A 144,179-nucleotide genomic window follows, 5' to 3' on the forward strand; every position below is an offset into this window, starting at 1 on the left:
CATTTTCAAAAAAACCAAAGAGAACTTGATTTTGCTTTTTTAAGTGAGTTTTTCATCATATCACAACAGCATTAATATAGAACCCTAGAAGTATAAGTTCAAAGAGTAAAAGTCAGACTAGCTTACGCAACAAATGTAATTACATCTTTCATCCTTATATTTCCACATCTGTAAAATGGGAAAGGATCAGTGGGAGCAGAATAACATAGGATCTCCCTCCCAGGGTAATAAATTAGGATTCCAATGAGAGAGAGGTGCTATTATTATATTGTTATTATTCTCCCAACTTTCTTGGTGGGGAGGTAGTTTATTTAGTTCTGTGCAGGAAGAACCTCACGGCACAGTAGAAAAAAACTGAGCCAGCAAAACTGGTTTTTCTGACTTCAGTATGTTCCTTAAAACTAACACATTTCTTAGGATTCCATGACTCGGCTCTACATCATCCTAATCCATCAGGGAAGTTAGAACATTAGTAGTATTTCCATTTTGGAATGTCATGCAGCAAGCATGATGCTATGTTACAGAGGAGCACAAATAAAGCTTTGTCAGGAAGGACATTTTTTTCTCATCAAATCTTCCTCCTGTGACACCCCTAACACATTCTATTGCTCTTGTTGGGAGGGGGAGTCAAACTTAATATTTTTCCATTCCATTGAAAGAAAGTCAATTGCATCACTTTCTCCAGATGTAGCTATACATTATAGGTGGGGAAACTGAAGTCCAGAAAATAAGTGATTTCCCCCAAATTAATCCAGGTGTCAGAGCCAAGACATGGACACTGCTTCTCTGATCTCATTCCTAGCTTCAAAAAGTGTTTCCATTGCTTGTTTATATAAGACTTTCTACCAGCTCTGCATAAACTAGCTCATCTTTAAATGTTACAGGTGTCAAGCAAAATTCTAATGAAGAGCTGGACCAATTTTCTAGATTACCTGTGTCTACCAACATGAATGCTTAACTGGGAAGCCTGTGCTATGAGAGAACTCAGCACTGTTCCACTAACCTATTCCACTGATCCACCACTCTGTTTCTTAGCTAGTACCAAATGGTTTTGATGACTGTGGCTTTATAATAAAGTTTTAGATCTGGTACTGGTAGGCTACCTTCCTTTGTGTTTTTTTTTTTAAATTGGTATGGCACTGAAGAAGTAGAGAAATTTAGGTAGAATTATCATATTTATTACATTGGTTTGGCCTATATATGAGCAATCAATATTTTATTCAGTTGTTTAGATCTGACTTTATTTGTGTGAAAAGTGTTTTGTAATTGTATTCAATTACAATTCCTGGATTTGTCTTGGCAGGTAGACTCCCCAAATTGTATATTGTCTATAGTTATTTTAAATGGCATTTCTCTTTCTATCTCTTGATACTGCTGGGTATTGTTTGTAAGATAAAAATGCTGATGATTTATGTGGGTTTATTTTATATCCTGCAACTTTGCTAAAGTTCTTAATTATTTCAGGTAATTTTTATTTGATTCTCTAATCCATCATATCATCTGCAAAGAGCGATAGTTTTATTACCTTGTTCCCTACTCTAATTCCTTCAATTTCTTTTTCTTATTGCTGAAGCTAATGTTTGTAGTAAAATATTGAATATTAGTAGTGAGAATGGACATTCTTGTTTCCCTGAGGTAATTGGGAATGCTTTTAGCTTCTCCCCATTACATATAATGATTGCTGATAGTTTTAGGTAGATGCTACTTATCATTTTAATGAAAACTCCATTTATTTCTATGTTCTCTAGTGTTTTTAATAGGAATGTGGTGCTGTATTTTGTCAAAAAAAGTTTTGCATCTCTTGAGATAATCATATTTGTTTTGTTGTTGATATGGTTAATTTTGCCAATAATTTTCTTTATATTGAACCAGCTCTGTATTCCTGGTATAAATCTTACTTGGTCATGGTACATTATTCTGGTAATAAGTCATTGTAACCTTTTTGCTAATATTGTATTTAAAATTTTTGCATCAGTATTAATTAGGGATATTGGTATATAATTTTCTTTCTTTATTTTGGCTTTTCTTGGCTTAAGTATCAGCACCATATTTGTGTCATAAAAGGAATTTGGCAAGACTCCTTCTTGCCTATTTTGAAAAATAGTTTATATAGTATTGGAATTAATTGTTTTTTTTTATTTGTTTGGTAGAATTCACTTGTAAATTCATCTTTTTTTTCCTTAGGTAGTTCATTGATGGCTTGTTCAATTTATTTTTCTCAGATGGGTTTATTGAAATATTCTATTTCTTCTCTTAATCTGGGCAATGTATATTTTTGTAAATATTCTTCTATTTCACTTGAATTGTCAGATTTGTTGGCATACATTTGGGCAAAATAGATCCTAATTATTGCTTTAATTTCTTCTTCATTGGTGATAAGTTCACCCTTTTTTAGTAATTTGGTTTTCTTCTTTTCTTTTTCTAATCAAATTAACCAAAGGTTTATCTATTTTGGTTTTTTCCTCCCACAAAACTGGTTTTCTCTAGGGGTCTATTAAATCTAAGTTCTAAGGTTCTACTAACCTCCTTAGCTTCTCTCTGGTTCATTTTGTGGTTAATAAGATAATAATAATAATAATTAGTTGAGATCCTTCACTAATATGGTTTTGCTGTCCATGTCTTCCTGTAACTTAGTTCTATTTAGTTCAATAGTTTTCTTACTTTCAGTTTGATTAATCTCTCCTTTGATTTTGAGATGATCTAATTAGGTATTTAATTGGGAGTTTTAAATTTTTTTTGTTTTTTTCTAGCTGCATGCACAATTCTTCAATCTCTTTCTCTGTTATGTTCATGTAAACATTGAGAAAGAAAATTTCCCCTAAGAGCTGCCTTGACTGCATCCCATAAGATTTAGTATGTAGTTTCATTATTGTCATTCTCTTGGATGAATTATTGCTTGACTCACTCATTCTTTAGGATGAGATTGTTTAATTTCCAATTGGTTTTTAGTCTATCTTTCTCTGGCCCTTTATTGAATGTAATTTTATTGTGCATCATGATCATGCATTTACTATTTCTGCCTTTCTCCATTTGAATGTGAAGTTTTTATGACCTAATACAGGGTCAGTTTTTGTGTAGAGGGCATGTACCACTAAGAAGGTATATTCCTTTCTATTCCCATTCAGTTTTCTCCAGAGGTCTGCTATATCTAGGTTTTCTAAGATTATATCCAACTCCTTAAGTTCTCTCGTTAATTTTGGGGTTGGATTTATTTAATTATGATAAAAGGAGGTTGATGGCTCCCACCAGTGTAGTTTTCTGTGCATATCTTCCTGTAACTGACCTTCTTTTATAAGAAATTGGATACTGTACCACTTGGTGCATATATGTTTACTATTGATATTACTTTATTGTCTATGGTGCCTTTTGACAAACTGTAACTTCTTTCCTTATCTCTTTTAGATCTATTTTTGCTTTTGCTTTATCTGACTGAGATCAGAATTACTACCCCTGCTTTTTTGTGCATCAGCTGAAGCATGTTATTATATTCCACTGCAGCTTTTTTCTTTACTCTGTGTGTATCTCTGTTTCAAATGTGTTTCTTGTAAAATATGTATTTTGGAATTCTTATTTTTAATCCAATCTGCTATCCACTTCCATTTTATAGGAAAGTTTATCCTATTTACAGTTATAATTACCAGCTGTGTATTTCCCGCCATCCTATTTTCTCTGCTGTTTTATGTCTTTAAAAATATCATTCCACTCTCTATGTATACTCTTTCTAACTGCCCTAATAAGATACAGTTCTTGAGAGTTACAAGTATCATCTTCCCAGGTAGGGATGTAAACAGTTTAAACTTTAAAGGATATTTTTTCTTTCCTGTTTACCTTTTTGTTTCTCTTGAATCTTGTATTTGAAGATCATATTTTCTATTCAGCTCTGGACTTTTCATCAGAAATGACTGAAAGTCCCTTACTTCATTGAAGGCCCATCTTGTCCCTGGAAGATTATGCTCAGTCTCGCTGCTTAGTTGATTTTTGGTTGTCATCTAAGGTCCTTTGCAAAAGCCCTCCAGAATATGGTGTTGCATAGATATTTAATTGTAGAAGTTGCCAAATCCTGGATCATCCTGATGTTGGCTCCTTGATATTTGAATTGTTTCTGGCAGCTTTTAGTATTTTTTCCTTGACCTTATAGTTCTGGAGTTTTGCAACAATATTTCTTGGACTTTTCCTTGTGAAATCTCTTAATTGATTAATGTTTTTTTTCCCAATGACTGTTTTGTTCTCTAGTTCTAATATGTCAGGGAAGTTTTCTTTGATTTCCTGAAGAATGATGTCCAGGTTCTATTTTTTTGGATGTGGCTTTCAGGTAGTTCAGTAATTTTTAAACTCTCTCTCCTGGATATATTTTCCAGGTAGGTTGTTTTTACAATGAAATATTTTGCATTTTTCTCTATTTTTTCGTTCTTTATAGTTTGACTGGTTCTTTATGTCTCAGAGTCATTAACTTCCATTTGCCTAATTTTAGTTTTTAATGTATGATTTTCTTCAATTAGCTTTTGTATTTCCTTTTCCATTTGATTAATTCTATTTTTAAAGATATTGTTTTCTCCAGTGGATATTTTTTCTTGCATTTGGCCAATTGTATTTTCTAAGGAATTGTTTCTTCAATCAGTTTTTGTCCTTCCTTTTCCAAACTGTTAACTCTCTCTTGTATGCCTCTCATTTTGTTTCCCAGTTTTTCTTCTACCTCTCTTATTTGACTCTTAAGGCCTTTAAGAGCTCTTCCAAGGTTTTTCAGGCTTGAGGCTAATTCATATCCCCCTTTGAAATTTTGCATGTAGGCATTTTGTTCTCTTCTGAGTCTTCCATGTCACCATGGTAGCTGTGAAAAAAGTTTTTTTATTTCTTGATTATTTTCTTGCCCCCTCCTCCATTTCATGACTTTTAAAGTTGAACTCTGTTCCTGGAGCCCTGTCTCAAGCTTCTTATGCAGCTTGGAGCTTTAAAGGCTTTGAGCACAGGGGCCATTTGTGCTTGGTTTTCACTTACAGAGCTGAGGGTAGCCCATCTTATTCCCACTTGTTGTTTCTTGGTTTCCCAGACTGTCATTTGCCTTCTATCTTGACTGGAGCCTATTCCACTGATCTGCTCTGTTTCTGTTCCATTGAGTCAGGACTGAAGGTCTCAGTTGCTGATTTGTGCTGTGATTAAGATCCTCCCACTGGCTTTCCTGGTGACTCTCGGAACTGAACTGTGTACCTCTTTTACCTCAGTGAGATTAACCTTTCTTGAAGTACTTCCAATATGTCTTGAGTTGGAAACTTTTTTTCATTCTGTCTCTTCATAGACTCTATCATTGTAGACCTCTGGCAGGAGATTGGCTTCATGTTGGTTTTGAGGGAAACTGGGAAAACTCGAGCAGCTTCTTGGTTTCACTCCACTATCTTGACTACACCCCATCCTTTTTTTCTACTTTTGGTTTTGACCCCAAGGGTAGGTAATTTAGGGTAAAAACCTTGTAATCACCCAGGAAGTTGGTAATCTTGCCATGTCTTTATTTTACTGTGCATTCTTCTGACAAAATAGTATCTAGGAAGGCCTAGCATAGGTTGTGTCATCTTCCAATGGATGGACTTGAATAGGAATAGAATGAGTCTGAAGTGCCACCAGAGAATGACTAAAGGCTAGGATTGATCCTTCCACTCCAGTGTTTAGTCCAGGATTTGAGCCCTTGTAGAAACCTACCCAGGACCCTAGATTCTTCACTTCGTGTCCATGGAGACTGCACCATGGAGAAGATTAAAAATTACATCTTTTTTTTCACTAATTTTTGGAACTTTGGCCATTTCCTGTATTTTACTTTATGCATTTAAAATGTGGTTCTAAGACTCTTATAGGTGCATAGGTTTTAGCAGACTGGCTGTCCAAAGAATTTAGGACACACCAAAAAGGAAGAGCCCCTGTTCTAGGAGGTAGGGGATTCAGAAGCTGAAGTCAGAAGACCCGAGTTGGAATTCTAGCTCTGTCCCTTGCTGCCTGTGTGACCTTTGACTTAACCACTTTAATTTTCTTCTCTATAAAATAAGACAGGAGTGTTGATTAAGCTAAATCTGTGATCTAAATGTGGCAGTATCAGTCTGAAGAGAGAAAACTTCATTTGAAAGGAGGTCCATAAGGCAAGCTGACCATACCAATGCTGTATCTTCATTTTCCTCTGTGGTACAGCATTCAACTCTGAATATCCATCCATTTCCTTAGGCTAACTCTCCCAGCCCAATGAGACCTGGCTTCAGCTTAGTGAGAATGCAAAGAAGGGCTCAGAATTACCAGTGACTATGATGCATTGAGAAAAAGTCAGCACAAATAGGATGACATTTATGCATGGTAGTAGAAAGGAGGCTCCTGAGACACAATGAGAAGGAAGGCCTCTATAGCCTGGTGAAAAGCTGTCTGTGTAGAATATGTTTTTCAAAGATTCTATCACTTACCTACTTTGTCTTCACTTTCAAGTGTGCCCACACCATATTACAATCTGTGCTTTAAACTCTAATGGCAAGATGAACCCAGGTTTTTCTGAAAGCATACTGGTCATCATTTCTTATGGTACGATATCATTCTATTACATTCATATATTACAACTTGTTTGTATGGTCCTCAATGGATGGCCATCCCTTTAATTTCCAATTCTTTGCCACCACAAAAAAAAGCTGGATGTTTTTGTGCATAGAGGTCCTTATTTATTTATTTATTTTTTTTTTTGGATGTATTGCATTCACAGAGAGGTATATGATATTGTAAGCCTGGAAAAGTAGAGGAACTAACCCATGAACACTGGGCAGAGGACTTAGAATGTTACAAGGTTACGTGGAATTTGAGAGTTGGAAGAGACCTCAGTAGCCATCTAACACATATTCATGGACAAGTCTCCACTGTTATATCATCACCAAGTGGTCATCCCACTTCTGCTAAAAGACCCCCAAGGAAGGCAAGCCCACCACCTCTTGCCAGTAACTCCTTCAACTTTGGGAAAATTCAGTGTGGGGAAGTTTTTCCTGACATTGTTCCTAATCTTGCCCCTCTATTTTCCTAATGTGTCTTCTGAAGCTGTATAGAAGGGAGTCCTTCAAAAGACAACTTTCCTGTTTCTCTGCCTACTTCGCCCTCACCCCACCAGCCTTTTCTTCTCTAGGGGAAGTGACATTCCTAACTCTATCGTCCAGTTCTCTTGTCGTGGACTTCAGGTTCTTTTTCATCCTGGTTGCCCACACCAGCACACACCAGCACAAAGCATACCCTGGTCTGGATGTTTTTCAGCTTCTCAATGTCCTTCTTAAATTGTGGTACCCAAGACTAAGTATGGTACGCGGTACTACTCCCAGTGAGGCCTCACAAGGCTAGAGTAGAGCGAGTCTGTTGCCTCTGTCTTTGTTAAAGCTATGCCCCTCCTATTGCAGCCCAAGATGGCATTCATTTTTGAGTTTACAGTTGATGAAAACCCCAGGTCCTGTTTAGAGTAATTATCCCCCAACCATAAATTCATGAAATTTATTTTTTGTACCCAAGTGTAAGACTTTACATTTACCTCTTTGGAATATCATCATCTTAAATTCAGCCCCATGCCTATCACTTTTTTTTTTTGGATCCTGACTTTGTCATTCACTGTGTTGGTTTTCCCTCCCACTTTGTTGGCATACTGCCTATACTTTTATCTATGTCGTAGATTAGGATAAGTATCGTACCTCTGATTTCTCTGGTTTAAAGAATCCTAGGGAAGGAAATTCCCTCTGCCTGTGCAGGTCAGCTTTGGTGAAAATCATTGAGATAAATGTTAAAATAGTATAGTATAGATTCCTAGGGTCCTCCCTTGGAAGCCTTCTGCCAAGTTGACAACTACTCTCTGAGTCTGGTCACCTGCCCATCTGATCGGCTAACCCTCCTATCTTTGAGCCTAACAGATTGTATTATCATTTAATCCACAGGAATGATATGATCCAATACCATTTTATTCCTAATGTCCATCGTTCAGTATATGTTCTGTAGGCAATGCTGGCTGCTCCAAGATATTTTTTTTAGCAGAAAAGTGATACCATCAGATCTGTACCTTAAAATAAAAGTTATTTTGGTCATGGTGTGAAGGTCAGATTGCAAGAAGGAGAGAATGAAGGCAGTTCCCAAAATCTGGGAGAGGAACAGGGAGTTGGACATAGTGATTTGGAATTTAACCCTAAAAAAGAGTTAATTATGAACCCTAGGAGCAAATGAGAGTGTGGAGAGAGAAGGGGATTAAGTTTCCCTCTGTAAGGCCTGCGGCCCCAGGAGAGAACACCAAGAATTCTGTTCTGCAAGTACAAATGGTTGAGGAGGAGGCTGAGAATGGTCCTGGCTGAAGGCGTTAATTTCTGATTGTTAATTTAGTGGTTTGTAATAGGAGATCTTGGGGAAGTTAAGTGGTGCTGAAGGGCAAAAGCGCCTGGCCTGGAGCCAAGAGAGCCTGAGTTCAAGTGTGATCTCAGATATTCCCTAGCTGTGTGACTCATCCTAGGCAAGTCCCTTTACCCTGATCGCCTCCAATTCCTTTATCTGCGAAAAGAACCAGAGAAAGAAATGACAGACCACTCCAGTACCTCGGCCAAGAAAACCCGAAATGAGAGAATTTGACACAATTGAAAAACGACAAATTTAGAATGTAGCATTGTGAGTGTAGAGTTGGAAGAGGCCTTACAGGTCATGGAGTGCATGCCCTTTGTCTTAGAGAAAAGGAAAGACAGGGCGCATCATCGGACAGGAAATGGCAGAGCTAGGCCCACTGTTTGCTGTATTCCTTCTGCTGGTAAAATGGAGTTGACCAAGTTGAGGAGGAGCAGCTCCCCCCAACCATCAGCGTTGGCCCCTGGCCTGCCCAGTCACTGTGAGTGAGCTGAGGACAGACAGCACAGTTTCGTCCCAGATGAACAGCACAAAGCATGTCCTTGTTTTGAGCAGGACTTCACTCCCTTATGGGGGCTAGGTTTGGGGGCTTTTACTCCCTTGGCCCAACCTTGCTTATTATGGGAAGGCCAAAACAAGGGGATGGGCGGGAGGGCTGTTTTGGATTTTAAGGAGTTTTGCTAGCTAGATGTCGTTTCTGGCCTGCTGTGAGTAACACTGTCCAGATTAAGCACCCTGGGGTGAGATTACAGCTGCCCTGCCCCACTTGGTTGCTTAGGTGTTTCATGGAGATGGCAGGACTGTCTTAATTGCTTTTGCTCCATCCTTTGTGCACTGCCCCTCTCCTCCCTTTTATTTCCACAAAAATCCAAGGCCAGAAGGCCCCTACTCTAAAAAATTGAATTGAGGGGGAAGAGAACAGGGAGGGGGAAGAGAAGAAAGGAGAGGAGAAAAGGGTAGAAAAGGCTGAGCCAATAGGGGATTGCTGGATTAATCCGGGATCTAGTGTTCTTCTTGAATTACTCAGTCTTTTCTGCATCATAAATCTGGAGGTGCTCTCTCTTCCTCTTGGTTTTAAAAAATACAGGCTGTAGTTTTCTCATTAAATGATGGCTGATGAGATGGGAGCATATAGTGACCTTCTTTTAAATCTAAAATCTGGTTTATGAGGGAAACGACAACAATGCTGAGCTGAGAAATCCTGTGGCCTAGACCTGTGGTTTTCCTGGGAATGGGGAATTGACAGTTATAAAAGCCTATATCCATCCAGCCTGTCTTCTACACTGACCTCTGCATTAGAGTATAAGCATCAGTCTGTTGAAAAGCAGTGATTTACTTACCATATGCTGACCGCATGGACAGGCTCACCTTTTCAAGACTTGTTTCCATGGCATTGCTGAGTATTTAGAATGGAGTTTGCCACCCTGAGAAACTTTGTGGGAGGGACTTTGCCCTCCCCTGCCCCATCCCACCAATAGTCCTCAGATGGAATGTTCTAGGGACCTTAGTGATCATCACAAGGTGTTTCCAGATCTCAAGAGGAACTTGTAAACTCAGCAGGAAGAGGCCACGAGGATCTCTACCCCATTGCTAGGTATCCACCAGATGTTGAACCCTGACTCTTGGTTAGCTGCTGCCCCCTTCCACCATGCTTCCTTCCCCAGCCCTTTGGAACTCACCCTAAGGTCTGTTTCACTTGGATCATCAGGTCTACCACCCCTTTCTCAACAGCTGTTTGTGGAAGACATGGTTTTTGGCATTTCTTGTATGAATAAGTGGGCATTGACTACAATAATCCTTCCAATAAAATGGTAAAATCCATGTTCCTTCTGCTCTGCCCTCCGGACCTTCTGGGATTACCATTTTAGCTGCTCTTGCAGTCTAAGGATTCCTGGGCTTTGTCATTCTTTATGCCACTAGGCCCTAAGAACCACTGAGCCTTTGTCCCTGTCAGCTGATTTCTCTGTTACAATACAGTGCAAACTTTTGGGAGGAGGTTTTGTGTTGCTTTTCTATTTGGATCAAGCAGTGCTTAGCATACATAAGTGCTCAGTAAATTAGGCAGCTAGATGGCACAGTGGATGAAGGGTTGGGCTTGGAGTAAGGAAGACCAGAGTTCAAATTGTGCCTCAGCTATTAACTGTGTGACTCTGCCTGCTTGTTTTTTTTTTTTCTTTCTGTAAAATGGGGATTAAAAACGGCATCTGCTATGAAGATCAACTGAAGTAATGTTGGTAAAGTGCTTAGCACGGTGCCTAGCACAAAGGCTTATTCCCTTTCCCCTAAATGGGGTTCCATTCTATTCACAGTTGTTGTCATTTGGGTCCCAGGTTACTCTTGTCTACTAAGAAAACATTTATCTCCCAGAAAAGGCAGCTAGATGCTATTTTCTTTCTTTTCAAGACCATTTCACCTCAAATTGGAAGGTGGAAGAAATTCTTGTTAAAATTAAAACTTCCTTTGTTGCCAGACAGCCCATGATACGGTAATTTTTGAACTGATGGAACAATTTCCATTTTTTCCCCCAAGCCCATTGCTGCACTCAGCCCCATAGCCCTATGCCAGGAGTCCTCGAATATGCCTTTACCTGCTCTGTATTTAAGTTTACTCATTGTGTGATGGGGAAGACATTGGCTAGTCTGTAAGGCCCAGACTGATAGCAGAGTTCTCACCATTTATAGCCTTCTAGCTTTTAGTCACTTCTAAAATGAGGCTTCTGCTGTCATTAACTATTGGAAGGAGTCTGGATGCTTGGTTTTTGAAATTTTGCCTGTGCTCTAAATCCCTCCCAGCTCCATTTTGTTTCTTTTTGACTGTTTTCTGCATTAGAGTCGATATAATTGGCTCTCTACTGCCACCCTTTGGTTTTCTGTAACATTGCTGCCTTCCACACAAGTTACATAATGGAACCTTGCTAATTATCTTCTTGCTTTATTATCGCACATTTTTCTCAAGCTGAGTGTCTCTCTGCGAGTTCTTGGCTATGTGGCTAACCTCTTTAAGCTCCTTTTGTATTCATTTTGAGTTAAGTGAGAGAGTAGATTTGGTTGAGCTGCTGATTCTTTCCACTCTGAGGATCTATATGGGACATAGCTAATTAACATTGGAGTACTTGGAAGGATGCAGAATTACAATACAAAATACTGTGGGTATCACATTCATTATCTCATTGTCAACAACCTGCCTCCACCCCAAAGGCAAGGAAACTAGAAAGAAAAGGGAATTTTTAGGAGGGTGGTGTGTGTGTATGTACCTGCGCATGTGCGTGTGTGTGGGTGCATGTGTATTTGTGTATATCAAGCCATCTATCCTCTATCCATCCAGCGTGTGACTTAGTGGAAAACTAGTAAAGATGACAGGCTGTCTTAGAAGTGAATAGGAAGAGGAATGTCACTGCTAATCTGTGGATACTATTATCTCCCAGGAAATCTGAGCCTCAGTACTTAGGCCAAATATAATGAGCTTTCTGTAGTCGGCAGGGGTAGTGTAGGTGATTCATTAATCATGCAATTCCACAAAGTCAGGGTCAGAAAGGAACTGTGAGATCATCTAGCCCCAAAGTCTTATTCAAAGTCTTATTGTTTTAGAACAAATGCTGAGACCCAGAGACAGAAAGTAACTTGCATAAAGTAATACAAGCTACTTCATAGCAAGAGTCAGTACTAGATCCCAGGTCTTTAGCTGTTACTGCTGGAAAATGAGTACTAAAGTAATCATTCTTCCGTACTCTGCCCTGCTCAGAGACTTAGGTGTTCATTTTGGGCGCTGTCATTCAGGAAGGATATTGATGAGCTAGAGAAGGACCATCAGTCTGTTGAAGGGCCTTGAGTCCAACTTGGATGGGGATCCGTGGAAGGACCTGGGAATGGTCAGTTTGGAAGAGAAAACTGAAGGATATGATGGCTGTCTTTAAGCCTTTGAAGGACCATCATGCAGAAAGGGGTAAGATTTGCCTTGTTTGGCTTCAGGGGGTAGAATCAAGAGAGATGGACTCGATGCAAAGAGCAAACAGGCCTAATGTTCCAGGAAACTTCCTAACCGTTTGAGTTGTTCCAAAATGGAAGGGGCTGCCTCAAAAGGGAAAAGGGGGTGCCTTGATAGATAGATGTTTTTAGTTTAAGGACTGGATGACCACTCACTTTATAGAGGATTCTTCTTCAGATATCATGGAGGGATCATTGAAGTCCCATTCAAATGAGTCAGATTCTACAACTCAGGCTACTGATCTTTTCAGCATACCTCTCTGTGTCCTCTTTCTTTCCTTTAAAGCACCTGTTTTCCAGAATGAAAGCCTTTCCTGGCTGTCAGTTTGGAGGTCTTCAAAATGCTATCTTGCCCCCATTTAGGCACAAAATTCCGCAGGGTCGATTTCCTTTTTGTAGCAGACATGAAAATAAGCATGTCTTCACATACTCAGGGCTGAAAAAAATAACAGTCATAAAAAGAATGAAAACAACTTCCTGAAGCATATGCCTGCATGTATGTGCATATGCATGTGTGGCTAGGTATAGACACACATGTGTATATCCATCAGTGTGCACATGTATGTATATGTGCATGTATGTACACATAACCTTGACTGACCTCCACAAAAATAAATCCCTGTAGATATATGCCCACTAATACAAATCCATAAGATACATAGTTCTGTATTATGTGTGCATGGGTATTACGTATATGCAGACCCAAGACAGAGATGCATTTAGTTTGTTTAACTCTGTCGCCTCCTCCTGTCACGGAGATGATGACCCTGGCTTCTTGAAGGCTCTGTCAGCGGAGCCCAAGCTCTGATAGCATCTCCTAAGATAGCAGGCTGAGGAATGGAGAGAGTGCCTTTTATCTAAGGATCAGCTTCAGAGGGGCTCGTTACCAGAAGGTTGGCCACCAGGCGACGCTTTTTGTTGTTTTCCTGGGGGCAGAGCAAATCACAAAACTGTCAGCTAAGCCATGGAGGGAGTGGTGATTGGCTTCCAGGGAGGGGGTGCCCACATCAGGGAAGTATAGCAGATCATCCGAAGGATCGAAGGGTGTTTGTCTCTGCTGCTCCTTCCTGTTTCCATGGGAATCTGGAGGGGGAGGGCGGTTCTCTGCTTACGGCATTTGCAGGCAGAGTCTTGTGTCTTCATGGAGGAAGTAGAAGGAAGGAAGGAAGTGGGAAGAAAGGAATTGCTAGGAGGGGAAGGCATGGTGTTGGCACGTGACCATCCAAAGCAAGCTCATTCAGCAGGAATCGTCCCACTTTGGGGCTCTGCCTAGTAGAAGCCTTGCAGGTGAAATGACTTTTTTTCTTTAAACTGATTGGTAAAAAAGGTTCCCTTGAGTCCCAAACAAAAGAGCCCTTAAAACTGGGAAAGGAATAGGTCGTTAGGCGATGCTCCTGCCTCCATGCAGCTTTAGCCTGTTCAATAATGCAGATCCTAGTCATCCAGATACCCTGCTAATTTGTTCACCTTTGAATCTCTTGGGAAGGAGGAGCGGGGCCTTTGGCTAGAATTCCCAGACCAGTTTCTTGGCTGCCTTGCTGTAACTTTAGAAGCAGCAGGCATGGCTGGGGGCATGTGTCCATGCCATACCTAACAATTCCATAGGTGATCTAAAGCTGAATCCATGTCATTTCCACACGAGTGTGTTCCTCTTCTTAGACCTCGAAAAAAAATTATGTTCTCTTTTATTTGGGACTAATGCATTGTGTCTGGTCAGTACTGAAATTGACTAAATGTTGTAAGGTGTTGTTTGTTCACCTATTTATCTTGTTTGTAAATGGCAATGAACTGGCTTATTTCTATTGCATCAAAAGCAGCGTGGTGGCTTGTGTGAGCACATTAATTATTTAGCCTTTATCTAAAGGGGGGGGGGGCGCAGCTTGTTCCCTAAAGGTGCAGGAGCTGCGACAAAGGAATCTATTTCCAACTAAATGAATGTTATCTGTGTTTCCTAGAGGCCAGAGCTGTCGCTCTTGCTTTTCTGCTTGATTTGCTTTGAGCTCTGCTGAAGCAGCTCTCTTTATGTGTGCTTTTGACTAGCATGTGTAGTCCTCTGCCTATGCATACTGCGTGGCAAAATGGTCTCTTGTTTCGGGGAGTCAAGGTTCCGAATTTACATACCGGCTACAGAGATGCAACCAGTATTGGTCACCCGGGGCTTAGCTCTGGGGTGCCAACATCTAAGAAGCGTGTGCTCTTTCTGGGGAGGGAGGTATCTGCAGTTTCTTGTCTGTGCTGAGCTGCCCTCCCTTGCTTTGCCTCCCAGGTCAGGGACCACTTTGAGGTGTGACTGCCCCCTTTACCCCGGGGCTCCTGTAGCTTCCGGGTCTTTCTTTCCCCTGGCCCTCCAGGGGAAAGTGGCATAGGAAGGCCCACCCTCATGTGACTGCCTCTACAGACAGATTATCCTGTGTGCTATGACTTAACGTACTTCTCCCTCCTGCTCCTCACCACGCACACATAGGACTGTTTGTCCCTGTTGAAAATATTCCTACTTATGGCTCTGCCCAATCATGCTGCTTAATAATATATTGTGTGATGTTGAGCCTGTCACCCTCTCAGGGCCTCTTTTTCCTCATGGATGAAATAAGAGGAGTTGACAAGATAATATCTACTTTCCCCTTCATCTCTAAATCTCTAATCCTATGATTTCCCTGCGAAAAGGTCTCTGTGTTCATTTCCTTCAGATGATGTTACAAAGATGCTATTGGTCTGTTACTTTCAGGAGCCGCCACGGGTAAAATCTAGGCATTGATTAAGGTTCCAGTTGTATTGTCTGGAAAGTGGTTCTGGGTCCATCCGTTGCCCTTGTCAGAATAAAATTGCGTTCCTGACAGGGGCTACCCTCCGACACTATTTTGAGGGTCAAAGATATAGATCTGGGCAATCTTCGTGCGGTAGGGTGTCACATGAGGAATCAGAACACCTGACAAACACGTTCCTTGCTCTCACTGAAAGCCAGTCACTTATTCTTCTCTGGATCTCATAAATTTGAGAACTTGGAGATTGTCCAATGTAATTTCCTTGTTTTAATTTTATGTTTAAATTTAATTAATTTAATTTCATTTAAAATTAATTTTAATTGTGTGGCAATCGGGGTTAAGCGACTTGCCCAGAGTCTCGCAGCTAGTAAGTGTCAAGTCTCCGAGGTGGGATTTGAACTCATGTCCTCTTGCCTCCGGGGTAGGTGCTGCCCCAACCCTTTTATTTTATAAATAAGGAAACTCTAGCCCAGTGAAGTCAAGTCGCACTTGGTTTGTAGTTTCATCCTCCCTAAAGGAGAGTTGAATAAGATAAGATCCTTTTGGAGCTGATTTCCAGTCATTTAGTTGAAAAACTTTATAGGATCATAAGATTGTAGATTTAGAGCTGAAGGAAATTTAGCAGCCAACCACTCTCACTCCCTGTTTATTTCAAATGAGGAAAATGAGAGCTGGAGACATTAAATAATTTGCCAAAGGTCACAGAGTTCATAAACGGTAGCGATGGGACCCGAAGCTGTGCCCTCTGTGATCAAATCCAATGTTCATTCCACCGTGTGAGTGCATCAAAGATCCAACTAAAGTTGAACCTTTGTGCCACTGCTCTGGCTCAATAAGGCCACACATATTGAATCTCAGAGCCCCATGTCACCCAGAACCTAGATTGGGAGGCTCACAGATGGAAGGCCTATTCAGTAGGCAGAGTGCTGCCTGAAGTACAAGGGGAGTTTCAAACTTCAGATGAAACGTGGCCCCTGCCTTATTGGAGCTCAATCTAGTTAGGGAGTCAGAGGGACCTAGATGAGAGCTAAAACAGACCGGAGAGGTCATTTAGTTCGCCCACTTAATTTCACAGATGAGAAAACTGAAGCCTAGGAAGCTGGGGTTTGCCCACGCTCACAGTACTAGTAAGAGGCAGAGGTAGGATTTGAACCTAGATTCCGTGATTCCAAGTTTGACTTCATTCCAAAGCCACATACTGTCTTGAGTAGATAAGACCTGCTCTTACACTAAGGACTTAAAAAAGTCCAAAGCAGAATTTTCTTTGGGACCCAACTGGGAAGGCCAGTCTTCTCTTGGGGGGCGGTGGAGGGAGCAGGAAAGAAGTGACATTTCTGTTGGTGTTGGAAGGATGGAGAAGAACTCAAGGATTGAAGGGGGGAGGAAGCAAAGGTATTTGAAGCAAAAACAACCACATGAGCAAAAACCTGGACAGAGGAGAATACAGAGCTTTTGCAGAGAGGGAAAAGAGAGAAGCTAGAGTAGTTTTTATGAAATCATAGAATACATGGAAGGGGATGCTTTGAAATAAGATTCTAGAATTTTAATGAGTGGAAATTAGTTGAGGAATTGTTTAAAGTTCTGAAGTCACAGAATGGTTGCTAATGTGTACTGGTAGAGGGAATATCCTCCCTGGGAATTCTTTATTCCCGTGAAATTCCAGGGCCAAGAAAAAAAAAAGGCAATTTCACTTCTTCCCACACCCTACCCTTCTCCCTCCAATCTTTCTTTGGCATATCTGTTTGATTTCCTGTTTTCCACTTTGCCTTGTGAATGCTAACATAGGCTGTGTCCAATCAGTAGTAAGATTATCCAGACTGAAAAGTTATAACCTTTGTCACAGAATCATAGACTTGAAAGAGACCTTGGAGATCATTTCATCTAGCCCCCTCATTTAATTTTTTAAATAATAGTGTTTTTTTAACTTTCAAAATAGATGCAGTTTTTTCAACATTCACCCTTGCAAAACTTTGTTTTCCAGATTTTTCTCCCTTCCTTCCTCCACCCCCTCCTCTAGACAGCAAGTAATCCAATATATGTTAAACATGTGCAATTCTCCTACACATATTTTCACAATTATCAAGCTGTACAAGAAAAATCAGATCAAAAGAGGAAAAAAATGAGAGAAAAAACAAAGCAGGCAAAGTACAACAAAGGTGAAAATCCTGTGCTTTGATCTACATTAAGTCCCTATAATCCTCTCTCTGTATGCAGATGGCTCCCTTCATCACAAGTCTGTTGGAGTTGAAAAGAGCCAAGTCCATCAGAGATGATCATTGTATAATCTTTTTGTTGCCATGTGCAATGTTCTCTTGATTCTGCTCACTTCACTCAGCATCAGTTCATGTAAGTCTGTCCAGGCCTTTCTGAAATCATCCCATGGATTGTTTCTTACAGATAATATTCCATCAAATTCATATACCATAACTTACTCAGCTGTTCTCCAACTCATGGGCATCCACTCGTTTCCTAGTTCCTTGCCACTAGGAAAGGTAGCCTCCTCATTTTAGAGATGATGATTTCACAAGCCAGATAAGTCCAAAATCACCCAGGTAGCAAGTATCGGAGTCAGAATTCAGAGACAGGTCATCCGATTTCCATTCCCAGCAGCCTTTCTTCTGTACCACATTGTGACCTGTTGTAATGGGCTGAGGCTTGAGTTGATGCACTGAGGTCCCAAGCACGTGAGGCTAAATAGTAATTGGACTATACTCTATTAAATATATATGCTTGGAGAAAGAATGGCCCCCGCCCACTCTCTGTGCAAGTCCTGATGTGTTGTCTAGGAAATGATGATTTTGGTGGGTGGAGGCACAGGGGCAGGAAGAGAGGCTGGGAGTGATTGCTGCCTGGGTTCTACTTTGGTGGTGCTGGTCTCACGGCTTCTGGTCTGGCTAGCTTCTTGACTCAGCTGCTGACATTGCTATTGCCGATTCTCTTCCACCTCCGATCTTTCTTCACTGAGAATAAAGATTGACGATTTTCCCCTAACATGAATTCCTGACTCTGGCTGATTTTAAAATACGAGGTCATCACAACCTGTGAATAAGTAAGGGGGTCCATTTGAGACAAATCACAAAATGATGAGTCAGGATAACTGAGCATTGTGGCCTGCCCAGCTCTGTCTTACTTAAATCCAATTTGTGTGCAAGTCAAGATGTCACCCTCATGAGGTCAGTGGTCCTCTTTGAGAAAGAAGGTTGAACAACAACTTCTCCATTTAAAAATAATTATCTATTTAGTTCCTATGCCATTGATTGATTCTTCAGACTTAATGTAAAAAAATTAACCTCAACCCCAGTAGTAAAAGGACAGTTAGGTGGCATAGGGAATAGAGTACTGAGCCTGCAGTCAGGAAGACACAAGTTTAAATCCAGCTTCAGATACTTATTAAGCTGGCTGACCTGGGTAAGTCATTCCATTCTGTTTTCCTCAGTGTCCTCACCTGTAAAATGAAATAAAGAAAAAAAATGGGAAACCACTCCATTATCTTTGCCAAGAACACTCCAAATGGAGTCACATAGTTGCACGTGATGGACACAACTTAACAACCAATAATAAAGTATAGCCCATTACTCCTAAGGAAAAAAAAATCCTTAACACTTCCTGGCTATGTGACCTTGGGCAAGTCACTTAACCCCAATTGCCTCAGCAAAAAAATAAAAATCCTCTGGAACCCTCTGTATTAAAGGATAAAAGTTTTATTTCAGGATTTAGAAAATAAAGAAAAATGCATATTAACAAAATGCCCTCCCTGTGATAAGGCAAATATATAATTTTTTTTTTTCTGGAGCTCTGAGTCTCTATGCCCAAAGACCAGATGGGTCAAGAGAGGTCTATAAAGCCAAGTGGTACATTTCATGTGATGTTATTCTTCAGTTTTTCTGCAATTGGCCATCTCAAACACCATGGGTCTGTCACATATTTCTGTACTAGATAATACAGGAGTCAAAAAAAAATACATGAACCATGTCCAAGAATTTAGTCTAATTGGGAAGATGACATATCCTTAAGGCATTTAAATCCAAGCTGAATGAAATGCCTACTATGTGCAAACCTCTATCCTTAGTACTTAGGATCAGAGCTACAGGGTCCTGAGGGTTCATGCGGAGAGTGGATAGCAAGGTCCAGGGCTCCTTTGAGTGCATTGGAAGGTCAGAGAGTAGCATCTGGGAATATATGGAGGCCCATGGAATCTTAGGAGGTAATGGTGGACCAGATGGTCATCTTCCATCTTACCTGGTTTATAACTGGTGATTCCCTAATCATTCAAATGGTATAAAGATATTTCTACTCAAAAGAGTGGATGTGGAAGCCTGGCTCACCACAATTAATAAATGGAAGAGGGTGAAGAGGTTTCATGGGATCTAAACTAGGCCTAGTACCTTAAAATGTAGAGTAAAAAGCATCTTTGAGGAATTGGGAGACTTACATTAATGTATGGATTTGTGGGGGGAAAGTGAAGGCTAACAGAGTCTTGTTGGGATGGAGCTCAAATTATAGAGCAAGAGATGATAGGGAATAAGAAGATGCCAATGATTTGGGAACATGTGCATTTTGGGATTTTGGATTTTTAAAATCATAATCATACCTTAGAGATGATCTGTTTGGCAGATGAAGCAGCTATGGTTCAGAGAGTTGAGTGGCTCAAGGTCACGGTTAGTGAGTGATCTTGACTTGGAATCCAGGTCTCCTTATTACTGGGATGGCACTGAAACAGGTCAGCTTTCTCATCTAAACAAAGAATATTTGAGGAACTTACAAGCCATTGTGGTCTTCCTTGTATCTCTTAGAGACCCATTAAGTGCTGATAGAAGCCCAAGAGGGCATCCCACCCACCTGCCTCATTTTATAGATGAGGAGAATAGACCCCAGACAAATGAAATGAAACATACAAGGTTATAAAGGAGGAAGTGACAAAGGCTAGTCTGAAACCCAAATTCCCTTTTGGTTACTATATTCTTGAGTCACATGTGGCCTCTCATAGTGTGTGGGTTGGTTTCTGTATATCTCACATACAGAATCTTTCACAAACTGATAAAACTCCAAATTTGAAACTAATTGCCATCTCAATATTTTTGGTCTTATTTTTTTTTTGGGGGGGGGGGTGACATAAATCATGTTTGAGATGTGAGCCCCCACCATGATTGGCCTAATTATGAGACTCCTCTGGAAGTCAAGCTTTTCTCAGTCTTTCCAAATTTGTCAGCAAAGTCCACGTCGTACACATATTCTCTAATAGGTTCATTTTATTGCTTACTTTTTCTCTCTCGTATTTTCTTGTACTTCCAATAGATCTGTGACCTCCATGATGTAGGCATTCCCTTCACTTATGCAGATAACATTCCACCCATGCCTGTGAGACTTTCATATCTTCCTTCCCATGAGGTTGTCATGAGATGCTCCTGATATTGGTTGCGATTTTTTCACTCTGTGGTATATACATGATTTTCTCATCATCTTTTCAGTCTCTATCATATTCTACATTTTATACTTGCAACATATGGCCCAAACTGACTGCTGAATTCATTGTCATGCTTTGAATTACAGCTTGTTCCCTGACACAGTAGTCCTAGCAAAAGAGCATGAGCATAGTGGAGGGGAGATGGCATGAGAATCTCCTCAGAAGCAATTGTAATTGGGCCGCATGGCACTCTACATGGATGCTGCCCTGGAAGGGTGACACTGTGACAAGGACTCCCAGGAACAACTGGGCAAGGCTAGCCGATTGTGTTGACCCTTCCTTGTCCAAGTATCCTAGCCCAAGGTGTTTGAGGAAAGAAGAGAAAATGTAAAACAGCCAGGTTATCTTAGACAAAGCCAACCACATTCCAGGCTGTTGAGTTGCAAGTGAGACCAGAGTTCAGGAACGGGTGGACAAGGTTTGTGGGTTAAGACAATTAGCACGGATGTAATGGTAAGGGCCCTTGGTCGTGTGTAAGGGGAGGTTGGGAAATAGATGGGTATATATACATATCTATCTATCTATAAATAGATAGATAGATATGTATATATCTTCCAGCGTCTGTGGCCCAAAAGCTGTGGATGTTTGGGTTTAATGAATATGTCATTCTCCTGCCCACAAGGCCTATTTGTACCTGGCCCATGGCGGTCTATCATAGGATCCTGATAGAGAAAGGCAGTAAGACTCGGAGAGACAAGATACATCACCGTGTATATAGAGGACATGATTCAGCTCACATTTGAAGGAAAACTGGCATAGTAATGTACTGTACAATGACCACATATGTTTTCATACTTGCGAAAAATACATAAGCTCATTTTATACCTTTCTGGTTCATATAGTTTTAGAAGTTAAGGAGATTTATTTCTCCATCAAATTAATTAAATCATGGGAAAATGATCAAAATCAGACTGTCACTTCAAGTGTTTCATATTAGCTAGCTGGTAATCTTAATATGCTAAATTGGGGACAATTATTTTGCTATCAGATGCTAGACCCCATTTGACATAAAGAAATGGCATTTTGTGCAAAAGAAAAAATGTGGGCTTGGTTAGCTGAACTAATGGAATAGATCAGGTCTTTTTCCTCTCCTCAGACTACTCTACAATTATTAGACAAATTGCTAGGAAATTCCATATCAGTGTGTGTTCCTTCCCTTTGTATTTCTTGTTGCCGGTCTTGAACCTCAGCTGATAGAATGAGGTCTCCGGGCAATATAGAAAAATCACTGTTGAAGTCTAGATCATATTCTATAGCATTAGTTTCTTTTCTCATTCTCAAGTAGCTTTTGTAATAGCTCAGAGATGAGTTGGACTTCTGTCTTTATTTAGCATAGTTTAATAATTGACTTTTCTTATTCAGACATTTTGGTTGGGGGGGGGGAATCGCTAATTGACCAGCATAAGAAAAGGTGTTTTTAAGGTACAGATGGTATTAGCGTGAATAAATACTTGTGAGTTTTCTGGTTTCACTTTAAATAAATTACATATGTGCTCTAATAAGAACGGTATCTTGATAGAAGTCCAAATGGAAGGCTTCCATGAAAAAAAATCCCACGTAACCTTGTGAGTAACAAGTCTGCCTCAGTTAGGAAGGGTCCAAGTCCTACCTTTGACACATCCTGGCTGTGTGGGCTTGACCCTAAATGTTGCCCAGAAGATACTAAGAGAGATTGTATCAGTAGCCATTGTGCCTTATTAGGGGGAGTTTTCTCCCTGGGAGCTCCAGAAAGCAATGAAAACACAGGCTTGGGTGAGGTGTAAAGAAGGAAGGAAGGAGAGGGAAAGAAAAGGGAGGGAGGGAGGAAAAGGAGGAGGAGAAAGTAAAGAGAGATAAAGAGAAGTAGGGAGCGAGAGAAGATAGAAGAAAAGAAGGAGGGAAAGAAAACTAAGCTAGAGCAGTTTTGATCTCTAATACACCTAAGTGCTAACTATCTTTGAATATCTGGATTTTTGATATATGTCATGGGTTAGGTGAGACATGTAAATAAATTAAACTATAAAATCATTAGAAAGAAAGAAGCTCCAAGTTATCATTCCTAGAAATAATCCAGTCAATTGAAATTGGATTTATTGCTTGCCAAAGTACTATCTGAAAGTATTCAAGGCTCTTATTATAGATTAATGACTTGTCATACAGGCAGGCAAGCCATCTAGGCGTTATCCTCAACTCCTTGTTCTCTCTCAGCCTTATATCTAATCATTTGCGGAGTCCTGTGGTTTTGGTCTTCGTGACATCTCTGCTTTCTTCTCCCTTCTCTCTCCTCTGCCACTGCTGGTACAGGCCCTTGTCACCTCACAACAGCAATGGCCGCTGATTGGTGCCCCAGCCTCAAATCTCTCTCTTCCTCTACTCCACCTTTCAGTCATGTGCCAAAGTGATTTTCCTCAAGAATAAATGAAATGGGGATAGAAGAAAGGATAAAATGTCAGTGCTCTGGTTTATTAATGAACAGTGACCTACCTAGAGTCACAGGGTAGTTGGGGGCAAAGATAATTGGAATCCAGATGCCTTCTCATTTCTTCTTCACTTTGGAAGATCTCTTAAAGCGACATTTCTTAATTCGTGGTCTATAGATAGATTTTAGTAGGGGGTCCATAAATTTGGGTGTGAAAAATTACATCTCTATTTTCAGTAAAATTTTCACTAAAATTGAGCATTTCCTTCAATTCTTTGAAAAGAAGCTTCTGAGAAGGGGTCTGAATGTTTTGCCAGACTGCCAAAGGGTGCGTGGAATTGCTTGTCTTTAGCGATTAGTGAAGCTTTCCTATATTGGTTAAAAACAAAGAAGGGGAGACATGATTCAAAGTTAATGTTCCCATTTCAGATTGCCATTCTCTTCACATTTGGACTTTGCACACTTTGTGTTTTGTTCCTGAAGGACCAGACAGCTTCATCAGTCCCAGCTCACTGCTTGCATCTCCTCTTTGCTTTGCAGACCTGTTGAAAGGGTTGAAGATAATAACTCTGTCCTTCCAGCCCAGTGGAGACAGGAATGGAGGGAGGAAAGAGGCATCTTGATGAGGGTACAGGAATAACTGTACTTTCTTTTATAATGATCCTCTCTGTCTGCCCTGAAAAGGACAGCACATGTTCATTTTAGAATATGTTGGCAGTAGATAAATCAGTGTAGGAAAATCTATGGCAGGGAAATACTTTTTTGATCTGAATATAGCTTATACTTTTCCTCCTGCAAACTTGTCTTATATGAAACCTGAAAGTGGCCTATGAATATATAAACCAATATGTATAATATATATGTGTAATATGTTTAAACCAATATGTTTATATTGGAAGATGACCCCTGAGAGTTCCTTGATTTTTTTTTTGTTTGACAAGGTAATAGAGGCCAATTGTTGCTTCAGTTCTTACCTAGCCTTAATCGCTGACTGGGCATTGCCTTATTCAAACTGGAACCTGGGAAAGGCCAAAAGTCTCCCATTGCACCCAGGGCCATCTTCAGTTGTCCTGATCTCTATCTGGCCACTGGATCTAGATGTCTCTGGTGGGAAAAATGAGACAGGTGACCTTGCACAGCCCCCCCTCACAAGTCCAATTCCCTTGTAAACCATGTTATCACATTCCTGATGCCATGGTCCTCTTAAGAGGGAAGGACAAATAACACTCACTCCCCATGTCTCCATTTCTGCGTGTCTCCTTGTCTCCATGTCTGTGTGTCTCCGTGTCTGTCTCCCTCTGTATTTCCGTGTCTGCCTCCCTCCGTGTCTCTGTGTCTGTCCCCTTCTGTGTCTCCATGTCTGTCTCCATGTCTGTGTGTCTGCATATCTGTGTGTCTGTCTCCCTCTTTGTTTCTGTGACTGTCTCCCTCCGTGTCTCCGTGTCTGTCTCTGTGTCTCTGTGTCTCCGTGTCTGTCTCCCTTCATGTTTCTGTATCTCTCTCCCTCTGTGTCTCCGTGTCTGTCTCCCTCCATGTCTCCATGTCTCTCTCCCTCCGCATCTCCATGTCTGTCTCCCTCTGTGTCTGTCTCCAAATCTATCTCCCAGTCTGTCCCCGTGTCTCCATGTCCCTGTGTCCCGGTGTCTCCGTGTCCATCCTTCTCTTTGTTCCTCTCACTATATATGTATATCATTTGTATGTTAATTTTCAGTGTTTAGCATAGTGCCTGGCACATAGAAGGCACTTAATGTTGATTGACTACAGAGGGATCCCATTTTGTGGGTGTAGCCTAGGTTGAATCAAATATTCCTTTAATATTCCTAATTCATGAATTAGGGTGGAAAATAAAAATATGAGAAAGGGAAATGTGCAAGTGTGGTATGGCAGATGGTAGAGGGAAAGAAGATTTGTTAGAAGTAGTTTGATATGGTGGCAAAGTTTACTGGATTGTGAGGTGGGGGACCGGGAGTGAAACCTTGATCACTGGAGACCCATTACTTATTTATCTGTGTGACCTTGAGTAAATCACTTGACTTCCTTGGACTCCCTCTCTTGTTATCTGTACATTGAGGAGGTTGAACACAGAATGGAAGGATCAAGGAGAGCATAATTGTGTCTGCATTTTGTTAGGCTTTAGGATTTTTTTCGGGGCATGACCTCTGTTTTCATTAGTTCAGAGAAGTCCTCACAAGGAAAGTCCCCCTGCCAAACCAAAATTGGCAGTTTGACCGGCAAGTTAACATCTTCCAGAGTTGTTTGGGGGCACCAATGGTCTGTTTTGCCCAAGGCCATAGGGCCTGTGGCCTGTGAGAGGCGGGACCAGAGTCCAGATTGGCCTGATTCCAAAACTAACTCACTCTCCATTCTACTGTGATGGATGATCAGATAGAAACAAGAATGATCTGTGTACTTTCTTTCTTGCTCCCCCCATGGTGTATTTCTAGAACTCCCCTACCTTCTGCAAAATGCAGTGAATGTTGGCAATTGGCGCTATTTCTAAAGTGCGGCGCTAGCATCAGGTACTTTTTCTAGGCAGTGGAGACACAAAGCAAAAGCAAACGTGTTTTCCTGCTCTCAGGTAGCATGCATTCTCACGAACGAGACTGCATATACATATGTTGATACATACCAATTTATCAAACCAAAGAAAATACAGAGTAGATAGAAGATAGGTTTAGCAGCTTCAAGAGTGAGAAAGGCTACCTGCAGGAGGTTGGACTTTGTGGTTTTGGTGGCGGTGGTCCTTCCTTCTCAGGGGGAGAGAACTTGATCTGAGTCTTAAGGGAATCGAGGGATTTTAAGATTCGGATGTTAGGAGGGAGAAGATTCTGGGCAATGGGGGACAACCAGTGCAAAAGCGGGAAATTTTGGAGGGGAGTAATATGGAAAGGCTGTAAACGAAGGAAGGGACCAATTAATCAAAAATTTAAATTTCACACTAACTGGTATAAGCAGTCATTAGAATTGATTGGGTTTGGGGGTGGGGAGTGATGGTCACATCAGACTCCTGCTTTAGGAAGGTCACTTTGTAAGCTGATTGGAAGATGGATTTGAGTGAGAAGAGACTTGGGACTGGGAACAGAAGTAGAAGACTTAAAAAAAAATAGCGCCGGTGTCATTTGATGAGGATTCAGACTATCACAATAGCTATGAAAATGGAGAAAAGAGAAAGGACAAAATTTGGAAACTGATGTATTTGGGGGGGGGCAAACAACAACAACCAAAAAAACTTGAGGTGGACACTGAGGCTGTGAACTTAGCTGATAGGAAGGATGGGGTTGCCCTTCATAGTCAAAGGTAATTTTTGAAGAGGGGTGGATTTGGGAGCAAAGATGATGAGTATGGTTTGGGACATCGTAAATTTGAGATTTCTACAGGACATCTGGTTGGAAATAGCCACTAAGGAATTGATCATTTGTAACTGGAGCTCTGGACAGTGTTTAGGGATGGATAAATAGATCAGAGAATCATCTGTGTAAAGATGATAATTGAAACCATGAGAGCTAATGAGCTGATAAGCAAGAGAGCAGAGAGAAAAAAGAGAGGAGAGTCCAGGCCAGAGTCTTAGGAGATCCGCAAATAGCTGATCAAGGAGTTGTTGGACATGTAGAAAATGCAAGGGAAAACAGTGTCCTCAAAACAGCGAGACTAGAGTCTCCAGCTAAAGGAGGCATTCTACACTGAGAAATGCTAGAAATAGCACAAGAAGCACGAGGACTGAGAAGAGATCACTAAGGTGGAGAAGTAAGAGTTCATTGGTAGAGAGCAGTTAGAATTGGAAGCTAGACTAGAGAGGATTTCAAAATGAGGAGAGGACCTGGAGGCACCAAATGGAGAAGGCTTCTTGTCTAGGAATTCAGCTGAGAAGGGAAGGAGAGATAGGAGTTCCCGGTGAGCTCCTTACCATCTGAAGAGGGCTGGTTTTTAAGGAAGGAGGAACTTGGACGGGTGTTACTTCCTTCCGACAGACCAGAGCATAGGAAGAAACGATTGGGGAGAATGGCAGGCGGAAGAAAAGCAAGAGGGAAGAAGGGGAAAGATCTTGGGAAAGAGCTTCAAATGTTGAGTGAAGCGTGAGGTGAATCGCTCAGCTGAGCTAGTGGGAGAAAGGGGCGACTTGGGAATCTTGAAGAGAGAAGAGTGGCCATGGTGAGTAGTGGGCTTGACTGTGGGTTCTGGAGAAGTACTATTCTTGTGTGCAGTTTGGATCTGGAGTAGTGGCCCCAGTCAGCACAGCTCGGGAATGTCCTCCCAAAGGCCTAATTCGGGGTTAAGGTTTGGCCGAATCCGCGCTGGGATGGGGTTGGGGGAGGGGGTCAGGGAGGGAATTCGAGAGGAGAGGCTAGGCTAGAGTTGCATGGGTTCGGCGTGCTTGGGGAGTGCAGCCAGAGCAGAGATGAGGGCCTGGGATGGTGCTGAGAGGCGGAAAAATTCAGGGGCAAAGATGAGGATGAGGTTTAGGAGAAGGTCAGGATGGGGAGAGAAGGAAAGATAACATTTTATGTTTTATGAAAGAATTTTGGAGTTCCTGAGTGTGGAAATGGAACACTTGTGGATTTTGTGTGTGTGTGTGTATGTTCCATCCCTTCAGCAGTCCCGTGAAGCCTGTGGATCTGTTTTCATCATAATGGTTTTAAATGCATAAGATAATAATATACACATGTTTATCTGTGTGTGTGATTATCAAAGGAAATCACTTGTATTGAAATAAGGTTAACAGAACCTATAAAAAAAACCAGGTTCAGAGGCTCCAGGTTAAGAACCCCTGGACAGGATGACGTCTAAGTAGTTCTCCAAGTTCTGACCCCCTTTCCCCAACCCCCCGGGACCCTTTGGATTTTTGTGTTTCGAAGGGGTAGGAAGGAGCCGTTTTCTCTTTGTTTGATCCCACAGAAGATGAGGACAAAAGATTGCCTAAGAGCTCCTTTTCTCATTCTCTGCTTGAGTCGGGAGGTCTGAAGGACCTTTTGTTTTGGCCCATCTTCCCCCAAGCTTCGCTTCTTCCTCTTTCTGGTGGTGGATTACCTTTCCCCCTTTGAGAGGCTGCGGACAGGATAGCCCAGGAAGCCCCTGGAGTTGCTGGAAACTGCCGGGCTTTGGCGTTCTAAGAACTTGCTAGCCCTTCTTTGTTCCCACCTGGGTGAATTCAGCCCATCAGTCAGTATTCACCAAAGGGCATCTCTCCTCCTCAGCCCTTAATAGCCAGCAAGCAAGGGTGTTGTTTATCTTCCAATCCTGACCTTGCAGCTGATGACCCAGCTGATTCTAGTCTCCTGAACACCGGGAAGGTTGGGCTATCCCAGAAGGCAATGAAACATTTGCACAGAATCCCCATTTGGGGGGTGGGAATTGAGAACAGTGTCCAGGTTGCCCTGGGAGACTCTTCCTATTTGGAATCTCTCCAGCTCACAAAAAGGGAGTTCTCTTGGCCTGCTATTCGACCAAAGCAGTACTAGGTGAGTAGAACGTGGGGGCGATTTGGATGGTGGGAGTCAGTCTTTAACTGAGGGTCTAAAAGAGCTAGGATGATTGTCATGGAAACCAGGGGAGCTCAACCTTCAAAGGCAGCAAATGCCAGGAGTATAGTGTCTGAGCTCTAAGAGTTGTGGCTGCAGCTCATTAATCTCTCTACCTGGGAATCTGGGAAGGAAAATGGCCCGAGGGGTCTTGGGGCGGAGCGCCTATGACCCTATCTGGGATACCGGGCCTGAAAACGTAGCAGCTTGGATCATTTACATTACCAAAGGCCTCAGGCACAAAAAGAGATTGTATAATAAAGGCACACCCCCAGAAAAAGGGAAAGGACTCTGAGAGTGAGCAGGTGAAATTGTGAGAAGAGGAAAGCTCTCTAAAACTCCGGAAATAGGGGGAGGAAGACAAAGCACAATCACTATGCTTTTTTTTTTTTTTTTCTTCTTCCGGAAGTGTGTCTGATATAGGTCTCTGACTTAAGGATCGGTGCTGAGGGAAACAGGCGACTCATTTGAAGTAATGGGCCAATTATGGGGGCCAGCTATTAAGACAAAGGAGAATAATTAGAGGCAGAGAAGGCAGTGGAAGATAATGAGAACAGACTGAGGGACACAGAAAGGGGTTGTATTGAAGCCACTGAGATGGGAAGCTGGTAAAGAATAGATGGGATCCCAGCACTCATGGTAAGAGAAATGAAAAGACAAACAGAATAGGAGTTTGGCGTGGACCCCTCATTTTGAGAGGGCAGAATGAGAAACTTGAAAAGCATTTGCCCATTTTGAAATGGTTAGAAATGATGGGGAAGGGTTTCAGATCCCAAGGGGCCAGAATTTGTGTGTGGTGAGTTAGCATCAGAGGCCCTGGGCTTGAATCTTGGCTCTGGCACTGAATGAATACTGTGTATTCTTCGATAAACCAGTGAACCTTTTTGGGCCTCGGTTTCCTCATCTATACATTGAAAGAGTTGGACTAGATGTTACAAAGTTGTTCCCTTCCAGTTCTAAGGCTGTTCAACAGAAACAACCGGTCCAGTGCATTAAGCAGGAAATATTCTAGCCTCTTCCTTCTTTCTTTTTCCTTTTTCAAATCAGGATTTTACCAGTCATCACCACAAAGAAACATTGCCATTTACAGAGAACAAAAAGGAGGAAGATTTTATTTGAGCCTATCCACTTAAATCGTGTATACTGAGGGTTTTTTTTTTTTTTTTTTTTTTTTTTTTTTTAGTATAAATTAAATTGAACAAAATTGTCCTCTTTGGGTCCCTTCCCTAATTACCTTGTATTTTTTTCTCCTGTTTTAAAATGTTTTTTGATGCTTCCCTTCTCCCTGCCATGGCTACTTTTTAACTCGCCCTTCCTTGCTTTCCCCAAAATAGAAACCCTTCCTTCTAACAAGTAGAATGGAGCAAATCACATCAGCACATTGGCTGTGTCTGAAAATGTATTTCTCATCTGAACCGCTGATGTATTACACCTCTGCCAGGAGACCGGAAGTCTGAGTCATCATCACTTATCTGAGCTGGAGAGAGATTAGTCACTGCTTTGATCAGAGTCCGGAAGGAAGTCTTTCAGAGTTGTTTTCTTTTCTGTTCCTGTGGTCTTTGTGTTCTGGTTCTACTCAATTCACTCTGCATCACTGCATGCAAGTTTTCCCAAGTTTCTCTGACTGTGTCATACTTGTCATTTCTTATGATGCAGTTTTATGCTATTACATTCATAAACCCAAGTTGAGCCATTCTCTAACCCAAGGACATTTCCAGTTTTCCCTACCCCAAAAAGTGCTACTATAAATATGATTGACTATATGAGTCCCCTTTTTCTTTAGCGAATCCCTAGCTGTGATACTGCTTGTTCAAAGGGTATGGACAGTTGAATCATTTTAGAGGCATTGTTCCACAATGGTCGGACCAATTTATTGCTTAACCAACATCTATGTCCGTGAATGTCCTTCACGGCCTCTCCCACAGTTGTCATGTTTCTCTTCACCAAGCTGATGAATGTGAAGTGGAACCTAATGCTTGTTTAATTTGCATTTCACTTAATTGAGTGATTTGAACAATTTCCCCCCAAGGGTACTGTCTTTACAATTGCAAAGTGATTCATTAGAATGGATAAATAGTAATGAGTCCAAGGGCAAGTCTTGTGCTTCTCTGGGCTTTTTGGCCTCTTGGGATTTCTATAAGGTAGGTGCTGTGAGGAAACTTGCTCCGGAGAAGGGAGGGTACCCACCTTTCGACAAATCCACAGCTGGGATATTTCGAACTCGAGTCTTCAGACCCTAGAACAGTACTTCATGTACCCTTCCTATGTAAAGTGAAGGACCTGGCCTGCATCATCTCTAATGTCTTAATCTTGTGATCTAAGTTAAATGACAGCAATGAATTGGAACAAGTTTATGAAATGAAAAAAAGAAAAAAAAAAGTCTGAAATGTACCTGCCTTTTCTTGCTCTTAAATGAATCTTGGCTGAGGCTACCATTCCCATCTGTTCCTAATACTTAGTGATACAACATATGAAAAAGTGAGGGTAATTACTTTTCAGTCTTGTTCTTTCCAACTTCCTTATAACCAGCCTGAAATAATGATTTATTACGTACGGAAATGACCTAGAATGACCCTGTCATCTAATCGATTTCCCACCCTACCCCATCCTCTGCCCAATTCTTTCCCTTCATTGGATAGAAGTCACTTATCTCATGGCAACCTCAGGGATTTTCTATGTAATCTGACATTTCTCACACAATATTGTGAAGCAATTTTACTTAGAAAAACTTGTAAATGGTTGATAAGCCAGTGGATGATGGAGTGCATTCCTTTTTGGAAGGCTTTTAATGGATAATTTGCTCCCCTACTGACGGAAGTTTTCAGGGCTGTGGCTAGTCAGTACTCCTCTCAAACCCTGGGATAAAGATAGGTGGACAGATGATAAAACCCATAGCTCAGCCAAGAGTATTAACTCAGATGCCCCTGTTGATCTCACAGGACACATCTCATGGAAATTGGCTGCTCTTTATTCGTTCGACATACATTTATAAGTAACTGGTACCTGGGTAATAACAAGGTTCCAGGCCCTACCAGTTGTTCTGAAAAAACAAAGGTTTGGGTCTCTGTTTGCGAAGCTTCCGGTCTAAGACAATATTTTTTGACAATTCTATTCAGCTCCGCAGAAATTTAGGAGGCTTTGGGGAAACATAGGAAAATAGCTCATACTCTTTAGGACTTTATTTTTTCCCCTGGGGAAGCTAACATAGTGAAAAGATCAGTAGATTTGATGTCAGAGGAAATGGGTTGAAATTCCAGCTCTGTGGTGTTGCCTTTATAATCATAGGCGGTAAGCTTTCTACTTCCCAGGCCTCAGTTTTCACCACCTGTAAAAGCAAGAGATTGGACTAGATAATCTCAAAGTTCTTAGTCCTATGACTCAATAACACTCACTTTGTATGTGAGTCGAACTTGCTATTTTGCCAAGAAGTTTATGTACGTGATCTCATTTGATATTCCGCTAAGCCAGTGTGGTGGGCAGTCCAGGAATTATTGATTATTGCCTTTCATTTGAGGGGTAGGAAAATAGTGGGAGAAGGGAAGCCCACAGGCAGTGGTAGCTGGGAGTTTAATTCATGAAGCCCCCCTGAACACCCATAGAGTTGGCATTGGAGTGGTATAGCAGAATAGCATCACTGCCTTCTCAAAGGGCACTAGGGGGTGTTGACTGGGGAGAGAGGCAGACGACACAAAGAAAACTAACATAGGTCTTGTGGCTTTTGTCATTCTGGCAGAAAGGCTGCCTTTAATACTCTCAAAGAGCATTCTTTATGGAAAACAGTCTTCATGGCTGTTGGCTGCCTATGTGCCTGAAATATATAAGGAAAAGAAAATGAAACTAACTAGAGAACCCAAAGATGGCCAATGCGATTGTTTCTTGGCATTTGTTTCATGTTTTTCACTTGTATGAAATAAATCCTCATGTGCTTTTGGAACTGAAAGAGACCTGCCCATTTTACAGAGAAGGAAATTAGGGATCAGAAAAAGAAAGATTTTCCAAAGATGACACGATCAGCTAATGAAAAGTCAGGACTGGAATGCTACCTTGAGTTGGATTTGGAGGCAAGGAATGTAGGTTCAAAGCTGGAATCTGCTACCCAGCGTCTGTGTTAATTGGGCAACTCTGTCAAGTTCTCTAGGCCTCAGTTACTCCTTTTATCAAATGAGGGTATTAGACTAGAAAGCCTCTAAGGTAATTTCCAGGTCACCACACTGTAAGCAGAATATATTAAAGAATTTTTTCAATTAATGAGCATTTGCTTTTCTTCTTGCCAATCTCTCCATGAGGGAAAAAAAAAGGAAAAAAAAAACTACCTTGGATAGAATACCAGTCCCTGAAGTCAGGAGGATCTGAGTTCAAATGTGCCCTCAGACACTTAACACTTCGTAGCTGTGTGACCCTGGGCAACTCAGGTAATCCCAATTGCCTCAGGGAAAAAAAACCCAAACCAAAAACCACCTTTATTATCAAATAGGCATAGTCAAATTGCTTGACTTCCAATATTGGCTGTGTTCAAAAAATATGTGTCATTCTGCATATTGGATCTATCCCCTTGTCAGGTAAATAACATCATTTATCACTAGTCCTAGAGACTCATGGTTCATTAGTGTTCTTAAGTTCAAAGTTCTAAAGTTATACAAAGGTGTTCCTATTTTTCTCCCAGGTCTAATCAACTTCACTCTATATCAGTTTATTCCAGTCTTCTTAGGTTTTTCTGGACTTGTATCTTTCCTGTTTTCATATGGCACAACAGTATTCTATTGCATTCATACCATAATATGATAGTATTTAATAGCATGATCACATAGTAATGTTATATTGCATTTATACCATATTTTTCAGGCATTCTGCAATTGATGATTTTCCCATAGTTTCCAGGCCTTTGTTTGCACAACAAGATCTGCTATAAGTACTCTTTTTTTTTTTTTTTTTTTTTTTTTTTTTTTTTTTTTTTTTTTTTTTTTTTTTTTTTTTTTTTTTTTTTTTTTTTTTTTTTTTTTTTTTTTTTTACATATGGGTTCTTCTCTACTTTTTTGATCTCTTTGGGATAGAAACCTCTAGTTTCCCAGTTTTGTCTGAACTGATTCACAGCGACAGTAGTATTGCATTTTTTTGGTTTGTTTTTTGTTTTTGTTTATTATTATAGCTTTTTATTTATAAAACATATGCATGGGTAATTTTTCAGTACTGACCCTTGCAAAACCTTCTGTTCCAAATTTTCCCCTCCTTCTCCCCACCTCCTCCCCAGTATAGTCCATTAATGTGCCTGTTTCCCCGAATTTCTTTTAGCAATCATCATTTCCCTGTTTTTGTCACCTGCCAGACTAATGCGATGTGGTAAAACTTTAAAGATGCTTTAATTTGAATCTTTATAATTTTTAGTTACTGGGAACATTTTTTTTTCACATGCTTGTTTATAGTATGGATTCCTTCCCTTGAAAACTACCTATTCATATAAGTAGACCATATCTCATCTAGGGAATGGCTCTTACTCTCATCCATTTGAATCGGCTCATTATGTGTTGGAAATGAGACCATTATCAGAGAAACTTGCTACAAGGTATTTTTCCACAGTTTATGCTTTCCTTTCTAATTTTAGCTGCACTGGTCTGGTTGTGCAAAATCTCTTATGTCATATATACTGTACAGTAATCAAAATTGGTTTAACTTTTATGATTCCCTTGATTGCTTGTTTGGTGAACAAAGTGTTTTGCAAACTGTTGTGCCTAATATTGCGTTAGCAGTTGAATGATTACTCTCTTAATTTCATACTAACAGAGGGTGGGGGAAAAAAGGAAAAATCATCTTTTTTTTTTTTTTTTTTTTTTTTAGAAAGCAGTTTTTCAGTCATTGTTGAAGTAGATAATGAATTTTCTCATTGTAAAGAAACTTTGAAAAACAAGGACACTGGAGTTGCCAGCTCTGAGATGCTGCAACAGGTGGCGTTTAGGGAAATAATTGCTCCCCGAGTTTAATATACTGTTTGCCATGTTCTGATATATTTTTGAGTGGTCGATTTTTTAAAAGTCAGATAAGCGCAGATAAGGAAGAGAGAGATAAGAAGAATGCCTGAATGGGTGACAAGTTCCATGGAAGGGATTTTTGCTTTTTAGTGTGTTTTTAACAGATGGGACAGACTTAGAAGTGTTTATATGCAATAAGGAAGGCTCCATACACTCCCATTTGTTTCTAACCTATCTGTTTTGCTTCTTTCCTGCCTTTTCAATTGGCCATAATGGAAAGTTAATTTTTAAAAATGTTAAATATTGAGTGTGTAAATTCTGTTCAGGGCCCTCTCCTGTTTGTCTCTAAACTAGCCTGACCTTATAAGATCCTAGGGGTTTTATTCTATTTCTCTTCAGATGACTCCCAAACCTAGAGAAGGATCGATGCTTTTTTCTTTAAAAAGCAGGCAGATGGGGGCAGCAGGATGGTGCAGAGGATAGAGCACTGGCCTTGGAGACAGAAACAGCCGAGTTCAAATGCAACCTCAAACACTTAGATTACTAGCTGTGTGCTCCAATTTGCATTGCCAAAAAAAAAAAAAAAAATCAGGCAGATCTTGTCTAATTTCTAGATTTGGTCTTAAAAACAGACAAACCAAACTCATCAATTTACCTTTTTTAGTGTATTTGTGTGGTTTGTTTTTGTGTATTGGTTTGTGTAGTTCGTTTGTTTTTGTGTATTTATTTCTTTATTGAATTTTTTTTCCTTATGAGTCAGTGCAGCTCAGGTGAAAAGAAAGTCCCCAAGTGAGATCCAAGGTTTCTTCTGGGGTCTGTCCACAAAGCTGTCTCCTTGTAGAAAAAGCAAGTCCAGGTCTTTGCCGCTTGTAATGCTTTCTATTTATCCAAGGAAGATAATAACCCCGGCTTTATCTGTGACTCCACATATACAATCAGTTACCAAATCTGGTCAAAACTGCCTCCCCAGAATTTCTTGGAGGCGTTTCCTTCTCTTAACTGACACTGGACCTTATCATCTCTCTCCTGAACTGTAATGGTAACCTTGGCTTGCCTCAAGTCTCTCCCCTTTCCAATCCGTCTTCCACACAACTTGAAAGTGATCTTCCCAAAGCACTAGTCTACCTGTGTCATTCTCCTACCCCATAAACTCCAGCAGCTCCCAAAGTCCAGGTCCACATATGTGAAATGTTTATATATTGGGAATGTATGATTAGAGAAGTTTGGTGTCTACTGCTTTAGACAGATAGAGCTTTCTCTATGTGGGGGAGGGTCCACAGATAAATTCAAAGCCTCAGAAATACCCTGTGACTGTGTTGGATGAAAATCTTTCCCGATTTTATCTGGCTTAAGATTTTGCAGTCCAGTCTCCCAGATGTGGTAGGAATAACCACGGTTCCCATGGTTATCTGTTGAGTGAACGTGAAAACTGTAGTCATGGCAGCGCTGATTAAAATCGAAATCTGATTTGAATGACATTTTCCTTCAGCTGCTTTGTTTTCCGAAACTGAAATAAACCCAGCACATTGCACGTAGCTGGGGGCTCTTTTTTTCTCCCTAGCTGGGGAGTTTTGGTGGAAAGATTTGGACTACACCCTTCTTATACAACTGACATTTTCTGAATTTCATTATGTTTTAAGGAAATGCAGCTAATTCTTTCAGGTATCTGAATGTGTCCTTTTATATTGCATAAATGGTTTATTTTGATTTCAAGGTCCTTCGCTTATAGTCAGATTGTGTTTCTTGCTACTTTTTCAGCAGACTGGACTTTTTGGAAGATAAAGGATGGCTTTGTAGATTTCCATGGAGTCTTTCTACAAAGTTCTCATTTAGGATAATCCCTCTTTCAGATTGCATGGAAAGGGATTTACTGTGCTTTGTTTGAAGGGAATAAATATAACAGTCCTGTCCTTTGCAAGTCAACTTAATCCAGATGAAGCTGACATTTTGGTACAAGTCATAAAATAAACCACTGACTGGTGTGTATCTCTCATTTTGGAGGTGAAGCTCTGGCCATATCTTGTCTTTTAGAATATCCTCAGTATCCTCAGGGGTTCAGACAAAACAGGTCATAAAGCTGTTTTCACATTTCCCATTAAAAATAGAACTGGAAGAGATCTTAAAGATTGTCTTAACCCCCCTCCCCTCCCCGTTTTGCAGAGGCCTTAGGGGCACAGAGAAGATGAGCAAATTAAGTACTTGAGGTCTTATATATAATTGAGGCCAGAGCTGGGATTAAAATTCAGTTGGCCTGCAACATGACTAATGTGGAAATATCTTTAACGTGATTGTACACAAATAACCTATATCAAATTGCTTATTGTCTTGGAGAGAGGGGAAAAATTTGGGAACTCAAAATCTTACAAAGGTGAATGCTGAAAACTGTTTTTACATGTAAGTGGAAAAAAGAAAATACCATTAAGTTAAAAAAAAAAAAAAAAACAATTCAGGTGTCCTGGATCCCAGCATATAGTGTTCCAACATTCTGCTGTGTCTCAATCTCTCCTTAATTTAGATTAGCAATATGTATTAGCAAAACATCTTAATTTGTATTTTTTGTCTTATTTCCCTCTAAATTTATTAGGATAATAACTTTTAAAAAGATAATGTTGTTGACTAAAAAGGAAAGACAGTTATTTCCTTGAATTTGGGGATCTTTCTAAGGATTTGCATTAAAATACTTTTTGCTTCTTTGATACATATTAATACATCTAAATGTAATAAAGAGTTCTGAGGTTCAAAATAACATTGGTTTTGTGGATTACACAGTGGCAAATGCTACTGGTAAAATGTTTCCCCTGCCCCCCACATGCATCAGAGTGACAGGTTGACACTCCTCTCTTCTCTTGAAGGCCAGGCTTTAGAAAATTCTCCCATCACAAACTATTATCTCTGAGCTCTTGTGACAAGTAGAGAATTCTCTATTGGAATACTAGTAAATCCAGGAGACAGCGTGACAAGTTGGAGTATAAAACGGGCATCCTGGAAATTGAAATGAATCCAATTTTAACTGCAGTCAGAAGTCCTGGGTTCAAAAGCTAGATGTATGACTTTGAGTAAGTCATGAGACCTCATTTTTCCTTATCTGAAAAAAATGAGAGGCTGGATCTAGATTGTCTCTGGCATTCTTTTCATCTAGTCTATGAACCTATGAAATTTTGTATATAAAAGAAAATGCTAGCACTTTATTGGGAATAATTTGGAAAATTTGTTGTGTTTGCCAATATACCGTGATTCTCCGAGCTTTGGGGCAATGCTTTGGTGTCTACCAGGGGGTGGAGGTGTGGGGGGGTGCAATCTGTCAACATGTTCCCTCAGCTCATTATTCCAGAGAGCTCATTAATTTTGTGGGAGTGAGACGCAACAAAACGAATCAAATTGGGCAATTACTCTGCCTTTTTTCAAACTACATCATGACCTAAGGAAAAGATCAAAAAGGTAGCTGAATTAGGCAATTTCCATTTATTTTACAGCAAGAAAAAAAAAAGGAAAAGGGAAAAAATGCATTTTATATTGATTTGCTTAAAAAGATACCTTTACCAGATCCAGGACCTCCCACTCAAATGAATATATTACATTTACCAACAAGCAGGAAATATCTCTTTTGTGGAGACATGGCTCAAATGTGCATGATTTACAGGATGAGTGGATTTTTTTTTGTTATTTCTAATTGTTTAGTAGTCGGTGTGGTATAACAGAAAGAACTCTGGATTGGGGTTTGAATGCCAACTCTGCTGCTTCTTGCTTCCATGAGTCTGGTAGGCCTTGATTCCCTCATGTACTAAAAGGAAGTGGACTAGCTGACCTTTAATGACAATTCACCTTCTGTGATTGTGTGATCATCTTGAGAAAAATTGGTGAGAGAAAAATATTTTTTCCTTTTTCTGTAAGTTTTGCTTTTGTTTTGTATATGATCATAGTTTCTCCTCAGAATACACCCCCCTACTGTCCCTAGAGTCATACCCTTTAAGCCCTAGAATTTTTTAAATACAAAAAAAGAAGAGAAAAACAGCAGAACTAAACCTTATATTGAAAAATTAAAAATTTATGCAATGTGTGACAACTGTGGACTTCATACCTCTGATGATGGGAGTGGGTTGGGAATGCCCGCATCCTTCTTTATTCAAGGCATGCTTAATTTAATGCTTACATTTTATAAAATTCACTTTTGATTTTTTTTTTTTTTTGGTGTGTCGTTTTTCTTTCCTTTTACATCGTGTTTATTGTTTACTTGGCTCTGCTTTCTGTCAGTTCATGTAAATCTTTTTATGCCTCTCTGTATTCATTTTTTATTGCACATTAATATTCTACATTTGTGTTATACAGTTTGTTTAGCTATTCTCCAATTGAAGGGCATCTGCTTTGTTTCCAGTTCTTAGCTGTCATAAAAATGCTGCTATGAATATTTTGTTGTATATGGATACTTGGTTCTTATCAATGGCCTTTTCATTATGAACCCAGAATAGTCCTTATGTCAGAGGGTATGGATGGAGATTATAGTCACTTTATTTGCATCATTTCAACTTGCTTTCCAAAATGATTGTATCATTTCATAGCTCAACCAGCAAGATAGTCGTGTGCCTGTCATCCCATGGACTCCTCAAATATTGACTATTGCCATTTTAGAGTCATTTTTGCCAATTTTCAGGGTGTGAGGTAAAACCTCAAAGATGGTTTGATTTGTATTTTCCTTATTATTGGTAATTGAGGGCATTCTTTCATGTTGTGAATACTTGGCAATTTTTCTTATAAGCACTCTTTCTTTTGACTAGTGAGCTTAACATTTCTCAATTCTCTAGCTGAACTTGAAGTATATAAACTTGAGGAGTTTCACTAACTTGGTTACTCTCCTCTTTATACTCAGTATTGTTCCTAAAATGTGACCCATAAAACTGAACACAGTATTCCATGTGTGATCTGACTTGGGCAGAGTATGACAAGATGGCAACTTTTTTTTAGTTCTGACCATTAGACAACCTAATATTGCAATAGCTTCCCTTACCATTTTACCATAATGTTGAGTCACAGTGAATTGAGAGGTTCCTAAAATCTCCAAATTCTGTTCAGACACATTGCTGTTTGGCCATACTTCCATTTTTGTGTGCATCTGAGATAGCTGTATTTTTAACTCAGAGATATGTACATCAGTCTATTAAATTTTATCTTAGTCGGCTCAACCCAGTGCTCTTTCACTTAACTGTAGTAAAGAGCCCAGGGTCAAACATAAATCTTTGGATTATTCCTCTGGAAACTTCCTTACAAGATGGCATACAATAATTTAGGCCTACCCATTCATTTCATTTTGAATCTGCTATTGAACTATCATCTTATCTACATCATTCCATGTTTTCCTTAAAAACAGAGAGATTTTTAAATTATTTGATAAAGTCTAATTAAGCTATAGCCAGACTATTACTCTGATCTACCACTTAGGTTGCTTCATCAAAAAAAAAAAAAAAAAAAAAAAAGGAAACAAGGTAATCATTGAATGATCTTTCCTTGATGAAGTTATGCAAATTCTTAGTGATGACTCCTTCCTTTTCTAGAAGTTCACTGTTATTTCAAATTTCTTATTTTATAGATGAAGAAACTGAGGCACAATGAGGGAAAGTGACTTGCCCAAATCCTATACAGGTAGTAAGTAGCAGAGATGAGATTTATACTTGGGACCTTAGATTCCAAGTCTTTCACCATCAGTCATCTCAAGTATCTCTCCCCTTCCTTTTCCTTCTGGAAAGCCATCTTATAGAATAAGTATTTTTTTTACAGGGGAAAAAATCAGTACAAGTGATTAAAATGTTAGAAAACATTTAAAAATGTGCAATGTGTGACACTTGTGAACCACCAATTTCCATAAAAGTAGTGGGTTGAGATATCTTCTCCTATTTTATAATTTCATTATATTTGCTTTTTATGTTGTGTAGGTTTTTTTTTTCACTTATGTTGTTGTACTTATTGTATATATTGTTTTCTTGGCTTATTTCTTTGCTTACTTCACTTTGCATCACTTCATATATATTTTTCCATAATTCTCTGTATTCATCCTATACATCACTTCTTACAGCATACTAATATTCCATTACATTCATGTACCACAGTTTCTTTAGCCATTTCCCAACTGACGGTCATGTTTGTTTGTTTTTATAATTCCTCGATATTACAAAAGTGCCATTATAAATATTCCGAAGTGTATGAGGATTTTCTGCTTATTGATGGCTTTCTTGGGGTAAAAGCCCATATAGAGTCTCTGATTCAAAGACTATGGACATTTTAGTCACTTTATCTGCTTAATTCAAAATAGGTTATACCATGTCACAGCTCCACCAACAACGTACTAGTGCGTCTGTTATCTTATAACTTTTAAAACACTGCTATTTTGGGGTCATTTTTGCCAATTTGCTGAGGAATATTGTGCAATGAAACCAAGTCATTGGTGTGCTTTGGGTTGGTTGACCCTCATATGTCTTATGCATTTTGTAGTTATTTGGAACAGGCTTTCAGTGGCTATTATCACTTCTTTTGTTTTGTTATTGTCATGTAGCATTTGTATATGACAGTATATACAAATTCTATTTATTTTTGTAGCCTGCAATGTTGATTAAGCTACTAATTGTCTCAATTAGTACCTCTGATTCCCTAGAATCATTCCCTAGATATATACTGTTTATATCATCAAGCAATTGGGATAATCTCTCTCTTCTTGACCTGCCTTTATACCTTTAATTTTGTTCTCTTGTCTTATTGGTATTACTAGCATTCCCCGAACTCTATTAGGTACCCAGCATCTTTGCCTTACTCTTGTATTTGTTAAATGTCTCAAATTATGTGTTTATAATCTTTAAAAAATGAGTTCTAAATTCTCTCCCTCCTTTTGCCTCCCACTATGAAGGCAAGCAATATATCAGTTATATGTGTGAAATCATGTAAACTATATTTCCATTTATGCTTTAAAAAATTGCACATGTTTATCCTATATTACATTGCTTGCTGTCTTGAAGAGAGGGGGGAGGTAAAGGAGGGACACTGGAAAATTGGAACACAAAATCTTACTAAAATGAATGTTGGAAACTGTATTTGGAAAAATAAAATACTATTGAGGGAAATACACATACATTTCCTTATTAGCCATATTGCAAAAAAGAAAAAGAAAGTGAGAAAACTATACTTCATTTTGTACTCAGAGTTGATCAGTTCTGTCACTTCTTTTTTGTGATCTCTTTGGAATCCAGACCAAGTAGTGATATTGCTGGATCAAAAAATATGCACAATTTGATTACCCTTTGGGGGTAGTTCCAGATAGGTCCCTACCCCAGTGTCACAGACTTCTCTTGCCAACCTCCTAAATTGTTTTAGGCTGGAAAAATGTCTCACCCTAATCTTTTGTTGGCTCTGCTGCTCCAACATTTGATTTGGCCTGTTATTTTAAAGTTGTTTGCAGAGGAGCGTTGGGAGAGTTTAGTTGTTTTGTTCCCTCTGATCTTCTATATTTATTAGAAAAGGTTTTAGTGTATTTATTCCCTTGTTTGTGATGATTGTTTTTGGTTTTAGATGATTTTTATGATACTGAAGAAGGCTCTTCTATGCTTGTAGATTATAGGGTTTTATAGCATAGATTGGTGCAATTTTTCTGCATCTATAGCTTTTGGATGTTTGGATTTTTAATTATTATGGTTGTTTTCCTAATGTTTAACTGTGCTTGGATCCTTGGTATAAATCCCATTTGATCATAACGAATGATTTTTTTGAATTAATCAATGTAGTCTGACAAGAAGATCTAATAATTGAAATTAAAATTTTTGAGTTAATGTTTATTAATGATATTAACCTGCAGTTTTTTCTATTTTTTTTTATCTTTCCCTTTTTTAGATATCAGGACTACATATATATAAAATAAAAAAGGAGTATAATGGGATGCTTTCTTTCTGAATTTCTGAGATTATTTTGTAATGTGGGTGCTAACTGTTCTTTCAGAGTTCCATCAGGACTATGAATGTTTTCTTGGGTAACTCCCATACAGTTGATATACTTCCCTTTGTGAGACTGGATTATCCATCATTTCTTTGTTCTCTTTTGTTTCCACTTTATTCCTTTCTTATGTTTAGTTTTTCCATTTTTGTGCTTGTTTTATATGTGTTTATTTGTTAGTTTTCTAATTTTTAAAATGCATATTTAGTTCATTAATCTTTTTTTCTATTTTGTTAATGTATGTTTGTGAGGATATAATTTATACTCTGAAGAGTGCTTTAGTTGCATCCCATTCTTCTAATAATGTTTCACAATTATGATTTTATTTTACATATTTATTGCTTTTATGATTTGTTCTTTAATGCATTTATTATTTAGGAATTCGTTATTCAGTCTCCATTTGGGTATTTAGCTTTTGCTTAAGATTCTAGAAATAATTATTATTTTTAGTGTGTTATGGCTTATAAAGGAAGTATTTAACTGTTTTGTCTTTTTACATTTGTTAGCAATATCTCTGTTAGGGTGTAATGCTGAGAAATATGTATTTTCTTTTGCTGTACCATTTAGAAGATGCCATAAACCTTTTAACTCAAATAGCTTTAGGAATTTTTAGTTTCATATTTTCTCTTTTGTTGACCTTTCTGCTAGACTTATTTAAAACCCGATAGAGGGATATTGAAGTCTCCCATCACTAATGTGCTATTGTCTTTATATTTTTCTAGGCCATCTAGTATTTCCTTTATGAATTTGGAGGCAGTTTGAAAATATAAATTTATTACTGATACTGTTTTGTTGCTTCTGATTCCTTTCAGCATAATATAGTTTCTTTGCTTATACTTTTGTAAAACTTTTTTGAGTGTTCATTTTTGTCAGTACAATTGAAACTCCTGCTTTCTTGAATTCACTTGACCGATTGTAAAAAAAAATCTATACCTTGATTTGTATTTTGTGTATGCCTTTGCTTTTTAAAGAATTATTTTATTATTTGATTTGTTTTTGTAGGGGGAGTGGAGGCAATTGGGATTAAGTGACTTGCCTTGGATCACCCAGTTAGTGGATCTAAACTTGGGTCCTCCTGACCCCAGGGCTGGTTGTTCTATCCACTGCACCATTTAGCTGCCCCTGTCTTTTAAATGTGTATTTTGTAAACCAAGGATTTTAGGGTTTTTTCTTATTCTATGTCACTCTTTTTTTTTTTTGTTTTGTTTTGTTGGATTTTTTAATTCATTCACATTTAGAATAATAGAATTGAGGTTTGTAGTTTCCTCCATTTGTCTCTCTTTCGGCTTTTAACCAAGATATGCTCCTCCCTCCCCCTCCCCCAACACAATACTGTGTTCCTTCAGGTACTTTACCTTCAGTGGCCTTTTTCCCACTGGCTCACTTCCCCTCACTCCTAATTCCCTCTTCTTCTTTGTTACTATTTTGTCTTTGAGGCTTTGTTTATTCCTTTTTTCTTCTCTGTCAAGTAGATTCGTTCTTTCTCTCTTCCCTTCAAAGAGAGGCCTGTTAATTAGTTGTTTTAATTTCATATTTTGGTGTTCATTTCGAAAAAAGATTTTTCACTTCATTGTCTACCCGATATTTTTTACTATTCTAAACCCTTATTCTCTGATTCATGACCTGTAGTACTTATATGGTCACTTTTCCCCCCTCTGTATTTTATATGTAATCAAAACTTCTAAGTTTCTCAGTCTAGGCTCTCCCTTTCAGGTGGTTTCTGCCACTTCCTTACAGAGCTTGTGCAGTGTATTTCTCTTTCTTTGTACCTCACCCCTAGAATAATGCCAATTATTACAGGTGTCAAAGAGGAAATTTTCATGATAGGGTCTCTCCATCATCACATCCTTAACTATGTAGCCTACCTCTTATCTATGCCTTCTTATTTCCCCTAGAATCTCCTTGATGAATCCATGTTCTTCTACTCCCCCAGATGGTGGGGGGGTAGGTCCCAGATACCTCCAGGAGTTTCAACTCTTCCCCTCCCACCCAGATAGGACAAGTAGACTTTTCAAGCACCAAGGTACACAGACCACCCCCAGTTGCAAGTCTCTATTCCTTCACAGGCCATCTTTCTTCACTCAAAGGAACATTGATCAGTGGGAGCTCCTTTTATCCTCCATTTTCCTCACCCACTTCCTTGTAGATTCTTCTCTTGCTGAGATCTAAGGGTTCCTTCATCTTATTTTTTTTTTAGCCCTTAATTTGACCTGGCACATTCCTCTCTATGCCTCTTCTCCCTTTTTTATGTATACTTTCTTGTTGTAATTTCCAGGGTTATTTCATAATGCCCTAGGCCTACCTCTTTACTCTTACCTCCGCAGAACTTCCATTTCACTCCCATCTCTTTGCTGAAATAAGTGTCTTATTGGTATTTCTGTTGTCACTCTGCTGCTGTTATTAATCCTGGCTGTTTCATTCACACATTCTTATTGTTTGAGGTGTTCATGAAGCAAATGATTACTTTATTAAAGGATTTCTTTCTAAAAATATTTCAAAAACGTATTTACTTTTGAATATTCATATTTTTTTATTTATGGTTAAACTCAGATTTGCAAGGTAGATGACCCTGAACTGCATCATAATGCTATTGCTCTTTGGAACACATTTTCTGATGGATAGAGAGAGACTACTCTTGTGCTATTCAAATTCCCTTTCCTTTCTCTTTGAAGGTCTTTCTTGTGATCACCAGAAGAAATTATTTTGAACTGAATTGAATTGTTCAATTTAAACAGTATGTATTTTGAAGTTTGTAGGTCTTGTTTTTTCCCCTCTGGAGGCGAGTTGTGAATTTTTCCTTTTTTTTTTTTTTTCCCTAGTTATACATGTATATTAGTTTTTTTTTCCAAATACACATTTCTTTATGAATCATGTTGGAAGAGAAAAATCAGAACAAAAGGGGAAAACCCCAAGAGGAAAAAAAAAAGTGAATGTAATGTGTTGATTTACATTCAGTTTCCATAGCTCTCTTTCTGGATGCATATGATGTTTTCTTTCCAACATTTACTGGGATTGCTTTGGATTTCACTGAACCCCACTGAGAAGAACCAAGTCTTTCATAGTTGATCATTGTACTTTTTTGCTGTTCTTGTGTACAATGTATTCCTGGTTCTACTTGTTTGCTCAGCATCAGTTCGTGTAAATATTTCCAGGCCTTTCTAAAACCAGCTTATTTATCATTTTTTATAGAACCATAATATTACATTACTTTCATATAACATAACTTATTTAGAAAATCCCCAATTGATGGACATCTACTCATTTTCTAAATCTTTGCCACTACAAAAAGAGCCACTATGTTTTTGTACATGTGGTGTCCAGTTTCTTCCTTTATGATGATATCATTATGTTTTCCTCTCATCTTCACCAATTTCATAGATGTGAGGTGATATCAGAGTTGTTTTAATTTGCATTTTTCTAATCAATAGTGATTTAGAGAATTTTTCATATGATTATGAATGGCTTTAATTTTATCATCTAAGAATTGTTCATATCCTTTGACTGATGGGAAATGACTTGTATTTGACACTTTTTAAAAATATATTTTAGAAATGAGGCCTTTATCAGAAATACTGGTTGTAAAAACTTTTCCCTGCTTTTCCCAACTTTGTACTTCCTTTTTAATCTTGTTTGTGTGGGTTTTGTTGGGTAAAATTTTTAAAAATTTATTGTCAAAATTGTTCACTTTGCATTTCATGATGTTCTCTAGTTCTTCTTTGGTCATACATTACTCTTCTCCAAAGATCTGATAGGTAAACGATCCCTTGCTCTCCTACTTTGCTTGTGGCGTCACACTTTATGTCCAAATCATGTAGCCATTTTGACTTTATTTTGGTATGGGGTATGAGATGTAGGTCTGTGCCAAGTTGGACATTATTTTTTAGTTTTCCCAGCAATTTTTGGGAAATAGTGGGTTTTTATCCCAAAAGTTAGAGTTTGGGGGTTTATGTAATACTAGATTATTATAGTCATTGATTATTGTGTTATGTGTTTCTAACCCATTTCACTGATCTACCACTCTATTTCTTAGCTAGTACCAAGTAGTTTTGATTACTGCTGCTTCATAATAAATAGAGTTTTAGGTCTGGCACTACTAGGCCATCATCCATTGAATTTTCTCTCATTAATTTCCTTGATAATTTTTGCTCTTTTGTTTCTCCAGCTGAGTTTTGTTATTAGTTTGTCTAGCTCTATAAAGTAATTTTTTTGGCAGTTTGATTGGTATGGCACTAAACAAGTAGACCAACTTAGATGGAATTATCATTTTTATTAAATTAGCTTAGCCTACCCTTGAGCAATTGATATTTTTTCAGTTGTTTAGATCTGACTTCATCTGTATGAGAAGTGTTTTGGAATTGTGTTCATATAGATAGTTCTTGGGTTTGTCTTAGCAGGTAGACATCCAAATATTTTATATTGTCTACAAGTATTTTTAATATAATTTCTCTTTCTATTTCTTGCTGCTGGGCTTTCCCCCATCATTTCCAGCCCTTGATTTTATCTAGGCACATCACACATTCCTCTTCCTGTCTCTTCCTTCTTTCTTTTTTTATGTAAACTTCCAAGTTGTAATAGTTCCCATACACAAATTCACCTGTAGGCAGGGTGTTTCCAGGTTCAATTCCTAATGCCCCAGGCCTATCTCTTTATTCTTACCTCCACTAGACTTGCACTTTCACCCCTATTTCTTTGTTGAAATAAGAGTCTTTTTGGTCTTCTGTTGTCACTCTGCTACTGTTATTGATCCTGACTGTTTCATTTACTCACTCCTCACACATTCTTATTGTTTGAGGTGTTTGTGAAGCAAATAATTACTTTGTTTCAGGTTTTCTTTTTAAAAAAATATTTCAAAAACCTTGTTACTTTTGAATATCCATGCTTTTTCATTTATGGTTAAATTCAGATTTGCAAGGTAGATGACCCTGGGCTGCATCATGAACTCCATTGCTCTTTGGAATACATTATTCCATTCCCTCCCACATTTTCTGATAGGTACAGACTACTTTTGTGTTATTCAAATTCCCTTTCCTTTCTCTTTGAAGGTCTTTCTTATCATCAGAAGAAGTTGTTTTGAACTGAATTGTTCAATTTAACCCCTATGTTTGTCAAAGTTTGCAAGCTTAAGTTTTTTTTTTTTTTCCTTCTTCAAGGTGATTTGTGAATTTTTACAATGGACGTTTCATTTTGTATTTTCTGAAGTTTAGGCATTTCCCTTGTATTGTTTCTGTCTTGTCATGTTCTTACAGGAAACCCATGATACTGTCTCTATGTAGCCTGTTTTTGAGATTAGTATGTCGTTCTTGCATAGTGAGCATATTTTCTTTTAAGTTATTGTTTTTGCTTCTCTTCTAGATTTTTCTTCACTTCTGTATATTTTCATTCCTAGTCTGTTTTCTTTCTTGTTTCTTGGTGAGACTTGCTATTGTAGATTCCAGGTTTTCTATTCTGTAATTTTTTTTTTGCTATGCAAATCATAAATTCTGCCCTTATGATTCTCATTTCTCTTTTGAACCACTCAGAAATAGTGTATTGTGGTCCATGTTCTCCTTGCATTCAACAGGGTCTTCTGACTCATCAAGTGTTGGATCATTTCCCTTTGTTTCGCAGTATTTATTCCTAGATGACTTGCCCCACTTACTGGATCTAGAGGTCATATTGCTTTGTGTCATGAGTGTTTTCGTTGAGTTTACTTCCTGAAATCTTTGGTAATATCAGGCCTCTGTTACCCTCATTTTCCCCTATTCATTTTCTGACCTATTTGGCTGGACCTCCCAGTATTTGTCTCCTTCCACACTGGACAATTCAAGATGCACTAGCCTAAATCTGTGATCCAATGACTTTTGTGGTCAGTGCTGGTCCCAGCTAGATGCTATGCTTTCACGGAGATGTAGTAAAATGCTTCACAGCCCTGCCTCCTTAAATCATCAAACAGAATGTCCTAACCCATTTCCTCAGTTGAGAAAGCGCAGGTTGGTCCACTGCCATGCTGCTGTTGGGGGATTAACTGCCTTTGCACAGTCAGGATCCCTAGATAGATTCTACAGGGTCATCTGCAATGGAACTATTCATCACAATTTAAGGAAATTTCTGCATCCTAAAGTTGGAGTCTCTGTAGCACTGGGAAGAGATAGGGGGGACCAGAGTATGAGAGGTAGCTTTTTGTTGCAAGGCCGGGCTCATGTAGCGGGTAGTTTATAGCCTTGCTGTTGGTAGCATAGAAGGCAGGGGAAGAGGTGTTAAGTAAGTTCTAAGTCAGTAAACATCAGTTTATGACTTGGGTTGTTTAATCTTTTTCTTTTTTAATTTAGTATTTCAAATTTTTTTACATGCAGTTAAAGCTGCTTTTCTTTGGTATGTAATTTTTGCTTTGCAGAGGTTTGGCAAGTTGAAGGGATCAGAAGAGATAACTAGTTTTTCATTTCGGTGTTCATGCTGCTTATGTTTATTCTGGATGTGAAAGTCTTTCAAATGCAATTTTGTTTACTCCAGGGATTTTATTTATTCTATTAAAAAGTTCTGAAGTTGTAGTTGATAAGATTCCATGTTGCCATAACCAACAGAAGAAAAACAGGACTTTGTTTTGGAGTGCCTACACCCAGGGATTGTGCTTCTTTAGTTTGGGTGGAGCTACTCATACCTTCCTCCTTGGGCAAACTTCATCCCAAACTTCTGGTCTATGTTCTTGTTTGTTTTAAGTTCTTCTTTTAAATCTTTTTAAAACTGAATTTCAGCCCTAATTTTTTTAAAAAGTTTTTTTTTTTTCATTTAAAAAATTTCTGGAGGGTAAGGGGAGGGGGAGAGAAAAAGACCGACTTGTGCCTGCTAAATGAAAACAAAAGTGATTTTTTTTCTTTCTTTCTCAGACTCTCATTGTACTTGACCAAAGGTCTATGTTGCTGAAGACCATGCTTCTGAAGTTTTCCTGCAGCTCATCCTCCACAGTCATTGGGACTTACAGGACGTAAAGACCCATCGTCCCTTACCAAGGAGGAATGTTTGAATTAGTCACGTGCATATGCCCTTCTTTATCATCTCGGGGCCTGGCTTGTCATGTTATATCCTTCAATAAATCCTACTTGGAGTGGTAAGTTAGGTTATTCATAAATTTTTTTGCTAGCGTGGTAAGAATACCTAATAAATAGTCATCCATTTAGACAATATTTCCTCCTAATTATTAGAACAAAATGAAATGACTGTCTTAATTTATACCCCCCCCCCCCCGAAAGCATCTACAATATGTGAAGTCTCTAGTGCTAAACAATGGGCCTTTAGGTCTTCATCTCTAGCTTTCTAAATGTAAGGTTCCAAGTCTCTATCTTTCTCCCTATGTGTCTTATTTTCCTGTCTTACTTATTCTCTAACTCTCTATCTAGCTCCCTCTATAACGTCCTAATTCCATCTGTCTCATTCTCTATTTACTCTGTGAAGCAATAGAGATCATAGAGATTTCTTTTTATGTGTAGTACATCTACATCTCTGGATCTTTTGATGTGTAAAGTTTTCATACCTATCATTTGTCTTTCCAAATGTCTGTGTATATATAAAACTCATGTGCATATATCCATTTCTATTTCCATATATGTATATATATATATATATATATGTGTGTGTGTGTGTGTGTTTATATGATATATATTCACACATATGGGTATGCATATATCTGTCACCTTTAACCCTATTCATCTCTCTATTAATTCTATCTGGCTGAACCCCTCTCCAACTCTGTATATCTCTTATCTGTTTGTCTGTCACATGGGAACAACACATGTTTATGTGCAGATCATACATGTATATACTATCATGTGTAATATATGTTAATATGCTATACATATTATTATATTATATTATATTATACATATTAACTTGTCTTATTTGTAATAATACACTGTATATTTTTTGTGAGCTGGTATTCACATAAACAATTATTTATCCATCATCCTGGACAAATACTGAATTCTTTGCCTGGTGTTACTCAGGTACCACTGAATTACAGATTTTTACTTGTAGCAGCTGGTACCTTTCTTGAGCCTTTCAGCAGCTAGGGCTTTCCTTCCCAAAATAACTTCATAGATATTTTTGCCTATCTTTTGCATTTTTGTTCAGATGTAGTCATGTCATTTCTCCTGATAGAAGGAAATCTTTTTGGGGCCAGTTAGTCTCAATGCTTCTCCACATCTCTCTAGAGTTCCTTTATATGATTGGACTTTAGTGTCGATCTTTGGCATCAGAGCTCCCTAAATATCAGAATCTCTAGGGGTCAGTTACTGTATCATAAAACTCTAAGTGTGATTCACATTTGGTAGGAATTTTTTTCCTAAGTAGAAGTAATGTCTTTTTAAAATGTAATTTATCAGGATCTTGCATGCAAATTATAACTTGATTTTCTTTTTAAATTAAATTTTATTTATAAAAGGAAGGCAAAAATTCTTAAGCAAAAAAAAATCTTATTTTGCATTTTTAGTCTATCACCTCTCTGGCAGGAGATGGGCAGCATTCTTCATCTTTGGTCCTTTGACATGATGGTTGTGGTTGCAAATGACCTGAGTGCTTAAGTCTCCCAGTTTTTTTGGAACCACCCCTTTCTTATAGCACAGTATATACTTTTTTTACATGTGGGTAACCTTTCTTTGATCTTCTTTGGAGTATAGCCCTAGTGGTGATATTGGTAGGTCAAAAGAATATACACAGTTTAGCAGCTCATTTTAAGTAGAGATCCAAATTGCTTTGTGTCATGGCAAACCAATTTTACAACTATACTAATAGTACATTAATATCCCTACTTTCTCACAGCACCTCCATCCTTTTTTTCATTTTGCTCCAACCTTGCTGGAGTAATTTTTATTTATGTTTAATTATTAGTGAATTGAAGCATTTTCAAATGTGGCTGTTGATAGCTTAGATTTCTTCCCTTGAGAACTGCCTGTTCATTTCCTTGGATGGTTAAGTCAGGTAAGGGTTATTATAGTTCTATATTTGTTTCTTATTTGACTTAGATATGAGTCCTATACCAGAGAAATTTCCTGCAAAGATTATACCTGTATAGATAAGTGTTTCCTTATAATCTTAACTGCACTGATTTGATTTCTGAGAAAAGCTTTTAAATTTTGTTATCCAAATTATGCTATAGTTATGAATTATTCTGCTAGCCATCATTCATAGGGTAATTTCTTATTTCTTCCTCTAATTTAGGATGTTATACTTTGTCTAAGTATCATAACTCATGATGGTATGTCTTAATAAATAGTGTGAGATGGTGATCTGTGCCTACTTTTAGGCAGCTTTCTGGTTTTCTTAGCACTTACTGCCCAAACAGATGAGTTCTTGCTCTAGTAGCTGAAATCTTTGGGTTTATCTATCACTGGGCTTCTGTTGGGTTGGTTTGCTTCTGATCTTTTGATAGGCTTATTTCTCGTCCAGTACTGACTTACTTTGATCATTGCTTCTTCATAATCTACTCTGAAATCTAAGACTGTTAGACTCATTCCTTCCCATTATTTCCCTATCTCTATAGGACTTCCCCTCCGAGTGAATTAATTTAAGTAGTTTTGTCATTTTGGACCCCTGAACACTGAATAATATTACTCCAAAAACTGGCTTCATCTAGTTCTTATATCTTGGTAGGTAAACTCCCAAATATAAAGTAGCTATTTTAAATGGAATTTCTTTTCCAATCTCCTCGCTGGGTTTTTTGGTTAATAATTAAATAGAAATGCTGATGATTTATTTATATCCTTCAGCTTTGCTTCAATGAAATTTTTAGTTGACTCTCTAGGATTCTCTATCATATCATCCACATAAAACGCTACCGGTGTTTTTCTTCTTTCCCTTTGCAGCTAGCCTTTCAAGCAATTCATTAAATACTAGCAGTAATAATGAATATCCTTGTTTTCCTTTTCTTCTTGGCAAGGCTCTCTTGTTTATTCCCATTACGTGTGCTCCCTAGATCTCTAATGTCATCAGGGAATGAAGACAGAAATCCCCGGGGGTGCTTTTATTATGTTTTGATAATCTTGAGGAAGAAGAGAGAGACCCTAGGGAAAATTTGTTATTTAATCAGAGTATTCAAGTACGAGTCTGTGCAAATAGAGAAAGGTAGCTATCACTTTTATCTGAATTTGTCAAAAGAAAGTAGGTAGAATACACACAGATTTTGGGATGGCAGTTTACAAGGAGGAAAGGGAAGATTTAGAAAGGGAGTAATCACAAATAAAAGTAGTTTAACTTTACAGGTAGGGTGTGAGAATGATCTAAAAGGAAAGAACTGGAAGCAAAAAATCCACCATTACAATCAATTAGGAAGCAAACTCACTATATTTAGATGGTCCATTCTATTCCCTGACTTGTATTGAACTGTGAGTTTTTTTCATCAGGAATGCTTGAAAGTTATCTATTTCATTATGATTATGTTCAATTTTTCTGGATAAGATAATCTTGGTTGCAATTTTAGATCTTGGGCCTAGTAGAATATTGTATTCCATGCTCTGTTTAGCTTTATGTGGTAGTTGCTAGATCTTGCATGATCCTAACTGTGAATAATTAGTGTTTTAATTCTTTCTGAGTGATTGCAGCATTTTATGTGAAACTCTAGATTTTGGCTAGGATGTTCCTGAGTTTTTAATTGTTATTTCTTTCATGTTTTCTGGAAGTATTTCATCTAGGCTCTTGGTTTTGTGTTTTTTTTTTTGGGGGGGGGGTCAGTCCAGTTATAGCATAGCTGAGTAGATCTCTATATGAAAGAGTGTCACAAACTGACTGCTGACATGCTTTCCAGATAGCTGATGAGTCATTGTTTCATTAGTTCCTGTTTGCAAGGGAAAGATGGCTGTTCAGAAGAGCCATCTTAAGCTGAGTGCAATTTGAGCCTGAGAAAGGAGAAAGTTTCACAATCTGGCCTTGAAGGTGTAGGAATATTTAAGGTATCTCTCCTTGATGTTTTAAATCATTTTTCTATGAGATACCTTCCTTTCCTTTGACCTTGTAATTATATTTCACATATCATGAAATCATTAATTTCTAAGGGCCACATGGGGTCTAATAGAGGATGCTGTCTGGCTGCCATCTTGGACTTTTCAGACTCCAGTTAGTGTCTAAGTAACATAGGTGGAACTTCCATGGGCAGCCCGAGCCCATGAATTTCCTCTGGAGTAAGAGAAGCAGAGCTTACCCCTGTACTGGGCATTTGGATGTGGATTGTCTAAGTTCTCTTGGGATGGAAAATGGACTTGCTGTGATTTTCCTTTGTTTTGGCAATCACTACTCAGTCTGGCATTCTTTCTAAATCTTTGTTGGGGGAGCTGGGCTGCACTGCTTCTTCCACGTTTTCTGGTCTTTTGGCAGTTGTTATTTTTCCCTAGTAATTTCTTCAAGAAGCCTGAGCCAGCTTTCTATGTATTTCTTCCAACCTCCCCCCTTTTCCCTATTCTGTGCTAATGCTAACTTCTTCCAAAGTCCTTGTGGATCTAGGACCCACCCTGGGCAAGCTGGCTAACCTTTGATAGCATCTGCCTCTGGAGGGTGCTGAATGTGGGGCCCAAAAGAGTGAGCACGAGTGGCCAGAGACTGTCTGTTGGCTCCAGAGCATGTAAGAAGCAGGATGCTGAAGCCTTCGAGGCCAGATTGTGAAATGAGTGCATGCTGACGAGAAGCATGAACATTTTTCTCCTTCTCTTCTTAGGCTCCAATTCTACCCTGCTGAAGATTCAGTGCTTCTCGCTCACTGAAAACAAGGGAGTTGATGGGATATCAAGCCTTACCACTGCTTGCGGAGGAATGTCAACAGTCCTCTTGTGGCTCCCTGCTCTATCATCTGGGTAGCTGCCCAACAAGGCTCCAAACTCTACTCAAGCCTCTCGGCATAGGTGAGTTCTGTCATCTTCTCTTTTTGCATTGTGCTAATAACGTAGATCAGAGAGCCAAGGATCTTGACTTGAGTTACAGCATTGCAGTTCTCAAATCTAAATCACTCATGGAGTCTCCCTCTGAAAGTATAAGGGCTGTGATTCCTTAGCTCTCACTTGGTCTAGGTACATGTTATTCTGGGGACTTGGATCTCCATGTCTTAGAGCCCACGGCTTTGAATTTAATCCTTGGGGTCTTGAATCACTTTCAGACCACCATTTCCAAAGTAAGCTCCTTGTACTTTGATCATCAGCCAGACTCTCTCTGAGAAAAGCCAGGCTCCAATCAATAAACTTTCTCTTACCTTGCCTGGAATGAGGCCTTCACACCATTTCCAAACCTGCTACGGCATAACTTCTGCCCTCCTCCAGCACTTAGTGCAGGTTTCAATTGTCCTTCTAGATCCCTATGGTTACCCTTAGAATTGTTTGGTTTCTGGGTCACTAAATTAAACCTTAAGTTTCTAGACCTCCTTATTGAGCTCTGTAGCCTAATCTTAGAATGTCATCCCCTAATTTGGGCGGAACAAGTCTCCTGTGGATTTGGGTCTTTTGGCCTCTCACAAGCTCCTGATTCTCCTTTAGTCAGAGCTGTTCCCATCTATCCAAAGCCTTGTATCTCTCTCTTAAAACTCTACACCTGTCCCGCACGGAGCTCCCGCTTGCACATTGTTCTGGTTCACCAGGGACTAAAGTGACTGCTTGAGACTCTGCTCTGGATTAGAGTTGCTACCCATTCTACTCTCTCACTGCTTTTCCATTCAAAGTTCATCTTCACTTACTCTTGATGAAGAGATTCTTTCTTCTGAAATTCTCTTTGACATGAAAGGCTTTCTGGGTTTTGTAGCCTACGTGCCTGGCAGAACAGTTGAAACAAGATAAACACTTAGTAATGCTTGTTGATGAACTGAAGCCATTTATAATAAATGAGAACTGTATAGTAATAGTTATTACCACAAAGCCCTTGGGGAAGATTCTTCTCTTATGTGTTAGAAAACTATTAAAGAAGGGATATTGGAATTTTTTTTTGCAAAAATACCAACTTAGAGTGTTATAGTTTACATAAGTAAAACTTATAGTTCTGGTTACTTTTTTATTCCTAAGAAGTTTGACTGGATTTTCTCTATACCCAACTCTCTATGAAGATGATGGGGGAGCTTCCTTCTTCCATGGCCATTCTCAGGATAATATATAGGCTGCCTCCCTAAATTACTGAATGTAATTGTCCATTTATGAGAAAGCTGCCCTCTCTAATGTCACCTCTCACTGCAAATGCTAATCTCAAACCTCAAGATGACAAAGTAAGATCCGTTGCTGGCCTATGAAGACTGGCAGAGACAAAGTCTGGGGTCGATCCTGCTGTACAGAAGCAACTTTTCAACAAAACCTCTACCCATAGGTAGGGCTACATGAAAAATCCCGAGTCATTTAAAATGTAGATTTCTATCTAAGTGTCAAAAGTTCAAGACTTGGAGTCATTTAAAGATTTCAGGGTATAAGTCCCTTGACCCCCTAGCTCCTAAGCACTGCTAATAAAATTTCCAGAATAGTAGTTATAAGGTTCCGGAACCTCAAGTCACTGAAACTTTAAATTTTGCTGTTCCTCAAATTATTAGTACAGACATGGTGGATCTTCAGTTCAAGGCTTAATCTCAAGACCGGGAGACCATGGCTTTTCTCTTAAGTAAGGGGGGTCAACGATACAGTCCAGATGAAAATGTAATTGGGGAATTTTTAGCAAAATACATATACAGTGAGACATAGACAATAACAGGAGATCCTTATCCTTATGTCCGCTTGAATTTGATACAAGTGGTCTAGACCTCTTGGATTGTGGGATTAGTGGTCTCAAGCTCCCTAAAGACTTAACTTTAAATTCTAGAAATCTTCAGGCAAACTCTGAGTCCCTAAAAACTTGCCTGTCCCAAAGTTTCCTGTTTATTAAAGCATAGCTGGATGAGTCTTGGAACATGCCTGCCCCCAACATTCTTCTCTTTCTAGGAATAGGGCTTCAGTCCCATGCCTTCCTGGGGGGAACAAGTTATTAATGCTAGATCCTTGGCAGAAAGAGGGGGGAAAACACAGCAATTGCCATTTCACCCGTTCTCCATTCAAAATCCAGCCTTTTCACCCATTCCAGTGTTCTCAGCTGGGGTAGAGACAGGTATACCTTTAACCCAAATTTGGTACATATGCAGTAAGCCTGGGAAAGAGCCATCCTGTTCAAGTACTTGCTTGAGAATAGCCTAGGAGGAAGGTGCCCAGTTGAGCTTCTTGCTAAAGCTACCTCTTGGGACCAAATACCGATCTGTTGCCCCAGATGAAGTTATAAGCAGCTATCCTTTAAAGAAATCCATTCATTCTTTTCTTTAATTATAGCTTTTTATTGACAGAACACATGCATGGGTAATTTTTCAACATTGTCCCTTGCACTTACTTCTGTTCCCACTTTTCCCTTCCCTCCCTCCTCTAGATGGCAGGCAGTGTTATACATGGTAAACATATTAAAGTATATCCTAGATACAATATATGTGTGCAGAAATGAACAGTTCTCTTGTTGCACAGGAAGAACTGGATTCAGAAGGTAAAAATAACCCGGGAAGAAAAACAAAAATGCAAACAATTTACATTCATTTCCCAGTGTTCTTTCTTTGGGTGTAGCTGTTCTGTCCATCATTGATCAATTGGCACTGGTTTGAATCATCTCATTGTTGAAGGGAGCCACGTCCATCAGATTTGATCATCATATAATCTTGTTACTGCCATGTACAATGATCTCCTGGTTCTGCTCATTTCACTCGGCCTCAGTTCACGTAAGTCTCTCCAGGCCTCTCTGAAATCATCCTGCTGGTCATTTCTTACAGAACAATAACATTCCATAATATTCATATACCACAATTTACCCAACCATTCTCCAGTTGATGGGCATCCACTCAGTTTCCGGTCACTACAAAGAGGGCTGCCACAAACATTTTGGCACATACAGGTCCCTTTCCCTTCTTTACTATCTCCTTGGGGTATAAGCCCAGTAGTAGCACTGCTGGGTCAAAGGGTATGCACAGTTTGATAACTTTGTGAGCATCGTTCCAAATCACTGTCCAGAATGGTGGCATCCTCGCTTTTTTTCTCTCCCCACCTTCCACACTCCCCTCCCCTTCACACACTTCCTTCCCTTAGCTGCTCACCTCCGGAGTTTCTCTCCTTTCCCCATTCTCTGGCCACTGGGATCTCCCACCCTTCCCCAATTCCTTAGAGTGCAATTGCCTAGTGTAAGTGCCAGTGAGACCAAGGCCGCAGTTTGTTGAGGAACTGAGTAAGGAACCCATTTCTTTCTGGAGCCCAATTAGGCTTGTGAGGGCTGCTTGCCTTGTAGGATCAGCTGTGGGGGCAGGGTGGAGCTAAGAACTAATGGGGATGTAGACCCCAGCAAGGAAAACCCTTTATAGTCAGTGTGACAGGTGCAAGGGCTTCAAAGCCCCTTCAACCCTTCAGTTTCTAAGGTGAAAATTTGGAGGCACCTTAGAACTTGGGGAGGGGGTTGGAGAAGAATAGATACAGCTGAGAAGCTATATTCTTTCCCTCCCCTCCCCTCCACTGAAAAAGGAACTTACTCAAACATTTCCTGATAATAAATCAGAATTTCCGAACCCCTTAGCATTTCTCCTTTACCACAAAGATGTTGTGAGGATCAAAGGAGATCATCTGAAAACTATTATTAATAAGAAAATTAGATAAAGAGGGAGATTACATTTATCTAATAAATAATAATCTATATTATATATAGATTAATAAATAAATAATCTAATAGGAGGAGGAATTTGTCTAACTCACTGTAGAGGAAAGCTCATCACACATCTCTTAATGCCTAAAAAAATATCATAAAAAAGAGAAAAGACACCGGGAATAGACAAGAGTCACCTCAGTCTGCTTCAGCTTTCCTGTCCATAAAATGAAGACGATACTATCGCCTAGCTTCCAGGGCAGTTGACGAATCGAATGAGTATCTATAAAGTCCTTTGCAACAACCTTCAAGAACTATGTAACAATATTCACTGTTATTAGATTACGGCTAACAGTAATACACAAGACAAAAAGGCATTCTCCACTGGCTATGTGGTCAAAAGATATGAAGGAAGTGCTCAAGAGCATTAATAATCATATTTAAAGACTGTTCCAAACTTCTAATAATGAGAAAATGCAAATCAGAATAGCTTTTTAGATTTCTCCCATACTCAATATATTGGGAAATATAACAGAAGAGCATAGGATAGTTTACCTCTCAGACCTGTGGGAGAGGAAGGAATTTATGACCAAAGAAGAACTAGAGATCACTATTGACTATAAAATAGAAAATTTTGATTATATCAAATTGAAAAGTTTTTGTAAAAACAAAACTAATGCAGGAAAGATTAGAAGGTAAATAATAAACTGGGAAAATATTTTTACAGTCAAAGGTTCTGATAAAGGCCTCATTTCCAAAATATAGAGAGAATTGACTCTAATTTATAAGAAATCAAGCCATTCTCCAATTGCTAAATGGTCAAAGGGTATGAACAGACAATTCTCAGATGATGAAATTGAAACTATTACCACTCATATGAAAGAGTGTTCCAAATCACTATTGATCAGAGAAATGCAAATTAAGACAACTCTGAGATACCACTACACTCCTGTCAGATTGGCTAAGATGAGAGGAAAAGATAATGCGGAATCTTGGAGGGGATGTGGGAAAACTGGAACACTGATACATTGTTGGTGAAATTGTGAACACATCCAGCCATTCTGGAGAGCAATTTGGAACTATGCTCAAAAAGTTATTAAACTGTTCATACCCTTTGATCCAGCAGTGTCTCTACTGGGCTTATATCCCAAAGAGACACTGAAGGAAGGAAAGGGACCTGTATGTGCAAGAATGTTTGTGGCAGCTCTTTTTGTAGTGGCTAGAAACTGGAAACTGAGTGGATGCCCACCAATTGGAGAATGGTTGGGTAAATTGTGGTATATGAATGTTATGGAATATGATTGTTCTGTAAGAAATGACCAGCAGGATGAAAACAGAGAGGCTTGGAGAGACTTACATGAACTGATTCTGAGTGAAATGAGCAGAACCAGGAGATCATTATATACCTCAACAACGATACTGTATGAGGATGTATTCTGATGGAAGTGGATTTCTTCCACAAAGAGAATCAGTTTAAATTGATCAAGGATGGACAGAAGCAGCTACACCCAAAGAAAGAACACTGGGAAATGAATGTAAACTGCTTGCATTTTTGTTTTTCTTCCCGGGTTATTTCTACCTTCTGAATCCAATTCTCCCTGAGCAACAAGAGAACTGTTCGGTTCTGCACACATATATTATATCTAAGATCTACTGTAACCTATTTAACATGTATAGGACTGCTTGCCATCTGGGGGAGGGGGTGGAGGAAGGGAGGGGAAAAACTGGAACAGAAATGAGTGCAAGGGATAATGCTGTAAAAAAATTACCCTGGCATGGGTTCTGGCAATAAAAAGTTATTTTAAAAAATTTAAAATTAAATAAATAATAAATTAAATAAATAAATAAAAAATTTAAAAATTAAAAAAAAAATCATACAATTAATAAATGAAAGGAGACATTTGAACCCAAGTCCTCTGATTCCAAAACTAAAAAAACAAAAAAATGACAGGCATCACTATGCATTTGATAGAACTGAATTACTACCATTTGGAAGGATAGGAAAAAAATGCAGCTATAGCATTCCTACTCTTTCACCTGCGGATTTCACTACTGGCCATGCACCCCACAGATATCGACCACAAACGTATAGGCTCTCTATGTGAAAAATATCTACTGCGACACACTTTGTGTTTGCAAAGAAGGTAGATGTCTATCAGGCGGGGAATCACTAAAATGCTGATAAAGGAAGAGGAATACTGCTGACTTATGAGAAACAATAAATATTACAGAGAAGCACAGAAGGACACACCGCACCAATGATGCAAAGTGAAGTCATCGGAGTGTAGAAATACCGCACGCAATGACCAAAACGATGTAAACGGAAAGAGCGACCGCCAAATGATAAAAACGAATTTTATAAATTTACAAAGAAAAATCTTGGTCTCAAAGAAGAAATATAAGCAGAATCCCTTTTGACAAATCCTTTGCAGCATTGAGGGTCAAGGAGGGGGATAGAGAGATGTGTATAAAATATTGAATAGAATGTCAGATTTATGTATTGACCAATTTTACTATTTTTTTCATTTTCCTCTTTTTTTCTTACATTAAAATATATCATCATTGTTGTCTCTTTGGGAAACGGGAAGAACAGCAGTACAGGAGAAATCTACCTGATGTTAAAGTAGAAGATATCAATAAAATATCCAATTTTTAAAAGTATTTTTCTTTTAATCCCATTTGCAAATCCCTGAAACAGTATGGAAATAGTACCAAACTATGAAGCTTGACATTTCCGCATCAAATCCAAGTTAATCCGGTGATTACAAGTTCAATGAGAACATTTACCTAAAACAAAATTTATCTTTGAATAAGAATGCCATGAAGATGGTATTTTCTTATCTTAAACCTCAAAAATGATTATTGTTTTCACTATTATGTACAACATATGTTTTTGATGTTATTTGGGTTGTAGGACATGACTAAGTTTTACTTCAAACTATTTTAAATTACATTCACATTGAGGTAAAAAAAAATAGTACTAATTGGCCTAAAAATAAATCCGATCAGAACATTTCAGTAACTATTCATTCATCTATTATCAGAAGATTATCTATATCTTGTCTTTGCACTCCAACAGAATCTCTGTGGCTATCCCATCTTATTAAATTTACATGAAATTTGGTTACAAATTATATAAGAGAGCAAGGAAGAAAAATATTTTAAGAACAAAATTGAATATACCTCAGAACTTTACAAACCAAGTCATTGACCCTAAAGAGAGAACAAGGAAAAATAATCTAAGAATCATGAAATTTAAGCAATAAGTTCCATATTTAGCAAACCTAGGAGATAGAATGGAGCAGGAGTTTTGGAGACAGTAGACAAACAAGGGCTGTCTTGACTCCTAGTGAAATCGGGAGGGGGTACTAGGTACTCGAACACCAATGGGGTAAGAATATGGGTTCCATCACGTTCTCTCGCACTTGGCAGTCGTGGGGTACATGCTCTAATACTGTCTTGCCTTGGGTGTGACCACAGCAACAGCCACTGCATGAGTATCATTGAGAAAATCTACCCCCTCCTCAGATACCTGCCCCCAGAATACCTCACAGATGCAGCAGGTGCTTCTCAAAAATATAGGTAATCTTTGTTCTAGGGTACTGACCAAGGAGCCATAGATTGAGTAGAATGGTGACTTTGACAAAATGACATAGGAGTAGCTGGGTCGTACACAGAAGATCTCCTTACATTATCCCTGTCCCCACTCCGACCTGCCCTCTTTCCAAATGTCTTTATTATTGTCAGGGATTTCATCATCCGGGTGCATTTCCCTCGTCTGTCCCCTTCAGTTTCCACAAAGTCATTTCCCTAAAACTTAGGTCTAATCCCGTCACCCCCATACTGAATAAACTCCAGTGACTCGTAGTAGTATTTCCCCTTCATCGATTCCTTTTTAAAAATTTTTACATTTTGTGTGCTTTACAATGAATGTGAACACTACTTATGTGTGGTTATACATATGTGTATAGTAAGTATTGATATCATTAGCATTTTATCCTTATAACTATCTGGGGGAAGTAGGTGATATCATGATTTCCATTTTATTGGAAACTGAGGCTAAGAGAGGTTAAGTGGTTTCCCAGAATCAGAAACCTAGTAAGCACTTGAGGCTAGATCTTGTCCAGAGCTCTATTCATTAAGCCACACATCTACTTTGATTATTAACAACTTAAAACTTCAAGTAAATTCAACTCCATTCAAGAAAGTAAATCTATACTTTTTGGGGGCTACATGCTAAAAACTTGTGACTGACCTACATCACTGCTCTGCCCGCATGTAACGGGTGGCTCAAATGGCTCAAGTGCATTTTGGGTTCCTGCTGGGGCTGGGGGCTCTTCCCAAATAAACATGCTCACATCGATGCAATTGTTCTTTTTCCCCAGGAAGATGCCGGGGCTGCCCCTCCCCAAGAAGCAGACTTGGTGATGATGAAAATCGATCTTGCAACTTAAGTGGGTGAAGGGGGTGGGAGAAATGACTCAGAGGGTTGAAAAAATAATTCAATTCCTGATTTTAGATGATCAAAGAATAGGGAGGGACATTATTGAAAAATTTCACTGTTTCAAATGGTCTATTGATTTCCCTCTAAAGAGAACTTTGATGCAGGAATCAGTCCTGAGGTAAAAAGCTTTTTATTAGGATTCCTTGATGGCAAGTAAGTTAAGAGATAAATGCTTTTAAAGGTGTAGGGTAGGAAGAGACTGATTGCAGAAAGCAATTTTGTCCATGGCTTCTAAAGTGCCAAGTAGGAGATGAGTTTCGAGGGCACAGCGATTTGACTGATTGTTCCTGAGGAAGGGTGGTGATTGGATCCTGCAGGCGAGTAAGAGTTGGAGAGCTGCGATTACGATCAAGAAATTCTCAAGGGCCAGTCAGTCGCCAAATCTTATCAGAGTGACTTTCAGAATATCTCCTGTATCCATGGCCTTCTCTCCTCTCACACCAGCACCTCCCATTGTAAAAGAAGCCCCCAATCTCTCACCTGGACAATACCAATAGTGTCCCAGATGGGCTTCCTGCTTCTAGTCTCTCACTTTCTCCCGTACATCCTCTACACAGTTGTCCAAAGCAACTATTTCAGCTCCAATGTGTGTTACTTGGCGACTCAGTAATCTGTAGTAGCCTGCCCATCACCTCTAGAAGAGCACAGTCTGCCTCAAACATTCAAAGTCCTGCCCAGCCGGGGCTCCGACAGACCTCACGTTACTCACCTTTGCATACTTCCTATTCCCCCAAGACTGCTTTGCTTTCTACTTCCTCTATGTCTTTTCACAGAACGTCACATGCCATCTTTTCCCCTCAGCCCAAACTTTAGTCAAGTCCCACCTCGGGGGCCACTTCGGGCCTTTCCCCATCTTCATAAGTCTTAATTTTCTCTTCCTTCCTCCAATAGACATGGACCTATTTGTGTCTTCCCCTCCCCATCCTCCTGACCCGAGTATCGAGAACAAGAGGGCGAAAACTAATTTTATTCTTGCCTCCCCAGCACCAAGATATCTGTATATAGTGTATTTAATAAATTTGAATTTATTTGGAAAGAGCAAGTCATGATGTGTAAGCCACAAAACAGCCACTTACTATAAAATAGATCCTACCTGAATAATGAATAGAATTTATGCCCTTAAATCTGCCCTAATGCCAGGTTCTAATTGGATTTCTCTGGAACTTGGTATTATTCTGACTAAAATATTAATTAGGAATTTGTTATGATCTTCATCCCCCCCAGTAGAAGATGTAGTAGTAGGAGTAGCATCTCCAACGTGAAGATGTGTCACATGAATAGTAAGCCACCCATCAATTTGCCCTGGGCCTCAGTTGCTCCCTCGGGAGTGGAATCAAAACTTGGACAATTCCTACAAAATGGAAACAGCTTAGAATAGCGACGTACGGGTAGACCAGCAGTGTACTGAGGGTCAGCAGAGCAGGCTGGGAGGTGATAAGGAAAATTGGACCCACAAAAGGATACAGGAGAAAATAGAGATGAAAAGGAAGACCACCAGACTTTTGAGATATGTTGATTAGTTTTGCTGAATTTTTTTTCATTATAAAGAATGGCTCCCTGGTAGGAATGAGGGTATTTGGAGGAAAACGTAGAGGATGTGAAAAATAAATGATATCAATCCAATTTTATTTTAAAAATGAAAAATCAAAATATGCATACAAGACAAACGAGAAGCTGGAACAAAATCAGCCACATTACAAATGAAATCATGCTATCAGACAGAAAGATTAAAAAGTGATAGTGAAAGCTAAAAGTGCTTAAAGGCAACATATGCAGTCCATTAAGCGGGGTCAAATTAGTCATGATCTTTTTCTTGCAACTTCTACTTCAGCCCATTGGTCCCTCACTACAAAGGGTTCTGGCATTTTATCAGGTTTATGGTATCAGGGTCTTCTGTGAAAATCGGCTAGGTAGCTCAGTGAATAGAGCATCTGCCCTGAAGTCAGGAGGACCCGAGTTCAAATCCAACCTCAGACACTTACCACTTCCTAGCTGGGTGACCCTGGGCAAGTCACTTAAACCCAATTGCCTTAGGGGAAAAGAAGGCACCATTGGCTAAGTGCAGGTACAGAATTCATGAAATATCCATCCTTCTTCCAGGATCTTTAATAGAGTGTCTCCCCCAAATCTCTTTGCTTTCTCACTGTCATTCCAGATACTTTCTTGGGAAAAAAAGAAGGGCAGTGCCTTTCTTGATTTCTTTTACAGATGAATGAGCAAATTGGGTAATCTGATTAATATTCTGTGAGTAGAGTTCAAAGCAACAAATCTAATATAACAGAGCTATATAAACCAAAGCTGCTTAAACTGCAGCTTGTGACTCCCATAGGGGTGGCATAAAAATGTCTTGGGTGAAAGAGGATCAAGAGTCATGACAGTTGAAGAAGCCCTGGTTTAAACAATGCAACGAGTCTCCTAATGAACCGAGGGAGACATTCCAACATGGAATAGCTACACGTCAGGCCTAAATGCTACACCTCAGTTTGGTGGGAGATTAAATTAGGGACCGGTCCACATTTTCTCATTCCTCCGTCATTTGATCTCAGATAATCAATCTGCCAGTCTATGAATGAATTGAACTGGTTATGTGAAAGTTCCCTTAGAGATGTTTTTCCTGTCAGCCTCCCCTTGGGAATTAGGACTTCTCTCCCCACAGAGAGGCCGAAATCCTTCCCGGTGCCCATGTGAGAAACAATGTAGGAGACAATCTGTCCCGTTCTGGGGAGTCACCAGAGTATTATTTGTCCCTAGCATGTGGATGCTGATGACTGAAAAGAATATACCCTCTATGAGTGAATTACAGCCTTCTCTGATGCCCATAAAGACAAAGAGCTTAGCCCAAATTCCCAAAGGTGTATCAATACCATACAAACTCTGAGGGATTCTTTTAAGCTGGGAAAGCATAACGACCAAAGGGGCAATTGCTCAGGGTTCCATCACCAGCTGGGCCACAGGGGGATGCCTTTTACAGGTCTCAGACTTTTCAGACAGAACCTGGATGAGATGAGTTTGAAGGGAAGCCCCAAAACAGAGAGGAAAGAGCCAATTAGTTGCCAATAAGAAAATTACAAAAAGCCACACAAAACCAACATCTTTTACGATTCAAAAGCAAAATACAAGAAAAATGTCCAATCACAGAACTGAGCAATCTTTTGTCCTCTCATGCCATCTCTTTGTTATCTATCTCTACTCCCTCTTACCTCTCCCCAGGGGAAAGGGGAAAAAAAAGAAATAAAAACAAAGCCTTTGTAATGTATAAGTCAAGTCAAGCAAAACAAATTTCCCATTGTCCATAATAAAAAAAAAAGTCTTATGTTCCCCAAGTCCATTACTTCTCTGTCAAGAGGTAGGAACATAGAGTCCTCTATATAGTGTTTGAAAGCTGTTTGTCTTTATGATCTTGTTATAGAAATTACTTTCCTTGATCTGCTAGAGGTTCTGTGAGCAATCAGCTGATACAAGTTTTCCCAGTTTTCTTAGAAACTGCCTCCATCATTTCTTACAGTAGAGTAGTACTCTACTACATACATGTCATCATTTGTTCACACATTTTGCGATCGATGGGCATGTCCTGAGTTTCTAGGTACTTGCCATTGGAAATGACCTACTATAAATATTTTTGCATATAAAAGTCCTGCTCTTCTTTCTGGATCTCTTTGGAGGATCGGCCTAATACTGATACTGCTGCTCAGTCAAGAGGTTATAGAACATATCATTTTGGGGCATAATTCCCAATTGCTCTCCAGAACGTCTGAACCAGTTTTCAGATCTACAATGTATGAATTTAACTTATCTAAAAATCTCTCTAACATTAGTTAGTGTCCTTTTTTTGATCATCTTTGCCAATGTGATGGAGATAAGGTAAATCTTGAGTTGCTTGAATTTACATTTCTCTGATTAGTATTGATTTAGAACATTTTTTTTTCTTCTGAGTGTTTGTTGATAGCTTGGATCTCTTCATTTAAAAATTACCTGTTCATTTACTTTATCCATTTAGCTACTGGGGAATAGCTCTTGGTTTTATAAATATTAATCACTTCCTCATACATTGGCCATAAGACCCTTTTGCAAAGAAATTTGCTATAAATAGTTTTCCCAGCTCTCTCTTTCCCCTCTAATTTTAGAGGATTTTGAGGTGATTTTTGCTTCTGGAGTTGTAGGTACAATGGGCCAATCTAGTTAGACTTGTGAGGCATCTAGAGAACCATATGAATAATTTGTCTGTATTATTACTGTGATAGCATCGAATTTTTGGAGCTGGCAGAGACTTCAGGGAATCTGAAGTCTAACCCTCTAATTGTATTTCTTATTTTATTATGAACTTAACAATTATTTGCAAATATGAACATTTCCATATACAAAATAGGACAGAAAAAGAGAAGTTGCATGTCAAATCATGAATTGATCATAAATAATTTGTTTTGAAGAAATATCAACTTTAACTAGATTATATCAATGCTATATCCTTTTCTGCATCCTCTTCTAAATTTATTTTGGCTTTTCTAAAATTATAATTTTTGTGGGGGGGGAGAGGGTTTCATGGACACATTTTTTTAAATTTTTATTTTTGCATTATTACCACTGTTTCTTATTCTCAGTTCCTCAATTCCCTCCTCTTCTGATAAAAGCTGACTCATGTATCTAATTAGTATAATTAAGCAAAGCAAATTTACTTCCAGGTTTCTTTTGTCTCCTGGGTTTATATTTATGGATTCTATCCAGCCCTGATCTTCGGATAACAAATGTTTCAAAGTTCTCTCTTGTATTAGAGGTCCATTTTTCTAACCCTGTTGGACTAAACTCAGTTTTGTGAGCCAAGTTAGTCTTGGCTGTAAGCCTTGATCTTCTTCATTTATAGTAATTGTTGCATAGTCTTTCTGATCATGACTGTGGTAAGTGGCTTTCTTTATTCCTGGCTGCTTTTGGTATGGAATGTCTTGTTTTGTTTTAAATTGGAAGCTCTGGTTCGGGGGCTCTAATATCCCTGATTCTTTTCAATCCGGACTTTCTTTTAGAAGGTAAGCGGTGCACTCTATATGTTTTCACTTTGTCCTCTAGTTCTAATAGGCTTGGGCAGTTTTTATTGGGGATTCTTTGAAATATGGAAAAGACTTTTTTTGTCACGTGTTTTGTTTAGGCAGTGATTCTTAGATGATGTCTCTCGGATTTGTTTTCTCAGTCAGTTCTTTCTAACAGAAAGTCTCACCTTACATCTTTCTTTAAACTTTTTGGACCTTTGACATCATTTTAATATTTTTGTTGTTTCATGGAGTTACTGAATTCTGATTGCTCCTACCTAATTTTTCAGGGTGTTCACTATTTTTGTAAAGTTTTTCCATCTTTTATCCTGTTATTTCCTTTTCATTTTTCCCCTGAATAACACTCTTCTATTATGTCATGCTAAAATCTATAAATGATAATCAGTATGTTGGATTTGAATTTGGTGGACTTGAGTTCAGATCTCAGTTACAGGTGATCTTAAGAAATGATAGCAGCTCACGATGGGGTTGTCAAGTTTCCAAAGTGCTTTCCATCTATTTTATCATTTTATCCTGCAAGAACTGTGCAAGGTAGGCAGTATTTTGAATCCTCATTTCAGAGATGAGGGAACGGAGGCTGAGAGATTTTGTGACTTGCCAAGGTCATGTGATATCTGAAAAAGGCACAGGGCACTGTTTCTACCAGTCACTTACCTCTCCCTGGGCCTCTCAGTTTCTTCATCTGCAAAATGGTGATGAGAAAGAATAGTAACTATCGAACAGATTCACAGTGAGGTGGAGATGAGGCAACGTGCTTTGCAAACTGTGAATTTTAATACCAGATTGCCCAATCGTGCAGGGATTGGATTTTGGGAGACCCTGATTTTGAATCCTGGCTCTGCCACTAACTGGCTGGTTTTATAGCTGCATCTTCCTCTCTCTGGGCTTGTTTTTCTCCTTTGAGAATGAGGGGGTGGGCCAGGTCACAGAAGAGACAGAGTTGGGTCTCTACCTTCCCAAGTTATTTTGAAGACAAAAATGAGAGAACATTTCAAAAGCCCTTCTTACAAGGCTCGGCCCACCAGGGGCAGCTTGATTAGCCAGTACTGGCTGTCATGGTTTTCCCTTGGGATGCTCTTCAGATCCCCTTCCTTTCTGTGTTGCTGAAGGCCCCTCAGATCCCTGCAGGACAAGGTCCTTTCCATAGAACTCCAGGTGAAGCCCCAGGCCCAGCAGGGGCAGGGGCAGGAGGGAGGGAGGAGGCTTCCAGGGAAAGGCAGTGAGGATCTCTGCTGGGGACAGTAAGCCAAGCGCCCCCTGCTGGGGGCAGGGAACAGAAGGGGAAAAGCCTTCTCCTTCCGGGTTGGCCTTTCTACCTTTCCCTACTGATGACCCACAATTCTCCATCCTTCCTCAACTGTGCCCTTCCGCCATGGCCTTCCTTAAGAGGCACTGAAGCCTGTTCCCTTGGCTGAAGTCAAAACAACGAGACCCAGTCTTTTTCCAGGACTGTTACTTCAGCTTGTTGTTTCGGTTCCCTCATGTGAACCTTTTCCAGGGTCACACATCTAAAAGCAGAAGCGACCTGAGGGACCGTGGAGTTACAACACCGTCACTTTGTTGCTGAAGGGGCTGGTGAGACTTGCTCAGGTAAGTAAAGTCCGGCCTCCCTTCCACTGTGTCCACTGTCTCTCTCTGTTTCCTCCTGTCTTTCTTCTCTTTTTATCAGCTCTGAGCTTTGGGAGAAGGGTAACCTTCAGTTGAAGGGGCTCAGACCTCCTCATGAGACCACATAGCATCTCACACCACCCACAATTGAGATTCGGGTAGTACCATTTTTATTACCATTTTTACTCCACCTGAAGGATGGGAACAACAATCGGACCCATGATTTCTAGGGGAGAGGGAATTGCCACAAATGAGGAAGCTCCCTCTGCTAGTGTTTCTGCTCTCTAACTCCTAATCTAAGGGTGACCTAGAGAACTAAAGCATGCCGGTAGACATTGAGGAAATATTTGATGTAGGAATTTATTAGAATCTATCGGCTCCAGACAAAAACCAACTTGCATGGATTCCCAAGAAGCTTATGGTCTAATCGGGGGGCGTTTGGGTGGGAGGGAGAGAGACAAGTTTACAAATAACCACCATCAAAGGCAGAGGGAAGTAAAAATAATAAGGATGGCTAGGCAAAATGTCAAGAGAAAAAAACATGACCGCAAAATATTTATTTTAGGGATAGGGATAAGAAAGGCTTCATGTAAAAGTGGGAACCTTTGTTGGTGATGGGGAGTTTTTTGGTTTTGATTTTTCTTGGGGGGTATAATGGCTTCTAATGGGTAGCCACAGAGGAAAAGGGAAGGGAAGAAAGATATTCTAGGTTGAAGGATGTAATTACTTCCCCCATTGACTTTATAGTCCATTTCCCATTTTTACTTTGGGATATCTTGTCTCCCACCCTTATGCCTTTGCAAAAGTTGTACCCCACACTTCCACTTTAGCCTCTTCGAATCCTTAGTTTCCTTCAAGATTTAGCTCAGCTGACACCCTCTAAGGGAAGCCTTCACCGATTCCCCCTAATTAGCAATTGTGCTCTTATAACATGATTTGGATTTCCTTATGATTTCCCACATACCTCTCAGTAGGATACAAACTCCTAGAGAACAAAGACTAAGCGCCTAACATGGTGCCTGGAACAAAAAGGGTGCTCAGAGGCTCTCGAAGTGCTGGACTGAGTGATTAAATGGACAAACAAATGCCTCAAAGTATAGCTCGGAGAGGGCCAGACAGGAAGGAGAAATGAAGGCCAGGCCAGCCCAGCCAGAAGTTCAGTCCAGGGGACTGAGAAGAGTGGGAGTACACCCAAGGGAGGGAAGTATTGTGTAGCTAAATAGTGAAGGGTCTTGAATGCCAACACAGATTTCTACTTTTAAAAAGACTGTCTCCAGAGAATTAGACATCCAGCTGGAGAGGACCTTTTGAAAAATCATCTTACCTGGTAACCTGATTCTATGTAAAAAGAAACACCAAGAGGCAAAGCTAGTAATGGAGCAGGATGCCCCAATGCCAAGTCTGTGCCAAGAATGGTTAGCAAGTTTTTTCGGGGCTTCTCAATCTTTTGTGTGTCCCAGACCCCTCTGGCCCACCGGGAAAGCCTCTGGACCCCTTCTCCGAACAATGGTTTTTAAAGCATTACGGGACAAACAAAAACAATTACATCAAAAAAGAAGCAGGAGATGCTTTTTTGCAAAAATTTTAAGAAGTTCCCAGACACTAAATTAAGATGTCTGCAGTCTAGATTCTCTTTTTTTAAAATTTATTTATTTAATAGCCTTTTATTTACAGGTTATATGCATGGGTAACTTTACAGCATTAACAATTGCCAAACCTCTTGTTCCAATGTTTCATCTCTTACCCAGATGATAGGATGACCAGTAGATGTTAAATATATTAAAATATAAATTAGATACACAATAAGTATACATGACCAAAACATTTTGTTGTCCAAAAAGAATCAGACTCTGAAATATTGTACAATTAGCTTGTGAAGGAAATCAAAAATGCAGGTGCGCATAAATATAGGGATTGGGAATTCAATGTAATGGTTTTTAGTCATCACCCAGAGTTCTTTCTCTGGGTGTAGCTGGTTCAGTTCATTGCTGCTCCATTGGAAATGATTTGGTTGATCTCGTTGCCGAGGATGGCCAGGTCCATCAGAACTGGTCATCATATAGTATTGTTGTTGAAGTATATGATGATCTCCTGGTCCTGCTCATTTCCCTCAGCATCAGTTCGTGTAAGTCTCTCCAGGCCTTTCTGAATTCATCCTGTTGGTCATTTCTTACAGAACAGTAATATTCTATAATATTCATATACCACAATTTATTCAGCCATTCTCCAACTGATGGGCGTCCACTCAGTTTCCAGTTTCTGGCCACTACAAAGAGGGCTGCCACAAACATTCGTGCACATACAGGTCCCTTTCCCTTCTTTATGATCTCTTTGGGATATAAGCCCAGTAGTAACATGCAGTCTAGATTCAAAACAAACAAAACAAACCAGCTCATTGTGATGGCCACCATGCCCAAGCTTTGGCATCATATAAACAGGACACGGGAAGTCTAGGAAAGGTCATTCTGTGGTTTTATGGCCCGGAGACAAAATCATAACTTGCCTTTCATTGGTGGAAGGGCCTCTCACTGCTCCCGATTGGTTAACTTCAAACACTATCTCCACCTCCACCCTATGGGGAAATATTTGGTGAATTGCCAGACTATGGGAGGACCACCTGGTGTCAAGATGCTCTTTATTTTATCCTAAACCGGGATCTCATCCACCTAGCAAAGTCCAGATTAAAAAGTGCCCTTCACTAACACAGATAGGCAACCAAGGGCCTTCTACCAGTCTCCAAGTGAGACTTGTCTGGGTACATCAGGGGGTTACATCTAGAGCCACCAGGAGGCCCGTGCCAGGCAGTGGCCAGAATGCTGGGCCTTGAGTATGGAAACCTTGAACTCAAAACTGGCCTCTGACACTTGATGGCTGTCCTACACAAGTCATGAAACATGTGTTGGTCTCTTTCCTCAAGTACAAAAGCACCCATTACTGCCCAGCACAGTGGCTGGCACATAATTGGTGATGAACAAATGCTTAATCCCCTCTCCTCACAAAGCCAGACAATCAGAGGCAGGACTGGGGCCTAGATCTCCCTGACCACGGGCAGCCCTGTAACACTGATGCCATCTGCTTTGGGGCCTGAGATCCCTTCTAGATTGTTCTTTTCCTCCCCTGGAAGATAAACTCTACGGCATCGTCTACCTTCGGAACTAGTGCCAGGAAACTCAGAGGAGGACTTTTTCATCTGCCTCCCCCCTCCAATTCTATGTCTATCACTTGACTCACTACCACAGTCTTTTGCCCCAACTGTCTTTTTCTTGCATAAGTCACTAGACTTATGGTATAGTAGAAGTCTTTGGAACCAGAAGGCCCCGGTTCGAATCTCCCAGTTCTATTACCTGATGCTTCTGTGACTTATTCAGGTTCCTTAACACCTCGGGGGCTCTGTTTCTTTATTTTTAAAGTAAGGAAGTTGGACTATGTGACCTCTCAGATACCTTCTAGCCTTCCATCTCTGATATTGTGTGACCTGGAGCACGAGAGCACGATGCTAATTGGCATAGGGAAAGGGAGTTTCCTCACCTGGAAAACCAGGGAGGAGGAACATTTCAGCAGTGGTTATTATGTTTAATTGGAAACTCATATTTTCTGCTCAATACCTTCATCTTTTTCAGAGCCCGCCGCAGTCCAAAGGAGCAGTTGGGAATAAAAATTCCCTGACCTGGCTTGCCATTCAGGTAGGTGTTCTCCGGGCTTCTGAGACCTCGGAAGGTTTTATGTTGGAATGAGTGCAGGTGGATGGGGAAAAAGATGCCACTGTTCAGATCAGGCAAGGGCCGTCTGCTCCACAGGTGTTCTGCATTCGGCAGTCAGGTGTCACGATGGCCGTCACGTTTCGTTTGTTGGATGTGGAGAGAGCTCAGTGACAGTCCACAGAGAGCTTGTAGTCTTTCCACCATATTGAATTCTGAACAGTTGGCATTGGGAATTTGGGGATGACACAAAGGCATGCCTAGTCTGAAAATCAGATTTGAACTCAGAAAGATAAGTTTTTTCAATTCCAAGCCCGGAGTTCCATATACTACCACACCACCTGGGCATCCTGTTATCCAAATACACGTACACAATTTCATCTGCCAAAAGCAACCTGACCAACAGGTTTTTCTGTACAGAAAATGACCTCAGGGTGGCAGTTTGGCATAGCGGATGAAGTGTCAGCCTCATAAGTGGGAAGACGCGAGTTGGAACTCAGCCTTGGAAGCTTACCTAGTCAAGTGATGATACTTTTGCCTTTTTGCCTCCCTTTGCTGGTCTATAAAATGGGGATGATGCCTGTAAATCACTATCTCCCAAGTGGGTCATGAAGCTCAGATGAGGTGACCTACAGGATATTCTCTGCCAACCTTAAAGAGCAGCTGTATAAAGCCAGGTCTTTGATCGCCAGACCCTCTGGGCCCCTGGAAAACATATTTGAAATCTGGCCTGTGGTGAAAAGCCCTGAGTTCCTATCATCTGAAAAAAGGACAATTCCCCAGATTCTGCCACTCCTGATGGGGAACAGGCTCCACCCCAAAGATGTCCTTTGGCTTATGGGTCTCTTTCTCTCCCTTAGGCCCAGGTGCCACAGCACCTGTAAATTCCTTCAGCACAATGGAAATCCAACCTTATCAAGGCAAAGACAATCAGAGCGTGGGTGAGTTTATCTTTAGAATGCAATTGTCTGTTTTCTCTCTATAGGTTTTGTTTCATGTTATAGCTGTATTTGGGAGCCAAGATCTGCAGAATACAATGCCAGCACAATGGCCTGAAAGGCTTTTCACTCAGATTCCCCCTTCTTATTGGTGAGGCAGAATGTGGCTAGAATACTGAACCTGGATTCTAGAAAACTCGCGTTCTGCTCTCAACTCCAACATTTATTAGCTGTACAACTGTGGACAAAATAATCACATTCGATTCAGTAATCATTCGAGCGTTTGCTATGTGCTATGTTCCACGTGCAGAAATGGAAACATGGAGGAAAGATGAAAAGGTCATGTCTACTGTGCACAAAGCAGAGGGCAGGAGGGGGAGAGCTTTAGAACTTGCTTTTTTAGATGTTGCGGATTTGACTCCTGCTCTGACTCCCAGCAGTTCCAAGCCAGGGGGCCATAGAGAGATAGGTCCACCACGGGGCCCTCGAAGGGAAGAGGAGATGTGTGAGAATAGTCCATATTTATTAAGCAGAAGTGGCCATAAGGTGAAATTGGTCTGCAAAGAGACACTAGAGCCAGATTTGGAAGAGCTTCAGATGCCAAAATAAGGAATTTGTATTCTTCCCACAAGGTAGGAAAGAGACTCTGAATTTCCTTGAAAAATGGAAAAATGCGCACTTTTCCAAATCAACTGGGCAACTTTGTGGAGGACAGTTTAGAGAGGAGAAGACACTGAGGGAGGCGAGAACTTTTAAGAAGCTAGTGCAGTAGGTCAGGTGAGAGGTGATGAAGGCTCGAATCAAAACATGACAGAGAGCAGACAAGCTGAGGAGGAAGAATTGATGACGACCCATTGGATGTGGGGAGTGATGGAAGACTGGGAGTTGAGGATGTCTCCAAAGGGAGAAACTTGGATGCCTGAAAGGATGCTGATATTTTCAAAAAACAAAAGAAAGTTAGGAGAAAGGAAAGAAGTGTTTTGCCAAGTTTCCTCTGTTTGTGAAATAGCTGGGCGAAACCATCTAGCAGCCAGCTGGTGATGTGGGACTGCCTGGAGAGATGAGTGTCAGATATGCCAGATGTGCCAGCATCTGAGAGGCCGAGTAGATGCATGAGATCTGCTAAAATCTCCAAGAAACAATCACTGAGGCCCTCAGGATCCTATTGTTCTCTTTGATAAAATAGGGACCTTGGAATTATGAGAGAGAGGGATGGGTCCTGTGATCTCATTGGAATAGGTAACTGCCAGGCAAAGAAACTTCCTTGAAACCATTTAGGTTGCCTAGAGTGCCAAGAGTTTTAGTGACAAGCCCAGGGTAATGATGCCAGTATGGGTCAGGGGAAGATGTGAACCCAAGGCCAACTCTATCCGTGGGAAAGCCCAAAGTCAACATCACTTAGTCTCATGCCCTTCTAGCAACAAAGCACCTGTTAGGAACACCAGTATTGTGGATCCAGGAAGGTGTACTTGTGCTCTATAAGTGGAATACAACGATGCGCTTCTATACAGAGAAGACCTGATCAAGACTGTGAGGGGTTATTGAAGGAGGAGTCAAATACAATGGATAAAGTGCTAGGCTTGGGGATAGTCTCAGGTTTGATCCTGGGAAAGTGACTTAAGCCCTGAGTCTCCATTTCCTCAACTCTGTAATGGGGATGATCAGACCTGTGGTGCTTCCCTCACTCAGTTGCAGGAAGGCACCAAACACAAAATGTGGAAGCTTTAGGCCCAAGAATTCAGGGTCCAAAATTGTGATGATGAGGAGAGCCTTGGCAAACTTTCACGCACCAGGGAAATGAGAGCTCTCAGGGTCATCTTCACAGGCCCAACATCCAAGCAGAATAAAGGAAATCATGTTCTAACACACAGCTTTGGTATTTGGCTCATCTGAAGTCTGACCCTGGAAGCTGGAGTTTCTGTTTCGGTCTGGGGAGTCGTGCTTCACAGTGGATGTCTCTGCCAACCCATTGCTCTCCTCTGACACCTCTACATAAGAGCTAATGAGCCAGGGACCATCAAGGTGACACCAAATCTAAGGCTACAAGCCTTCGTTTCCATTGTGGGATTAGGCTTTTACTCCCCATAGTACGAGAGAGAGACTGTCACTCCCCTACAATGTGAGTATCTTTCCCACATGCTTTTTCTTCTCTATCTCTTTTTACAGCCACATATGTACCTTTCTTTACCACTGACCCAGTGCAAACACTTACTATTCAAGACAAGGACAGTCTGCAAACAGGTGAGGATTTCATCAAGCCGCCAGGTACTGGGCCAGTGAAGTCTGGGGCCCCTTTCTAGGAATTAGGTTCTTAACTGCATAAAAGAAAGTATGTTTATTTCAAAGGAAACTAAGTATATCAAAAATGTTTTTGAAATGCTTTTTTTTTCCATTCCACTTTTTTTTTGTTTGTTTTTTTTTGTTTTTGTTTTTAAGATTTTTTTTTTAATTTAATAGCCTTTTATTTACAGGATATATGCATGGGTAACTTTACAGCATTAACAATTGACAAACCTCTTGTTCCAATTTTTTACCTCTTACCCCCCTACATGGCAGGATAACCAGTAGATGTTAAATATATTAAAATATAAATTAGATACACAATAAGTATACATGACCAAAACGTTATTTTGCTGTACAAAAAGAATCAGACTCTGAAATATTGTACAATTAGCTTGTGAAGGAAATCAAAAATGCAGGTGGGCATAAATATAGGGATTGGGAATTCAATGTAATGGTTTTTAGTCATCACCCAGAGTTCTTTCTCTGGGCGTAGCTGGTTCAGTTCATTACTGCTCCATTGGAAGCATTGGTTGATCTCGTTGCTGAGGATGGCCAGGTCCATCAGAACTGGTCATCATATAGTATTGTTGTTGAAGTATATAATGATCTCCTGGTCCTGCTCATTTCACTCAGCATCAGTTCATGTAAATCTCTCCAGGCCTTTCTGAAATCATCCTGTTGGTCATTTCTTACAGAACAGTAATATTCCATAATATTCATATACCACAATTTATTCAGCCATTCTCCAACTGATGGACATCCATTCAGTTTTTTGAAATGCTTTTTAAAAGCAAGGTCATAGAACCCAAGTGAAAAATGTCAGTTCTAAAGATTTTGCTATAAACCTTAGCAATGTATGGAAGTAATGTGAATTACATCTATGGCCACTATATGTGCATGATGGCTCGGTTGGGATGGAAAGATGGCCCTAAAAGGGGAGGTGACTTGGCCTTCACTAAGACCGTCAGCCAGGGAGATGTGGGCTCCCTGCTCTCCTTTGATAATTCCCAGCCATGACCATGGGCAAGTCATATTCTGTCCTAGTCTCGGCATCCTCCTCTTTAAGAGGAGGTTAACATGATCCATAGGACGGACCTCGAATGAGTTGAAGCTTTTTTGTAAGCTTTCAAGTACCATAGAAATGTCAGTTACTGATTCAATGACTCTGATAGCCCATAGACTATGGACAGGCCATATCCCAAGTCTGCCATCCAGACGTTATGGCAGGTAGATAAGCCTTCTAGCTTTGTGTCATCTGCAGACGTGGGGTCTCTTAAATAAGTCATCAAAAACAATCCGTAACAGCACAGGGCCAAGCAGAGATCACCATACCATACTACTAAAGTTCTTTCAAGTTGACAGTGAGACACTCCTCAAGGTAAGAAGTCTGAATCTAACAAGCCCACAGCTCACCCTCTCCTCCACCAGAATAACCCGAGACAGAGTTTCATACATTTTGCTCAAATCTAGTAAAACTACATTATGGAGCTTTCTCCTTATTTTTACCTTTTTAGTGAGGATAACTTCAGTCAGCCATGAGCCGCTCTTGATAAAGTCAGAATGGTTTGGGTTGTTGGTGCTCGCTGCTTTCTTTTCTAGAGATTCACAAACCGTCTCTTGAATGATATGGTTGAGAATTATTGTCTGGCACTCAGTCAAGCTTACGGGTTAGACTTTGTAGTCTCAGCCCTCCAACCTTGGCAAATAAAGAAAGCATTTGCTTTCTCTTCTAGACCAGGCCTCTAGTACCTTCTCCAATTCCTCCCCATAGTGCAGTAAGGGAGACTTGCCCTTGGCTCCCCGGTGACTATCAAGTTGCTGATGCAGCCTCAACTTCTTGCGGGTGATAAAGTTTTCAATCCACGGAGAAGAGAGGCTGGGCCAGTCTCTATGCACTGTGAGCCTCTTTTCCATGTGCTTTTTTTTTCTGTTTACAGTCACATATGACCCTGTATACACCACTGACCCAATACAAACATATACTTTGCAGGGAAAAGACATCCTGCATTCAGGTAAGGTTTCCCTTACAGGGGGAGCCCCCAGACTTCTTTTTAAAGTTTTCATTGACAGCCTCACAGTTCATAGAAATCAGGTAAATCCCACTATGAGCACTGAACAGACACCATTCCCTGCATTCTCCAGGCATTTTTCACAAGGTGCCCTAAGTGGGGAGACTAGAAGCAGGGCATGGAGTCGGAAAGGTCTGGGAACAAATCTGTCCTCTGATAACTCTGAGGCCCACTACTCACCTCTGTGGAACGGGGATAATGTGATTCAGAGTACCTACCTACCTCACAAGGCCATTATGAGGCTCAAAGCAGACAATGTATATAAAGTCACTGCTTCTTTTTGTCGTTGTTACAAATTTTAAACTCCCATCTTTACGCCAATTATTGTTGTCTTACCATTTCAATTCATGGAGTGTTTTACTCCATTATTATGACTGTTTGCCATTATGTTCCAACAACCGGTTCTCCCATCTCACTTCTCTAACCACACTCACTGTACATATCCCACATGACAAGAAGCCAGAATGCTTCTGGGTCTGTGACCGAACCTAAACTTTATGCAAAGATACCAGGTCTCCCAAGCCATCCAAAAAGCGTGTGCACATCTTGCTATGGCTAAAATCCCTTATTCAAGCTAAGACAAGAGGGAAATCAGACCATGATGTATCTAAGATGATTCTCCTTTCTTTAGCAGGCTCCTATACAACTTTATACTCAGTTGGGACAGTGGAAACACCTGTTCTTCAAGATAAGGAAAATCAGCCTGTTGGTGAGTATTTTATTCAACCACTAGAGGTGCTCTGGAAGGATTTGAATTCATAACCTCAAAAGGTATGGAAATTGTCTGAATTGCACCGACAACCCTTGCACATGGAAGATGGCCCGATTATTTGGGGAACATGCTCATCTAAAGCAGGGCTTGTCAAACTTTTCCCATTCGTGACCCATTTTTGTCCTAGAAACTTTTACATGATTCCAGATGCACAGGTACATAAAATAGGTATACAATCCAAACATTTACTGATAATAAATAATTTCACAGTTTAAGAAGCTGGGGTCTAGATCCCCTTTATAAATGGGCAGCTAACTGGGGACAGTGGGTTAAATGCTAGTCGAAGTTAGGAAGGCATTGTTTCAGATCTCACCTCTAACATGTGACTGAGTAAAATCCTCTAAATTAGCTAAAACTCAGTTTCCTCATCTGTAAAATAAAAAAAAGAATAATGCCACTTACCTTTTAGGACTAAGCTTAAATGAAATAATGTGTCTAAGGCGCTTTGTGAACTTTGAGTTCTTTCTAGTCTCTTCTCCTTGACTACTTGCTTAGGAAAATGACCCATGGTGACCATCATTGGGTTGATACCTTTATCTTCTAGCCCAGGAGGAAATATTACATTTTTGTTAACAAATTTAATGATGACTACTTCTCCGTTCTCACCTCCCTTCTTTAAATTCACTTCTCCTCCCATCCCAGAAATGCACTAAAGCCAAATGATCCTGCTCTCACAGGATCTACAAAACTATGCAAAAGGGATAGACCATCTTTAAAGGCAATCAAAAGCATCTCTAAAACCAAGAGGCAGTACTAATTTGTACTGCAGAAACACTAGAAATATCCTCATCGTCACCCCTCTTTGTCATAATTCTAGAAATGCTGGCAATAGCAGCAAACATGTGAATGGAAAAGGCGTAAATATTGGCCAAGAGACAAATGTATCAGTATCTGAGGATACAAAAAGAGTGTGCTTAGAAAATCCCAGAGAATTAAAAACAAACAAAAAAAAATTAATCGTGTCAGTTAATAGCTTTAGTATTGGTGCAACACATAGGTTAACTTACAAAAATTCGCCAGCATTTTGATATACAACTATCAAAACCAAAGAAATCATGTTCAGAGTAACTACAGAATGTATAAATTATCTGAGAGTTAACCTTCTACAAACATAAATCGACAAGCATTCATTCAAGTGTGCCAAGTACTCGAGACAAATAGGAGTCTTTACCCTCAAGGCACTTAAGGCTCTATTTAATGGCACAGTTCTGTCATTACAAAACATGAGTGAAATAAACGCAAATGACTAGCTAAAAAGGTATTAAGTGGCCATGGTTAGGCTGTACAAATATGATAAAAATATTACCCAAATTAATTCAGAAATTTAATACCACACCAATCAAATGACCAAGGAAATACGTTTTAGAACTGAACAAAATAACAACAATGTAGCTAGAGACACAAAAGGTGTAGAATCTAGAAATCAGAAAAAGGAATGGGGGAAATAAAGAGGGGCCTCGCATTAACAGACATCAAACTCTATTATGAGGTCTGTTTGTACTTATTTAAATAATATGTCCACGTCGACCAATGCAGTTACTCAATAGATTTGCAAAAATAAGAACCAAAGTGAAAATGGCAAGTTAGCATTTGATAAACCCAAGAACAATAAGAACTACTGGGAAAATGAGAAAGCAGTTTGTAGAAATCGAGTGTAGATTAGTAAATGGGAATGATAGTGAAAGAGTGTTTGTTTTTTAAACTATAGTAAGATGCATGAAAACATCACTGAGGGAAACGTGATTCTAAGTAATTCCAAAACCAGCAATGGCCCCAAAGGAATCCCCTCTCCTCTTGGCAGAGAGGGAGGGAATTACAAAGGCAAGAATGTTGCATACGATACCCACATGGTTACTTTATCTGCTGGGTTTTTGTTACTGATTTTGGCTTAATTGACAAGCACTTATTGAGCACCCGTAGTATTTGGGAATAACAAGACCAACAAAAATCCAATAGTGCCTGAACTCAAAGAATTTCTGTGTTTCTTTGTTATAAGGGAAGGTCCAAGGTAGGAGGTAAAACAGGGGAAGTATCCAGAACCAAAAGTAACACAGGATGTCCCTAAAACCTTAGTGCAATTTTCAATCATTAAAACCTAAAACTGCACTAAGATTTTTGGAACATGCTGTATAAAACAAAAAAGTGCCAATAAAACTGATTTTTTAAAAAGTCACGAGCCCAAATATTGATAATCCCTGCTCTACAACAAAGTTCCTTGTTTGGGGCTAACTCATTAACCCACCAATTTTTTTTTTTTGCATACAGTGCCTGACACATAAGTAGGAGCTTAACAAATGTTCTTTGATTCTCTGCTCACTTTTTTTGTCCCTTGTCTTCTGACAGCATCATATATACCCATATATTCTCTTGGTACAGTGCAAACACATTCTTTGCAAGAACTTCATCAAGGTGAGCATCTTATTCTTGAGCTCCTCAGATGTTTCTCTCCTGGCTTTCTGTTGCAATAAGGGAGTTGTTGGAAATGCATGATAGATCATAGCAAGTTGGCTTGTGGACTGGAGAGACTTGATGAGATCTGCAGAAGAGCATGGGAGGCAGCATGATGCTTGGAAAGTGCACCCAATGCAATCCTGAACCTGGCTTCCGGTGGCACCTCTGATGCTTCTGTCCCAGGCAAGCAGCTAACCAGCTGCATCCTGGCATCCCCATCTGCCTTATTTCATTGGGGAGAGAGAAAGAGAGGAAAGATAGGATGGGAAAATTGGTTGCTGAACAAAAATACTGACTGTGAGTCATATTAGAGAATAGTAGTGAAGAGATTCTGGCTTGGACTACATGGACTCCAAGCAATAGATCCGGGGCCCTCTGGGTAAACTTAGACCAGCCACGGCACTTCCCTGGGCCTCAGTTTCCTCCTCTGTTAAATGAAGGGGTTGAACTACATAGTTTCTGAAATCAGTTTTGAAATTGATGCCTATGATATTATTGAATGTCCCCAGCTATCCTTGGAAGGAAAGTAGGGATTCAGTGAGGCAGAGTGAGAGTGCATAGGAAAAATGGGAGACCACTTCCACAAATGTACTGAGGCAACAGGATAAAGTGACTTGCCAGGGTCACACAGCTAGCAAGTATCTGAGGCCAGATTTAAAAGATCTTCCTCACTCCAGGTCTAGTACTCTTTTCACTTCAACATAACTTAGTGCAACCAACCAGAATGCAGAGGGCTTTAAGTGCCAAACTAGTCTGTATTTTGCCTTGGAGGCAGTAGGGAACCACTGAAAAAGCTCTTGAGTTGGAAACAACTAAAGAGGTCAGATTTGGCTTTTACAACAACTAATTGGGTGGCTATATGGAATTTGGATAGGAAAAGGGGATGACGAAGTTGAGAGAGCAACGGGGATGCCACCGCCAGCATTCAGGCGAGAAGCATGAGGACCTTGCGGATGACGGCAAATCATTTCGTCTCCCTGGGCTTCGGTCTGTTTCTCTCTGAAATGAGGTGATTGGACTCGATGGCCTTTGCTGGAGGTCCATTCTAATATCTAATCAAATAATTCTCTTCCTGCCCCAGCTAGAATAGCTCAGAAGCCATCTCAAGACCAGCTCTCTTACTTTCTGCTGTTATCATGCTGCCTCAGGAAAAGCTCTGAATGCCTTTCATTAGCCTCTATTTGAGTAGGCAGAGACTGTATATTTGTTTCTCAAGGTACTTTTTCTCTCTCTTCTGATACTCCTAGCCCCCCTCGAATCAATAAACCAGCCTGCTTCTGAAACCACAATGAGCGAGTGTCAAGATTATACCACTGAAAACAGTGCAGAAGGTATGACCCCCCCCCCCACATGTCCCCAGCTCCTGCTGGGAGACCAGCTATTGTTGAAGGCTGCAGCAGTGGTCCATAGGTTGTGACCCCTTTTTTCCCTTCTGACAGAAACAGGCACATCGCTGTATGGTCTCGAACCAGTCCAATCTCTAGAAGACAGTATTACCCAACAAGATGGTATGTAAACCTTTCTTCATAGAGTCCTTTTGAACTTTTCTTTCTAAGGGTTTTCAGCTTCATATCTTAGTTGTAGATGGGAGTCATTTGAATGGCATCGATGATCACTGCATGTGAAGAGTGACCCAAACATGGTAGAAAGAGTCCTAATGAACAGAATGCTGTGAATGGAGTTAGAACTGCCTGACCTGAGTACAAATTGGACCTCTGACTGTCAAGCTTTGTGACCATGAGCAAGTCAGAACCTGAGCCTGTTTCCTCATCCATAAGATGGGGCTAGTATTTGAAGCATCTAATTTAGGTGCTGAACATCAAGCTCACATGACATTCACTGCTAAGAAGCCCATATTTCTAACTTTTGTGTCACGGGTCAAGCTCGGCACTCAGCATCTTTAGTTACAGCTAGAGACGCCATGTGCACGGGAGATGGGACTAAGAAGTTTTGACCTTAGAGAGAAAAATGCTTTGGACAGAGATCAAGAGTAGCAGCCTAGACTTAGAAGGCAAGGAGCTCTTTCTCTGGGGTGAAATAAGACCTTGGATGTTTACTAACCATAGGTTAATAAGAAAGCCAACCTTTCCTCTCTTGACTTCAATTTCCTCATCTATACATGAGGATAAAGTCTACAAGTAGCTGCTGTCCAGGGACGCTATAAGGCTCAACTGAGGAACCATACTTAATGCTCATTGCTACCTTAAAAGCCCTGGAGTATACACAGAAGCACTTGGGCCCAGGCCTGAAGCCCTGAGCTAATATCCTCTGAATCCCTTCCCTTAACAGGCAGTCTATATCCTTGTCTACTACAGTTTTCCACCAACTGGCCTTCTCATCCTACCCCTTCTTTCTAACTATACCGATCCTATACCCCAACACTACTCCTGGGTTCCACAAGGAAGAAATGTATATTTGATGCCAAATACAGAGGGCATGTCATTAACTCTGGCAGTTCCAGTGATCCATCCACGAATCATAAAGAATATATAAGGCTCCTGCTCTGTGTCAGGTGAAGGAGACACAAATAGCACAATAAGGCAGCACCTGCCCTTAGAGACATTAAGTATAACTAGGGAGATGACTGTAGCAAATGGTGATACATAAATTCATACAAAATGAATACAAAGTTATGGTGAAGATGGGGGAGGGGCTTGGCTCTAGCAGCTAGGGGGATCCAAGAGGGCTTCTTATAGGTGGTGCTCAGGCTGAATCTCACAGGTAGGAGGCCAGCCAATACAAAGGCACAGAGAGAAGAGATTGAAGATCATGTGTGAGGCATAATGAGAAGGGTATATGAGGGGCAGTAATGTGTAATCAAAGCTATAAAGGTAGGTCGGGAGATTGTAAAGGATTCAAAATGCTAAATAAATAATTTCATTTCTATTTATTCCTACAAGTAGTAGGGAAGCCCAGAAGTTTAGTGAGGCGTTACCATGGTCAAACATGAACTATAGAACATCACTTGAACAGCCACGGAGAGGAGAATGGATTGGATTGGAGCGGGGTGAACTTGGAGCCAGGGACACCAATTCATGTGTTTTTCTTTCTCCAGTTACCAGTACCTTCATGCCCTTCTTCTCTACTGAACCATTACAAATAACCGAAGATCCAGGCCCTGAGACCCTGTGTGTGGGTGAGTATTTCTTCATTAAGGCCCTGGAATTTTTCTTAGTGTTTCAATTCAGTCTGGTGCCTTATGAAAGTCATACAAACTGCATGGGCAGCCAGCAGCTGGGGAGCATGGCCCAGTGATGCTACAAGCGTCATCACCCAGGTTATCCTATTAAGGGAAAGGGAAATATGCCATGGTGGCAAAAGAGCTGAAGGTACTGTCAGGAAGATCTGGGTTCCAATCCCACCCTCACATGTCTTAACTATGTGACTTGAAGCAAATTCACAAAGTCTCAAGTTTCCACATCTGTAAGACTATGACCTGGAGGTCCTTCCCCGATAGGGTCGTGAAGCCGAAATGAGGTAATAGTTATAAACACTGGCCGTGTTAAAGTGTTAAAGAAATGACCGGTGGTGTTGATGTGATGATGCCCGATAATTTTTAGAAAGGCAAGAAAATCTCCCTCCTCCCCTTCTTCCAAAGACATTCTCCCTCTATCGTTGGGGTAGGAAGAGTGACCCAGTGGCTCAGAGCGATGCTGGGCATGGATCTTGTGGCTATAATATACTTTTTGAGTCCTAGCTCAAGTATGCGTTGGTTAATCTCCCATGAAGTAATCTTGTCCTCAGTCTCGGTTTGGACTTCATAACATACACTACAAAGAATGAGGATCACCACAAAATACATTCCTTGCTGTGATTTCTGGCCTTTGCTTGGACTTGTTCAGGCTGCAATTATCAGAATGGTTTACTTGACAGTGAGCCCATTTGCCTCTCTGCGACTGATTCTGCCCTCCGAGACCGAGTAGACAAATATATTCCCTCTCCAAATACTTTCCCCTTCAAATTCTTAAAGGCAATCACTGCTCTCCTCTTAAGCTTACTCTTTCTTTGGCTAAATCTCCTTGGCTCCTAATCTCCCTCCAGTACTCAACAGCTCACTTCCTCTATAAGACTTTGGTAAGTTTCCCCATCCTCCTCCCCCAGTTAATACTCTCCATCCCTGAACTTTTTATTTTCTTATTTCTAAAAACCTTGGCTTGCCCCAACAGAATTGGTGCCTTGAAGAGAAAGGTTTGCTTTTGTCTTTGGATGCCCAGTACCTAGCATAGTGTCTTGCGGAGAGCAGGTGCGTAAAGGATGATGAAATTCAAATGTTCACCATCCTTTATACTTTTGATGATACTGCATTCGCTACATTCTGAGCAGCACGTGACCTACCAGCAGCTACTGGCCTCAGCCTCATCAATGGACATGCTCAACTTGGCAGATTTTCCCAAGTGGCAAAACAACAGTCAGGAACTAAAACTCCAGGGAACATTAATGAGGTTCTTTTGTCCTCTTAAAATCATTTATTGGGAACACTTGCCATTTTCAGTTCTGCCTAGTGTTATGATCAGAAGCCACAAAATCACAGAGCTAGAAGGACCTTGTAAGCCAATTGTTCTACTGGTGTCTAAAGAAGATGTCTTACATATTAGGGAATGTGGGAAGAAAATATCAGAACTTTTTCAATTTTCCTTAAAAATAAGTAAAATTATACTTTACTGATATTTGCCAAATTGACGCAGGCATTTTTACTGCTAAAAAGTGGCAGGGTCCGTCACGTGTCATAGAGATATCCTGAGGGAAGGTAGAGGGATGGACAATGGATTTACAGATGAGACTGGGTAGTTTTAGCTCCATTATCATCAGGAAATAACTGGTTCATGAATGGGAACAATCATTTTTCAAAAGAATTACACACTGTTAGCAACCACCGGAAAGAATGTTCCAGATCACTAATAATGACAGAAATACAAATCAGAACAACTTGGAGGTTTCACCTCACATCCAGCAGGTCGGCATAAGTAGCAAAAAAGATGAAAATAATCAATGTTAAGGAAACTGTGCAAAGACAGACACACTACTGCATACTGCATCATCACCAAATGACCATTATTTTAAAAAAAAAATTCCTCTGCTAGGCATATTCCCCAAGAAAACTGATGACAAGATAAGTACAGAGAAACACGGGTAAGACCTCTGTGAACTTCCACACCATGAAATAAAAAGAACCAAAGAAACAATGAGGGAAATGGAAATAAACATTTTACCAGAATGCCGCTATATTATAATCACCATCTTGACCCCAACGAAGAAATATAAAAGGCATCCTTCAGGGAAGTATAGCAGTATGGACTTGAAACACTATTGCCAATGCCAACACTTAGGCAAGGTGTTGGTAAAATTTGGTGAAATATCGTTTTCTCTCTTTTAGCCATTATTATTAGGGATGGCTCTCAGAGAGAGAGAGAGATATACAAAGGGGGATATAAGTGATATATAAACAAAAGATATCAATAAAAATCCCAAACTTTTACAGAAGGAACAAATGACTTTAAAAGATTGCATCAAAGAAACCAAAGATTGAAATAACAGTAGTGTGAGAAAAAAGAAAAATTAAGAGTTGACCCTTCTATACCTAGTATAAGTCACCCATCAGTCACATCATGACATTAGAACAACAGGGATAAAAAGGTTTGGCAAGAAGTTGGTAAAAAAAATTCAAAATAGGGATTTACACTCACTCTTGGTCACAGTGAACCTCACCTTATTTCTGTACCATTTTTTAGAAATAGTAGCTAATGATGGTATCCATTTTTTCTCATTTTTCTATAAACTCTGTGAAGTCTGACTTGCTGTATCATCATTTGAAACCATCCTCTCCAATGTTACCAACGGTCTTTTGATTTCCACATCTAATTTAATCTTCATCCTTCTTGACCCCTTTGCAGCATCTCTCCTGGTTACTTTCATATCTGGGTTTTCACAAGCCTGTTCTTTCCTCATTTCCTCCTCCCAGACTACTCCATCTCCTTCTTGTTGGCTGAACCTTTATCGGTGTCAGCTAACCATGAACAACCGCTCTATCCTTGGCCCTCTATTCTCTACAGCCTCTCACTTGATGAACTAATCATAGATATGGATCTCAGATCTGTAAGAAGACTGTACAACTCAATCTCACATCTTGAACTCCAGTCCTATAATAGCTCCTGGATATTTTGACCTAGATATCCCATAGGCATCTCAAACTCCAAAGGTCCCAAACAGAACATATTAACTTCCTCCTCAAGCCCATCCATCTTCCATACCTTTCAGTTACTGTCAAGGGCACTGACATCTCTCCAGTCCCACAGCTTCAGCTTCCCAATATCAGCTTCATCCTCAACTCTTCACTTTTTCACCCCATGTGTCCCTGCGAAGAAAACATAGATGGAAGATTATATTAATACTGTGATCAAAGGTGTGCAAAAAGAAACAATCACACTTGACCCTTCTGTACCTATTGGCCACATTGTGAGATTAATAAAAAGATGATAGTTGCCAGACCTCGTCATTTCCATTTCCACAACATTTCTTCCATTTCTTTTCTACTCAAAAATACACCATCATAGTTCCTAACCTTATCTAGTCCTGCTTAGATTACTGCAGTAGCTTTCCATGTTCCTCCTTCCAAGTCTCTCCTCTAATCCAGGGCTGGGAAGACTTTTTTTTCTACCAGAGGCCATTTATTACATCATTTACAGGTCATACAAAATTATCGATTTACAGAATTTGAGCAGTAAGAGATTGTTATATCTAGCTTTCAGCTCATCTTCGTCTGCTGTTGATCGTGTAAATGATTTGGCCGACCTGATGTCCCTGGCCAGAAACTCTCTACCCTCGCTCAGATCCATCCTCTCATCCACTTGCCAAAGCAAATTTACCCATACCCTAGGGGGTCCCTGGCAACTTCAGGATTAGAGAGCAATACCTCTGTCCTTTCTTCACATCCTGGCCCCTTTCTTATCTTTTCAATATTCTCCCAATCTTTGTATTGCCGGGTCCCTCAATGCTTTGAATATTTCTCCTTCCTCACCTCTACCTCTTAGCTTCCTTCAAGAATTTGCTCAAATACCATATTCTGAATGAGGTCCGTCACTGAGTCTCCATCTGCCTTCCCCCTCTACACTCTGCCTGTTCCATATCCATCTTGTATTTACTTATTTACGTGAATGTCTCTTCCATATATTAGAATATAAACCACTCAAGGGCAAGGATTCGCTTTCTTTTTGTATTTCCAACATTTAAATAGTAAGCACTTAATAAATGTCTGAATAAAACCATTAGCAAAATCACAAAAAAGGAAAGAAAGAAAAAGAGGAGACAAGAAAAGAGAAAAGAAAAGGACTATTTCTTTGCAATAAGTGGTAATCCCCAAACAAAATGGGACTAAAGATGAGGCAAATGACAAGTTCGTCCTCCATGGGTAGAACTGAACCATATTTTTCCTCCTATCAGATGTGCTAAAGATTCATGAGTTGGAAAAGAGAAGAATATCCAACAAGTATGCTACAAATTTTCTCAATACCAGTTATCTCCAAGATAAGTCACTTTTGAGAGAAGTCTTTGGGGAAAGGGTCAAAGTTGAATTTTGGCTCATACTCTGTAAAAAAAAGTCCAGCTGTAGGGCTAAGTATTCTCTGTATAAACATCCTTTTTTTGTGAGCATTTTTATGAAAGAGAACAAGCCCATTTCCCGAGAGAGGACTTGTACATAACGAGGAGGCCTGCCCAGCTGACTTCTCAGGGTCTTTACAACTCCAGGATTCCATGCACCCTCATCCCATGTTCTTTGACAGATCTATTTGCCTTCTCTAGCCCAGAGGGTCTACAAAATGATTATCAACTGTCCACTTTGAGTTACAATCTTTACTCATGGGAAAACCTTTAGGGCCATAATGCAAGTGTGACCTGAATAAGATCTCCCAAATAAGGTACTAATTAGTTCATGATGGCTATAAAAGATCTCGGACAAGCAGCGTCCCCTTTCTACCTCCAATGGTTTGAGCTCTTGGTTCCAGTGGGGTCTTTGGTTCCAAACCATCTGCCAGCCAGGTGGTTTTGTACTTTGGTTAACAGTTTCCTAATCCCTACCAAGCTTCGATAAGGACAAACTCCAGCCCCTGGCTTTTGCTGCAGGATATCTAATAACTACAAGGAGAGCTACTATGTAGTCACCTCTTATCGTACTTACCAGCGATACAGAAAAGAAGCGAAGCCATACCTGATAACTTGTGTGGTTTGGGGAGCACAAAGCATGCTGAGCTAAGCAGCATAAAGCAGGCCTGAAATTAACTTTGAGGTAAACAGTTGAAGGGAACAGGCAGAGAACTTGAGACAAAGACCTGGCTTGGGGGGAGGGTAGAATTTGACCCCAAGACACCTCACGGTGGACCAGGAATTAATGAAGAGCCATACCGAGAAAGAGCTCAACTGGAATCTGGCTAGGGAAAGAAGCCATTTGGTTGCATCTTATTGTAGCTAATCAATCTCTTTAACTGGATGTTAAGGTCAGTTATGATGATATAAGATATCCTCGTATAACACCAGTATGATATCCTAGCCTCAGAGCTCACAGGGAAGGGACCTCAGAGACGGTTTCGTCTAACCCACTTATTTTACAGATGAGGAAACTGAGTCTCAGAGAGGTAGTGAACTTCAGAGGTGGGCTCTGAATGCAGACCTAGAGCCAGTAGAGCCTTGCCTTTCAAGGACTATCAGTATCTCTAAATTTTGGCCCCTTGTGCCCTGCCCTATTTACAGCTCTGCCCAGAGGAAATGCAGGTATCCTGCCTGCCTGAGGTCTGGGCACAAGAAGTGGGTCCTGCTTTCTTCCTAATTGTATGAGAACCTCAGTTCTCAGCGGGACTCTGAGTAGCGAAAGGGCAATTATGAACGATGGTTAAGAAGGTGCCAAATGGACAAGTCCCCTCATACCAACCCCCCACCCCCTGCCACAGATCTTTGTTTCCTATCCCACTATAGCGAAAATAAGGATGTTCTTCCCTTTTCATTCTCAGGTCATGTTTCTAATTCAGGAGGTCCCCTTAAAGTATTTGAGTCAAAAGGGGAAAATCACATATAAAGGAAAGTACAATAAGCGCCATTTAATTAGTTCATGAAAAGTCTTTACCAGTTACCATGATCCATATCCATTACCCAGAGTTACAGTTATTGGGGTCCTGACAGATGGCATTAGTGTCATTAATGAAAATGAGATTACCCATCTAGCTCTACAGACACCAATTAACACCAAGAAATTGCAATAGATGAGCAAGGCTGGGATTGCTCTGTGACATGACATTCTGGGAAACATATTCATTGTCCCTTACAAAGAAATACTTAATCTATGTCTTTTTTCTTTCAAATGCCATCTCACTCATTAAAAAGTGTTTCTTTTTGAAAGGAGGAAAGATAGGCATAGACTAATAATAGGGATTTGTAAGGCTTCAAGAGCCCCATCTAGGCCAGCTGCTCCCTCCATTTTTGACTTAACCTAAAAATAAAGGTCTGTGGGCTCTAGAGTCTTTTTTGAAAAGCCCTCCAGGGACCAGGGCCTCTGGTTCCCAATTACTAATAAAGATGAGTTTTATTTAATGAGTTTTCATAATTACATTCTATGCTATTTGGCCTTAGGGCATGTGACCATCTATGTACAATGAAAGATTTTAAGTTCAATTTCGAGATGTCAGGTTTAAAAAGAAATTTCTATAGAGAACAGCATTGTTTTTATAAGAACACAAAGAAGAGGGAACGAGGGCTGTGAAAGTAGTGGAGGGCAGTGGGAATACAGGAGAGAGGACAGGAACTGGGTGGGAGAGAGCAAGGTGTTACTAAGTAGATTGCATCATATCCCCAGTCTTTGAAAATTAGAATCCCACTATAGCTGGATTTATATTAACTAGAATAATAAGCCTAAGTGCTAGAAAACTCCAATTTTGCAAAACTACAATAATGCAAAAAAGATCATTTTTCAAGTCTTCTTGCCCAAGTTTCTTTTGGTCAGACTTATGATTTTTATTTATGTAATGAACATCCAGGGAGCAAACAGCCTCCCGAGTACAGACTGGCAATTCTTGTCCTAGATTATGAGTAACAATAAATACAGGCAGCTCTCTCTAAACGTAGCACTGTAAGAATGTTCAATGGGGCAGTTAGGTGGCACAGTGGACCAAAACACAAGGCCTGGAGTCACTAGTTCAAATCCCACCTCAGACGCTTACCACTCGTGACACTGAGTAAGTCATTTCACCTGTTTGCCTTCCCCCTAATCCCCGAGAAAAAAAAAAAGACAAGAAGGTCAGATGAGGATTTCCTGTACCAGGTCAGCTCTTGGCTTACGCCACTCCAGTCCCTTGCTACCTCATCCTTTCATTGATGTGGCCTGGCCAAGCCCCAGCTTTGGATTTCTGTTCCACCACCTGCCGTCTTCTTTCCTACCTGGGTTGGTTCTTCCAGCGGGTCTACTCCATGTCTATCATCTCAAATGGGCACTCACTATGTCAAGGCAATTCTTTTGCATCTCCCTAATGGATTTGCTGGCTCACTCACCACAGTGGCTTTTCCAAACCTTTTATCTTTCTTCAAATCTCCCATAGATCCCCCTCCTCCTCTCAGCTGAGAACCCAGCCTCGTATTTCAGAGGTAGCTAGTGGCATAATGGGCCAAGCATTAGGGTAGAGCGAGGATCAGGACCTGAACTCAAATTTGACCTCAGATGGTTCCTGTGCTAACCAGTACAAGTCACTTAACCTCTGACTGCTTCAGTTTTCTCAACTATAAAATGGGGAAATTAATAGCTATATCCCAGGCTTGTTAAAAGGTTCAAATGAGATAATAGCAAAATGCTTAGTATAGGGCCTGGTACAAATGGACACCTAAATGTTCTTTACTTCCTTCTTCCTTCCACTGAAAAAATTGGGGCCTTTCACAGAGCTCCAGAATCCCCCCCCCCCATCTCATATCACTCAGATGTCTTTTGCCATGCTCTCCTCTTTAACCCATCTCACATGAAGAGATGACTCTTCTACATCCACCCTTGACCCCATTCTATCCCAGAATACTATCATCTCCACCTTAAGCAATCTTCAATTTCTTCCTTTCTCCTGGATGCTTCCCTTCTGCCTAAAAATGCACCCAGGTCTCCTCCATCCTTAAAAAGCCTCCTATGATCCATTCGTCCCTGCCAGTTTTCATCCCAAACTTCTCCCTTTCATAGCTAAACTCTTGGAGGAAAAAGCCATCTGCAATTGATGCCTTCAAGTCCTATCCTTTCACTGCCTTAGCTTCCTGTAGGCTGGCTTCCCATTTCATCATTCAGCTGAAACTGCACTTTCCAAAGTACCAATAATCTCTTAATTCCTAAATATAACACCCTCTTCTCAATTTCTATCCTTCTTGACTTCTCTTCAGCCTTTGCCACTCTGCCACTGGATCATCCCATTTCTCTCGGTAGGGCGAGTACTCTTCTCTCCTGGGTCTCCTGATATCTGCCAGCTCCTTGCGCCTCCTTTGCCGAATCTTCATCCAGGACCCAGCTGTGACCAAAGGTGTCCCCCGGTCTCTATCCTGGGCTCTCTTCTCTTCTCCCTTTATACACTTCACCTGGTGATCACATTAACTCCCAAAGATTCAATTAGCATTTCTGTGCACATCAGATCTAAATACAGAGCCCAAAGTTCTCCCAAATCTCCAGGTGCCTACTGGACATCTCAAAGTAAATGTTCCATAGACACACCAGACAGAGTTCCTAGTCTGGAGTTAGGAAGTCCTTAGTTGAAATCCCACTGAGATACCAGCTGTGTGACCCTGGACAAGTCACTTGATCTAGATCTGCTTCTGTTTGTAAAATGGGGATGATAATAGTACCTACCTCCCAGGGTTCTGTGATGATCAAATGAGGCAATAAAGTGCTTCCCAAATGCCAGGCACATAGTAAGCACTATATAAATCTTAGCCATTACTACATTACTATTAGGATCTCAAACTCAACATTATCTTTCCTCCATTTTCCCCCTTTCCCAACTCTTCCCTATTGCTGCCAAGGATATCTCCACCTTTCAGAGCCAGGGGCTCACGCCCCTGCTGCCCTCCTTGCCTCCTCACTCTCTCTAATCCCCACATCCAGTCTGTTGCTGACTTTGGTTGATTTCTACATTGCCGGCATCTCTCAGAAAGCCTCCCCCCTTCCAACACGTCTACCATCCGGGTATGAGTCCTTTCCACCTCGTGCCTGGGCTATCGCAATAGTCACTGGTTGGTCTCCTTGTCTAACTAAAGCCTCTTCCACACCCTCCATGCTCTATTTCCCTACAGAAGTGATTTCTAAAGTGCAAGTCTGTCTGACTGTGTCATACCCTTACCTGCCATTCACAAAATTCGAGAGGTTCCCTAGTATTTCTAGAATCAAGCATAAACCCTCTGTTTGGCTTCCAACTCCCCTCAAAACCCGAAACCGTCCTCCCTTTCCAGTTTTCTTACACTCCTTTCATTCTCCTTCATGTCTTCTATGATCCGGTGCCCCCGGCCTCCCTGCTGTTTCTCAACCCAGACGCTCCATCCCCCAATTTGGGGCATTTTCAACAGTCAACTCTCACAGGTCCCTGCTCACTTTCACCCCCTGGCTAAAACCCCATCTTCTTCAGAAACCTTTCAGGATCCCTTTTACTAAGGGGACATGGAAGGTTCAATAGGCAGAGGCTTTGCAAAGTATGAGAGATTAAGAGGGAGATGTAGAGCTCAAGACAAAAGTAGATAAAACAGCGACCACCCCCAAATGGCTTTGGTCGTTCCTGTACAAATAAGAGGCAAGCTCCTCTGAAAAGGGGAGGAGACCGGCCGGACCTGGGGTCTGAGAAGGTAGATGGTTAGAGGAACGGAGACATGAGGATTCTGAGAGCAAATACAGGAAGAAAGTGAGGGGCCTAGTTTAGTAATCGAGTACTCTCCTCACAAGTCATACTCCCAGGGGTGTGCTGGTAAAAGTTTAACCGCCAACCCTGAGTAAAGCAGGGTGGTGGCAGGTATACAGAAGAACACTTTTTTTTAAGGCCATCAGGGTTAAATGACTTGCCCAGGATCACACAGGTAGGCAGTCCTGAGGTTGAATTTGAACTTGGGTTCTTTTGACTCTAGGGCTAGTGCTCTATCTACTGCACCCCCTGGATGTCCCATACAACACATTTCTAAGCTTGATTTGCAGGAACATTTTCTCCCTTGCTTTCTTTTCTCCAGACAATTCACAAAATAGTAAGTTAAGCCTGGCATTTGCCAGTTTCTACCATGCAAACGCTCCCCCTGGGCTCCCAGGAGCCTGTTGGAGGCAGCTCTGGCAGGCCCTTCCTCTGCTAAGCACCTCTGTACTACCTCTGCTTGCCCTTGTTCTGAGAAGGCTTATATGGGTTGGACGCATCTTTGTGGGCATTTTGAGGAGGCTGCTGGTCTTTCACGTATTGCTGTGTTGGGGGCTGGGGGAAGCGAGCTACTACTTGGGAGCTAACCTTCAAACTGATGGGAGAAATACCTGTAGAGGCAAGCTTTTGATCAAATTCTCTCCAAGCCTATCTGAAACCCAAGCTCACAAGCTTGCCAACCAAAGTGAATTCAGATGCACCTCCCTGCAGTCTGGGGCCTCCCAAATGCAAATCTTCTGATCTCCCAAGTCAGTAATTGTCTCTTTGCACCCAGTAGAGCTTTTCAAAGACCCACTGCCAGTGGGGTCACTGTGTTTATTCCCCCTTCCAGTAGACTGTCAGTGGCTTGGTATTTATTCCACTGGGACGGGGAAGGATTTATCTGGTTTCCTTTGATGCTTTTAATAACAGGGAAGATTTTTCTTCCACCTTTCCCCAGTGTCATTAAGTTGCAGGTAAAGAAATTAAACAGCTTGTGGGAGCGCTAATTAGGGCCAATTATTTCTTGATTGACCCCCTTTGCCACTGAAGTGCCTGGCAGAATCCGTTCTCTCCTCCAGCCACACATCTGCTTTGCAAAGCACATCTCTTGCTCCTGGGAATTCCCCTGCTTCCAACCTGACTGCAATAGTTGTCTCCAGGGCAGTAATTCTTTTTAAGTAAATATCCCGATAAAAATGTATCATACTGAATAGAAATTAGCCAGATACTTATAAAATCTATCTGCTAACCCATGCAGAAAAAGAGCCCCCAATGAGACATGATCTAAACATGCACTCGAGTCAGCTACTTAATTATATTTTATTTCTTTGAAATCACCTTTCAAAGCCATCCGTAGCTATGGGCTTCTTTGTATAAACGAGGATGGGCCCCGGTTGGACTCAGCCTTGCCCCCCTTCATTGGCGGGTGGAAGAAAGCTTTGGGGGCAGCCCAGGTCTAATAATCAATCTAATAATCAAAAACTTCTCCAATCCTAGTCCTAGTCAGTTTCCCTTATTTCCCGGCTGGACAACAGACATGAGGAGCCCTGGATTTGGAATCAACTCCCCCCCCCCCCAGTTCAAATCCCTCTTCTGCCACTCTGCATCTATGTGACTTGGGAAAATCATCTGTAAAATGAAGGGATCCATCTCGGGATCTCAGAGGTCCCTTCCAGCTAAAACATGGGCTCTCTTGCCTTTATTACTGCTATCACTGTGTACAGAGCTACTTTGCTAGAGCTGGGAGGAGAGAAAAAGTTTCACCTAGACCGACCATCTCGGCTTTCACGTAGCCGCTAGGATACGGCACAGGGACGAGACAAAGGTGTAACTGGCTATAATACATAGTATCGACTAAATTGACTAAGGAGATGCTAGATCAGAACAGTAGAATGGCACCAGATGGCCTTCGATCCCAGCCAAAGTCCTTGGAATTTGGGGGCAGCAGGAAGCCACTGAAGCTTTCCCAGGGGACTCGGGAACGGCCCAACCCGATCCGTGTCTGCTAAGGCTGGATCAGAGAAAGCCAAGTCAGGGCCAACTACTTGAATACCACTAATATCCAGGGTGGGTGCAAGTGAGACCCCAGTTAATGAGGGTAGTCGCAGAGGAAGGAGAGTTGCTATGACAGGAGCTATAAAGTGGGCTCAGAAGGATCTGCTGACTGCACAGACATGAGAGGATGAGGAAGAAGAGTCAAAGAGAAACCCCAACTTCCAAGCTGGGATCCAGGCGGGCCACACCAACACAAATGCAACTCAAAGCTTGAAGGACATCTTGGATCCTTCATTTCTCTTTAACTCATTAGTGACTTGCCTCCACAATCGACCCCTTGATCTTTTGGGCCTCGATTGCCAGCCTCCACTTATTGTCCCCATCCTGGCTAGATCTTTATCACCATAGATAGAAGAAAAGGATTTGCCCATAGTCCTATGGGTAGTGAGTAACGGTTTGGGATTTCAGCACCTTCTCGGCCTCCCCACCCCTGGGTTTTCTGTCCCCCCTCTTATTTAGGTTTTTTGAGGGGAGAAGTTTCATTGTTTCTAAAAGCATTTGTTACAGTGCAGTCACTCGGTATGGAACCTGCAGCAATTCTGGCGGTGCTTCCCAGGAAAAACAAGCTCTCTCCTCCCTCACCCCAAGTGAGAGCGCCAAACCCACAGGTGGTAATCTAGATCTCTGATTACCCGGAAAACAAAGCAGGTTGAAGTGTTTGTCAAGCCCTCCCATTGTCACCCACCTGGGAGCACCCCCTGAGGCTCAAATGACACAATAGAAGGCAACTGCTGGGACCTCACCAGTGCCCACCAGGATCACTAGATCTTTTCCGACTTTTTCCTACTTCAAGCCCCACACCCTTCCCACTAGCCTGTGCACAGGTAGAGCCTCATGCCCAATGTATTGCAGCACTAGAGAGTTGAAAGGACCTTTGGCAATCAGTTAGGGGGAGCTGCATCCAAAATGAATGTTCCCTTCATTCTATCTAAGGAGGAGTCATCCAGAGTCGCATTTAGGGGAAGCCATGGAAAGAAGGCAGGGCAAAAAGGAGGGAGAGAGGCGATCTTCCCGCTATGATCCGCAGACTGGCCAGATTATTCTCACATTTAATTTTCATAACCATTCTGAGAAGTAGATGCTATTCTTATTCCTATTTTACTCTTGTTGTCATTTTCAGTCGTACCCGACTGTGTATGACCCCATGTGGGTCTTTCCTGGCCGAGATACTAGAGTGCTTTGCCGTTCCTTTTCCAGTCCATTTTACAGATGAGGAAACTGAGGTACACAGAAAAAGTTACTTCTCCAGGATCATTCAGCTAGGAAGTGTCTAAGGCTCGATTTGATAGGAGGAGCATGAGTCTTCCTGACTCTAAGCCCAGCGTTTGATGTACTGCAGTGCCACCTAGTGGCCCTATCTTGCAGTTTGGGAGAGCTGGGGCAAACATTAAATAAAATCGGAGTCACACATTGGACCATTTAGTGCAAAGATGTCCCTGGGGAGTAACTCTTTAACTGGATTTCAGTCCTCTCATCTCTAGCAAATGGAGGGGCTGGCCTAAAGGACTTTCAGATGCCTTCCGGAATTGGCTCACCTAGATCCCTTTCAGATCTCTCTACAAGTCTGTGATACTTATTTGAACCCCAGTTCTTTCAAAGTTAGGGATTCCTCCCCGTTTATTTAGATTTTTTTGGGGGGGAGAAGTTTCATTGTTTCTAAACTGCATTTGTTATAGTGCAGTTACTCGGTATGGAACCTGCAACAATTCAGTGCTTCCCAGAATTTGAACGTCTGGCACCTCTGCATTTGGTTCCTGATGTGAATTTTGAATATTTTCTAGAATTAACTTAATATCTCTTTTAATTTTGAGGGCGTTTTAAGTAAGAAGGAAGCAGAGATCCACAGGAAATGATTTCCCTTCTATTCCCTGACCTAATGTATGTTTTTAAATTAATTTTCACATTAGCATGATGGTCCTGATTTATTTAATTAAAGGGGGAAAACACCATTTGCTTCAAACCAAAAGGTAGGGGTGTGTGTGTGTAAATGATAAATAATCAATTTGGCTTTTATTATTCACCTAACAAAAAGGCCAGGATGCTACTTTGGCCTTGCACACAAGGTACTCAGTACTTTTTGCCTTAATTATGCCTTGAACTCTCCAAGGTACCTACTAATGCTTTGTCTGAAGGACCTGGCCTGCATGTGGAATGGGGCCACCCTAAATTCGCACTGGTTTTTCCTTAAAGTGAAAGAAGAGATTTTGAGAAAGCTCTAAGGTTTGGTTTGTCAGTCAGAAACGGTTAGGAAACAATTATAAATACTCATTAGGTTCCAGGCATTGCACTAAGTGTGGGGGTTACAAAGAAAGGCAATTATTCAAAATAATAATTTTTTGGTCAACAAAGTAGGAACTAAATTTATGTCAGTTACTCTGAGGCATGAGAAATCTCAAAAGCTGAATTTCAGTCTTTTTCCCCCTTTCCTTTTATTTTTCCCCGTATATTTAATTATATCTCATTTGTAGAATGTGGTAAAGTTTACAAGGCTGGAATATCACAGTAACCTTCTGAGATAGGCGCATCAGCTGTTGAAGACTGAGGTTTAAAATAGGTACTTGACTATATTTTACACACCTAGGAAGGATCAGCAGCAATTTACAATAAGGAAACTGAAACAGATATTAAATGACTTGACCAGGGTCACTTAGCTAAGGAGTGCCTGGGGTTGAATTTTAACTTGGGTCTTCGTAATTTCAAAACCAGACTTCATCCACTGTGTTCCTTAGTGTTCTCTGTCTCTTTTACATATACATACAGATACCAGAAGTCAGTTCAATCTAGCCCTCTGACTCTACTTAGAGACTTTTTTTCCCCAAAGTGACCTCCATCATTATTCGCTTTCACTTGTAATGAAACAGAAAAGGAGGTACAAAAACTCACTGAGGAAAATAATTCCTTAAAAATTGGAAGCTAATAATTTTATGAGAAATCAAGAAACAATAAAACAAAACCAAAAATTTCATTAGAAATATCAACTAAATAGGAAAATAGATTCATAAGAGAGCATTTAAAAATTAACAGTCTACCTGAACGGCATGATCAAAAAAAGAACCCAGACAACATCTTTCAAGAAATTATCAAGGACAGTCCTGATATTCTAGAACCAGAGGATGAAATAAAAATTGAAAGAATCTACCAATCACCTCCTGAAAGGGATCTCAAGATAAACTCCCAGGAATATTATAGCTGAATTCTGGAATTCCCAGGTCAAGGAGAGTATATATTGACAGAGGGCACAGATATGAGTGGAATGAAGGGATAATATCTAAAAAAAAATAAAATTAAGGGGTGAGAGAGAATGTCTTGGAAGAAAGGGCAGAAATTATCTGCCATAAAAGAGGCAAGAAAATGCTTTTGCAATAGAGCAAAAGAAGAGGGGGGTGGGGTAAGTGAATGAAACTTACTCTCTTTAGAATTGACTCAAAGAGGAAGTAACATACACATTCAATACAGGTATAGAAATTTATCTTACCCTGCAGGAAAGTATAAGGGGAAGGGGATTCAAGAAGGGAGGAGGGTGATAGAAGGGAAGGGGTTGGTCAGAAGCACAGCATTTTCAAGTAGGGATAGGGTGAAAGGAGAGAGAGAATAGAATAAACAGGGGGAAATACAGTTAGCAAGAGTAATTGTGAAAAGAATTTCAAAGCAAGTTTCTCTGTGAAGGCCTCATTTCTCAAACGTAGATGGAACTGAGTCAAATTTATAAAAAAAAAAATAAAAGCCATTCCTCAAATAATAGACGAAAAGAGAGATGAACGGTTTTAGATGAACTAATCAAGCTATTTATAGCCATATAAAAATGCTATAACTCCCTACTGATTGGAGAAATGCAAATTAAAACAACTCTGAGGTACTACCCTCATACCTATTAGATGAGTTAATGATCCAGAGAAGGAAACTGACAAATGCTAGAGGGAATGTGGAGAAAATGAGACATTAATGCATTGTTGGTGGAACTGTGAACTGATTCAGCCATTCTGTAGAGCAATTTGGATCTCTGCCCAAAGGGCTATAAAATTGTGCACTCCCTTTGACCTAACAATACTACGTTGCCAATACGCCGATAGGCATGTATTCCAAAATCAATTTTTTTTTAAAGCAAAGGGATCCTATATGTACAAAAATATTTAGAGCAAAGAATTGAGTACTGAGGGGATACCCACCAATTGGGGAATGGCTGAATAAACTGGGGTATATGATTATGATGGAGTACTATTGTTCTATAAGAAATGATGAGCAGGATACTCTCAGAAAAACCTGGAAAATCCTCCATGAGCTCACAAAAAGTGAAATGAACTATGTACAAAGTAATAGCCATGTTGTGGGATGCTCAGTTCTGAATGACTTAGCTATTTTCAGCAATACAATGATCTAAGACTACTCTCAATGACTTAGGATGAAAAATATTATCCATACCCAGAGAAAGAGCTGATTGTGTCTGAATACAGTTTGAAGCAAACTCTTTATTTCTCTTTGATTTTTCTTGAAGTTTTTTTGGGGGGAGAAGAAATAGATGTTTCTTTCACAACATGACTTTTGTGGAAATGTTTTGTATAACTTCACATATGCCTTCTCAATGGGGATGGGATGGGAATCTGGAACTCAAAAGATTTAAAAACAAATGCTAAAAATTGTTTTATATGTAACTGGGAAAAATAAAATCTTAAATAAATGAGATGACAACACCCAAAAAACCTCTTAGAATAGAACTTTCAAACATGAAGACATGTATCTAAACCTTATGAGGGAGGAACAATTTGACTTTCAAGTGATTGAGTGTGATGCTGGGTAAAGCACTGGGCCTGATATTAGAAAACCCAAGTTTAAATCCTATCTCAAATCCTTACTGTATGCTGAGCAAATCAGTGAACCACTGATTGCTTCAGTTTCCTCTTCTGTAAAATGGAAATTATAATAGCAGCTGCCTCCCAGGACTTTTGTGTGGATCAAATGAGATCCTTGCTTTTAACTCCCTCCCACATGCCTATATTGATTGCATCAACACAGAACCCTTCTGGGGGTAACCTCTAGTCCAACGATCACAATGGTACACAAAATCTTGGCAGCTGTCAAGGAACAAAATCCTAACTGAAAGAGCACTAGTATACTACTGAGAGATGTTCTGCTGCCCTCCCCATCTCCCAGTCACACAAAGGCACTCAGGTACTTTTGGTCTATGTCAGTAGCTGGTACTTTGCAGTAGGTTATTGGAATATGAGAGACTCGCCAGCTAGAGAAGCGAGGCTCATCTGACTCCAAGGCTTTGTGTCCATTATATTGGGCTTACTCTAGAGGCTAAAGAACTTTCCTGACAATTGGAGACTGTTCTTGTTTGTTTTCATTTGATTTACATTGTAGCAGAACGGAAGCTGTTTAAGGATAAGGACTATTTTCATTTTCTTTTCAATCTCAGACCCCGGCACAGCCCCAAAGCTGTAACCAGGGACTTGTAGTAACGGGATGGGATAAATTGGCAAAAGGCAGCTACTATCATCAATTGGGGTGGGAGGAATAACGCGTCCTCTCAATTTGCTCCCTCTGTGCCAATCTCCAGACCCCTTGCCCTAGGTAACAGCTCTATAACACACAATCAGGCTTACTAAATGCTTCTTGAATAGGGTTAAATTAGGGTAGTGACATGTGTGCCCTGGTCTGCAAGATTTACTTAAGGTAAAGTCCAACTCCCATCAACCTTTAAATAGCAAATCTGATATAGGTTAGGCCTAGAAACATCAAATCATTTTAATGGCTCATCTATTTCCTTGCTCCCTTTTCTTTCTGTGAAACCACAGCAGACGAAGGGAGTGGCAGCAATGCAGGAGAAGGAGGCCAAGGCTCAGACGATGTCTCCGACGGCAGCTCAAAGAAGTGGGAACAGAAGCAAGAACAACTCAAGAGCCTGGAGGGAGAATTTGCCATCACAATGTGGGCCCCAGAGGAGGAAAACAAGATAATGTCCGAGACAGTGGTGGAAACCCAGGAGCTCCCAGGAGAAAATTTACCTCCAGAGGTGCCCGAGAACGGAAGCCCCGAGAAGCTGCCTCCAGGAGGCCTGACTCTGATCAATCTCTCTGATCCCAAACAGCTGGCTGAATTCATCCATCAAAATAAGTCACCGCATGAAATTGAGAAGAAGCTGCCTTGCCCTCATGAAGAATGTCCCAAGCTGTTCCGAGACAACTCTGCCCTGCGGAAACACCTTCATACCCATGGTCCCAAGGGCCACATCTGCGCAGAATGTGGAAAGGGGTTCGTGGAGAGTTCCAAACTAAAGAGACATAAATTAGTCCATACTGGAGAAAAGCCCTTTCAGTGCATGTACAAAGGTTGTGAGAAGCGCTTCTCACTGGACTTCAACTTACGCACGCACATGCGGATCCACACTGGAGATCGCCCCTACGCGTGCCCCTTTGATGGCTGCACCAAGATGTTCGCCCAGTCAACCAACCTGAAATCCCATATCCTGACCCATGGGAAACCAAAATGCAGCAAGTAAAAAAGAAGATGGAAAAAGGTGCTTTCATTCATAGGAAAAAGAGTTTTTCTAAATTGAATTCCACCCACCAGGTTTTGAAGGTTTACCTTATCAAAGAGAAATCACAGTCTTTCCTTGTGATGTCCCCTTTCCACTTCTCTTCCAAATTTTCTCTCTCTACTGAGTGTCCCACTACTTTTGCAGTAATTCAGCCTCACTAGTCCTTCTATCTTACTACCTCCCCCCACCTCCCACCCCATATCTAATCAGTTGTCTAGTTTGGTGGTCCTATCCCTTCAGCCCCTTAGATGGGTCCCTTTCTCTCGCTCATAAGGATACCACCCTCGCTTATGACTCGATTCTCTCCACTAGACGCTGAAATTGTGTATTAATTGAGTTCCCTGCTTCAGGTCTCTTCCTTTCAACCCAAACTATCTGCTACACTTCTTTGGTCTCGACTTATTACTTTCCTTTCCTGACCTTCCTCCCTAGTTTTAACTCTCCCAAATCCTGAAGATATTAGCATTTGCTGTTTGTTAAAGTTATCTTGTCATAACTTCTGTGTTTTCATGTTATTTCCCCCATGGATTGTGAACCCCTTGAGGAAAGGGGTTGTTTCTGAAATTTGCCTCTATATGTAAAGACTTGTAGATGACAAATGTTTAATAAATGTTGGTTTACTTCAATGAATTTGAAATTCAAAAAGCCGTGAAGTTTCCTTTCTTAATGTTGTCACTGTCTGGAGAATACAGCTTTCTCTGTCTTTTGAATCTTTCTTATATTCAAAGCTTCTGTTTCAGACCCTTAAATTCATGAGTAGCTGCTGCCCCTTGTCTCTTCTCTTTCCCATTTCCTTCCCCTGGGAGAGAAGCAGAAGAAAATTGGGTCATCTTGCCTTTTGAACCTTACCGTAGCTTCCCTTGATTAATGAATTTGCTCTTTACAATGGTCATACCTATTTGACTTTTTTTTTTCTTTTAAATGAACATAAGGGAGACAAGTGAGGTATGATGGAATGGTCTGGCTCTGGGGTCAGAGGTTCTGGATTTAAATCTGTCTGGTTGACCCCTGACCAAGTCAGTTAATCTCCTTAGGCCTTCGTTTCCTACTCTAAACACAAGGGGATTGGAGCAGAAGCCTCAAAGGTCCCTTCTAGCTCTACTACTACAGGCACCTGAAAGGGACCATTTCTCTACAGGGTATAAATGGCATTAGATGCAATGGAGGAGTATCTGCTTAGATTTATTAGGGATTGAAATTACCCAAGAAGCACTGTTAGTTTTTCCTTTGAAACCGCATATGAAGCAAAGTCACAGATATGACACGTCTGCCCCAGACAGATGATGAGATGCTATTAGCCTAGTGGCACGAGGAAGAAAGAGCACAAGCATTGATTAAGTCCCTACTATGTGCCAGGAGCCATGCTAAGTACTTTGTAAACTTCTCATCTGAAGAGTGATAAAGGGAAGGCTAAAAGGAGTGCAAGGTTGATTCAGAGTTCATACGATAAAAACGGTGCAGTTCTAGCTGCTGTGTCATCTCTTCAAGCACATCTATTTGCTATCAAAACATCTGGAGGAAAAGTTATAATTTTATTTATTACCACAACCACAATGTTGGAAGCTCCTGGAAAATGGTTTCATGAAAACATGCCCCTCCCCCCTTTTTCATCGGGTACTTTTGTCCAAGAAGCCACAGGATATTAAAGCGTATTGAATGTCACCGTAGATATTGCCTTTGGGGACAAGGGTTTGGGATTAGGTGACATGAAAGGCATTGAATAACCAGATATACCCAAACCATAGTGACATGAAGCCATTTTCACCCATTGAGAGAAAGCCATAAATAGCCCTCATCTTTTGGGAAGGGGCCACAGGCACAGGTAAGAGGTTTGCCTGGAAAGGAAAGATAAATCTCATTTTGATATAGAAAAAGGGGAGAAAATGGGTAAAGATTATAGAATCAAATTTTTGTAGAGCTTGAGAACAGGAAGGGATTTAAAATATGATCCAACGTGACCTCCCCCATTCCCTGTATGAAGAAACTGAAGCTTAGCTATATAATGTGACCTGGCCAAGCTTATGCAGTGACACTTAGTAAAACCGTGCCAGAACTGGAGTACGCATACAATTCGCGACAGGAAGGAGAATGTGACAACAGAGTATTTTTGAGCAGGAATAAATGGAACATGAGTGGTCATTTGTGCTCTCAATGACCTCAGTCTCCTTGGTAAGTAGGAAACTAAGTCAGTAAAGTAGAGTACCAAAGTAAAGTACTAAGGAGTTTGGCAAGTGTGGCAAAGATTCAAAAACGCCACTGCAGGTATCATGATAAAAAAGCAGTAAGAAGGTTTATCAAGCTGGAGTAAAGACTGGAGTTGACCTTTAGAGACCATTTAATTATCACAGACTGAGATAAATATTATAGCCAGCTAAGTAAGATTTTTCTTCAGTCCTAAGTTTTACTATAGTGCAAGTTGCCCCAGCATTTGGGTACTTGTGCCTGAGCAATAGTCTGCTAACTTCAAGATATATGAAAAAATAGATATACAGAGAAAACCTAAATAAAAAACCAAAGACTTTCAATTTCTAAATCCAAACTGAACAAGATGATCTAGAATCTTAGAATTTCGAAGAGATCTTACACACCATCTTACTTCAAAACCTTGTTTAGTGCATGCATGAATCCCCTTGGCTGAGACACGATGGAAAATCAGGATTTGAGTTACTTCTGCTGGTATGAATCAACTATAAGATGGGTTGGTCCATCCACGATGAATTAGCCCAGCTGGGCACAGCCATGATCTCCCTTAGTGTATCTGGCAATGTGTGCACCCTACCTGCAGTCACAAAGTTGTGGCAGACCATACAACATTCTCTTGCTCTGCTTACTGATCATAGTGTGGGAGTTTTAGGATAAATAGTAGGAGCTAGAGTATGATTCTACACATAAAAAGAAAAATCCTCACCATCCCAGGGAGAAACTTGCATGTGACCCTGAGCCGTCCTTCACACTAGGCCTTTTTTGTTCTGTTTCTATATAATAGTTAACCTGGCTTAAAGGTGGTAGAGATCTACTATTGTCCTACCAAGGGGGCAAGTCTTGGGAGTGAACTTCCCAATTAACCCAAATAAATCTATACATATATAACCACGGTCCACTTTTTTCTTTGGTAACTTCCCATTATTTTGGAATTGTTCCTTTGGATGGTTTGTGTCCTTACAATCGGCATAGTCTGCAGGATGATGACAAAAAAATGAGCTTGGGGACAGAGACCTTCCCTAGGGGCAATTCTTGTCACCCACATGCCAGGAGGGAGGGGTAGCCCAAATGCTAGATGTCTGTCCTAGACATAAGAGACAAGTTTTCATGGGGAGAAATCCTCAAGATGGTCACCCACATCACGGGAGGTTGGAGTGACCCATCAGTGTGGTGTAATCCTGAGTGTGGCCAGCTACACAGGTTCAGGGATACCTGGATAAACAGCAACTGGCTTGTACCATCTGATGGAAGATTAATGTCCTAGGCAGATATGAGGCTTTTATTGCTACTAAGAGACATTCTGATCTATTTATTCAGTGCCACACCAAATTCCCAATAAATTACTTTATGGAACTAGAAAAAAATAACAAAATTAATCTGGAAGAACAAAAGGTCAAGAATTCAAGGGAATTGATAAAAAACAAATGCCAATGAAGATGGCCTAGCTGTGCCAGACTCAAAACTATATTACAAAGCAGCGGTCATCAAAACCATTTGGTACTGGCTAAGAAATAGAATAGTCAATCAGTGGAATAGGTTGGGTTCACAGGACACAATAGTTAATGACTATAGTAATCTAGTGTTTGACAGATCCAAAGACCCCAAACCCAAAGACCAGATTTTGGGATAAGAACTCACTAATTGACAAAAACTTCTGGGAAAATTGAAAAATTGGAAATTGGTATGTATGGCAGAAACTAGGCATTGACCCATACTTAACACCCTATAACAAGATAAGGTTGAAACAGGTTCATGATTTAGATATAAAGAATGATATCATAAACAAATTAGAAGAACAAAGATAGTATACCTCTCAGATGTGTGGAGAAGGAAGGAATTTGTGACCAAAGAAGAACTAGAGTACATTATGAAATGCAAAATGGATCATTGTGATTATATTAAGTTAAAAAGTTTTTGTACAAACAAAAGCAATGCAGGCAAGATTAGAAGGGAAGCAGAAAATTGGGAAAAAATTTTACATCCAAGAGTTCTGATGAAGGCCTCATTCCTGAAATATATAGAGAATTGACTCAAATTTACAAGAATTCAAGCCATCCTCCAATTGATAAATGGTCAAAGGATATGAACAGACAATTTTCAGATGAAATTGAAACCGTTTCTAGTCATATGAAAAAATGCTCTAAATCACTATTGATCAGAGAAATGCCAATTAAGACAACTCTGAGATACCACTACACACCTGTCAGATTGGCTAAGATGACAGGAAAAGTTAATGGCGAACGTTGGAGGGGATGTGGGAAAACTGGGACACTAATGGATTGTTGGTAGAGTTGTGAGCTGATTCAACCATTCTGGAGAGCAATCTGGAAATATGTCCAAAGGGCAATCAGACTGTGCATAACTTTTGATCTAGCAATGTCTCTATGGGGTCCATATCCCTAAGAGATCTTAAAGGAAGGAAAAGGATCCACATGTTCAAAAAAGCAGCCCTTTTTATAGTTGCAAGGAACTGGAAACTGAGTAGAAGCTCATCAGTTGGAGAATGGCTGAATAAGTTATGGAATATTATTGTTCTATAAGAAAGAACAGCAGGATGATTTCAGAGAGACTTGGAGAGACTCACCTGAACTGATGCTGAGTGAAGTGGGTAGAACCAAAAGAAAGAACATTGTATACAGTAACAGCAAGCAAGATTATATGATGATTAATTCTGATGGATGTGGCTCTTTTAAACAATGAGGTGATTCAAGCCAATTCCAATACACTGGTAATAGAGACAGCCATGTGTATCCAGAGAGAGGACTATGGGGACTGAATGTGGATCATAACAGTATTTTTACTTTCGTTGCTTGCTTTTTGTTTTCTTTCTCACTTTTTTCCTTTTTGATATGATTTTTGTTGGGCAGCATGATAAATGTGGAAATATTATAGAGAAACTGCACATGTTGAACATAGATTACTCGCTGTTTAGAGAAGGGGCTTGAGGAAGCGAGAGAGAAAAATTTGTAACACAAGGATTTGCAAGGGTGAATGTTGAAGACTATCTTTGATGTATTTTGACAATAAAAAGCTAAAAAAGAGATTTTGAATTGGGGATTGCATTTATTGTCATAAAACAAGAGAATAACCTTGAGGCAAAAGATTGAGGTGACTAAGAATGTGTTTTGGGAAGACAGAGAATGGCATAGGAGGAAATGGAAAGTGTCTGTCTGTCTTTCTTCTTCCCTTCCTCCTTTCTTTCTCTGTTTCTTTCCTCTCCCTCTCTCTCCCCCTCCTCACCTTCTCACCTTCCTCCTCCATCTCCCTCTGCCTCCCTCCCTGCCACCATCCCCCCTCTCTTCCTTTTCCTACCTTCCTCCCCCGTCCCATCCAGACATGTCAGAGGACAGACAGGAGGCAGGGAAAGAAAAAAACTTTGAGAAGAATGGGATATGATTGGTAAAGGAAGTATTAGAATCAGGGTATGCAGGACAGGTGCAGTTCTGAAGGGTATTTTTGGACTCTCTATATTTATGTGTCTATAAGATAGCAAGGCCTTTGGGGACATCTAGGAAGGACCTAACAAAATAGCAACAGGCTTAGGAGTTGTGCTTATTATCAGGCAAGGAGTAAATGGCCAAAAATCTGGTAAGTGAAAGTGCCATTCCTAAAGGAATATTTGGGCCTGTGTCTCACAGCTGTCAGTCTGTTTGCATATTTTCTGTGTCTGTGTTTGTATTTCTCTCACAATCTGAGCGTCTGCAGCAATTGTGTGTATAGAGCTTACAAGAAAAAAAAAACTTTGCTAGCAAATCTATCTCCCTGTGTCTTGTTAACAAACTTTTTCCTGAAAAAAAAAGAATGTAAACCATTCTGAGAAGCTCATTATGATTTGAAAAAAAAAGTTTTTTTCTTTCTTTAAGTTCCTGAAGTATGGGTAGGTTCAGGGAGTATGGAGAGAAGGACAGATAAAAACACAGTCTTTTCCTTCAGACCATATAAGGTTTTTATATTGAAAACTAAGTTGAAATCGAGTTTGAGACCAAAGTATAAAAATCTCTACTGTAAATCCCTAAATTATAGTTTGGATGATTTTTTATAAAGGCTGAAATATTCTATCAAGTTTGGGGGTAACATCTTTAGAATTTGTTTTATATAAACTAAGAGCATTTCCCATCCTCCGGAATGACAAGTTTATTGTTCTACAACCAGAAGAAGTCATTTCACCAATTCTAAAGAGAGATACTTGAGGGTGATGTCAGTGAAATTTCAGAGTGAAGAGAGAGGAAAAAAAAATTTAAGTGGCACTTTGAAATCTAACTCTTTTCTGCTTCACAAAAAGGAGAAAAGGTTAGTGTACATCAGGAAAAAACCAAAAAGTAAATGATCTTGATTGAACCGTTTAGTTAGATACTTAGAATCTTTAAAGTACTAATCAATATGAAGTTAAAAAAATATTTCACCGAAATCTTTCCAAATTCTATGGCAATAAATGAACAAAAGTATAAAAAGGTGTGTGAATCAAACTTATGAATCTATTAATTTGTGAAATTAAAGGCAGAAACTTCTATTCTTATTTTAAGGAATAGAATTTCATTGTCACCAGCCATCTTAGTGGAGTGTAATATATTTGTGTAATATCTATTCCATTTGAATATGGCTAACAGTTTTACGTCAGACAACTCAGTTGACATATACAGTTCTCTATATACAATTGGGAATGAATTATTTAGGATATTTGCACTTTCCACTCTAAGTCTTTGTTTACAATTGGAGTAAAGTCAGCATTTTTAAGTAAATTCATTTGTGTAACCATTGAAGCTAGGGGTGCGGAAAGCCTCTCCCTGCAAAGAGTGTTGTTACTCATATATAGGATCAGCCCCTAGCCATGGTACTTAGCCATATGAATAGAAAACTGCTTTGAAATTTAGTATCTTGGAGAATATACTGCATGTAGAGTGTAAAATCTAGTTCTGTCACTTGATTCTCTGCATGACATTGGGCAACTCACCTTAGCCTTCTCTGAGACTGAGTTTCCTCATTTTAGAATAGAGGACAGGATGTCTTGGGTCCCTTCCCAGTTTTGTTATAATAAAAGCTGCTACTTGCTCAATGAAATGGGAAGACACTAATTCATCACAAGAGCAAAAGAATGTGTTATGGGTCTCAAAAGGATGAAATTTCTAATTTCATAAAATTACAAGTTATATCAACTTGACTACCTCATGATCATCCAAGAACATAATCAGTCCCCTAAAATGGCTAACACTTCATGTAATTAAACAGCACTGAAGTTAGGAACTAGATGATATCATCTTCATCATCACTTCTACCATCACCACCTCCAGACTATGTACAAATTAAGATTTCTATATTATAAAACAAATACTAATTCCATTTAGTTTTTAAAAAAGAAAATTATCCTTTTACAAGTTCTGGTTGTATATATAATGTTATATGTAAAATAGAATTTTTTTCTCTTTTTTAAAAATCTATGATTTCATTAAAGTGGGCAGTTCCAGATGAGGCAAAAACTCAACTCTTAAATCGCCACCTACTCTACAATTTGGTTTTACATAGTTTCTTGGGTTACAGCGATGTTAATTGGCTTAGGGCTACCCAGCCTTGTCTGTGTCAGAAGCAGAGCTTGACCTTAGGTTTTCCAGACAAGATTCAAAATGGCTAGAGCTGCTGAACTAGGGACCCAACTGGAACCACCCAGTTGAGCAACACAGCACTTTCCTTTTCTTTCTTTTTTCCCTTCCCTTTCTCTGTCCACATACTCTTACACCCATGGGTATTCTGTCCAAAGAAATATGAATTTTGACTGTTGAAACTTCTCTGGATATCATGGGGTTCGGGGGCTTGATATTTTTCTTCTGGACCATGCTTTAAACCCAAATCGCTCTGACTCTCATTGATTGGCCCCACTTATTCATTCATTTGGAGGGACTTGACTGGTTCAGCGTGAGCATACTTAGAAACTGTTCTTGTTTTATCTAGAAACCCTGAGGGTCTTCCCCTCCCAGATCAATATTTTTCCCCCCGACTAGGTAAAAGAGGACATTCTTTGCCTCATTTCTTCTAACCTTAATCACTGATAGGACATTGTCTCAATGAAACTGACCTCTTGCTTGTTATACAAGCGCTGAAAACTGAACTGAAAACAGCCAAGGTCTCCCATTTCATCCCAGGCCACCTCCGGTTGTACTGATACGTATCTGCCCACTGGATCCAGAGGGCTCCGGAGGGTGACCTTGCCCAGCCTCCCTCACTTCAATCCAATTCACTTGCCTGTCATGGCATCTCCTCCCTGATGTCCCAGTCCTGTTTGAGAATTCAGAGCAAATCCAAGTCATTATTAATCAGAGAAATGCAAATTAAGACAACTCTAAGATACCACTACACACCTGTCAGATTGGCTAAGATGACAGGAGAAAATAATGATGATTTTTGGAGGGGATGTGGGAAAACTGGGACATTGATGCATTGTTGGTGGAGTTGTGAATGAATCCAACCATTCTGGAGAGTAGTTTGGAACTATGCTCAAAAAGTTATCAAACTGTGCATACCCTTTGATCCAGCAGTGTTACTACTGGGCTTATATCCCAAAGAGATACTAAAGAAGGAAAAGGGACCTGTATGTGCACGAATGTTTGTGGGAGCCCTCTTTGTAGTGGCTAGAAACTGGAAACTGAGTGGATGCCCATCATTTGGAGAATGGCTGAATAAATTGTGGTATATGAATATTATAGAATATTACTGTTCTGTAAGAAATGACCAACAGGATGATTTCAGAAAGGCCTGGAGAGACTTACACAAACTGATGCTGAGTGAAATGAGCAGGACCAGGAGATCATTATATACTTCAACAACAATACTATATGATGACCAGTTCTGATGGACCTGGCCATCCTCAGCAACGAGATCAACCAAATCATTTCTAATGGAGCAGTAATGAACTGAACTAGCTATACCCAGAAAAAGAACTCTGGGAGATGACTAAAAACCATTACATTGAATTCCCAATCCCTATATTTATGCCCACCTGCATTTTTGATTTCCTTCACAAGCTAATTGTACAATATTTCAGAGTCTGATTCTTTTTGTACAGCAAAATAACGTTTTGGTCATGTATACTTATTGTGTATCTAATTTATATTTTAATATATTTAACATCTACTGGTCATCCTGCCATCTGGGGGAGGGGGTGGGGGGGTAAGAGGTGAAAAATTGGAACAATAAGTTTGGCAATTGTTAATGCTGTAAAGTTACCCATGTATATAACCTGTAAATAAAAGGCTATTAAATAAAATTTTTTAAAAAAAGAGAGAATTCAGAGCAAACAAAAACAAACCTTTTAAGAGGATCTTGATGAACAGACTCATTAGAGTAGAACCATCATAGGTGGTTGTGGTGAGAGATGTCAGCCTGTGCTCCAACTGAAACCTGACTTCAATATCTATGTTCCCGCAGAGATAGGATGGAAATGGAACCTGGAGGTCCTCCGAAACACAGTGGACCAAAGAAACATTAGGACAGTGTGGGAACTAGGTAATGGGAGGAAGCCTCTTCCAAAGAGGGTACAGATACTGTTCCAAGTTCTGTCAGCAGGGGAGAAGAGGGGAAGCTCAGGGGCTCCACACTGATGGTGATGCAGGGCCATCAGAAGGATCAGGCCAGGTCATACCGGCGTACGCGTGCGGCATCCCCCACCCCTTACAAAGCCTCACATCATTCTGATGTTGAGCATTCATTACTGCTGCAGGGGCAGCCGCCATCTGTCCCCAAGAGGCAGCCAGGGACCCCGGGCACTGGAGCCTTGGAAATAACCAGCGTTCCAGCAGACTTGTTTGGTGTACATTGCCCATAGCCATCAACAAGGTGGGAAATCAAGGCTGAGAGGCGAACTAACTTTCTCACCTCCAGTAGCCACAACTGCTGACTAACTGCCCTCCAAAGACAAATAATATCACAAGACCACTTATAAAGACACCAGACCCAGCCCACCTTTCTCCGCCTCCTCTGGTCCACCTCTGGCAGTCATCTCCCAAAGAAGCAGCTCCTTTGGAGTAGAGACCAACCATTCACACTGACAACCAACTGTTATGCAGAGACAGCCAATCCAGATAACTGCAGTAGCAAGGGACCCCTGGGAAGCCAGGAAGGTCAGACCCCCACTGTCACCTTGCCCACCATCTTGTCACGGGTCCTGATGGAGAGAGCCCAGGACTTTCAGCCCCGGAACCTTGGGAAGAATAACGCTTCTCGCCTCCTTCAGGGAGGGATCCCCTGTGGAAATGCAGCCTGGCAACAGCTCCTGCAAGGCCTACGGCCTCAGCTAGAGGTCCCAGAAAAGTAAGTTCTGGTCCCAAAGTCTTTGTCTATCCAGTAGGTCAATCTCTGAAGTGGATATGATATTTTATCACTGGAAATGACATGAAAACAGAGGTATTAGCATCTGCTTTTTTGCTGTACCCCAAGATTCATGGGACTGCTACTAGGGAAGTACGGCTAAGACCACCCCTGTGATCTCCCCCCCCCATTAGAATGTGGGCTCCTTGAGAGCAAGGGCAGTCTGACTTTTCCATGTGGACCTCAGTGCTGTGCTCAGTGATTTGCACGTGGAAAGATTTATAAATATAGTTTACATTCATTGGTTTCTTCTGGAAAACAATCAAACACTGGGTTCACCTACCCAGGAAGGTTTTGTCCATCTCCAGTCAGACTCCATCCCCCCAGGCCCTTCTGTGATGGAAGTTCACATTCCAGGATGGAGGAAATGCCTCTTAGTCCATCCTACCCACACTGGTTCCAGGTCAGATTTTCGTCTGTGTCATGGTGGCAAGTAAGCTCAGGGGATGCTATTTTTTGAGAACATATAGTCTGGTACAGAGGAAGGTTGTATTATTCTTCTCTAAAATATAATGTTCTCTGGGAGCAGGTTTGTTGGGAGGCTTCTGGAGGCAGCCAGTAATCACCACAAGTGCAGCCCGGGATTAAAGTCCAAATCCTTCATTGTTTCCTTTTAAGTCTTGTCTCCTTCTTTGGGTCTGGTTAGCTTTCTTAGAGGCCTATCTCTCTCCTTGGTTCTGAGAGCTCCTGCCACTAGTCCTTTGCCTCTGCCAGCTTCTGCCTCTAGCTCCCTCCGAATGAGCTTCTAGTGGGCTTGTTCTTTTCTTGGCCCTGGCAGCTCCTCCTTATATGCCCCACACACTGAGAATACATCAATCATTATATCAGTAGGAAACCATTATTTGTTGTAGGATTAAATCAATGCTAAACTAGATTTAACCATTGTCTCCTCAATTCTACTTACTTAGCACCTCGTAAGAATCCTAACAGACGGTCTTGATTTTCAGTTTCTGTTCCTAGAGGACCATCAGGGAGGTTAGGGGCAGAGCCCAGACCCCTGGTGTGAAGATGTTATGTGAGAACTGAATGTTTTACCTGGTGATTTTGTGAGCATCGTGATCTCTGGCCCAAGCATACTCAATTCACTACCTCCAGACAACTAGAGTTAATAGGCTTGGGGCAGGGTTGAGGGAATGGGCCCTTGGTCACTGCAATATTTAGGGATTTTTTGCTCTCTCAATTTATTTTGTCAGGAGTTCTGGGAAGTCTATGTTGTCCCCTGGGTTGGGGAGCCAGTAACAGAGAGCCTTCCTCACCCCACCCTTTCATTCAGAAAGACCAAGTGACAAGGATGAATGAATGGAAATGGTTAATGAAGGAGTGGGAGGGGATAAAGGGGGCAGGGATCAAGAGGGAGATGGCAGCTGGGGCTGCTCTGATGCGCTGTAGGGGAAAGGCCTGGTCAGACTGATGGTACAATCAAGGGCACTGGGGGCTATTAGGTTGGGAGCAGAGGGACAGAGTCTGATCAAAACAGCATGGCAGCACTCAGGGAGAAGCAAGAACATCCCAGAAAAATAAGGGCTCTGAAATCCCCAGCTCTCTGTACTGAGATGACAAAGAGGACCCCAAAGAGTCAGAATCTTTAGCTGAATTATGAATCTCAAAAACTCAGTGGAATCTAGCCTAGAAGGTAGAGTTCAGCATAAGAGGTGAAAGAAATCAGCCAGAACAAACAAAGTCTGTTGTCCAAACCAAAAGCATGCTGTGAGGACAGAGCCTGACACTGAAAGCAATAAAGTCCTAATTCAGGAACTCAAGCTGCAGGGATGAATAAATCAAGGCAAACAAAAACAAATACCAAAAACGGCTATACATCTACAGATCCCTCAAAACAAGGGGTATTTCTTTAACAAATGTAAATAATGACTTAAAGGAAAAAGAATTTCCAAGAGGAGTATATGAATATCTAGAAGAAAAGAAGCAAGAGACAAAATAAATAAATAAATAAAATCTCTGGAGGGAAAAATTGAAAGGAGAATAGACAGACCAGAAGACCAAGTGGTAAATCTTATTCAACTAAGAGATTCTCTGAAAACTAGTATAGACAACAAAACAGAAATCAATGACTCTAAGAGATGACAAGAAATATTATGACAAAATTAAAAGAAAACAGAAAAAATAGTAAATATAACTAAAAAATCCTATAAGATGGTTGATTTCAAAAAACAATTGATGTTAGAAAACAGGCTGAGGAGAACCAATTTTAACATAAGTGGACTTGACCACTAGGAAAACTCAAAAATGATTTAATAGAATTTAGGTACAGATCAACATACCACAGTGTGTTTCAAAATAAACTACAAATGAATATATGGTCAGGATATAAAAGATCACAACATGAAAATATTAGAAGACCAAGAATGGAATTATCTTTGAAATCCATGGATAAAGGAAGAGTTTATGATGAAATAAATAATAGAGAGAATAACCCAAGAAAAAAATGATGATATAAAATTTTAAGTTTTACACAAACAAATCTTATTCAGTTTAAATTAGAAAATAGGGAACTGGAAAAATATTTGCAGTAAAATTCTCTAATAAAGTCTCATAATCAAGACATATATATATATATATATATATATATATATAATTAAAATTTCCAAAACTAAAAGCCATTCCCAAATAGGGAAATGGTCAGTGAATATGAACAGGTAGTTTTCAAAGGAAAAAAAAAACCCAAGTGGTCAACAACCAAAGAAAATATACTCTAAATCACTAATAATTAGAGAAATGCAAATTCAATCAGCTCCAAGGTTCTCTACTACACCATCAGACTGGTAAAGATGACAAAAGAAGAAAACGACAAATATTGGTACAACTGTGAAAATGGTTTAAGCATTCTGGAAAGCACTTTGGAACTGGCCCCCAAAGTTACCAAACCGTGCATGAGTATTCTTTGGAGCCAGCTATACTAACATCTAAGTACTACATAAATACTTGTTACTGAGTTTATACCTTAAAGAGATTTAAAAAAAGAGAAAAGGTATCCGCAGATGCCAAAACATTTATGGCAGCCATTTTCCTGACGTCCAAACACTGGAAACAAAGGGTACACCCACCTATTGGGGAAAGGCTAAACAAATTATAGCATATGAATTAGATGGCATATCAGTGTACCCTAAGAAATGATGAAATGAACAGTTAAAGCAGAAACTGGCAAAGCCTCTATGGACTATGGCAAGTGAGCATAACCAGGACAACATTCTATTACTATGGAGAACAAGAACTTTGACACTTCAGAACTCTTATCAATGCAATGATACATCAGTGGTCCAGAGGACTAAAGATAAAATATATCACCTCCTGCAAGAAAATTGATTGACTTAAAATGATAAAATGGCACATTGTGTGTCAACAACCTCATTGTTGAACAGTATCACAGCTGATCATTATATAATCTTGTTTCCACTGTGTACAATGTTCTCTTGGTTATGGTTATGAACATGGTTATGTTCACATCACTCAGTCTCAGTTCATCTAAGTCTCCAGGCTTTTCTGAAATCGGCCTGCTTGTCCTTCTTACAGAACAAAAATATTCCATAACATTTATGTCCCATAGCTTATTGAGACATTCCTAACTGATGGGCATTCAATTTCCAGTTCCTTGCAACTACAAAAAAAGGCTATGCATGCTTATTATGAAGGTATCCTTTAAAAATTTTTATTGATCATTTTCAGGAGGAGGGGATAGTGAGGAGTGATAAGAAATGCTCGCTTACAAAAAAAGAAAAGAAAAAAGATAGAAAAAAGGGGAGGAAAAAAGAAAGGGCAAAAAGCTTTGAGCTAACTCATTTAGTCCAAGTCCCCTTTTCACTTTCACAGAAACAAAAGCTGAAAGCATCCCAGTGAGTTCCAGAGTGATATAAATAGGAAAGTTTAATTGGATTCTCAACCTGGAATTCTGATTTTTTCCCTCCACTCTCACCATGAATTTCCAAACTAAAATCCCGTTTGTCCTATTCACTCACAACAGAGTAGAAAAGGAGGACCTGAGGATCAGGCAAAGAGAAGTTAAAAATAAAAGCTATTATTATAAAGTATAATCAGTTGTCATCAAATATTCAATGTGGTTCCATAAGCTTCGTCTTTTTTGACACAATGGAAATTAGTTATTATGGGATTATGCTTTAATTTCCAGCATCATCAGTGTATGGCATCCATTAGGGAAGCAGGCAAGTTAACTACTAACTGGGGGTGGAGGATTCAAGTAGCCATGTTGTGACCATATCACCATCAGATCAAAGATAAGCTAGTTCTGCTCCAATCACTTACCTCAATATTATATGTACTTAGGCAATTATAGTATAGGTGGCAACTAATTCTATGGTTACAAAATGCAGCAAAGAAAAGCTGATCATCTCAGGTTCTGGATCATCAGATTACTCTCTGGTGGCGAATATGTTAATACAATTTGGTAAAATTGTGAGAAGCATTTAATTAAGTATATGGCTAGTATATTTAATTATATCTGAACATATCATCTGAACAACAAAAATGAAGAACTATTTTATATCAGCACCTTTACTAAGGAGTTGAAGTTGGAACTTCGACATCACTTATTGAAGAAGAAAACTGGTTTCTTCCCTTGCTGAGATCTTTCTTCCCAGGCAAGGTACCCCAAATTCAAAACAAGAAATCTGGGTCTATCTCAACTTTCCCTGGATTATTTGACAATAACTAAACTTTTGCCCTGTTCAAGCTCAGTGTGGGAAAGCTCAGTCCCTGTTTGTATTCAGTGAAGAAAGAAAGGAGTTCATCTTTCTTTGAGGTAGCTACTGAGGGCGTCCCTCAAATCTGTGCTGCTGCTTTCAGGGAATTCATGCCTCCTATATCGATATGACTTTTCAATATTGGGGCTTGCCGAAAGGAAGGAATCATTTACATCAAAGGAATAATTTGCACAGGGTTGGCAGTATTAGTATTCTCAAGTTAGATCTACCAATGAGCATTTATCAAGTGCTCACTACATGCCAGGCACTGTGCTGAGCATTGATACAAAGAAAGACAATGGACAACTCCCAATCTCAGAGTTCATGATGTAAGGGAGAGACTCCTCAACCTTCTTCGTGAGATCTGAGGTTAAGGTTTTATGAACATTTTTGGTGTGTCAAAAGCTTAAATTACATGAGAATGAGGATAAAGAAAATGTCATAAAAACAAACACAGAATGATTTTCAACTAAGTCCTTGAACCAAAATAGCAAAGAAGTGACTGCTTCTGTTCTCCATGCATGTTCCAACATTGCTTGATAACAGAGGCTTCTTTCAATGCAATTTAGCTCCTCCTCCCAAAATTTTGCTTGCCCCCATTACATATGGAGAGAGGGAAGGAAAACATTCTCACTGGGAGGTTTGTGAACTAGCTTATCAAAAATAATTTGAAAACTTCATTTAAAACAGAATCAGTTTCATTCAAAATCACATGTATTTAATGTATTTAAAAGCATTATTCTGAGAAGACATCAGTAACATAAAAAAATGTAAAACCCCATGTCTCACAAAGGCGATTAAGTATTTTGACAGGTGTACAAGTACAAGGAAAGGATGTATGAATAAACGCGCTATGTCTGTGTCTCAGAGTTAAAGACCTTTATTAATGCTATCTCAAGATCCCGTCCATGGAAGCATTCTGGTGGTAAGGATGATATAATATTCCCAGTTTATGAAACGGAAACAAAGGCCCCATTATATTCATCAACATGCTTGGTGAATAAAAAGGGTCAAAGTGTGAGAAGGTTCACCCCCTCAGTCAGTTGGCCAGCACTTAGGTTCAGTAGGACTCTTGGTGTCCATATAGATCCCCCTAACCTAGCTATAACCCTGGGGCTCTTTGGTTTCAAGTTTTCCAGTGCAGCCTCCAGATTTCAGCATTCCTCAGAAACTCAGGCTTGTGACATATCACTCTGAACCCTGCTCAATTTTCTCTAGGAAGGGACTTCCCTTTACACTAATTGTCTTTAAAACTAGCAGCAGTTGCTGTTATTCCCCAAAGCAGAGCTTTTATAAACAACCTGAGATGATACCCAGAATACAAATATTTAAGAGAAAAAAAATCCAATACTGCAACAATGAGTATGTGTCTCTCTAACTTCAACAACTTATTTCAGCATTTGGACAGATCCAACATGTGTCAATGAGAATACTCTCTGCCTTCTCCCATGTAGCTCTCAACCTAGCTGTACCTTGTTATTCCTGAAATTCTTAACTAGCGATCCTCTATCACAGTCTCTAACCCACTGCACTGGAGGCCTTCTTTGAGATCTTGAAGTATTCTTGGAAGATCAGTGCTGGATTAACACTGTTCATCATCCCCTGCACTCACTGTATCATTAACCCTCCGTCTTTTCCTGACATATATTTAGTAATGATATCTTTTCTGTAACTTTTTTAAAAATTTGAGAATGCTTTCTTATTACAATGAATCACAAATACAAAAAATCAACTGAAATGGATAGTGGTCATGAATATGACAACATTTTAGCATTTCAAGGAAAAGATGGATAAAAATGATAGTAACACGTAGGGTGAAACCCCAAATTGGTCTAAACCAAAAACTGGTTTTAAATGCATAACTGTTAATAACATTTCTAAGGTGTTACTGGGGACCCATTTAGAAGTTGCCATATCTCTTCCATTTGAGTCAGTTAGAATTCATGGTCTCTCTCCTTACTTCAGTTATTTGGCTTGTGCAATATTACGTGATATGTGGATAATACAAAACCCACAGCGTAATTTGTGCAATCAAAATTCAAGCTACCTTAGAATACGTGTAGAACTACATGAGGTATTAACTTGCATGACAAATTTTAATTGTCACTGCTTGAAATATGGTTAAGATTGTTTCCTGGAACCTTCTAACTCTCCAACCCCTATTTCCATAAGCCTGAAGTCACTTGTCCCAATGAATTTTCCCATCTGTGATTCCTTAAAGTATTTTTAAAGGGAAGATGAAAGGTTGATCAACAGAATTCTAAGTTTTAGTACAACCTTAGGTGACAGGGAAGAACATCAAATTCAAAGACTGAAGACTTTGTCTCATATGGAACCCGTTCTGTGTGACCACAAGAATGTATATGGAAAGGAGGGTGTTCTAACATATTAGTCACGTGAGGGAGGGGGCCTGTTTTAATCACCAAGTTGTCATCTCTTTGTTCAGGTAGAAATATGGCAGGCACACACCCATGGGCACATGTTTATGTATGTATATGTGTGTATACACACATACTCCCACACACATATACACACAGTGGAAAGCCAAGTTCAAAATTAAAAAAAAAAATATATATATATATATGCACAACAGTATTTAAAACTCAAATGAATCCACTAAATGCATACATTTTGTGTAGCTGACTGGTGTTCATATTAGTTCATATCTGTTAGCTCAAGGTCCAGGTGGTGTTGACTTTTAGCTGTACAGAAAGCAGGGTGAATGATGGCAAACCTCAGTCACTGTGTTTATGAATCATCTGGGCCACGCAAGCCTCTGTATCCAGTGGCCCTTTTCTTTCAGCCTTGTATGCATCCAGCTGGTTGTCCAGATATTTCTTGCTAAGTGGGGTTAGAGAAGAAACTCTACAACATCCTCTTTGGCCTGGGCCAAAGCTCCCTTGGCTCCAGCCCTTGGCCTGAGCTCTATAACCTCTATTACTTCCTCCAAAATTGCTGCAGCTAGTGCTGCTGCTCCTGTTCTCACTTAGAACTTCATGGACACCTCCTCCAGCCAGTTTGATTTGGGTCAATGGTCCATGAGTCGTTAGTCTAGGAGCTAAGGCTCCACTCTCCACTCTGCCAGTGCTTTCCTGGCCTCTATTACTGTTTTTCTCCATGCCCAGTGGAGGAGATACAGCCCATCTATGTTGGGGTGGTTCTTGCCCACCAGAAGAGGCCAGCTCTCGAGGTGCTGGAGTACTAAGAGTTCCCTGAGGCAGAACTTTTGCCGGCCAGCCCTCCCTTCCCTCCTTGCATCTCTCCACAAGATAAGGTACTCTGGCTGGGGAGCAGATGCCCACCTCCAGCAACCGAACCCCTGCTCATCGGTGTGGCAGGCCGGCCTGCATAGACCTGGATTTGCTCTTACCCACCCACTTTTCTCCTTTCAGTGAGGATGTAATTGAAGAGAAACCATCCAGCTGCTGGGCCGACTTTCCATGTCTGGATCCAGAAGAGATGGGGGTGCTGGAGCCCACACTGGCACAACTAAAAGCCCCACCCTGCTGGTAGTACTGTTGAAGATAGTGCTACTGATAGAGATAATGCATGCAGCTGCTTCCAATGTAGTGGCAGCTGCTGCAGCTGCTGCCTCCGCTGTGGCTGCAAATGATATTGCTGAGAATGATGACCCTGTTGCTGTAGCTTGGACTTAAGAGTCACTGGAACCAAGGTCTTGTTTTTCAAGATGTCAGAGAAACGCTTGTTCAGAGATACTTTGGTAGCATTCCTTACTACAACCCTAGTGTTGAAGAGACCTCCTTCTCTGGAATAGGAGGACCCAAGGCCAGAGACTCTTGGACTGCCCCCAAAAGCCTTCTGGCATGAGGGCCCGGATCGTTGGCATTCTGATCATATTGAACAACTTGGGGATCGAGTGCGGGGGTCGTGGGAGGGGAGGCAGGTTGGGATTCCGACTTGCAATTGTTACACCTCTCCATTTTTCCTGGAGAAAGCGCTAACCCTAAGAGAAGTCCTCAGTTTCACCATCTAGTCTCTCTGACCTTCTGCCTTCAGGGTTCGCTGAGTCCGCTTTTTAACTTCTTTAGCTCCACCTACCCCAAATTAGAAAGATGGATAAGATGGCCCCCAGACTCCACATTCTGGTGTCAGGCATTGTGGGTATCACCTCATTGGACCGCTAAGGAGAATCTGGGCTGTGATTGGCTACCTGTGTTCCTATCCCGAGGATGCTATTGGCCAGATTCAAAAGCTAAATTTCTAGGCTGGGCTCCTGGGTCCAATCCCACCGTTATCTCCCACTTTATTATGCTACCCAGGAGATGGGAAGATCTCGATTCAAACAGTTCAAGTGCGTTCTCAGCCTGTTTAGTTGATGTGGACCGCTCTGGGGACAGCATTTCCTCTATAAAAATAACAGGATTTGACCCACTACATATATTTGTCACATCCTCTGTTTCCTGGCTTTGTCAGCAGGTGGGGGGAGGGGAGAATTTGGAACCAAAAATAAAACTGAATTAAAAACAACTTTTTAGAAATAAAAATACTTTTTGGACCTAATATAATAGTCACACCTGCTTCACAAAGACTGCCATACGAGACAAAGAACTTCAGCAAACACTTGCTGATCCACCAGAAAAAATCTGGGCCTATATTTCATCACTAACATTTCCTTTCAGATAGGACTCAATCTTTTCCAGTCTGAAACGTTTTATATGAGCCCAGGCATATAGGTATATAGAATACGTAGGCGAGTCAAACATTTACTGTTAATAAATCATAATTTCACAACCCCCACATTCAGTTACAGGACCCTATATGGGGTCAGGGACCACAGTTGAAGAAACTGGGTTTGAAGACACCCCTTGATTTTAAGATGGAGAGAGCAACAAAAGCACTGAACCACAAACAGCGGTGCTCCATGAATTCCATGAAATCTATATAATGTTGTCAGAGTAACTGCTAATGTTGGAAAGGCATACAAACCCTAAATCATACGTGTGTGTGTATGTGTGTGTGTGTGTGTGCGCGTGTATGTGTGTTCTGGAGAATCAACAGTGGTATAATCAATAATACTCTGATCCACAACACAAAAAATAAACACATATTCCCAAATACTATGCTATTCCCTGGATGGATGATTATGAGTAGAAAGACCAATCTGTATGGCACTTCCTCTTTCCACTTACGCCATGTCATTATTTCCATAACCATTTAGGGTCCCAAATTTTGTGGGGTTTTTCCTTTTTACATTTCTTTTGAATAAGTAAGAGAGACCCTGTAGCACAGACCAAAGCTCAAGAGAAAGCAGTTGTTATTATTGTTATGATGCCATTTGGGGTTTCCTAGGCAGAGATTTCCTTTTCTGGCTTATTTTACAGATAAGGAAATGGAGGGTGAGGTGATTTGCCAAGAGTCACATAGCTAGTCAGAGTCTGAGATCAGATTTGAAGTCAGGAAGGTGAGTGTTCCTGATTCCAGGCCCAATACTCTGTTGTACCACCTTAAGACAAAACAGTACCCAATGAAAAATCCAACAGGAAAACCCACCCAATGTTGTTTGAACTTTTAAAAAGGCAGCAGTTAAGTTTTTCTCTGTATAATGTTAATAAAGGAAAGCAACCTCAGCTTCCTTTTCCCACACTAAGACAAAACAAGATAAACATTTTTTTTACCATTATAATTGCAGTGATTTGTGATTACAACAATTTTTTTCAGTGACAAAAATATTGTCCATTTGGTTCTGTTGCTTTAACTCTTACCTATAATAAGATTCTGAGATCCTTATTAATAAAGACTTTGAACTTTCCATACTATTTCTCATCAGGTGCCATGATTTGGTGGAGAGAGCACTAGATTTGGGGTCACAACACCTGGATTCAAATTCCAACACTACCACTTAAGTGTGTCAGTTATGCAGATCACTAACTTTCTCTGGATCTGTTTTCTCCTGAGGTCTCTCTACTACTGAATCTGTGATCCAGTAAAAGGTCTTTAAACTCAGGACCATTTTTTAAAAGAACCAAACAAATCAAGTTAACCAAATCAAAAAGGAATTTTTACATGAATGTCAAGGCTGAGAATACACAATAAGACTTGGTCCACTGGGCTTCTCATGAGGCTATCTATGGAAACAAGCACTACATTTTTATGAATTTTGAACTTATTTTCTTTAGAGTTTAGCACCACAGTAAGAAAATGTGAACAAATATCGGTACATAGAAGTGGAACCCTTTCCCCTCCTCCCCGCCAACCCTGAAAAAAAAAACAAAACCCAATACCAATTGTCCTTATATTAATCTTTTGGTATGGTTAAGATGACCAAATGTATCCTGTTTTGGCTCAGTCAATCCTGATAGTTGGCCAGTACTGACAACCCAATGTCCTGGAAAATGGCAGACCAGACCTATCCTCTCTCTTTCCTGTTTAAATATACCCAGTTCTTTTAACAGTCTCTACTGTGGTAGTCTCTAGTTTTTCTCATTTTCCTGGACACCCTCCTTTGAATGAAAACCTACCCCCTTAAAAAAAGACTGACCATGATGGTGGTAGTGGTCTTTGATTTCTTTCCAGTCACCTTTCAGTAATGTAGCTGAACAAATTATGGTATACGAATGTAATAGTATACTAGTGTGTGATCAGAAATGACAAAAAGAAAAATTTCAGAAAGGCTGAAGAAGATTTGTGTGAAGTGATACAAAATGAAGGGAGCAGAAGCAAGAGAACAATTTACACAATAAAAACAGTCTTCAAATATTTGAATGTCTGTGAGGTGGAAAAAGGATGATACTGGTTTCCCTTAGCCCCAGAGGGCAGCACTGAGAACAATGAATAGGAGCAACAGAGCAGCAGAGGTAGCCTCAATGTAAAGAAATATGTAAATATAAGCATGAAAAATGTAAAGAAAACATTCCTCATATGCTCTCCAGCAATAGCATTGCCCACATTAGGAACTTGATATCATTTGATAACTTTAAACAGAGCATGACTGACCACTTGGGTCCTGGACTTTACAGCATACTAGATGCTGATTTGTGGATTTGGAAGATCCCATAGAGAAAATCAGACCAGAAGGGATTTGATAGCCCCTTTCAGCTCAGATTATTTCATTCTGGGACCAAAGGCTAAGGAAGACCTATTGGAAAGAGCAACAAGAAAACCGGACGATTTAGAAATATTTCATTTGGAACTGATTGTTCATTATTGTACAAGGTGAGCTATATTTGTAAGTGTTTCATTTTAGGCTACTTAATTCACTTTTGGGAGCAGAGACATATTTTTGAAGACGTGGAGTCGCTTTGACAATATTTCATAAGATTCCAGTCTCACGTGCATCATGAAAGCAAGATGAAAATGGAAAGATGGCCATCTCATCATTACACATGGCTCAACGAGATAGTGAACAATTTTGACTTAAGAAGAAATGAAGAGATGTACCAACTTTCCATCAGAAGGGTATAGGACTATGGGTACAAAAAGCTGCACAAGTTTTTTGTTAAAAATTGAAAGCTCATTGTTGGAGAAGCAAAGGAGCGGGCAAGAGAGGGGCATATAATGACCATGATATTGTTATCTGTCCTTTGTTTTGAAGAAATCACAGCATGACTCAGGCTCGAATCGGATTTAAGTGAGGTGGAGTTGCACAAAGTCATCAGCCTCACTATCCCTTCCAGAATCATTGAAATCCAGCGGCAAGACAAAAGTCAAGGGGCCAGGTGATGTTCTGGGATGCAGTGGATGACTTTGGCATCTGTGATGTCTGACTAAGCTCTAAGTGGTCCACAGCTTTTGCTTCAGCCACCATCATGGCTACTGGAACAAATGGTTCTCATTCACCCATTTCACCGGGGGATGGTTTCACATGCTTAGAATAGACATCCTCTAACTCACCTACATGCCTGTTGGTTACCCCAACCTGGTTCAGCCCATTTGCTAAGATGATTTTACTGAAATATGACCAGTGCACATGCCATAGCTTCTTAGAACTGTAGTAGGTGAGAGTTAGGTGAAAAGGTGAACACCAAAGATGGATGAGTAGCCTTGAAAAGGGCTTGGCCAGGGGTGCTAGTCCTTCTGAAAACCCCATACACCCCTGACTGTGATATAAAAAACCCCAAAGAAATCAGTACAACTTTAAAAAAAGAAAATGTTTAAATCAGGTCTAAAAGAAAGGTGTACACTTGCAAAGGTTCTGAGTCTTAACTCCCTTAATAAATATCTCGGTTTTCTTAGATTTTCTAAGTTTTCTTCCCTTTTTGTATCCAGTGTTCAACAGACTGGTGTAAAGTCCTTGTGTTCAGTTCTTGGATGTAGGCACAAAAGGTATAATAAGTCAGTCAATATTTATGAGGCAGCTGTCTAGGATTCCAATATGAGTGTCACCTCCAACCATAACCTCTGGGATGAGCACGTCCAAAATTGTTCCTGTACCACCGATCACCCCTGGAGGATACACAGTATAGCTTGGTCTTATTAACTATGGTCACATTCTGGTGCTTCTTTCCCCAACTAAAATGATCTGAGAAAATCCTTTTTTCCTTTACTGAAAATAAAGATAAGTTTCTGTCTGTATTCACTTGAACCTTTTCATGACCAGTTAATATATAGGCATGGTTTTAATTAGGAGGAGAATTAAAAGAGAACTTCCTATACTTAAAGTAAGTTTATCCATTCAAGGTGGTTTTCTAACATATTGACCAACTCAAAATAGCTTACTGAAGCTTCTACAAATTGCCTCATCTTCAAAAGATCCTCAAAGATTTCAAAACTTTAGGTTGGGAAATCAATCTTTCACTCTTCCCGCCCCTCTCCCACCACACCCGGCATTCTTAAAAATGCAGCACAGTGTAGTAGAAAGAGCCTCAGCTGGAGCAGCAGGAGACCTGGTGCCCTGTTCAGCTGCATGAACAGGAGAAAAGGTAGCAGATGCTGGGAATAATCTAAGACTAGAGGTCACAGATCTCATATAAGACAATGACACTGATATGCAAATGTTAATTAGCATTAATTAATATGAATAACAAATGAAGAAGTGAACTGTGAAAGACAGTCGCCAGCACTGATGGCATCCACTGGTATCCAGCAATGATTCCTCCATACCGCTTATGCTAATCTCTCCTCTCTCTTTCTCTCACATTTATTTTGCTTTCTCGGCCTGTCCGTTGACCATAGTAATGAGTTCAGAAGGCAGCAGAAATTAGCGGTCTCAAAATGGAGGCCATTGTTTTGTCCTTCATTCTGGCAGAGGACAGTGACATAAGGGAGGGGGCGCCATGACATGTAAGTGAATTGGACTGAAGTGAGGGAGGGCTGGGCAAGGGCACCTGCCTCAGTTTTTCTTTTCCAGAGTCATCTAGATAGAGTGGCAAGCTATAGATCAGGACGACTGGAGATGATCCAGTGGGAGAATCAGAGGATCTCCTCCAAGACTGGCCCTTTTACCCATATGAACACAGATTTCTCATGCCATGAGATAAAGAAAATAGACTGACTCTGGTGAAGGCAGAGACCTCATGAATTTTCATTTTAGTTACAAATTAACACCTGCTAGCAAAAGTACTAATTCTTTAGTAAATTGCAAATTAGCGTTTACAATTGCAACAGGGGTACTAATTTGCACTTGCTAAATACTGTTACAAACAACCTCTTGATAAATCAAGGCTTTTAACATCAACACCACCATATTTTTGCCACTATTGAGGGGCTGTGTGCTTCAATGTTAAAGATTTACAAAGGACAAGCAGTGATATAAATAGCAATTACCCAAATACCCAACTGTTGAATAAGTGCCATGTAACATGTTATATCCAGTGTAACATGTCTGTGTTTGTGTCTATGCATGTATGTATATTTGGGGCTAAGAATTCCTTGAATAATCTGGTAAAATATGGAATTTAAAGGAACGATGGAGAGATTTTTATCTTCACCTTAAATCACTTGCACTCTTCACAAATAAAATCTGCCAACACAATCAAAGAAAGTCCCATATTATGTAAAATAAAATCAAACCAAAAAAAAGCCAGCTCTGGCTTGGATACAGACAGAGATGGCATACTAATCACATTTTGAAATAACATCAGGTTGGGAAAGTTGGCAAACACAGGACAACAGAGTCAGGCTGAATCAAATAAAATACAAAATCATAGCGATAAATATAAAGTCCCACACTTTGGTTAAAAAAATCAATTGGGTAAGTACAAATTGAGAGAGGTTCTTATGAAAAGAGATCTGGAAGTTTTAGGAACTTGCACTTCAAATGACTGACAGTGTGAAGATAAAACTAAAAAAGCTAATAAGATTTTATTCTATGCTAATAGAGATATAGAATTCAGAATGAGGAGCTAATCATAATGCTATACTCTGGCCTGGTCATACCATATATGGAGTATTGTATTTAATTCTGGGTGCCCAATTTTAGGAAAGATGTTGACAAATTAGAAGGTATTCGAATGGATGGTAATCAGAAAAGCATTGGGAGATGAGAATTGGTAGGAGGAAATGAAAATGTATATTCCTGGGGGGAGAGTGGGGGAGGCGAACTGGAGATAGGGTAAAATAGGACAAATATCTTCTAGTTTCTCAAGACCTGTAATGTAGAAAAGGATAAAATATATTGTGTGCTTGGGCCCAGATAAAAGACTTTGGTTTTACATAATGATAAACTTTCTAATGACTACAATTTTCTCATACTGAATTGAGTTGCCTCAACGATATGGTAGAAAGCTTCATTTTGGGTTATTTCATAAAGGTTGGCTGACCACATATTAGGGATTTTCTTGAGGCAATTCATGATCAGCTACACATTGGATGGGTTCAGATGTTTCTTCCAACTCTGAGGCATGGTGATTCTATTGGGTTTCAATTAAAAAAAAATGACTATTGGCACCATTTATGTAGAATGTCTTAAGCTCCCCTAAATCTTTTGCCATTACAGTGAAGGCAGCTAGCAATATTTGGATACCTCTAACGTAGCAAACATCTATCTGAATTCTCTCCAAAACTGATACCCAAATTTGTGGAGCTTCTGAGCTAAAGACAATACCCCACACTTCCTGTCTCATTGGCCCACATAACTGAAAGCCCTCCAAAATATACTTAGGGATAATTTAACTTGTATTCACTCCAATAGAACACCAGAAGCAGTCACTTATGTCAGTCAGATGGATAAGAGTGATATATAAGCTTAGCCATTCTTTTGTGAAATGAATTTTTAAACATGAACTGGGTCTACTCTCAGAAACCCCAATCAGTTTGGATTTCCTTACAACTCTAACTTCTTTCAAAGATCACCCAAGTCTATTTGTTGCTCTATATTTCCAGGCAAGATCTTTGGTCCAAAGCCCAAGAATTCTGACCTTCAATTATTGTAGACCAAATTCAAGGAATAGGAAAACCATAGCTAATTTATACCCATTCATATTGATTCAACAAATATATATATATTTAGTGTCTCAAGGCAGGACGTGAATCCAAATCTCCTGTCTCAGAGGCAAACTACTATGTGATAATATCTTCCTTCAAAAGAAACTATAAAGTTCTACCAAAAGTTCATAAAAAAGAGATAACATTTTCTTTCTAAATATCTTCTATGGAGCTTAGAAATCTGAACTCGGCACTTTCAGAAAAGGTATAATACTTTCATAAAAATAGAATCACATTACTACATTTCTCTCATTTCACTCAAATGCTATGAAAAATACCCCCAAGTGTACAATTCACATGATTTTCATGCTTGGATAACACTTTAAAACGGTAGTATTTTACTTAGTTATTAGTAAGCTTTGCAAGTTTAATGTTCCCACCTCAAAAAGAAATACCAGAGGGTTCCAAGAGATATTGGCCATCTCAGTAGAATGTATATTATATTATGTATATTAGGAGTTATTGTCCATGAAATGAAAGCCAAAAGTAAGTATTCAGAGATCTCTTTTCATCCATTTATTAGGAAATTATTTTGAGACAGCATTACCACCATTCAGAAAGATGATTTTTCCCCCATTGGGCTATATATTGTAAATGACCTTCTTATTTACTTCATGAAGAGACTGTGGCACCATAGTAGGCATACCTGCAAAGGCTTGAACAAGCCAAGGAGCTTTTAAACATTAGAAGCTTTTCCTAGTGTGGCCACTGACACCCCATTTACAATGAAGTGAGATCTTTTAAGACATTAAGTGATAACTTTTATTGTGATCTTAAGAAAAGAGAAGTAGAAAGTATTTCTCATTCTTATGTTCTTATTTGGTCAATAAAGCATCTTCTTGGAGGTATACCAAGAAAGTGGAGAAAGATGTTACCACATTTGCATCCAGCTTGCTAGTCCAAAGGTTCTTAATTTATTCTTGATTATTCTCTTAAACTAGAGCAGCAGTAGACAGACACTTAATGCAAGAAGGTAGTAGACATATCCAAGTTTTAGAGAACGGGAAAGAGTTTTCTAAAATTTGTTTCTAGTCTGAGAACAGGTACCTGGGTTTAGGATACACAGAAGATAATGAATGTTCAGGTAGGATGCCTGGCTTTTCTGGGCAGATGCAACTCTCTATGACAAATTCTTTGAGCTAAAAATATTTAGTCCTGCTGTTATAGAAAACCTAAAGTTCTCAAGGCACGTGCATGAGTCTGGTCTTTTAAATCCATACAACTGCTATTTTATTTGCCTTCTTTCAAATACCTTTAAGTACTCCAGCTGAGACTATGTGTGCTTACATGGTATAGCTAAGAACTCACGTCAGGCTAATAATGGCAGATCGAAGAGAACAGATGGATAGAGTTGCCAGTTACAGTTTATATACATTTTTATGGTTAACTTCAATCACACTTATTTTAACAAAACCTTTTTGCTTTTGGTAGTTTCAATGGTGCAATTTGTATCAATTGCTACAGGCATATTCTTATTTTCCATGTCCTTAATTTTATAGAAGCGATCGAGGCTCAGTTTTTTGTTTGGGTTGTTGTTGTCTTTTTTTTTTTTTTTTTTAACAAACCAAAGCTTGTAATCATTCACAAGATCTTCACTGTACTAATAAATGATGGATGATCTTTGACAAAACATATGATCTGTAAAGGTAGGATGGAGCCAGATTATTCAGGGCATTAAATGCCATACTAAGGAAATTAGAATCTTACAGGAAATCAGAAGCCATTGAAGATTTCTGAGTGAGTGATATATCTTTAGGTCTTTGCTTTAGGAAGATTACAATCTAACTCTTAGATTTCAGGTAAATGTTTTAGATTTTGTTAAGAAATAAGTTTTGCATTTCTTTAATTAGTATTTTAATATGACTTACATATTTTATCAGAGCTATTTTCTACATGTATCCATACAATCATAAGGCTTAGTGTTTTTATTATTGATACTATTTAGTGTGTTATAAATTTTCCAAATATCATACCATCTTTGCATTTCTGGCATAAATCTGATATAACAAAGAATGGTGATCATATTGACATAACAAAGAATGGTAATCATATGACTATAATTTTAAATATTTTATTGAAAATATTCACATGATTATTCACTAATGATATTGGGCTATACTTTATTTCCTCAATTTTATAGTCATCTGATTTTTGTCTAAGACGTCACAGCTACCTTTTTATACACAAAATGGCTTCAACAAAAATTTACTAAAAACAGACCATAGTTTGGGTTGGAATTTTTTGTCTATTTCCAAAATTTCACTATATTGCTTTCCTTTCTACCCACATTACTGCTAAGAGTTTCATCATTTTTAGAAATGCCGTTTCACAGATTTGTTTGCAAAAGTAACATTAGATTTAAGACAATGAAAAGATATAGCATCGTAAAGAGATATAAAATAAAGCATTACAGCTCTGAGTATATTTTATCAACATGGCTGCTTGATTTAGTCAGTTATGAGAGAAATGCCACCATTTTGGCGTCTTGTGAACAAACTCAGGATAACTGGCCAAATAAACTAGATATTTTGACTTGTGCAAGCACCATTATTATGTAGATTTGTATTAAAGATTGTATCCTGTGTGTTACTTTAAATACTAAAAATCCAGCAGAGGAGAAACTGGGAGGGACTCAACAGAATAAATAATTTTTGACATATGTGAGTTCCTGAAATGAATACTAATAACCAACAAAATTTCACTAATTTCTTCTAGGCTTTAAATCTGACCTTCAGCAGAATGACCTCAGGTTGAAGTGTATATGAGAGGGAGGAGGGAGTAAAGGGGTGGGGAAGAGGCAGTAGTGAGTAAGCTATGTTAAGCATCACAAAGTCCCTGTTGTCTGGTGCTAATGAGATTTTTTTCTTTACCTCCCTGGAAAAGCAGTCACCTGGGAAGAAAATGACTGATTTGCAGTCTACTTATGAATAATTTGTTATAATTTACTTAGGAAGTTCAAAGAGAGCCCCTAGTTGTGTGTGTGTGGTGGAGAGAGAGAGAGAGAGAGAGAGAGAGAGAGAGAGAGAGAGAGAGAGAGATTTAAAAAAACCAAAAATACAGTACACATTAATAAATTTTCTTATTTAAAAATTTCCAAATTGTAGGAAATACTGTATTGTCACCCCTTTAAGTGTGTTCTTAAACATTTCCTAGATAAAGGCTCCAGATATTTCAAAAGCTAGCAACGAGCTAGCAACTAGGAATTGGTCAGGAGAAACAAAAAACTTTGGTGCTGTCACAGAGAAAATACCAATTTATTTTTTCTCTTGTTTTACACCATCAGCCTACGTACATACACACACGTGTATATGCAGACATCAATATACATGTATGTGTACATATATATATATATATATATATATATATATATGTGATATATATAAGTATGTGAATGTATATAAACATACCTAAGTGTACACATGTATATGCGGGTATGGTTGGATGGGGAAGTTGTTGTAAAGAAGGAAGAAGAGACTGGGACTGCAAAGTTCACTTGTCAAATTGCTCATATATTGCATGAGTAGCTACCAATTCAATTCAGTTCTACAATCATTTATTAAACAGTGACCACGTGTGAGACATTGGGCTAGGCACTTGGTATACCAATAAAAGACAGCAGAATCTCAGGTTCTGGAGTTGGAAGGGATTGCAGTAGTCAGCGTAGTCTGAGCCATCCCTAAAAGCAATTCCCACATTCCACTAAGGGAGAACAACGCGCACACTAGAGGAGCTAGGGTGCAATAGGGCTGACCCTGGACTCGGGAGGACCTAAATTCACATGAAGCCTTAGATGCTAGCTGTGTGACACTTGGCCCATGGTCCATGCATGCCTAGGATATTATCAGAGAAGTTAATTAAAAGTTCTATAATGTATGTAGGCTGGATATTATTCAACTCAGTTTGAAGATGAGGAAACAGACTCCTGAAGCCTGCTCGCAGCAGACCTCTGGGAGAGATGCTAGGGATACAGGGAGAGAGAATGATATGCTATCTGTGTCCTCGAGGAATTTTAAATCTAAAAAAGTTAGTAGGTAATAGCCAAGGACCCCTAAGATTTTCCCCTCTGGAACAGGAAGTAGGATGATGGAAAAAGAACTAGATCATGAGTCAGGTGACTATATTCCTGATTTACCATGTGACCCTGGTCAAATAAATACTACTATTAGTACTAGTACTACTAATATTACTACTACAGTTAATATTACTAGTTGTAGTAGCAGCAGTAGTACTATTGCTACAACTATTATTATTATTTGTACTGTTTTACTACTACTACTACTACTGCTGCTGCTGCTGCTGCTACCAACTAACTAGTACTTAATACTGTTACTACTATTACCAGTACTACTACTAGGATTAGAAATGGAATTAGGAATTACTACTAATGCTACTACTACCATCCTATAGCAGAAGTAATGTTATTAGTGCTATTAATACTAGTACAACAATAACAACAGCAGCAGCAACTACTGCCATCACCACCACCACTGCCATCACCCCTGCAGGGGTAGCAGTAAAATGAGCTGGAGAAGGAAATGGCCAACCACTCCTGTATCTTTGCCAAGAAAACCCCAAATGGGGTCATGAAGAATTGGACACTACTGAAATGAGTGAAAAACAATGACTACCACCATTATCGGCTAACAGCTAAATAGCACTTTGAACTTAGCAAGAACATCTTAATATATACATATCAACTCCTTTAATCCTTATAATAATAACATGGAACATGTGATATCATTCCTATTTAGGGAGTAATTTCCTAATAGAAAGGTAAGTGGCAAAATGGATGAACACTGGGCCTGGAATCGGGAAGACCTGAATCCAAAAGCAACCTCGGACACTTACTGGTTGTATGACCCTGAAGCAAGTCATTTCACCACCGTTTGCCTCATTTTCCTCATCATTCCTCCCTGTATCTGGGGATAATAACCACTTACTTTGCAGGTTTATTGTGAAGATTAAATGAGACAATAATAGTAAAGGATTTAGCACATAGTAAGTGCTTGATAAAAGTTAGGTTTTATTATTATTTCTTTACATGTGATGAAGTTGAGGCCGAGAGACTTGCCTAGTAAAGAAGTAAGGTTAAATTTGAACTCATGTCTTTCTGACTGCTTGTCCATCATTCTGGACATTACATATAAAACATTATACTAAGCCAATCAGAAGGATATGAAAACAAATTCTCTTGGAGATTTCATTGAATTTGTTCTTTGAGTTGTGATATAATCAAAGCTGTGGTGGGACTGTCAGGTACCTTATAATGGAGATTTTCTGTTCCTCTTCTTTGTGGCTTCTGTATTGATAATGAAATGAACTCTCAGGGAAGTCTGTTTTGTATTTAATAGAAACCTTTCCAGAATGAAGAAGGACTCACTAAAAACCACTAAAGCTGAATGCTTTGGGGTTTAAATGGATCCACAATTTCTAAAGATTTTTATTTCCAGTTCTTTTGTTAATGATTTTTTATTCCTAACTGAAATGTCAATATTTTCGAGCTCATCAAAGAATCCAGGAGAGTATGTTTGATCAGTCCCTCCCTCCATCTCTCCAACCAGGACATTTGGAACAAAGCACAAAGAGGAATAAAGGAAACTTCTCCATGGAGGTTAGCTCTTGTAAGTACTCTTTAGTATGACCAAAGTAACTGACTTAGTTTAAAGGTATTCAATCCGAGGACCTGAGAGGAATATATTAACAGGTTGGCATTTTTGGACTTTTCTTGATTGTGGATCTTCATAACAATTAAATTATGGAACTTTCAAAAAGGTAAGCCATTATCTTTTTTTTAAAAAAAGAAAATAATGAGAAATTGAAGCTGAATGGCACTATTTTACTGATTGAAAGCCTCTGGATGGAGTTCTGGGATATGATAGTAATGATATCTGGGATCATAAGGCCAGAGATCTAGAGTTATAAGGGATCTTAGAATTCATTTACTTCAACCCCTTCATTTTATAGAGGAGGAAAAGGAGAGGATGAGGGGCTTGCCCAAACTCATACAGTAAGGAGTAACAGGGCTGGAATTGGAATCTAAGTCCTCTGATTCCTAATTCAGTACACTATTTTTCAAACCATATTGGATAATATAATGAGCCTTCCCTGAATCCCTGAAATAGACTCTCTGCCTTGTGCTTTTTTCCTTCACTGTCCTTTCTTGCCTCTTCATCCTCCAGCATGCTTTCCAAGGCTCCCATTCCCAGTACTTTGGCACTAGGAATGACTACTAATGCTACTACTACCATCCTATTAATAAAAGTAACATTGTTGCTTTTCGTAATAAAAGTAATAGTGCCACTATTAGTAATTCTACTATTGGATTTCAATTTCTCAAGAGGGCCAGCATGTTGAACTTGGGGACTATAGGTACTGAGGGGAACAGAGCTGTCTTTTGGGAAACCTATATCATCTCTGCCACTTACTGTGTGACTGTCCAAGTGTCATCTTCCTAAATTGTGGTTTTCTCAAATGTGAAAATGGGATAGATAGTAACAGTTATCCTTTCTGTCTTATAGGCTACTGGGAAGATTGAATGAGCAAATGGGTACAAAAGAACCTTGTAAAAATACTCTTGAAAAAGACTACTACTCAGAATTATTAACTATTCTTTAATTTATAAACATTGATAAAGTACCTACTGTGAGCAAGGCACTAGGAATACTAAGAAAACCACCACCACCACCAAAAAATATACTTCCTTTAGTTTTCTTTCATGCACAAATAATCCACAACTAGCTTTGGCTTAAATAGTGTCTGTGCTTCTAAGCCACAAGAACTTTTTAATAGGTTATTAGAGTTCAGTCCCATGTTGGATTTTGCTGTGAATCATCTGACCCCAAATTTTCCTTGGGAGGATGGAGGGTTACAGAATAAGCTAAGAGGTGTAGATATAAACTCTAGATTCAGGGTACAAAATAAGCACCAAGAACATTTCCCCCTAATTGCACTTTGCAGTATTAGATGTGTTCCACACATCTATCTGTACCTGGAGGAGCATTTGAGACACAGGATCTCCACCATCTGCTTGTACCCAAGCTATCCTTCATCAGTAGTGTGTGTCCCTTTTGGGAAACAGAAAATTCAAGGGGAAAACAGCTTTCAATAAGGATGCCGCTTCCCCTTCATACCTAAAAATGCTTTTTTCTTGTTATCTATTCACCATAAAAAACAAACAAACATTTATTAACCACCTACTTTCATAGAGCCCAATTCTGGGAAATGGGGACTGCTGCTTTATTGTTTGTCTTTCATTCTGAAAGAGGACCAGACATCACGGAGGTGATGCAATGACAAGAAATTAGTTGGATTGAAGTGAGGGAGGTTGAGCAAGGGCACCTGCCTTACTTTCTCTTCCAAAAACCATCTGGGTCCAGTGACCAGAGATAGATCAGGATGACTGGAGCTGACTCTGGATGCAAGGGGAAACCCCTGCTTTAAGCTAAGGTCTTTAACGGGTTTCATTTTGACTGAGGAAAAGATAAGAAAGCATTGGGGGAGATCCAGAGTGAAGAAAAAACTTGTTTCCTGAACTTGTGGAGTTCACATTCAAATAGAGAAATGCCACCAATACAGAGGACACTAATACACAATAAATTATACAGGAAAAGTCTTAGAGAAGAAAACGGAGTATAGTGTAAGTTTCATGGAAAATATCATTTCTCTTCAGGCACCCTCTACTTTTTGATCAAGAAACAAACAAAAAAGACCACTGCTTTCTCATTAATGCTCCTAGAACCACCTATTTCCAAGTGTAATACTGAAAGAATTATCTGGGGAAAATAGAAGAGTTATGATTTGGTTTACATTTTACTCTCAGATTTCAAAATAAAGTTTAAAGCTAAAAGTTACAAGTAGTTCATGTGTATCACAATGCTGGAGATGAAGAAAAGAAGGGAGAAAAAGATTCCTTATTCCTTCTCAGTTATCAAGAAAGGAATTCCTGGTGGCAGAGCCAAGATGGTGTAGAGTAGACATGTCTTCATCTGAGCTTTTCCTGGTGTCCTTCAGATCAATACCATATCAAATTTCTGAATGGCTTTTCGCGTGACATAACACACAAATATTTGGAGTGTGATAAATTTTTAGCAGAAGTTGTTTTGGAAGAACTTCAGAAAAGGTCTGTTTCAATTGGGCACGAGGGAGGTGGCCAAGGGCAGGCTTAGTGCAGGGACCCAGGCTGGTGTAACATCCTTGTGCCAGGGAATCTATTGGGAGGCTCTTAGCCAAAATATAGCACCAAGGGCTACTGTCCTGGTTCAGAAACAAGTAGATCAGCAAATCTATGAGCTGTGCAAGCAAATACAAAAGTGAACCTCTTGGACCTCAGAATAATGTGGGACTATTTCCAAAAATAGAGATAGCCCAGATTAATAGAAGAGGAAATAAATTATTTAAACAGTCCCATTTTAGAAAAAGAAATTTAACAAGCTATTAATTGACTTCCTAAGAAAAAAATCTCCAGGGCCAGATACATTTATATGTGAATTCCAAACATTTAAAGAACAATTAATTCCAATATGATACAAACTATTTGGAAAAATAGGGAAAGGAGTCCTACTAAATTCCCTTAATGACACAGATATGGTGCAGACACCTAAACTAGGTAGGGGCAAAACAGAGAAAGAAAATTATAGACCAATTTCCCTAATGAATATTGATGCAAAAATTTTAAATAAAATATTAGCAAAGAGATTAAAACAACATATCCCCAGGATAAAACATCCTGATCAAGTAAGATTTATACCAGGAATGCAGGGCTGACTCAATATTAGCAAAAACTATTAGTATAATTGACTATGTCAATAACCAAACTAATAAAAATGATATGCTTATTTCAATAGATGCAGAAAAAGCATTTGACAAAATCCAATACCCATTCCTATTAAAAAAACACTAGAGAGTATAAGAATAAATGGAATTTTCCTTAAAATGATCAGTAGCATGTATTTAAAACCATCAGCAAGCAGCATATGTAATGGAGATAAACTAGAACCATTCCCAATAAAATTACGGGTGGAACAAGGTTGCTCACTATTACCATTACTATTCAATATTGTATTAGAAATGTTAGCCTTGGCAATAAGAGTAGAAAAAGAGATTAAAGGCATTAGAGTAGGTCATGAGGATACCAAATCATCACTCTTTGCCGATGACATGATGAATCCTAGAGAATCAATTAAACAACTACTAACAACAATTCACAACTTTAGCAAAGTTGCAGGGCACAAAATAAACCCACATAAATCATCAGCATTTTTATATATTACCAACAAAGTCCAGTAGCAAGAGATACAAAGAGAAATTCCATTTAAAATAACTGTAGATAATAAAAATTATTTAGGAGTCTACCTGCCAAGGCAAAGTCAGGAACTATATGAACACAATTACAAAACACTTTCCACACAAATGAAGTCAGATGTAATCATTTTGAAAAATATCAAGGGTTTATGGGTAGACTGAACATTAGCTCAATAATAAAATATGACAACACTACTTTAATTACTTATTCAGTGCCATCCCAATCAAACTCCCAAGAAATTGTTTTACAATGCTAGAAAAAATAACAAAGTTCATCTGGAAGAACAAAAGGCTAAGAATTTCAAGAGAATTAATGATACAAGGTGATCTAGCTGTATCAGACCTAAAACTATATTATAAAGCCACAGTCATCAAATCCATTTGGTACTGGCTAAGAAATAGAGTAGTTGATAAGTGGAATAGATTAGGTTCACAGGACACAATAGTTAATGACTATAGTAATCTAGCATTTGACAAACCCAAAGACCTTGGCTTTGGGGATAAGAACTCACTATTTGACAAAAATTGTCGGGAAAATTGAAAAATTGGAAATTGGTATGTATGGAATAAACTAGGCCTTGACCCACACATAACACCCTATAACAAGATAAGATCAAAATGGGTTCATGATTTAGACATAAGAATGATATTATAAGCAAATTAGAAGAGCAAAAGTAAACTTTGAATAGTTTACCTCTCAGATCTGTAGAGAAGGAAGGAATTTATGGCCAAAGAAGAACTGGTGTACACTGTGGAATACAAAATGGGCAATTTTGATTATATTGTTTTTGTACAAATAAAACCAAGACAGCCATGATTTGAAAGGAAGCAATAAACTGGGAAAAAAATTTACACCCAAGAGTTCTGATGAAGGCCTCATTCCTGAAATAGAGAATTGACTCAAATTTACAAGAATTCAAGCCATTTTCAAATTGATAAATGGCCAAAGGAGATAAACAGATAATTTTCAGATGAAGAAATTGAAACCATCTCTAGTCATATGAAAAGGTGCTCTTAGATCACTATTGATCAGAGAAATGCAAATTAAGATAACTCTGAGGTACCACTATATACCTCTCAGATGGCTCAGATGACAGGAAAAATCATGATGAATGTTGTAGTGGATGTGAGAAAACTGGGACACTAATATATTGTTGATAGAGTTGTAAACTGAATCAACCATTCTTGAAAGCAATTTGAAACAATGCCCAAAGGGCTATCAAACTGTATGGATACCCTTTGATCGGGCAATGTTTCTACTGGGCTTGTAACCTAAAGAGATCACAAAGAAGGGAAAGGGAACCACATGTGCCAAAATGTTTGTGGCAGCCCTTTTTGTAGTGGCTAGAAACTGGAAATTGAATGAATGCCCATCAGTTGGGGAATGGCTGAATAATTTATGATATATGAATGTTATGGAATATTTTTGGTCTATAAGAAACAATTAGTAGAAGGACTTCAGAAAGGCCTGGAGAGACTTACATGAACTGATGTCATGTGAAGCAAGTAGAACCAGGAGATCACTGTAGCTAGCAAGATTATAAAATGATCAATTCTTATGAATATGGCTCTTTTCAACAATGGGATGATTCAGGCCCATTCCAATGGTCTTGTGATGGAGAGAGCCATATGCGCTCCAGAGAAAGGACCATAGGGACTGAGTGTGGATCTCCACATAGCATTTTCACTTTTTGTTGTGCTTATATTTTATTTTCTTTCTCATTTTTTCCCTTTTTGATCTGATTTTTCTTGTACAGAATGACAATTGTGGAAATAAATACAGAAAAATTGAACATTTACTTATACTAGATTAGGTGATGTCTAGGGGAGGGAGTGAGGGAATGGAGGGAAACATTGAACACAAGGTTTTGCAAAGGTGGATACTGAAAATTATCTATGCATATGTTTTGAAAATAAAAAGCTTTAATGATAAAAAATTAAATTTTAAAAAAGGAAAGGCATTCTTTTTTTAATTTTAAATTCCTATGTAAACAAGACTTTATTAATATGCCTACTTGGGGGAGGGAGAACTTATTTCATTATACAAGGCTAGACTCATATAAGCACAGCAGTAGATACAAGAACAGCTTCCCATCTAAGATGAGAATCTAACCCAAAGGAAAATCACTGCAGCTGAAATTGAATATTGTATTAATCCCTTTTGTTCTAAAATTTCTTTTTGTTTGTTTGTTTATTTTGTTTTGTTTTATTTTTTTAATAACTTTTTATTGACAGAACCCATGCCAGGGTAATTTTTTACAACATTATCCCTTGCACTCACTTCTGTTCCGATTTTTCCCCTCCCTCCCTCCACCCCCTTCCCCAGATGGCAAGCAGTCTTATACATGTTAAATAGGTTACAGTAGATCTCAGATACAATATATGTGTGCAGAACTGAACAGTTCTCTATTTGCTCAGGGAGAATTGGATTCAGAAGGTATAAATAACCCGGGAAGAAAAACAAAAATGCAAACAGTTTACATTCATTTCCCAGTGTTCTTTCTTTGGGTGTAGTTGCTTCTGTCCATCCTTGGTCAATTGAAACTGAGTTAGATCTTCTCTTTGTCGAAGAAATCCACTTCCATCAGAATACATCCTCATACAGTATCGTTGTTGAGGTATATAATGATCACCTGGTTCTGCTTATTTCACTCAGCATCAGTTCATGTAAGTCTTGCCAAGCCTCTCTGTATTCGTCCTGCTGGTCATTTCTTACAGAACAATCATATTCCATAACATTCATATACCACAATTTACCCAACCATTCTCCAATTGATGGGCATCCACTCAGTTTCCAGCTTCTGGCCACTACAAAAAGAGCTGCCACAAACATTCTTGCACATACAGGTGCCTTTCCTTCCTTTAGTGTCTCTTTGGGATATAATCCCAGTAGAGACACTGCTGGATCAAAGAGTATGCACAATTTGATAACTTTTTTTTTTTCTTTAATAGCCTTTTATTTACAGGATATATGCATGGCTAACTTTACAGGATTAACAATTGCCAAACCTCTTGTTCCAATTTTTCACTTCTTACCCCCCCCCACCCCACCCCTAGATGGCAGGATGACCAGTAGATGTTAAATATATTAAAATATAACTTAGATACACAATAAGTATACATGACCAAAACATTATAATTTGATAACTTTTTGAGCATAGTTCCAAATTGCTCTCCAGAATGGCTGGATGTGTTCACAACTCTACCAACAATGTATCTGTGTCCCAGTTTTCCCACATCCCCTTCAACAATCATCATTATCTTTTCCTGTCATCTTAGCCAATCTGACAGGTGTGTCATGGTATCTCAGAGTTGTCTTAATTTGCATTTCTCTGATCAATAGTGATTTGGAACACTTTCATATGAGTGGTAATAGTTTCAATTTCATCATCTGAGAATTGTCTGTTCATATCAAGGAAAGGCATTCTTAATGGATATACTGTCATAACCTGCAGCCAGCAAGAACTGAGTTCAAATTCTGCCTCAGGCATTTATTAACTGTATGTCCCTAAGCAAATCACTTCATTTCTGTCTGCCTCAATTATCTCACTGGTGAAATCATAAAAATTTCTTCATTGGCAAAATAATAATAGCACCTGTCCCCCTGGATTATTGTGAGGATAAAATGTGATATTACTAAACTGCTTTCCAAACCTATAAACTCTTTATAAACCTTAGCCCTTATTGTTATTATTACCATTGCTCTTCCCCTTTCCATCAAGAGAATCAGGCACTGTAAGTTGGGACAATTGTCCCGACAACACCCTTGAGATCTCTTGGCCTTCTGGACCCTATGATGGTGATTATTACTTGACTCTACTGGTATTTGCTACTATCCACTCATGGCAAAAAGAGGAGACTGCAAGAAATATGGAAGACAGCACTAGCAGGTCAGTGTCTCAGTTAAGAGTCCATCGGAGACTACCTTGTTCTTGGGTAACTTCTTAATACTCTGCTCAACTTCTCCTGGAAGTCAATTCAAAAAAATGTGGATTAAGCCAGACCTGATAAAAGTCATATGATCTTGACATATACATATAGAATTCACTAGCTTTTCATTTCCCCCTCCATCTCTTAGAATCCTTATTTTCTTCAAAGCGTAACTCAGAGGCTACCTCTTACTGGGAGAGGTGGGGCTTTCTTGATCCCCTGCCTTTACCGAACCCCTACCTTTACCAGTTCTTAGAATGTTAATTCTTTCTCAATTATCTCACTGTTACCTATGTATATGTTGTATACGTAGTAGATATTGGTTTAAAGCTACAAGGTGACCAGATGACAACTAGGTCCATATTCTCTTTGGTTCATAGGAAAAAGTCAGGATTGAGATCCATGAGTCAAGGAGGGAGTGGGGGCGGGGGGGGAGGGGAGAAGAGATTTAGACATAGCCTTGAGCATAGGGTTTCCTAGTAAGGGCTACCTGTGGTTTGATAATAATGGAAGTTTACACTCCTGTAATCATATGGGAGTTAAATAGCACAGATACACAAATAAAGCATTCTTTGCTATTGGGGAATTATAAGGGCTATAAAAACTGTCATAAAATTAACTCATGACACACCCCAGTAGTCTCTTTGACAAGCAAGGCAATATGTGGGGTCCTAGCTTGTACAAAATATAGCTCCCTCCCCCTTTCAGAGATCTCCTCTCCCCCTTACACACATTCTCAAAGTGCTTAATGACACATGGGAACAACAGTGGGGAATAAATCTTTTTATCTGAAGAAAGCAGGCATATAAAGTACCATTTGCTACATTGAGGAAGTAGCTTAACAAGGAAATAGGATACTTTTTTGTTTATGTACCAACTATTCAGATGGAAGCAGGAAGAAAGAAAAGATGCACCCCCCCCAACATTTTCCCCCTGCCTCTAACATTTTCTCTTTCCCCACCCCCTCTGTTTTTGTATAGGTTCACAGATGAGTAGGTAGAGCAAAACCTACTACTCTGGATTACTACTTCTTGTGGACAGAAGGAATCTTCCAGCTAGGGACCCTGGTGATCTTGATTGACATTCACTCTTCCCTTTCAGATCTATTTCCCTGTCATTAACTTAGCTGCTCTCTCTCTCCATCTTCCTCTAAGCCTTCTCTTGCCGTTCGTTTCTGGCAAATCCCAATCAGGGTCTTTTCTACAATAGCTAACCAATTCCCTCAGGGAGTTATGGCATTAGTTCTTAGTAGCTTGGGTTGGGGATAGGTGGTGATATAGTTGTAGTCCCAGTATCTAGCATGTTGTGCAGCACTAAGTAGGCACTTGATAAACATTTTAATGTCCCTCATCATATTATTCCAAACATCAAAGAAAGAAGTAGGGCAATTATTCCTAATGACAATCAAAAAGATTCTCTTAGACAAGAA

The 144,179-nt window shown here is 39.8% G+C and overlaps 1 protein-coding gene across 1 annotated transcript; it reads left to right on the forward strand.

Moving 5' to 3' along the window:
• Nucleotides 1–13,381: 13,381 nt before the first annotated feature.
• On the forward strand, nucleotides 13,382–103,484 carry LOC100930391 (transcription factor YY2-like). Its single transcript, XM_031945063.1, is given in 13 exon segments — nucleotides 13,382–13,643; nucleotides 49,288–49,508; nucleotides 54,099–54,282; nucleotides 61,523–61,605; nucleotides 73,752–73,832; nucleotides 75,996–76,070; nucleotides 78,050–78,124; nucleotides 78,816–78,890; nucleotides 81,297–81,362; nucleotides 82,652–82,735; nucleotides 82,844–82,912; nucleotides 84,460–84,540; nucleotides 102,127–103,484. Coding segments are annotated over 12 exon segments (1,611 nt in total). The 5' UTR covers nucleotides 13,382–13,643; nucleotides 49,288–49,474; the 3' UTR covers nucleotides 102,831–103,484.
• The last annotated feature ends 40,695 nt before the right edge of the window (nucleotides 103,485–144,179 follow it).

The sequence above is a fragment of the Sarcophilus harrisii genome, chromosome X (assembly GCF_902635505.1).
Source record: "Sarcophilus harrisii chromosome X, mSarHar1.11, whole genome shotgun sequence".
Classification (NCBI taxonomy): domain Eukaryota; kingdom Metazoa; phylum Chordata; class Mammalia; order Dasyuromorphia; family Dasyuridae; genus Sarcophilus; species Sarcophilus harrisii.